The sequence below is a fragment of the Schistocerca gregaria genome, chromosome 1 (genome assembly GCF_023897955.1).
Source record: "Schistocerca gregaria isolate iqSchGreg1 chromosome 1, iqSchGreg1.2, whole genome shotgun sequence".
Lineage (NCBI taxonomy): Eukaryota > Metazoa > Arthropoda > Insecta > Orthoptera > Acrididae > Schistocerca > Schistocerca gregaria.
In genome coordinates this window covers 375,441,356-375,585,534 of record NC_064920.1, presented here as the reverse complement: position 1 = coordinate 375,585,534, position 144,179 = coordinate 375,441,356, and the positions used below count along the sequence as shown (strand labels likewise).

Genomic DNA, 144,179 nt, shown 5'->3' with positions numbered 1-144,179 from the left:
AGGCTTTTGACACTGTACCACACAAGCCGCTCGTAGTGAAATTGCGTGCTTATGGAATATCGTCTCAATTATGTAGCTGGATTTGTGATTTCGTGTCAGAGAGGTCACAGTTCGTAGTAACTGACGGAAAGTCATCGAGTAAAACAGAAGTGATTTCTGGCATTCTTCAAGGTAGTGTTATACGCCCTCTGCTGTTCCTTACCTATGTAAACAATTTGGGAGCCGTCTTCGTTTGTTTGCAGATGACGCTGTCGTTTACCGACTAATAAAGTCATCAAAAGATCAAACCAAATTGCTAAACGATTTAGAAAAGATATCTGAATGTTGCGAAAATTGGCAGTTGGCCCTAAACAACTAATAGTATGTTGTCATCCACATGAGTGCTAAAATGAATCCGTTAAACTTCGGTCACATGATGGATCAGTCAAATCCAAAGTTCGAAAATTCAACTAAATACCTAGGAATTACAGTTACGAACAATTTACATTGGAAGGAACACATAGAAAATATTGTGGGGAAGGCTAACCAAATACTGCGTTTTATTGGCAGTACACTTAGAAAATGTAACAGATCTACTAAAGAGACTGCCCACACTACGCTTGTCCGTCCTCTTTTAGAATACTGCTGCGCGGTGTGGGATCCTTACCAGATAGGACTGACGGAGTACTTCGAAAAAGTTCAAAGAATGGCAGCACGTTTAGTAATATCGCGAAATATGGGAGAGAGTGTCACAGAAATGATACAGGATTTGGGCTGAACATCGTTAAAAGAAAGGCGTTTTTCGTTGTGACAGAATCTTCTCACGAAATTCCAATCACCAACTTTCTCCTCCGAATGCGAGTATATTTTGTTGACATCGACTTACATAGGGAGAAACGATCACCAAGATAAAATAACGGAACTCACAGCTCGTACGGAAAGATATAGGTGGTCATTCTTTCCGCGCGCAATACAAGATAGGAAGAATAGGCAATTATGAAGGTTCGATTAACCATCTATCAGGCACTTAAATGTGATTTGTAGAGTATCCATGTAAATGTAGGTGTACCCATCTAATCCTTAGCATTCTCTTGTAGCACCACATCTCAAAAGCTTCTATTCTCTTCTTGTATAAACTATTTATGGTCCATGTTTCACTTTCATACATGGCTTCACTCCAGCCAAATACCTCCAGAAAAAATTTCCTAACACTTATGTCTGTATCTGATGTTAACAAATTTCTCTTCTTCAGAAACGCTTTTCTTGCCATTACCAGTCTAGATGTTATAACCTCTGTACTTCGGCCATTATTTTGTTGCCCAAATAGAAAACTCATCTACCGGTTTAAGTGTCTCGTTTCCTACTTTAATGCCCTTAGCATCACCTGATTTAATTGGACTAGATTCCATTATCGTTGTCTTGCTTTTTGTGATGTTTCTCTTACATCCTCCTTTTAAGGCACTGTCCATTCCGTTCACGTGCTCTTCCCAGCTTTTTGCTGTCTCTGAAAGGAGAATAATGTCATCGGCAAATGGCAACGTTTTTATTCCTCCTTCTTGAACTTTAATTCCTATTCCATATTATTCCTTGGTTTCCTTTACTGGTTGCTCGATGCGCAGATTGAATAACATTGGGTTCGGGCTACAACCCTGCCTCACTTCCATCTCAACCACTGCTTCCCTTTCATGACCCTCGATTCACATAACAGCCGTCCGGTTTCTAAACCAGTTGTAAATAGCCATTCGCTTCCTGTGTTTTATCCCTGTTACACTCAGTATTTTAAAGAGAGTATTCCAGTCAACATTGTTAAAAGCTTTCTCTAAGTTTAAAAGTGCTACAAACGTAGGTTTTTCCTTTCCTTAACACATCTTCCAACATGTAGGGTCAGCATTGTCTCGGATGTCCCTACATTCTTCCGGAATCCAAACTGATCTTCGCCGAGGCCGACTTCAGCCAGTTTTTCATTTCTTCTGTAAAGGATTAGTGTTAGGATTTTGCAACCATGACTTATTAAACTGATAGTTCGATAATTTTCATACCTTTCAGCAATTGCATGATTGAAAGTTTGAGTCTTCTTGAAGTGTGAGAGTATTCCGCCTGTCTCACACATCTTGCACACTAGATACAAGAGTTTTGTCATGTCTGGCTCTCTCAAGGCTATCAGTAGCTCTGAGGGATTGTCGTCTACTCCCGGGGCTTTGTTTTGCCTTAAGTCTTTCAGTGCCTGCCAAAGTCTTCTCGTAGTATCATACCTTCCATTTCATGTTCATCTATGCCCTCTTCCATTTCTGTAATACTGCCCCCAAGTTCGTCTCCCTCTACATACTCCTATCTTTCAGCTTTCTCTCATTCGATTAATGCTGATTTTTCATTTAAGCTCTTGTTATTCGTACAACTGCTTCTCTTTTCTTCAAAAGTCTCTTCAATTTTCGTGTAACTGGCAACTATTTTTCCCTAGTGAAAATGCTTCTAAATCTTTATATTTGTCTTCTAGCCATTCCTGCTTAGTCATTTTCCTCTTCCTGTCAATCTCATTTTAGACGTTTGCATTCTCTTTCACCTTCTTCATTTAATGCGTTTTGATATGTTCGCCATTCATTAGTTAAGCCCAAAAGCCATTGTGGATTTCTACTATGTCTTATCTTTTTATTTATTTCAGCCAGGCGAAATAAATGCATAAGTACATTAATAAACGGCAGGCAGCCGAAGAACAGAAAAAAATGATAAAAATGCTGTGCCAGGTTCTTACTTTTGCTTATGGCTCATTGGCTCCACAGAGTCATTATATTAAGTTTTGGTAATGATAAAAATGCTGTGCCAGGTTCTTACTTTTGCTTATGGCTCATTGGCTCCACAGAGTCATTATATTAAGTTTTGGTAATCTGCTGACGAAGTACACAGACATTGTATGGCGAATCTCGACTGGAAAAAAGTGCTGACGATCCTATGTGTAAGAAGTGTAAAAGAAAGGTCGAAAAAATTACAGACGAATATCCTCAATATAAAACTTCCTGGTACACTCCTCTGCAGAGTGGAGATATGATTCTGAATCCGTAACATCGGTTTGTTGCAGAATTCTTGAACATACTCTCAGTTCGAGTATAGTAAATTTCCTAGAGACGGAAAAGCTTCTGTCCAAAAATCAGCACGATTTTAGGAAGCATCGCTCGTGCAAAATTCTGATTGCTTTTTTCTCACATGATATGGTGCGAAACGTGGATGAAGGGCAGCAGGCAGATTCCACATTCCTAGATTTGCTGAATGGTTCGGCACGGAGTCCCACTGCAGCAAAACTGTTAGCGAATGTAAGGAATAGATTCCCAGATATGTGAGTGTTCCGAAGACTTCTTAAGGAATAGATCTCAGTATTTTGCCATCGACGGCGCGTATTCATCACAGACAAGGGCATCGTCAAGTGTGCCCCAGGGAAGTGTGACAGAATCGCTGTTGCTCTCTGTATACATAAATTAACTGACGAATAGGGTGAGGAGAAAAGTGCGACTGTTTGCTGATGACGTTGTTGTTCACGGAAAGATGTCCTTGTTTGAGTGACTGTAGAAGTATGAAAGATGACTTGGACCAAATTTCTAGTTGGTGTGATGAATGACAGCTAGCTCCAAATGCATAAAAATTTAAGTTACTGCTGATGAGTAGGACAAACAATCCCGTAATGTTCGAAGCAGTAGTGTGCTGCCTGACACGATCTCGTCGCTTAAATATCCAGGCCAGTGATCATCAAACATTTTTGCTCAACAGCCAATACTGATACAGTGGAGCGTGCTAACCTTCACAAATTAGAGCGTTATGAGCCTCCAGCAGACTAACTGTAGGGAAAGCGCAATAAGTTAGTCTTCCGCCCCAAGTACTGATCGTTAGAAGTTGGCACCATCCGAAAAAAGTCGTGTCGGCTGTTCGATGTTTAAGATTATTGTCACCCTTAGGGGCCCCAGAGTTGTGACACGGCTGACGGCGTGCTGCTGTGTTACGTGAGACAGCGGATGATTAATTGATTAGTAACGCTAGTTGTACTTATATGTAGATACAATATGAGACACGGTTACAAAATTTTATTAAATGTTTTGATTGTCATCTTTCTTCTACTGGCTGTCTTGTATTACAACAGCCTTAATTTAATTTCATATTGCTTGCTACAAATGTGTACCACATTTGAAAATAACCATCTCAACGATGCATATTCACGAATCCATATTACTTCCCTGTCAAAATTTATACCGTAGCATCTGATCGGTAATAGTCATGCATGCCCGTGACTTGTCAGTACTGGAAGACAATCACCATTCCCTCTCTCACATCCTGGGTCAGGGATTTTCCCTGCCTCGTGATGACTGGGTGTGGTGTGATGTCCTTAGGTTAGTTAGATTTAAGTAGTTCTAAGTTCTAGGGGACTGATAACCATAGATGTTAAGTCCCATAGTGCTCAGAGCCATTTGAATCTCACATCCTCTAATTCCGCAGTGTCCGACTATTTTCCCTCTGCCCCCGAGGTAAGCGGCTAGATTACTTACCTCACAGCCGAAGTCAGTTAAAATTAAGCACATATTTTAATATTACCGTCTCTGTAAGTATTTTTGTTACTGAGCAAGAAACCTACAGTGTTGAGAACTTCATAACGTTAGTTGATGCTTTTGGATTCGGCTGTTAGTTGCTAAATGCATATTGTTACAAAACACGGCTGAGAACGGCGGGTCGCATGAATACACGTTTCGGGCCGTGGTCGCAGTTTGACGGCTACTGATCTAGGTGTAACGTCGCAAAGCGATGTGAAGCGGAATGAGCACCTGAGGATGGTGGTAGGGAGGTGAATGGTCAACTTCGGTTTCTTGAAAGAATTTACGGAAAATGTGGTTCATCTGAAAAGAAGATCGCATATACGAGGGTTGGGACTTAAATAGTGGCAACTACTTATTCGCAACCGATACAAAAGAGTTACGTGTTTGGTCCTGTTAGTGTCCTTCAAAGTAGTCACCAGCACTGTGTAGAACCCGTTGCCAGCAAGGTGGAAGGCGTAGTATACCATTAGCAGAGCCTGTTCTGTTGATGATGCGAATGGAGCGGTCTACCGCCTGTCGAATCACTGGAACAGTTCTGAAGCAAATGCCACGAATGGCGTCGATCACTGTCCACTAACGCGGCAACAGCATGCACTTCTTCTTCAGAGACGCTAGGACAATCTGCCCGATGGATGTCTGCCACAGTTTGTCGACCTTCGCTGAAGGCTTTTACCCAACGTGCCGCTGTTCTGTACGGCAATGCCGATTCCCCGCACGCCTCTTGAAGACAGTGATGACACTGTCGTGCTGTTCGACCTCTGGCACATTCAATCTTGATCTAACTCCGTTGTTCCTGTTTCGAAAATGTGGTGACACCGTTACGTTAGACCGCTCGCTCACAAGTGACTGTGTTATCTCGATTGTGCGCACGCCAGAGATGTTGCTCGGAGATAAGGTGGGTATGTCAGCAACGTGTGCTATTAGCGACATTAGTAGATTCCATTGCATAGTGTCTCCACACCAGTGTTGCCACTATTTAAGTTCCAACCTACGTATAACATCAGTGCGTCCCATTGCTGAGAACTGATTGAGTGTTTGGGATGCCCATCAGTTCGGATTGAAGGAAGACGTCTAAGCAATTCAGAGGGGCGCTGCTAGATTTGTTATCCATAGGTCTGATCAGTATCCATGTATTATAGAGATGCTTGTAGAACTGAAATGGTAATCCTTGCCGGCCGTGTAACTGAGCGGTTATAGGCGCTTCAGCCCAGAACCGCACTGCTGCTACGGTCGCAGGTTCGAATGCTGCCTCAGGCATGGTTGTGTGTGATGTCCGTAGGTTAGTTAGATTTAAGTAGTTCTAAGTCTAGGGAACTGATGACCTCACATGGTAAGTCCCATAGTGCTTATAGCCATTTGAACCCTTTTTTTTGGGGGGGGGGGGGATCCTTGGTGGGAAGAAGTCATTCTTTTCGGAAGGAAAAGTTGAGAAAATTTAGAGGACCGGCATTTGAAGCTACTGCAGAACGATTCCACTCCCCCAAACGAACATTTTGCGTAAGGATCACGAAGATAAGAGAAATTAGGGCTCTTTCGGAGGCATACAGACGATGGTACAAGGTACCCTCTGCCAGGCACGCACGGTGCGCAGACTTAATGTGGTACTTAGGATTGTCATACAGAAGTCCTTTGCCATATTTGTGGCGACGAATATGGTGAAGTAGTTTCTTCATTTTCCTGAGTACAGCACAATACACTTCGGAATTGATCGTTGCCCCTTGAGGGAGATATCAAACGGAATAACCCCTTCAGGGTCCCAGAAAACCGTCGCCATCACTTTACTGGCTGAGGGCGCGGCTTCGAACTTTTCTTCGTGGGAGAGGCGTTATGGCACCACTCCATGGATTACCGCTTTGTTTCCGGTTCGAATTGATGAAGTCATGTTATATCGCCTCTGACGATGTTCGACAAAAACTGTCACGGCCAACCTTGCGCATATCGTCCTTCGTTGCTTTTTATGATCTGTTAGACGGTGAGAAACCAGTGGGCACACACCTTAGAGTACCCCAACTGGTGTACGAGTGTGTCAGTGTTGCTGGCAGAGACGTCCATTTGTGTGGTTAGGTGTTTGATTGTGATCCGTCGATCACCTCAAATGAAAGCGTCCACACGTTCCAACATTGCAGGAGTCACAGCTGTACGCCGCGACAGGCATGCGGGAGATCGGACAGGATTGCACGACATTGTTGCGATAATGACAGAAGCCTCGCTCAACGACTCACCCTGCTTTTGTTCCCTGCCAGACATATGTAGACATGCTGCAAGCACCTATGAATATCTGCGATGCTCTGATTTTCCACAAAAAGACACTCAATGACGGACGTCCGTTAGAGATTCAAATGGTTCAAATGGCCATCAGTCCCCTAGAACTTAGAACTACTTAAACCTAACTAACCTAAGGACATCACATTCATCCATGCCCGAGGCAGGATTCGAACCTGCGACCGTAGCGGTCGCGCGGTTGCAGACTGTAGTGCCTAGAGCCTCTCGGCCACAGGAGCCGGCTCCGTTAGAGACGCCACTTTGAAGGCCAGGTATATCGCCGCCACCTATCGTAACTTCATGAAGCTAAAAGGGCTGAAGTGAGTATATTTCACTACTTCCCTCAAGAAACGACGCATTTCTTACAAGTGAAACTGGCCAAGAAGGAACGTGTTGCATTACTTATTGAACGCCCCTCCCATGTAGATGTAGATATCTTGTTGACGGCGCGACAATGGAAATTTTCCAATAACTCCGCCAGTACCTCTACTGTGCGTACCGTCAAGTTGGAGACTTGAAAGTGATCCGAACTTGAAAGTTATTTTACTACAAACTGTACATTTACGACAATGGGTTCCTTACGAAAACTTTACCTACTAAGTTCCCTTTATAGCCGCCAGCAGCCTGTCGCACTAATTATGAAACAACCTGAGTACAACTTCGCAAGAGTGAGAACGTCCCAGAAAGCGAATCCTACTTTAAAGTACGTGGTGGTGAGAATATTGGGCTGACATTTGAGCAGCCGAAAGAGTGCGCACGCAGACCGGTGAGCGACGTGGGTGAGAGGGAAAGAAAGCAAGCGTGCAGGGCGCGCGGGCCGGCCGGGATGTGGGCCGAGGCCGCGGCCACGGACGCCGCCTGCCCCAGTTCCTGCCCTCCGCCGCTGTCTGCTGCGCCAGCCGCCCGCTTCCAGGGACCGTCTGCTGCCTACACCCAACTCCTGTATTGGCTGCGATATATCACGTCATCATTTACAAGAGTCGTGCCAGTAAACTTCCACCCTGATTCGTCTTTCTACACGGTCCAGTCGCATTAATGTGACCACCGTCAATGTTTGACGTCACCATGCAGTAAGCACTCACAGATAGCAGTTGGCAGCGCGAACAGCGGAGGGTAACTAATGCGTGTCTGGGGACGCGGAAAACAGTGCAGCCGTTGTAATACGGAAATGCAGTCCAGAGGGGCATCATCACTGACTTTCAGGCCAGGGGTGGAAGCATTTCCAAAACGCCTGAGTCTGTAAACTGTTCCCGTTTCACCACGGTTAAAGTATTCCGTGAATGGCAAAATGACGCCATCCAACAATAGCGCCTAGACTAATGTGGTGCATAGCGGGTCATTGATGACAGCAGCAGAGATTTGTACGGGTAAATATACGTGCAACTGTTGAGCAACTGACCCCATAGATCAAGCAAGGAGCTACAGTGTCTCCTCAACGACCGTTCAACGAACGTTGGTGCGTATGAGCCTTGCGGACTGCTGACTAATACTGGAATTTGCACGCCACTATCGCGACTGGGCTTCCATCGAGTGGCGACAGGTGGCCTTTTCAGAAGAACTAAGTTTTATGCTTCAACGGACGGATGGCCGTTGGCGTGACGGCGTGAAATGTCTGGATGCAGAGGAGGTGGGATCATTATACTTTGCACAATGTTTCCGTGGAATTTCCTGGCTGATCCCGTTATTCTGCAAGGCTTAGTGGATTACTACAAATATGCATCTATTCCTCCCCCAATGAACCATGGACCTTGCCGTTGGTGGGAGGCTTGCGTGCCTCAGCGATACAGATAGCCGTACCGTAGGGGCAACCACAACGGTGGGGTACCTGTTGAGGGGCCAGACAAACGTGTGGTTCCTGAAGAGGGGCAGCAGCCTTTCCAGTAGTTGCAGGGGCAACAGTCTGGATGATTGACTGATCTGGCCTTGTAACAATAACCAAAACAGCCTTGCTGTGCTGGTACTGCGAACGGCTGAAAGCAAGGGGAAACTACAGCCGTAATTTTTCCCGAGAGCATGCAGCTTTACTGTATGATTAAATGGTGATGGCGTCCTCTTGGGTAAAATATTCCGGAGGTAAAATAGTCCCCCATTCAGATCTCCGGGCAGGGACTACTGAAGAGGATGTCGTTATCAGGAGAAAGAAAACTGGCGTTCTACGGATCGGAGCGTGGAATGTCAGATCCCTTAATCGGGCAGGTAGGTTAGAAAATTTAAAAAGGAAAATGGATAGGTTAAAGTTAGATATAGTGGGAATTAGTGAATTTCGGTGGCAGGAGGAACAAGACTTCTGGTCAGGTGAATACAGAGTTATAAATACAAAATCAAATAGGGGTAATGCAGGAGTAGGTTTAATAATGAGTAAAAAAATAGGAGTGCAGGTAAGCTACTACAAACAGTATAGTGAACGAATTATTGTGGCCAAGATAGACACTAAGCCCACGCCTACTACAGTAGTACCAGTTTATATGCCAACTAGCTCTGCAGACGACGAAGAAATTGAAGAAATCTATGATGAAATAAAAGAAATTATTCAGCTAGTGAAGACAGACGAAAATTTTATACATGGAAGAAGCCTGGACATACTGACAGGTTTCAGATAGATTATATAATCGTACGACAGAGATTTAGGAACCAGGTTTTGATTGTAAGACATTTCCAGGGACAGAAGTGGACTCTGACCGCAACCTATTGGTTATGACCTGTGGATTAAAACTGAAGAAACTGCAAAAAGGTGGGAATTTAAGGAAATGGGACCTGGATAAACTGACTAAACCAGAGGTTGTACAGAGTTTCAGGGAGAGCATAAGGGAACAATTGACAGGAATGGGGGAAAGAAGTACAGTAGAAGAAGAATGGGTAGCCCTGAGGGATGAAGTAGTGAAGGCAGCAGAGGATCAAGTAGGTAAAAAGACGAGGGCTAGTAGAAATCCTTGGATAACAGAAGAAATATTTAATTTAATTGATGAAGGGAGAAAATATAAAAATGCAGTAAATGAAGCAGGCAAAAAGGAATACAAACGTCTCAAAAATGATATAGACAGGAAGTGCAAAATGGCTAAGCAGGGATGGCTAGAGGACAAATGTAAGGATGTAGAGGCTTATCTCACTAGGGGTAAGATAGATACTGCCTACAGGAAAATTAAAGAGACCTTTGGAGAAAAGAGAACCACTTGTATGAATATTAAGAGCTCAGATGGAAACCCAGTTCTAATCAAAGAAGGGAAAGCAGAAAGGTGAAAGAAGTATATAGAGGGTCTATACAAGGGCGATGTACTTGAGGACAATATTATGGAAACGGAAGAGGATGTAGATGAAGATGAAATGGGAGATATGATACTGCGTGAGTCCAAACAAGGCAACATTCCATTGGAACTACTGACGGCCTTTGGAGAGCCAGTCCTGACAAAACTCTACCATCTGGTGAGCAAGATGTATGAGACAGGCGAAATACCCTCAGACTTCAAGAATAATATAATAATTCCAATCCCAAAGAAAGCAGGTGTTGACAGATGTGAAAATTACCGAACTATCAGTTTAATAAGTCACAGCTGCAAAATACTAACGCGAATTCTTTACAGACGAATGGAAAAACTAGTAGAAGCTGACCTCGGGGAAGATCAGTTTGGATTCCGTAGAAATGTTGCAACACGTGAGCAATACTGACCCTACGACTTATCTTAGACTAAGGAAAGGCAAACCTACGTTTCTAGCATTTGTAGGCTTAGAGAAAGGTTTTGGCAATGTTGACTGGAATACTCTCTTTCAAATTCTAAAGGTGGCAGGGGTAAAATACAGGGAGCGAAAGGCTATTTACAATTTGTACAGAAACCAGATGGCCGTCATAAGAGTCGATGGACATGAAAGGGGAGCAGTGTTTGGGAAGGGAGTGAGACAGGGTTGTAGTCTCTCCCCGATGTTATTCAATCTGTATATTCAGCAAGCAGTGAAGGAAACAAAAGAAAAATTCGGAGTAGGTATTAAAATCCATGGAGAAGAAATAAAAACTTTGAGGTTCGCCGATGACATTGTAATTCTATCGGAGACACAAATTACTTGGAAGAGCAGTTGAACGGAATGGACAGTGTCTTGAAAGGAGAATATAAGATGAACATCAACAAAAGCAAAACGAGGATAATGGAATGTAGTCGAATTAAGTCGGGTGATGCTGAGGGAATTAGATTAGGAAATGGAGTGTAGCCATGTATGGAAGTGAATCATGGACGATAAATAGTTTGGACAAGAAGAGAATAGAAGCTTTCGAAATGTGGTGCTACAGAAGAATGCTGAAGATGAGATGGGTAGATCACATAAATAATGAGGAAGTATTGAATCGGATTGGAGAGAAGAGAAGTTTGTGGCACAACTTGACCAGAGGAAGGGATCGGTTGGTAGGACATGTTCTGAGGCATCAAGGGATCACCAATTTCGTATTGGAGGGCAGCGTGGAGGGTAAAAATCGTAGAGAGAGACCAAGAGATGACTACACTAAGCAGATTCAGAAGCATGTAGGTTGCAGTAGGTACTGGGAGATGAAGAAGCTTGCACAGGCTAGAGTAGCATGGAGAGCTGCATCAAACCAGCCTCAGGACTGAAGACCACAACAACAACAACATCTATTCTTGAGGATCAACTACATATACAGGGTGGTCCATTGATAGTAACCGGGCCAAACATCTCACGAAATAAGCATCAAACGAAAAACTATAGAGAACGAAACTCGTCTAGCTTGAAGGGGGAAACCAGATTGCAGTATGGTTGGCTCACTACAAGGCGCTGCCATAGGTCAAACGGATATCAACTGCGTTTTTTTTTTTTTTTTTAATAAGAACCCCCATTTTGATTACATATTCGTGCAGTACGTAAAGAAATATGAATGTTTAGTTGGACCACCTTTTTCGCTTTGTGATAGTCACAAACGTGTAAGTACGTGGTATCACGTAACATTCCGCCAGTGCGGACGGTATTTGCTTCGTGATACATTACCCGTGTTAAAATGGACCGTTTACCAATTGCGGAAAAGGACGATATCGTGTTGGTGTATGGCTATTGTTATCAAAATGACCAACGGGCGTGTGCCATGTATGCTGTTCGGTATTCTGGACAACATCATCTACATCTCCATCTACATTTATACTCCGCAAGCCACCCAACGGTGTGTGGCGGAGGGCACTTCCCGTGCCACTGTCATTACCTCCCTTCTCAGTTCCAGTCGCGTATGGTTCGCGGGAAGAACGACTGCCGGAAAGCCTCCGTGCGCGCTCGAATCTCTCTAATTTTACATTCGTTATCTCCTCAGGAGGTATAAGTAGGGGGAAGCAATATATTCGATACCTCATCCAGAAACGCACCCTCTCGAAACTTGGACAGCAAGCTACACCGCGATGCAGAGCGCCTCTCTTGCAGAGTCTGCCACTGGAGTGTGCTAAACATCTCCGAAACGCTATCACGCTTACCAAATAACCCTGTGACGAAACGCGCCGCTTTTCTTTTGATCTTCTCTATCTCCTCTGTCAACCCGACCTGGTACTGATCCCACACTGATGAGCAATACTCAAGTACAGGTCGAACGAGTGTTTTGTAAGCCACCTCCTTTGTTGATGGACTACATTTTCTAAGGACCCTCCCAATGAATGTCAACCTGGTACCCGCTTACCAACAATTAATTTTATATGATCATTCCACTTCAAATCGTTCCGCACGCACACTCCCAGACATTTTACAGAAGTAACTGCTACCAGTGTTTGTTCCGCTATCATATAATCATACAATAAAGGATCCTTCTTTCTATGTATTCGCAATACATTACATTTGTCTATGTTAAGGATCAGTTGCCACTCCCTGCACCAAGTGCCCTATCCGCTGCAAATCTTCCTGCATTTCTCTACAATTTTCTAATGCTGCAACTTCTCTGTATACTACAGCATCATCCGCGAAAAGCCGCATGGAACTTCCGACACTACGTACTAGGTCATTTATATGTATTGTGAAAAGCAATGGTCCCATAACACTCCCCTGTGGCACGCCAGAGGTTACTTTAACGCCTGTAGACGTCTCTCCATTGATAACAACATGCTGTGTTCTGTTTGCCAAAAACTCTTCAATCCAGCCACGCAGCTGGTCTGATATTCCGTAGGCTCTTACTTTGTTTATCAGGCGACAGTGCGGAACTGTATCGAACGCCATCCGGAAGTCAAGGAAAATAGCATCTACCTGGGAGCCTGTATCTAATATTTTCTGGGTCTCATGAACAAATAAAGCAAGTTGGGTCTCACACGATCGCTGTTTCCAGAATCCATGTTGATTCCTACAGAGTAGAATCTGGGTTTCCAAAAAAGACATGACACTCGAGCAAAAAACATGTTCTAAAATTCTACAACAGATCGACGTCATAGATATAGGTCTATAGTTTTGCGCATCTTCTCGACGACCTTTCTTGAAGACTGGGACTACCTGTGCTCTTTTCCCATCATTTGGAACCTTCTTTTCCTCTAGAGACTTGCGGTACACAGCTGTTAGAAGAGGGGCAAGTTCTTTCGCGTACTCTGTGTAGAAACGAATTGGTATCCCGCCAGGTCCAGTGGACTTTCCTCTGTTGAGTGATTCCAGTTGCTTTTCTATTCCTTGGACACTTATTTCGATGTCAGCCATTTTTTCGTTCGTGCGAGTATTTAGAGAAGGAACTGCAGTGCGGTCTTCCTCTGTGAAACAGCTTTGGAAAAAGGTGTTTAGTATTTGAGCTTTACGCGTGTCATCCTCTGTTTCAATGCCATCATCATCCCGGAGTGTCTGGATATGCTGTTTCGAGCCACTTACTGATTTAACGTGAGACCAGAACTTCCTAGGAGTTTCTGTCAAGTCGGTACATAGAATTTTACTTTCGATTTCACTGAACGCTTCACGCATAGCCCTCCTTACGCTAAATTTGACATCGTTTAGCTTCTGTTTGTATGAGAGGTTTTGGCTGCGTTTAAAGTTGCAATGAAGCTCTCTTTGCTTTCGCAGTAGTTTCCTAACTTTGTTGTTGAACCACGGTGGGTTTTTCCCGTCCCTCACAGTTTTACTCGGCACGTACCTGTCTAAAACGCATTTTACAATTGCCTTAAACTTTTTCCAGGAACACTCAACATTGGCAGTGTCGGAACAGAAATTTTCGTTTTGATCTGTTAGGCAGTCTGAAATCTGCCTTCTATTACTCTTGCTAAACAGATAAACCTTCCTCCATTTTTTTATATTCCTATTAACTTCCATATTCAGGGATGCTGCAACGGCCTTATGATCACTGATTCCCTGTTCTGCACTTACAGAGTCGAAAAGTTCGGGTCTGTTTGTTATCAGTAGGTCCAAGATGTTATCTCCACGAGTCGGTTCTCTGTTTAATTGCTCCAGGTAATATTCGGATAGTGCACCCAGTATAATGTCACTCGATGCCCTGTCCCTACCACCCGTCCTAAACATCTGAGTGTCCCAGTCTATATCTGGTAAATTGAAATCTCCACCTAAGACTATAATATGCTGAGAAAATTTATGTGCAATGTATTCCAAATTTTCTCTCAGTTTTTCTGCCACTAATGCTGCTGAGTCGGGAGGTCGGTTTTAAGGAGCCAATTATTAACCTAGCTTGGTTGTTGAGTGTAACCTCCACCCATAATATTTCACAGGAACTATCTACTTCAACTTCACTACTGGATAAACTACTACTAACAGCGACAAACACGCCACCACCGGTTGCATGCAATCTATCCTTTCTAAACACCGTCTGTGCCTTTGTAAAAATTTCGGCTGAATTTTTGAGTTTCCCGATTCCCGCGCAATTTGTCCGGACCGTTCGCCGGATAGTTACGCGATTTAAGGAAACAGGAAGTGTTCACCCACATGTGAAACGTCAACCACGACCTGCAACAAATGATGATGCCCAAGTAGGTGTTTTAGCTGCTGTCGCCGCTAATCCGCACATCGGTAGCAGACAAATTGTGCGGCAATCGGGAATCTCAAAAACGTCGGTGTCGGGAATGCTACATCAACATCTACTGCACCCGTACAATATTTCTGTGCACCAGGAATTGCATGGTGACGACTTTGAACGTCGTGTACAATTCTGCCACAGGGCACAAGAGAAATTACGGGACGATGACAGATTTTTTGCACGCGTTCTATTTAGCGACGAAGCGTCATTCACCAACAGCGGTAACGTAAACCGGTATAATATGCACTATTGAGCAACGGAAAATCTACGATGGTTGCGACAAGTGGAGCATCAGTGACCTTGGCGGGTTAATGTATGGTGCGGCATCATGGAAGGAAGGATAATTGGCCCCTATTTTTATCGATGGCGATCTAAAGGTGCAGTGTATGCTGATTTCCTACGTAATGTTCTACCGATGTTACTACAAGATGTTTCACTGCACGACAGAATGGCGATGTACTTCCAACATGATACATGTCCGGCACATAGCTCGCGTGCGGTTGAAGCGATATTGAATAGCACATTTCATGACAGGTGAATTGGTCGTCGAAGCACCATACCATGGCCCACAAGTTCACCGGATCTGACGTCCCGGATTTCTTTCTGTGGGGGAAGTTGAAGGATATTTGCTATCGTGATCCACCGACAACGCCTGACAACATGCGTCAGCTCATTGTCAATGCATGTGCGAACATTACGAAAGGAACTACTCGCTGTTGAGAGGAATGTCGTTACACGTATTGCCTAATGCATTGAGGTTGACGGACATCATTTTGAGCATTTATTGCATTAATGTGGTATTTACAGGTAATCACGCTGTAAAAGCATGTATTCTCAAAAATGATAAGTTCACAAAGGTACATGTATAACATTGGAACAACCGAAATAAAATGTTCAAACGTAACTACGTTCTGTATTTTAATTTAAAAAACCTACCTGTTACCAACTGTTCGTCTAAAATTGTGAGCCACACGTTTGTGACTATGACGGCGCCATCTATCACAAAGCGTTAAAAGTAGTCCAACTAAAACATTCATATTTTTGTACGTACTACACGAATATGTAATATAAAATGGGGGTTCCTATTTAAAAAAAAAAAACGCAGTTGATATCCATTTCACCTAAGGCAGCGCCATCTAGCGGGCCAACCACAGCGCCACATGGTTTCCCCCTTCAAGCAAACAAGTTTTGTTTTTTTGTAGTTTTTTCGTCTGACGCTTATTTCGTGAGATATTTGGCCCAGTTACGATCAATGGACCACCCAGTATATACATAGTCCGCAAGCTAACATATGGTACCCTATACCATTACAAGTTATCTCCTTACCTGTTCCACTAACAAACAGAGCGAGGGAAAACGACTGTCTATATGCCTTCCCCCAAGCCCATACATCTCAAATCATATCTCCATGGTCCTCATGCGAAATGTACGGTGGTGGCAGTCGTGCCGTTCCGCAGTCGGTTGTGCATTCTACTTAGGTCTACATTTTACATTTGTCCTCTGTCAATGTCAGCAGGTGGATGTGTTCCATTACCCCGAATACCTGCACTAAGCGCTGGGAGCGTCAACGTCAGTGTTGTGTTACTTAATTAAGAACGTTGTGTTTCTGTGAATGGTAAACTGAGATACATTTTTGAATAGGTCTTTAGGAGAGGAAATGAATTACCGAATAAAAAATACAGGGTGCCATTTAAAAACGACGTACCATTGTTCATATCTTTGTAAAAACCAAAGCTACAACGAAGGCAATCATGCTGATTGACGTGCCCCTGACGGCTAAAGAACGTTTGCTTGAAAACCACGCCCACAACCCAGATGACGTCATGTGTTTTCTCCAGCCTGCATGTGGCCTCAGCCCCCTCCCCCGAACCACTCCCTCTCCTCCAACCTAACCCACTGGCGGGAATTTAGAGTTTTGGTGCGAATTTGTTTGTCCCAGGGCTGTGTGGACATCCCATCCACCCCAACCTCCCCTAGAAATTGGTGGGAAATTAAGAATGACAGTGCCCGTTCTGGGACTCTAGCCCAAGTCCTCCTTGCAGAAAGCGCAAATGCACTCTCCTAATACAATTATACCACCAGAGGTGCTTGGGATTGATGGGAAATTAAAAATGGCGGTGTACTTTTGGGACTCAAATGCTGTTTCTACTAGACGGAAAGCCGAAGTGCACCACACAACACGTGGGAACTGTCAAGATGCAAGAGAGGAAGGTCAGGTTAGTGTACTTTATTTGTTTTGGTCAGGAAAATGAAGTACAGATAGGTCCTAATTAAGTAATTAATCATAAAGGTTGGGCCTAATTACACAACAATATGCATAGCGCTACACAAGGACAGCCTAAAATCGCAATACAACTCAAAAACTGGCGATACCATACAAATGTTGTTATCCTGCTGGCAAACAGTTTCACGATACCACTCCAAACCAGTCACAGACACAGACAAACTCTATCCTTCACCTACGAGCTGGTGGAGAAAAGGCAGTGGTGTAAGGTACTATCGTTATCTGTTTTGGTTGGAAATATGGTCAAGTGACGAGATGCTGGCGTTGGACAGGGAGGAGTTTTAAAAAGTGTATTACCTGTAAGCATACAGTATCTATCATTGTTTGATGTCAGAGTTTGCTTCAGACACCTGCTCAAAAACCACCATGCAGTCCATGTAACCAAAGCCAATACTCGCTACCACAACTGATGGAAAAAAATTATCACAGTTCTTATTACACTTCGAAATTTTTGTGAAAAAACCAGGACTCGTAATGAACAAGTCATAACGCAACACATGTACTGGAGAAAATTTTCGTCCTAAAAGAATGCAGAGAGAGCGGTAGTTAAACATGCATTCTCATCGATGGGCGCTCACAAACTGGCGAAACTCGAGGCCCTCTTATCTCCTCTGTGTATCCATCTATCCACCTATGGGGAGGACACAGGCTTTTTCAAACAGCCAGCTCCGTGCTCTGCGTGGTCGCTGACAACCTTGAGGCGACACTCCTCTGCCATCACAATAGCATGTATAGACAACTAAACAATAGCAGGTTAAAGGACGGCCGCCCCACGTGCAACTTGTTTGTCTAAAATATAGTGACTCAGCCACCGCATTCCGCAGCTGTGTCAGACGACACCCATAGTAGACATGCCCCCCCCTCCCCCCCTCGCCGCCAGCAACCCACCATTCTGCGATGGATGTATTTATCATCAACGCAACTCTTTCTTGCAGTCCATTAAACATATTTCTCGGAAAGACTGGGCGCCTCTGCAACAACAAAGAAATTCCGGAGAACGCTTCAGGTCGCTTTATCACATGGCTCGCTGCTCCGCCAATCGCTTTTTTTGTGGCCCACTGCCACCCCTCTGCGATAACGAGGCCTTCCGCTGCCCTGTCTGGTCGCTCGCAGCTATGTGCGGCGCCGCGCACAGTAGACTCGCCCCCTGCGCCCGCCGTTCTGCGATGGAGAACAATTGTATTTAACATCTACGCATCTCTCACTATCGAGCATCTATTAAAAAAGGAGAAAGTTCAGACGATAATAAATGTCCTCTTTCCCCGAAAATACGTGCATTCCATTTACTTTCGTTTTATCAGCAAAATCGGTATAGTTTTTACATTCGATTGCAGGATGCAATTCGCATCTCACTACTTTGAATCGTCCAACAAAATGCACCACTACCGATCACAAATCATCAGTAGTGACATGTCCATCCTGCGTGAAATCAGGAAAAACAAGTTAGATTATTTTGTTGCGGGAATTACCGATCACCGCAGAATGTCCTTGTTGCCTCGAAACCGTCGTCGGATGAAGAAAATGCGAGAATTTAAACTCCAAAGAAAAAACACATCTGTATTAACCAATTTCATTCAGCCTGATAGACAAATTACACAACCTGAGAGTGTCTCTCGTGTTCAGTGTCTGTAAATAAACTGTCATGCATGTGTGTATTACAAACGTTTCAGACACATGAAATAACATAAGAGAATAAATCTTTCATGCTGTTGGCTCACACGTCAGAAAGAAACACATTCATTTTGCGTTCGACAACACCAAGCTATAATTCAAGAGGACGTAGCTGTTTTGCACACTGTGGCAGGTCCCGTTTTACCAGTGCAATGCTACTCACACTAGCATTTATGAAAAAGCATAAAAAGTGGTCTTGTGTCTACAGGCACACTTGAGTCGCTGACAGCGTTACAATTTCTGGTAGAAATGCTGTCCGTGATTTCGAAGCAATTCTATCCATTCTACCACATACTTGAATTGGATCCTCTAGAGATGTCCTTTAATGATTACAGCCACTGGTGAATCATATTTGTGCCACTCTCATATGTCGAATCGAGTCACCTCTTTTCGAACCTATCTGCTAAGGAACCTATACAGCAAAAGCTCCAGCTCTGCTTCTTAGACAGTCCCTCTGCATTTGTAGCTGCTCCTAACTCTCTGCCCCGCCCTCCCTGCAGCTTCACCCACGTGATCGTCCCAATTAAAGTCGGACCTGAATGGAAGACGGAAAGCGCTATATCTAGGACCTCCTGCATCTCGAGAGAAACAGGGTAAGCTGAGTTAATGTTCCAGGAGCGCGTTTTGACTTGTTGGTGGAAATGGGAACATATTGTTGTGGCTCCCCCAACTATGTGTAAGGCCAGCGCCAAACGAAGCTTTCCCCTGCAACACGAGGTAGTAGAAAAGATAGTATGAACAGTTACGGTGGTGGCTCTTGTTGGAACATTAGGAAGACTTCACATAATACAGGGCACTGAGGAAGAACGAGGATTTTGCTACTGCATTGCGACACATCTCCAAACCACATACAGGTTTGCAGTCTAAAGGAGATCTGCGTTTCTCAGGGTGCATTCATGTCTCTCACCCAAACATTCTCTCCCACCTTGATATTTTGTACCATCCAACAGAGAAAACCTACGAACTATAAAAATTCCGCTAATGTCATCCATTAGAGAACTCGATAAGATATTACCACGTCCCTCTCTTCTGATATATCTTAAACAAATAGTCTGCTTTCTGGCATTGAACACATGTGGCGATCCTATTAAGTACACAAGTATTGGTTCACTGGAGCAGGTGGCTCGTGATCGAAGTCGCTTCCACAGACCGGTGCAAAGTTTCATCACCTGTACTGTAGAAGGACCATATCCAACAGCCTATCAATCACACGAGAGGGCTGCTGTATTGTTCCTTCATATGCAGTTTAATACATTGTTTTTCTGGTTGTAACACATCCATACACTTTGTTTTTTAAACATGAATTAGAGGTCTGTGTTAGATGCTGCTAAACCGACATTAACATGTTTCGATCCTTTGGCTCTCACAGATAGCTGAACATCACGTGGCATAAATTATACAGCTACCGCAACACAGACTGGTAAAAATAAAACAGAGGTGATGTTTCTCATTGACAAAAAAGTGGAAGACATCGAAACGTACGGAAACTGGATGAGTTTGCAGTATTGTAGAGCGCTTCCAGCAGCTATTCGAAATTGATGGCCTATACAGTTAATCTCATCTTCCCCATCGACAAGGTAGCGGATGTATCAGTGCTCCACTTCGAAAAGCATTGTTCCTTCATTTTTTACTGTAATGTACATATTACTGGTTTCGATCTTGACCATCGCCGGAAGATGCTGTTCACTACACGCACGAGTTAGTACAAATAAAAAGATGTACTGTTACCTTTTTGATGAAAAAATTAAAAAATAAAAATAAAAACATGTGAAGGGCATCGCAGCATATGGAAATAGGATGAGTTTGCAGCGTTGAGGAGCGCTTGCGAACAACTGTATGAAGGTGATGACCTCCACATTTAATTCCATGTTCCACGGCGACAAGTAGCAGATATCCATCTCAACCAAGTGGTGTCAGTCAATTATTATGCGGTAATCAATGGCATACCCAGTGGTAAAGACACTATTGATATGGGATGGTGGTCTGTAATACACAGCGCAGTTGATAGCGAGATAAATTTTAGCAATTTTGCCTGTTGTTCCATAATTTCAGTGCCAGTCTGTGACACGGTAGAAAGCTTCCCAATTTCTACATCATCGATAAATTATGCCTCCACTACTTTGCCACTACCATACAATAGATCCCGAATGCAGCTCTGGACCATATACACCAAAGTATACCAGACAGCGTCCTATACCGATGCAAAGAGGTTATCTACATATTTCCAGCACATCGATCATAGTGCAGAATTTACAATTACAACTGGTCATCTTTCCCTGAGTGGATGGGCGCCACAGAGTATTGTCGCATTCACACGATAAAGTCGAAGACTGAGAGATCCCTCCCACATTGTCCTTGACTAATCCTTCCTGCAACACTAATCTTCCTCACAGCACCTGTCCAAAACCACAAGACGTCCCCAGATGTGCAGCTGTCGAGGAGGGTCGCACCTCTTATAGGTGTAGGGTAGACATGAAAGTGTTGCACTGCTATAACAGACGGTTTATATACACTCCTGAAAATGGAAAAAAGAACACATTGACACCGGTGTGTCAGACCCACCATACTTGCTCCGGACACTGCGAGAGGGCTGTACAAGCAATGATCACACGCACGGCACAGCGGACACACCAAGAACCGCGGTGTTGGCCGTCGAATGGCGCTAGCTGCGCAGCATTTGTGCCGCGCCGCCGTCAGTGTCAGCCAGTTTGCCGTGGCATTCGGAGCTCCATTGCAGTCTTTAACACTGGTAGCATGCCGCGACAGCGTGGACGTGAACCGTATGTGCAGTTGACGGACTTTGAGCGAGGGCGTATAGTGGGCATGCGGGAGGCCGGGTGGACGTACCGCCGAATTGCTCAACACGTGGGGCGTGAGGTCTCCACAGTACATCGATGTTGTCGAAGGAAGGTGCACGTGCCCGTCGACCTGGGACCGGACCGCAGCGACGCACGGATGCACGCCAAGACCGTAGGATCCTACGCAGTGCCGTAGGGTACCGCACCGCCACTTCCCAGCAAATTAGGGACACTGTTGCTCCTGGGGTATCGGCGAGGACCATTCGCAACCGTCTCCATGAAGCTGGGCTACGGTCCCGCACACCGTTAGGACGTCTTCCGCTCACGCTCCAACATCGTGCAGCCCGCCTCCAGTGGCGTCGCGACAGGCGTGAATGGAGAGACGAATAGAGACGTGTCGTCTTCAGCGATGAGAGTCGCTTCTGCCTTGGTGCCAATGATGGTCGTATCCGTGTTTGGCGCCGTGCAGGTGAGCGCCACAATCAGGACTGCATACGACCGAGGCACACAGGGCCAACACCTGGCATCATGGTGTGGGGAGCGATCTCCTACACAGGCTGTACACCTCTGGTGATCGTCGAGGGGACACTGAATAGTGCACGGTACATCCAAACCGTCATCGAACCCATCGTTCTACCATTCCTAGACCGGCAAGGGAACTTGCTGTTCCAACAGGACAATGCACGTCCGCATGTATCCCGTGCCACCCAACGTGCTCTAGAAGGTGTAAGTCAACTACCCTGGCCAGCAAGATCTCCGGATCTGTCCCCCATTGAGCATGTTTGGGACTGGATGAAGCGTCGTCTCACGCGGTCTGCAAGTCGAGCACGAACGCTGGTCCAACTGAGGCGCCAGGTGGAAATGGCATGGCAAGCCATTCCACAGGACTACATCCAGCATCTCTACGATCGTCTCCATGGGAGAATAGCAGCCTGCATTGCTGCGAAAGGTGGATATACACTGTACTAGTGCCGACATTGTGCATGCTCTGTTGCCTGTGTCTATGTGCCTGTGGTTCTGTCAGTGTGATCATGTGATGTATCTGCCCCAGGAATGTGTCAATAAAGTTTCCCCTTCCTGGGACAATGAATTCACGGTGTTCTTATTTCAATTTCCAGGAGTGTATGATGGAGATTCAGACGTATGGAGTTTGAAATATTTCACGTAAATCAAGCGTGCAGTCATTTCTGAACCATTATTTCACTATCCAGAGTCAGTACAAGAAACATACCGGCATGAGAGAGATGATCATAGAGCATAAACGCACACTCCAATGATTACACGCTTCTGTACTTAACAATGCTCTACTGTTAAAGCCACACAGTTTCCGAAGTATTAGTCTATGGAATGTAAGGCTCTTAATACTCTAATGGAGGATATATTTCTCCAACAACAGACATACAACCAGCCTGCAAGTATGTTGCCCCATTCACTACGGTGACAAAACTTTAAAATGATAAAACTACTTCCTTCTACACTATTCTGGTATCCTACAAAGGTATCGTCAGTGTGCACCCACAGCTCAAGCTGCTTGTAAACCAACTAGAGTGAAGTCTGGAGACTGTTGTTCTGCCTCTTAAGAAATTAATGCATTTCATACGTCTTTTTATGTCGCAATTGTACGTACCCTCAATCAAGCTTCCCATGTCAGTCATGCATATTGTAAGGTGGCTAAATTTTGCACCTTACAAGCACTCATCCACATACTTTGCCGTGATCAACAATCACATTAGGTCTTATTTGATAGGTAGTACATCGTATACATGAATATTTAAAGGAGACTTGTAAATAAGTGTTAATGCTTACTGCATGGAAGGTGATGGCACCTGAACTCTGGAGCACAATAGAGTTGCGACCGGCTGGTTTTGTAGCCGGACGGGAAGGATTATACTTCGGAAACTACGAAAATCTTGGACGCAGCTGAGAGGAACGAGGGAGAGTCACCTTGAACTTGAAAACCACGCAGGCTGGGTTATTTCCCAGGATTTTTACTCAGAAGCGTACCATTGCATGAGTATAGGTATTTCCTCGCAAATATTAGTCAGAGGACCGCCTTCTGCCGTCCTAGTGTTTGAAAGAGTTTATTCGTGGCTGGAGTTCTTCCATCGTCGCAGACGAGTACGAGAACCATCATTTCGACGCACCGGACGCAGTACATACGGTGATATCGCAAACTGCTTCTGCTTATTAGGGCTATAAAAGCTAAACAGCTGTGATCACGTTACTATATTTCCACTGAGGTTCCACATCACTGTAGATCATCTTTGAAAAAAGTTTCTTCTGGTGTTTGGTACGTAGACGATGTCAGTCATTTCGCGTTATTGATATTAGACCGCGCAGTCATAATAAGGGGCAGAGTTGGGCAATTGATAAGTAATTTTACTTTGGAAATGTAAACTTTGTAATATAAAGGGTTTTTTAATGCACAATAAATATATAAGCAGGAACAACGTTTATCATTTAGTAGGATTAGTTGCCTTCATCATTCATTTATGTTTAGATTGTAATTTATAGAATTAAGAGATCCTAAGATCTGCTTCAGGAGGCAATCAGACGGGGCCCAATCTTCATTTTAGCCTGGAGTAGCATCTAGGAATATTGTTAGTAATAATTGTAGTATTGGTTTTGACGAATGCGGCTATGTCTCACTAGGATGTAGAGCAAACAAAAACCGACTTGAATATCTTCGATTGATGATACATTGAGGTACCACACACACGCTGATGCAGCAAAATGCACATAAAGAAGCCGCAACTTCTTACAATGGAGTAAGCATCACAATCAGTAGACAAAGGAGATGTAACAGTCTTACTGCTGTTTACAAAAAATGGTTCAAATAGCTCTGAGCACTATGGAATTTAACTTCTGTGGTCATCAGTCCCCTAGAACTTAGAACTACTTAAACCTAACCGCTCGGGCACACCTCCGGCTGCTGTTTACAATAGCATCACCACAGCTCTGGTAGCATTCCTCTCACAGAGAAGTCCTCGTCTCACGTTACATAGTTTGAGGATAATATAGCAATTTCATTCTAACACCCCCCCCCCCCCTCTCACACTATTAAAGGTGATACATTTGACATCGATCCACTCTCCTACAGAACACTCTTTAAATGCAATGATCCTTGATCCTTCTCTTTAGTACTTTATACTTGAGGAATAACATTGTGAGAACCGGCCGTAATTCGGAAACGATCCTCTGTGTATTGCATATATCGCTTTTGTTGGAATGTGTGTTAAGAAAACCCATGTAGTTTGCAGGGGAGAGGGAGGGTTAAAAGTGAACGCGGCCAGACCATAATTTTTATGCTTTTCTCGGTCCTGAGTGACCGCGTACCCCCCAACCCTCCTCAATTCCTCGCATTTCGCGGTACTTTTTCTCTGAGTTTATGTATTCTCAGTCAGTTTAAGTAATTTTGCAAGTTTTTCGCAGTTTTACATATCTCGTCGTATTTCCCTCAATTTTACGTATTTCCCATCGATATGTCGTAATTTTATAGGGTTTTCGTCGATTTTAATGTCTTTTTTCCATATTCTTTTAATATTTTACCGTGGGTATATGGTCATATAGCATGCACGCCCATGCGTTGTTCGATTTTATGAGGGTATCTGCCTGTCCTATAGGCGTAAAGGTTTGTGTCATGTAGTCATCAAGGTAAACGAGCGGCCCTTTAGCTCCGAATGCTCATATCGATGATATTTCGTTGAATGATTCGCACGCTGACAATTGTTGATGGCCCAGTATTGAAATCTGCAGCAATTGGCGGAAGGGTTGCACTTCTATCACGCTGAACGATTCTCTTCAGTCGTCGTTGATCCCGTTCTTGCAGGATCTTTTTCTGGCCTCAGCGATGTCGGAGATTGAATGTTTTACCGGATTCCTGATATTCACGGTACACCCGTTAAATGGTTGTACGGGAAAATTCCCACTTCATCGCTACATCGGAGATGCTGTGTCCCATCACACGTGCGCCCACTATAACACCACGTTCAAACTCACTTAAATCTGGATAACCTGCCATTGTAGCAGCAGCAACCGATCTAACAACTGTGCCAGGCACTTGTTGTCTTATGCAGGCTTTGCCGACCGCAGCACCGTATTCTGCTTGTTTACATATCTCTGTATATGGATACGCATACCTATACCAGTTTCTTTGGCGCTTCAGTGTAATATGGCCCAGAGACAACATTTGGATGACTCACACGGGGCATAATCATCGCGAAACTGGGAGAAAGACTGACGAGTGTGACCGTCCGGCTAGCCACGAGGTATAACGCGCTGCTTCCCGCGCGGGGAGATGTGCCGGTCCCCGGCAATAATCCGTCCGGCGGATTTGCCTCGAGGTCCGGTATGCCGGCCAGCCTGTGGATGGTTTTTGAGGCGGTTATCCATCTGCCTCGGCCAATGGAGATGGTTCCCCATATTCTGCCTCAGTTACACTATGTTGGCAATTGCTGCACAAACACTGTTTCCATGTACACGTACATCGTAATTACTCTAGCATGCAAACATTTGGGGTTACACTTGTCTGCTGGTATGAATGAGCCGTTTCGATAGGGGGGGGGGGGGGGGGGGGAAGCACTGGGGGCCGAACAATAACCCTGGGTTCGGTGTGGGGCGGCGGTGGGGACTGTTGCGGCGGGCGAAACCTCTCCGTCGTTTCTAGGTCCCCGATTCAGTACACGATACGACGAGTGTAGCCCGGGAGTTTAGTATCGCTGACAGCATAGTTTCACATGCATGGGGAGCATTCCGAAAGACAGGCACTGCTGCCCGAAAGAGAGGGGTTGGCTGACCATGGTAAACTGTCGCGTCCCAAGCGTGGGTTTTGCGAGGGATTGAGCGACACGGTTCGTAAACGGGAATTAGCCGGTTGACCTAATTGAGAGGGAGACTTTTGATCTGGCTAAGATGTTAAATTCCCTGGTGTGAAGGTACAAGGCTAGGATGTTGGTAGAAGTAAACTCGTATGGACGTTATAAAAGTTCTAATTTATTCATAAAGAATACAGATCACCCTAACTGCGTAGTGATTGTACCTACAGAATAGCCAAGCCCATTACAGAGACGGTGACTGACTTCCACCGTTCTGGCTGCCTGATAGAACTTTGCAGCACTTTGCTGCCCACACTAGCACCCTACGTCAGAGTCCCGCGGTCGCTGCCTAAACGCTCATCGGCGACTATCTCCAACTGTCTGCCTGCAGCCCGCCCTCAGCCCAAGTCGGCTGCTACTCACGCTGACTACCGTTGCTGCCTAAACCCGAGAGAGAGAGATCCCCGGAGCGGCGTGCCTCCGAGTTTTGTTAGCTCTTCCCCTTCGACCCCGCCAGCGCTTGGCATGACGTAGCGTCGAGTGCAACTTTTCCTTATTAGGGATTGTTTTAGTATTAACTTCAGTACTTTTCTTCAGAAGCTGGGTGGAGGGGTAGAGGGGCCTCTCCCTATATGGTCACGCACTGCGTCCTGAGCCCTTCATTGGCTCCTCATGACGTAGTGCGGTCCCCACCTAGGGCCCTCTTTCTTTCTCTCTCCGCTCCCAGACTTCTCCCTCTAGCCAAGAGTGTTGATACTGTAAGTTATTGCTTATTAAGGGACCTGCCCAGAGCGCCCTTTTTATCTTAATAGCTGAGTCTGCTTCCTTGCTTATCACGCGCAGCTGCCTGGCCGCTTGGACCGCCGCCTCGGCTATCTGGCTGCGTCGTTATCTTTTGTGACCCCTTTGACACGCCTGGCGTCCCCTGTTAACTCTATCTCCCCGTATGATTTCTGGTGTATCGTCTGAGAACAACTGCATTTAGACTTGGCTTTTCTGCGGTTACAACAAAACTACAGAATCAGATGACCGCTACATTGTGCAACAGGCAAGAAGGGATCCACGTCAAACATCTGTTACAATACTGAAACCGCATTTCATAGGACTGCAAGGCACGCAATGTTACATTCCACAGTGGCATGGAGTCTGTATGGGGTTGGTCTCTTTTTCCCGGCGACAAGTACGGTGTGTTCTGTTAGCAGCTGCACATCTTTGGCACCATTCTGATGGTGGTAAGATGATAGGAATTAGACCGACGAAGAGTAGGGTCGCCTGCTCTTTTCGTATGAAAGTCTATTCAGTCTGGGAATTCATTCTGGACGTAACCTCATACAGTGAGAGGTGGGAACACATGATGCACCCAGGAACATTGTCGAATATGATCGTTTTGGTGGTCCAGGTTTTATAGTGTGGGAGGGCATAATGTTTCATGGGTGTACTGACTTCCAAATCATTGAACGCGGCGCAGTCACCAGTCAACGTTATTGTGACACTGCACTCCTTCTGTCTCTTCAGGTGTGCATTCGCCAATGACTTCATGTTAATGGATGACAACGCGCAACCACATCGAACAGCAGAGGTGGGAAGCTCTTGGAACCAGAGAATATTGCACGAATGAACTGGAGTGCCCTTTCCCCAAACTTAAATCGCGTCGAACACATGTGGGATCCGGTGGTGAGATGTACTGTAGCATGTCCACATGCAACGACGACCGCCCAGTAGAGATCAACTGCACTAGTGAAGGAGTGGAACGACCTACTACAATAACGCCTTACCCGCCTCGTAGACGGCACGGGAGCACGTTGCAGGGCCAGCTAAGCCGACCATGGCGATCACACGTCCTATTAAGAACCGTGTCCAGCTTCTTGTTATGTCCAGGGGAACATCATAAACCAGGTTGATTTCGACGTAATTATTGTCCTTGAATAAAAGTGTCATTTCTCTTCATCTCATTGCACATTTCCTTCAGTTACCTTCGGTACTATATTGTAGCAGTTCTTTTTATGTATGGTCTTCCAAGTTTCATCGAGCTATGTTACTTGACAGTGACACATCATACGTCCTTCATCGAGCTATGTTACTTGAAAGTGACACATAACGCGAAAGTTACTTTCGTCCTTAAGTTTTGTACACCACTATTGATAGTTATCCAACGAATAACAAAACAAAATAAATAACTGTGGCTAGTCAGAATTCATCGACTGAATGGTTTCTGTAGATATTGCTAGATTAGAGCCTAATCACATATTTCTACAGTGGCAGAAATTCCTTATGCAAATTAAGTAATTCTCTTGCTGAATATGAAATATTTTTTTCAAGAAAAAATATTCAGGTCTTTGAGCTATTTTAAACAAAATAAATTTACTCTGGTGTCTGAAGATGAACTTACAGCCGCTACGGTAGCAGGTTCGAATCCTGCCTCGGGCATGAATGTGTGTGGTGTCCTTAGGTTAGTTAGGTTTAAGTAGTTCTAGGGGACTGATGACCTCAGAAGTTAAGTACCATAGTGCTCAGAGCCATTTGAACCATTTTTGAAGATGAACTTACGCCTGAAATTAGTCACTGAGAGACAAGACCTTCATTCAATCAATCTGAGAATGGTTGCACTGTTTTCAAACAATTACGTGATTCTCCACATGTCATGGAGAAAATAATGTACTAAGTGATCTCACAACTTGTTACTCTATGGTAATGATTGACTGAATTTAAATTTGTAGATACTTATTTTAGTCAAATGAAACTGTATGGTTCCATTGACCTTTCCAAGTCTCAAACAAGTCTCATACTAAATGAAGAATGAAAATCTGTACCGAGGCCGGGATTCGAATCCGGCTGTCCTACTCACTAGACAGATGCACTAATTACTACACCACTCTAGCCCATTCGCTTTGCGTAACTGCAAATGCAATAACTAGCAAGTCAAGTACAGATTTACAAATAGCTGCTAATCAATTTTTCGCTGGCATTAATAAGTGATTTTAAGCTAATTCACTGTCATTAAACTTTGGGAAGACTCACTATATGCAGTTCAGAACATGTGAGAGATTTCCTTCCAGCAGGTGTATAACATATGAAGACATGCAGATCGAAGAGATTGACAGTGTTAAATTTCTGGGATTACAACTCGATAGTAAATTCAGTTGGGAAGGGCATACTACAGGACTGCTTAAGCGCCTAAACAAGTCTGTATTTGCCGTGAGAATGGTGTTAGATGTAGGACACATACATACTAAAAAACTTGCATACTTTACTTACTTTCATTCTGTTATGTCATATGGGATCATATTCTGGGGCAACTCATCAAACAGAGCAAAAGCTTTTAGGGTGCAAAAGCGTGTGATAAGAACCATTAGTGGTGTAAATTTAAGAACATCATGTAGAAACCTATTCAAGGAACTTGGTATTCTAACCACTGCTTCTCAGTATATTTATTCTTTAATGAAATTTGTTGCAAGTAATACATCTCTATTTCCAACCAATAGTTCAATACATAGTATCAATACTAGGAATAAGAACAATCTACATAAAGACCTAATCACTTACCTTGGTCCAAAAATGGGTCCAATATTCAGGAACACACATTTTCATTAAATTGGAAGCAACCATTAAAAACTTGGTTTCAGATAAAGCACGGTTTAAACAGAGTTTGAAAGACTTTTTGATAGGCAACTCTTTCTACTCCATAGATGAATATCTTAACAGAGACTGTTAGACTAGCTTAAGTAAACATGTCTGTTAGATTTCGGTTTTGACAGCACTTGATCACAACAGTCAAGATTAGCTATTTTTTGTATGATAAATTTTATTAATATTGCATAACAATGTTTCATTCTGACAGCTTGTTAAATCTGTAAATTTAGCTGTTTCCGTTTACCGCATTGTACCACCTATTTCGACAATCTCTTGACATATGATCAAGATAGTAAGTATTATATTCAAATGTTTTATGTTATACTTTCTGACATGTTCCACACCCACGAGAATCATCTCATTTTTTGGGCTTATGGAATAAAAACTGAATCTAATCTAATCTAACTACCCTAGCACGGTTGTGCCATGATGACGTGGTGGTTAGCAGGAGAGCCAGGTTGGAATCCCAGCCTTGGTACTAATTTTAGTGGTTGCTACTTTCTTTGAGGACCAATGCTGTAGAAACGAATTGTAAACAAACAGGTTTCTTGTAATAATTTACTTTTAATCTTCATTCTTCCACTGTATATTGATTCCACAGGTCTTAATAGTCGTGTGCCCTAGACACAAGCCCAACAAAATTCCCTCAGCATCTTTTTATTTATTTCGACTACTTTCAATTACTCTTGTGTTACTTTTGCTGAAGTTCACATGTAACTTGTTTTGAAGACACTGTTCTTTCCATAGCATTCAAACGCTCTTCCAAGTCCTGTGATATCTCTGGCTGAATTATGTCACCAGCACACTCAAAATTCTTATTTTTTCTCCCTGAACTTTAACTTCCTTTCCAAATGTGTCCTTGGTTTCCCCTACTGTTTGCTCAATCCTGTACTACTTCCGTTTACTGTCCTTTGATACTTATAACTGTGTCTAGCTGTGATTGGCACTCGGATAGCTTAATGGAAAGACGACCTCACGGTAAGGCTTCGAATCCCAGTCCGGCAAAAGTTTTCACTGCGTGCATGTCCGGATATTGCATCGTGATTTGGGATAACGCAGGCAGTGCAATATCGTATTTATAACAGCAGTCTGGTTTCTGTACAACTTATAAATAAGCTATTGCTTCTGGTATCCTATCCCTACTACCATCAGAGTTTCGAAGAGCGTAATCCAGTCAACATTGTCAAAAACCTTTTCTAAATCTACAAATGCTGTGAACATAGGTTTGCCTTTCTTCGACCTATCCTCCAGGATAAGTCGTGGGGTCAGCACTGCCTCGCATGTTCCTGCATTTCTCCGAAATCAGAGTTTTCTTCTCCAAGGTCGGTTTCTACAAGTTTTACCATTCTTCTGAAAATAATTTGTTTCAGTACTTTGCAGCCATTACTTATTAAACTGATGGTCGGTAGTATCTAAACCTGTCAGCCCCTTCCTTCTTTAGAATTCGAATTATTACTTCCTCTTGGGGTTTGAGGGTACTTCGCCTGTCTCATATATCTTGCACACCAGTTGGAATATTTTTGAGTTGACTGGCTTTCTCGAGAATGTCAGTAATTCAGAGGGAGTGTAGTCCACTCCAGGGACCTTGTTTCAGCTTAGATTTCTCTGTGATCTGTCGAGTTCTTTTCACAGTATCATACCTCCCATCTCGCATAAGCATTAGTAAGTGTTTTAGAACATTGCATCGGACCGGCTGTCGGACCCGGCCGCCTTCCTACCTCACACGGTACACTTGCAGTAGCACTATCGAGTCCAATCTTTCGGAGTCGATTCCAAACTTAAATATGCTACTAGTTCCTCTCCATACCTTCCAAACACCACAGAGGCGCGCTATACTATGAGAATGGTATTTCCAGAGTAAACGTCTAACGGAGGCTTCGACTTAACAATGGGCTCGGTGATAGGGAAGAGCTCTTGGCATGGTATCCGATATTTTGATCAAGCGTTATTGAAATTTTGGAATGTAACCGATAGAAACGTAAAGATTTGGGACGCCTCGTGATGCCTACTCGTGAAGCCCAGTTGGTAAAATTATGCCCACGAAAGACTGGCGCCTACTTCGGTTATCGGCCAGATGTAGGCACTGAGTGAAAAAAAAGGCACCCATAAGACATGGTCGAATATCAGTGCAGCTTCGTACACTTTCACACCAACGCCGTGGCAGGTAGTGCGGCCACAAGGGTGCGTTAATGTTCGCCATTAGTGGTGTTACCAGGCCTGGTGGAGCATATAGGAGTCATGAACAGCGTCAGATGTTGAGTAACCCCTGTCAAGGACACGGAGATGCCGCTTATCGTGTGAGACAGCGTTATCAGCACCTGACAGAATTTGAAAGGGGTCTCCGTTTGGCTGGCTGATCGAACGTGCAATATCCACATTTATTGAGCATTAGGGTGTAACAATGTCCATGCTGGACTACATGGGAAAGTGATGGCAGGCATACTCGTCAAGGTTCCTGCCGACCACGTGTGACCACCACAAGACAGGAGCGCAGTACTGCGCAACAAACACATCTGCGCCTACCACCCAATACAAGTAACGTACTTTCATCAACATTCTGTGTCATCCCGCATCATGGGTCAGAGACTAATAGCAACTGGACTACGGGATTATGGTGCCCTGTGTCGGCTGCTTTAAACGCCATAACACAAATAGCTACGTTTGGATTAGAGCCGTCACCGGGACCATGGATTACTGGTGAGTGGAATCACATTATGTTCAGCGGCGAATCGAGGTTCCGTACTATCCAGTGGTTTGGTGTCGTGATGTGGGGAGCTATTAGTAACGGCTTTTGGTCATAGTGACACAGCGGGGCGTCATCCTGCTACCTCACGTGTTACCTCCGCCCCGGTGCTAACATCAGGAACCAGTTGTGAGCCAGCTGCCTCGGGAAACGATACAACGGCTTTACGATAGCCTTCACAACACAGTCACTGCATGCCTCCACGACACAGGGGGTGCAACCTCTACTGATATGTGGGCTCATACTGCCAAATTCTCTGTAAATTTGAATCGAAATGTAATCACTGGAACAAAATCATAGACCCATTAGCCTGTAAAGTTTCACTTAGACTCCTCCCCCACTTCTGAGTGTATAAGTAGGCTGTTTAGGTTTTTATGTTGGTAACGCCACGTAGTGCTCTGTATGAAAATCACTGGCTGGTGTGTGCAGTCAGTGAGTTGTTGGACTCATTGTTGGAATATTCGCTTGTATAGTGTTGGGCAGTTGGACGTGAACACCGCGTAGCGTTGTGCAGTTGGAGCTGAGCCGCCAGCAGTGGTGGATGTGGGGAGAGAGATGGCGGAGTTTTGAGAGTGGACGATCTGACGTGTGTCCGTCAGAAAAAGGAAATTTGTAAGACTGGATGTCATGAACTGATGTATATATGTATTACGACTTTTGATCACTATTAAGGTAAAAACATTGTTTGTTCTCCACCAAAATCTGTCATTTGCTAAATATGCCTAGCATTAGTTAGTGCCTTCAGTAGTTAGAATATTTTATTTAGCTGGCAGTACTGGCGCTCGCTAATTGCAGTAGTTTGAGTAACGAAGATTTTTGTGAGGTAAGTTATTCAGGGCCATTCTTTTGTAGGGATTACTGAAAGTCAGATTGCGTTGCGCTAAAAAAAATATTGTGTGTCAGTTTAGTGTTGATCAGAATAAGTAAAGAGAGAAATGTCTGAGTACGTTCAGTTTTGCTCAGCTGTTTGATAATCAAATAACGTAGAGGTTTTCCAGCACAGTCATTTATAAAGTTTTCTAAGGTGATGTTACAAGTGCTTCACGTTTTTTTGTCAGGTGGTTAGGTTTCAAATTTTCGCACGTCATGTTTAATAAATCGTACACTCCGCTAGACTAAAAATATTGCCGATTAAGTAAAATGCAATGTGCTCTTTTATCCAGTCGCTAGATATGTTTTGCGAAAAACCACGACTCGTATCAAATAAGACGAAAAGAAACTCAAACAACGGATGACATTTCCTTCTACTCAAAGATAAAAACCTGAACAAGTACGCCGTCTCACTTCTACATCTCAAGAAGATCACATAATGTGGCCTCATGCGCGTCAAGCAGTGTGATCTGCAGGTAAGCAGAACATTATATATGCCACTGATAATCATATGACCAGATAGGCATAAAAACCGCAGATGGTACCATAGTAACTGGGCGCCATTCTTACTAAGAGAGACAAAATAAGAAAGAAGTAACTTACGAAATTTGTAATTTATCTCATCAGACACTAACGGCAACGCTTTGTTGATATCACCATCTTTCCCTGCCAACTCGGCATTTTTCCTGTTTAGTTGTAGCTTTTGCAGTTCATTCAGCTGATAACATTTTAATAAGGCTGCCTTTTGATGTCATCCCAGAATTTTTCCTTCTAAGACGTTTTTTTACGAACCTTTTATGGCGAAGAATATGCCCAATTAATTTCACTTTTCTTCTCTGTACCATTTAATCAGTATTTTTTTAAATTTATTCTAGGATTTGCTTGTCACATCGAATTCCAGTTCATAGTGTCCATATCTCTACTGCTTCTAATTCTTTTCTTTTCTTGTTTACCCAGAGACGTCAATTTTAAATAACGGCTTCAATTGCTCAAAATGAATATCTTGATGAATTTCTTTCTTGTTTCTGCCTTAAGGTGGGTGTCTGTTAACAAATTACTTTGATTTCTGAACTCTTGCTTGGTCACTGCAATTCATCTTTTGGTATCCATTGTACTTCTATTGTCTTCTTTCTAATGTACTTCCCACGTAGAAAAACTCACTCACTTGCACTGGTATTTTATTTGATATCTTAATCTCTCCCTTACTCGTCTGTTCGATGTATCCAACATCACTGTTCCATTCTCGTTTGTGTGTATTTCCAGTTTATGATTGTCCAAGGTATGAGACAAATTTTTTTATCGTTTAGTTCATGTCCTTTTCAAAATCTACTAAGACTACTTTATCGTCAACAAATCGAATACAATGTATTATCATATATTTTGGACCCTTTTACATCACTTTTCATTTTTGTATTACACCACAAATAAATTAAATAAATGTGCTGAGAGAGGACAGCGTCCTCAAATACTTATCCGAGAGTCTTTGAAGTGCCATTGACGTCTATTTCAGTAATCTGGTTATTGTATAGATTGAGAAACAGTCTTTTACCTCTTCAATCTATTTCAGTTTCATTTAGATTTCCAAACAGTACCTTAGAGTTCAATTTACCAAATGCCATCTTTATGTCAACATATGCTGCATACGTTCTATTTTTCAACTCGTTTCTTCTTTCTATCCCCTAATAGAGTTAAAAGTATACGTTTTGATGAATTTTTATTTTTCATTTGCCTGATTTTTAAGACTGATACAATTCATCAACAGGTTGGCTCACCAGATGATGCTGGTGCTTAGAGACTCGTCTCAGGTCTCTTCAAACGCTACTAGTCACATTAAAACATGCTGCACATCTGCTTTAATATTCTGAATGCAGGGCATTTTCGATATAATATATTGATTGAAGCAGCAAAATACGAATATTTACTCTTAGACTTGCCGAAGTAGTATCGGGAACAATTAAACAGATACTTAACGGAAAGTAATCTGATGGTTGATCCACTTACGTGCTGTAAGTGCTGTGTAGTCTAGATAATGTATTTACTGCTTTGAATTTTTTTCTAATGTCACAGTTTTGGCCACATTTTGAGTTAGCATGCCGCTGAAGTAGGGCATAACGCCTACTAATTCGGAAAGGCCGTAAATAAATATTGATATTATGCAGCTTTAGTCGACATCCTGACATCCAAAATGACTAATTCCGCCGTATAAACAAAAATATAATACTTGGAGGTATGTACCGTCTATGCAAGCAATTGAAGGCAGTTTGTTTGTTGCCATACGCGTTTCGCTTCATTTATTTGGGAAGCCTGTAATACATATTCCCGTTTTTTTTTACATACAATAAATATGTTATGTGGCAGATATTACATGCTGCTACATTACATTTTGCCTTGTCTTTCTCTGGTTTTGTAGGTTAAAATCAACTTTTGTAGCATAAATGTAGTGTTCATCAAAGAGAAGTCTGCATCTCACCTTCCCTTAAAAACGGAAGATGGAAAGGTCGCCCATAAAAAGGCCTTTTGTAAGACCTGATCACTTATTTAAAGAGTGATAACGAGTTTCTTTTCAAGAATTAGGGATCACGTGGAATGCACTCGACACTTACCGTTCCATTCACAAGTGCACGACGAATAACAGAAACAAAATATTTATCTGGATTACCTCTGTTGTAGATAAAAAGTACTATCCTAACGTAAAACAGTTTGTAAATCGATTTATTTAACAAATTCGTGGAAAAGAAATGCCTCGTTCATTGCAACAATTCTAAACTTTTATTAATTCCAGATAACTAATTTCAGCATTTTATTTGAAAAATATGCAATTTTAATTCTACAATATGTCAGAATATAAGTGTTTTTAAGCTAGACCATGGTAATAGTTTTAATGTATCGGATTATGCAGTTTTTTATAGCGACACGTCCATTTTTCTCGTGTCGTCATTGGGCGCGAAACTGTTTTTAAATCCATTTGATTTTTACTGTTTTATCGTTCACTATCAGCATTTTATCTGAAAAACATACAATGTAATTTTGAAACACGTCAGATAACGTTTTCTACGCTAAGTAATGGTAACCGATTTAATAAGTCGAATTATCATTACGGCACCCCCCATTTTCCTCTTGACGCCATTGTGCACGAAATTTTTTTATCTAATTGACTCTTATTGTTTCTATCCTTTGACTTTACTTATCTACAGTTAACGTAAGATGTTTATTCTTTCTGTACTTGTACAGGAAACACTGTCTCTCGTTTTCTGTTATAAAAAAAGTCTATATAACCATCATGTTACGTGTTGACATTTGGCAGTTACAGATACAGTTGATAATGGCCTAATATAAGAGCCGAAACCGATCGTATGGACTTAATGCAATTCTAATTAATCAATTGGAGCGGTTTTTCGTTAATTAACAGGTTAATTTGCTTCACAAATGCAGGTGACATTTAACTCTGAGCTTTCCCGTCGACAGTCGTTTCTGTGGTCCGCACAGCACCAGCGTGGTCTCGATTTCGTACGACTCCAAATACGTACGTTCGACGAAGGTCAGGTTGTGTCTGGTGCGCCCAGCCAACACGTGGTGGCTGCTGAATCAGCCTCCAGTCTGATTCGTGATTCAGTCAGTCCTCTCAAAGGCACAGCTGCTAGCGGAGGCGTAGCCAAGTGCTCCCCCGCTATGCACGACTGCGACGGCTCGCGATTTTGTGCTTGTCACCACAAACACCGCACCTGTTTATCAATAATCGCGCGCATTGCTCGCATGCCGGTGAGTCAGCGGCCGCCGCTCGATAGCCACTCGCGAGCGCGTTGTGTCGAGGAACACGTAGGTAACAAGTGTAGCACCGCACTTAGCGAGGCCGCTACGAAATTCCTGAGCGATGAGTAACGCAGCATTCGGTCCCGTGATGGCATAGCACAGTACGCCCATTTCCGGCAACCCCGATGCGTCATCGCATGCGGCTTTCACCTACGTTCGTCGAAGGAGGGGTAGGGGCCGTCGGGCGACTTCGGCTCCACTCGGCAGACACCGTCGGCGTTCGGCCGATGTCGTCACGCCCACGTGACGGCTGCGAGTGAGCTCAGCGACCTAAAAATAGCGGAGGGTGGCTATGACATCATTACTCGGGAGTCTTTGTACGGAGCGGGTCGGGAGGTAGAGAGAGAGTGAGGGCTTCCCCCGTCGGGCAAAGGCAACACCGTAGACAGTGAGTCATCCAAGAGCTGGCGACGCCAGTGGCAGCAGGTGGAAGCTCTGGATAGGGGGACCCGCTCCGACAACGAAAAGCTTTTGACGCAGCCTCACGGCGTAGCGTAGCGATGTACTCGGCAGGCAATTCCGTGCATTCCAGTGACTCTGACAGCCAGGATTCGCGGCTATCGACAACAGATTTCTTCATGCCGGTCGCCAACGGAGGAGATGTCATCACTCCAACTACGGTGAGTACTTTTTAAAATAACTTACAACAAAGAAATGGAACAGGAGTGCCGTCAAACTGACAGATGTAAAGCCGCTTTGCTCCAAGCTAGCGCTCACATGACATATACCCGTGTTACGTAACGCCAATCACATGTTTCGATCTTCGTAAATATTATCCCTGCACAGCTGGCAGAATGATCCTGGCCTATAACGTAACAAATGTAATAACTAAAAAAATATCATCCCTCTGCTTGATTAGCAGACACTATCCATTTCCTCCAAATACCCTGCTGTTTACTGAGTTCAGTCAACCTGCTTGTTACATAAAGAAATCATGTTTATTATTGAAGCAGATATGTGTCAGTTCTTAAAGCTTAGTATAACCACATTTGCCATCCGTAAAACCGACTTAACAAAACAATGTATTCTACAGCTAATGATATTTATGTCAACAGTAATGATCACGTTACTATGAATATTAACATTGGTATGATAGCAGAGTTACATTTCGCATCATTTATTGAAACATGTGTTCCAGCAGAAAACAAGTGTCGATTTCGTCATCGAAATCTGTCCCTTCGAAACAAGGACTGCCAGACCTTCACTTTACCCGAGGTTAGGTGTGCTTGAAAATTCTACGTAATTGCATAGTACATGTTCGCCTTTAACCACAAAGGAAATAGTTCTTCTTAAGGGCAAGTTGTCTGTATTTATTGTGGAAAACTATCTGCAGCATGTTTATCGCGCAGCCTTACTTATTTCATGCGGCTCTACTAGTATCAGAGTAGATGCACATGTCAGTGGCAGCACCTTGTTTTCCACAGTAAATGACATAACATGTTAACGTGTTTGTATATTACTCATTGCTTACTGTCTGGTATTTGAAGAAGGTAACCTGTTTTAGATTCGGAAAATCGCTATGTAGTCTGTCGTTAGTCGTTCTGTTACAATCTCCTTTTGCGCTATCCTCGTTTCTTCGAATTGATATCTCGCTTTAGAACAAAGGGATACATCAGGCGCATGTGTATATAAATTAACTGCATTTTCGTGTAGTTTAGTTTCTGTTGTGCTGAATAGATACATAATCACAGTATATTTTGTATCTGTCAGTGTGGTAGCTAAATGTTGTTAGTTTGTTGCTCACACCAGTGCCGACGACGCAGCTTTTCTTTGTTTCGGAATGAACTAATTTGCTTTTGTGAAGATTCTTATGACAATATAAATATTCGTACGCAAGTGGTTTCTACAGATGGAGAAGATTATGCTGCTGCTGCTCATCTTTTACGTATTTCTACTGTACATAGATGCGAAATACCAATTTTCCTGTGTGTGTGTGTGTGTGTGTGTGTGTGAGTGAGTGAGAGAGAGAGAGAGAGAGAGAGAGAGCGAGAGCCGCAATAGTTTCTTACACTTGCCGTCTCAAGCGCTGAAAATTTTGATGGATATACCAAGCAGCCCGTTGTATTTCATTTCGCCACGACATGTTTCTAGCTCTAGTCTGTCTCTGTATGGCTCAGAGATGCAACCGGGTAGTTACTATCTTTTATCGGCTGAATTATGAATACTGCCGTTGCCCCATCGAGAATTTGTTCTTTATATAAATGTGAGCGCGACGTCGTGCACCCAAACCATCACGTTATCAATGTCATTTAGATAAATACAAGCGTTAAAAGTACAGCTACTACGCCACAACATTAAACTACTGGAAGATAGTCAAAGCCCGGCACATATTGCAGAAAAAGTGTCTGCTTGTTTATTTCATTTGATTGTAGCCATCGCAGTGGTCCCCGATCTCGCCATCAGCACGAGTAAAATAATACTAAAGAAAAATTCATATCTTTCACATTCAAACTGTCTAGAGGAATAGAAATGAGGGGCTAAGAACTGAAACAGTAAAAGATTATTTTCTTTGCAGTTATGTAGAATTTTACTGTCGGAATAAATGTCACTAGAGTAGAGGAATAGGACGTTGAAGCAGCTGACCTGGTGCGGTCTGTGCGTACTTACTACAAACTAGTCCACTCGGGGGTTATGAGAGTAACTGGAGCAGTGCGGTGCCGGTGTAATAGGAGCGGAGCGTACCTTGAGCGGCGCGTGGGGTGAGCTGTGAGGGTCGCGGCAGAGGCAGGATGCAGCCGGCGTCGCGTCGGCGGCGCAATATCGATCCCACCGTGTTGCAACGCCGGCTGGCGGCAAATGCTTGTTAAAGTGTCTGCCGCTAAGGGGGCGAAGCTCAGAAGGGAGTCCCGCGGCGTTCTCGGAGGGTAAGCCGTGCAGGTGACGCCGTTCAATCACGCTCACCGGGTCATCGATGAGCCACCAGAGACTGCACGTAACAGAACTAAGACAAGGCGCTCTATTCATTCTTCACATCGGTTGAGATCGATAGCGATCCAGGAGCGCTGTACGTATCGAACAAATCATCGACTTTACTCCCTATGTTGTTGTTGTTGTGGTCTTCAGTCCTGAGACTGGTTTGATGCAGCTCTTCACGCTACTCTATCGTGTGCAAGCTTCTTCGTCTCCCAGTACGTACTGCAGCCTACATCCTTCTGAATCTGTTTAGTGTATTCATCTCTTGGTCTCTCTCTACGATTTTTACCCTCCATGCTGCCCTCCAATGCTAAATTTGTGATCCCTTGCTGCCTCAGAACATGTCCTTCTAACCGGTCCCTTCTTTTTGTCAAGTTGTGCCACAAACTCCTCTTCTCCCCAATTCTGTTCAATACTCCCTCATTAGTTATGTGATCTACCCATCTGATCTTCAGCATTCTTCTGTAGCACCACATTTCAAAAGCTTCTATTCTCTCCTTGCCCAAACTGTTTATCGTCCATGTTTCACTTCCATACATGCCTACACTCCATACAAATACTTTCAGAAACGACTTCCTGACTCTTAAATCTATACCCGATATTAACAAATTTCTCTTCTTCAGAAACGCTTCCCTTGCCATTGCCAGACTACATTTTATATCCTCTCTACTTTGACCATCATCAGTTATTTTGTTCCCCAAATACCAAAACTCATTTACTACTTTAAGCGTCTCATTTCCTAATCTAATACTCTCAGCATCACCCGATGTAATTCGACTACATTCTATTATCCTCGTTTTGCTTTTGTTGATGTTCATCTTATATCCTCCTTTGAAAACACTGTCCATTCCGTTCAACTGCTCTTCCAAGTCCTTTATTGTCTCTGACAGAATAATAGCTGATTAACACGAAACTTTGCCAGCATCCACCATGTGCTGTTTATTACAAAGATCTTCGTACGAAGACATAAAATAATTTGCTCAGAGACGTCATTTGTTTGTTTGCATGTAATACAGCCGATGTGTAGGTAAATACTTTGATTAGAACTGACGTTAATGTGAATGACACTGTGGATCACGGAATATTAAATTCCCTAACGTCCTCCGAAATGAAATATCCCGTACGTCTAGCTGCAGCAACTATACCGCGTTCAGAGTCTGTTAATTCCCGTGGTGCGGCCCTAATCACTTCGCAGACCTTTTCACACGAATCACCTGAGTACAAATGGCAGCTCCGCCAATGCACTGTCCTTTTATCGCTTGCGTAAACGATAGTAAGGTCATCTGTAGAGCTGCGTATCGCTGTCCCATAACTTTTGTCACATCAGTGTACAGAGCTGCAGTTCTCTGCCAATATTATAACTTTATTTTATTTTTGAGCATTCGCGTTAATGCCAATTCTGATCAAAGAATTTGCCTACACATTGTATTGTATGCAAACAAAAGACAAATAGTCTCCGAGCAAAGTCTGTTATATCTTTCTCCGAAGATTTTTAACAAACGTCAGTTGTACAGCACATGCTGGTTGCTGGCAAAATTTATTAATAATCGGTAAGTGTATTCATAACCAGTGAAAAGTGAGTGATATGTAACCAACAGTCCATCACAATGTAAGCTGCTAAATGTATAGTCATTACAAAGGCGGCCATACCTGCCGCAGTAAGTACAGAAAGCAATTTTGATACAAATCGCCATATGAACATTAGTTACGGCGATGTATTAAAGCGTGTTCCATTTTGTCACAGAGCCAGCACCCAGTTCACGATATGATACAGTCATGTAACCTCTTGTGCACCATCTGAAGATCATCCGGTTTATGTAATGAACCAGTGTTTCAAAAAAGTGAGTGGTCACAATTTTCTGTATTTATATGGCTGTTTGGGTCTCCTTATGCTCCGCTACCAGATCGCGGTATTTAGGTTTAGACGACTGACTCCACAGTAGTCATAATACGAACAGTTCACTCTAGGTTTGGGGGTAGACAATGAAAAGTACAAAAAAGGCACGTGTAATCAAATTTTGCAGTGCGTCACTTCGAACCATCACAGTAAAATGCACTGGCAAACTCCAGTTGAACCACAAGTTGTAATACACACTGAAATTATGTGCTCTTAAATATAGAGATAGAACCCACCGAAAGTTGGTTAAATTGAGATTAGACTTCAATTAGAGCACACTGCGTTGCATATTATGACCATCTTTAGAACGGGCATTTACATTGCAAAGAACACTCAGCAGCAGAGACGTTAACAAAAAAAAACCATAGACGTGAACTTGATTCATTTCTGTGGATTAACAAGAAATCGCAACATCTGCCTCCTACCGTTACTCTTCTCGCTTAGCTGATGGTAATGCCTTAAATGATTCCATGTCGCCTGCAACTGCTAATTTTTAGTTTATTTTCGCACTGTCACAAAATTTCGACATTTGGCCTCTCTCAAGGTCCCTGTTAGCAAGAATTTCTCCACAAAAACACCCTGTTAAATCTTCAGCACATCGTTTTCAGTTAAAAACAGCGCGCAAACAAAACTTATATTAAGGTATATGCAGTAACTTACGACTCACATTCATGGTATGCTTTTTGTTTATCAAAACCCTACAGCGGCAAATATTAAGTTACTAGTCTGTTGTTAGTGTTTGACATGAGGCATGCCACTTAGCTTTGTAAAAACTTCGTAAAGCCAAAATTGCATAAGAATTCCTTTAACTACAGACAATAGATTCCGACGAAACTTCACTGTCGTCTTAGGTCTTCAAAATTTTTTGTTATAATATGTATTCATTCTGAGTTGGTCCTCACGCCTAGTTGTCATGTAGGTAAAATGTAGCGCATTATATAAAGGTTTGTCATTAATAAAATATTTAAAATCAAAAAGCACTTTGTGCACATGGCTATGCCCATATATGTATCACTCGACAGACGCTTGTTACGCCATAAAAAACGCAGTACACAATAAAATGTACAGTAGCAGTTCTGTTTACATTAGCCAGACAACTGCAGTTGTACCTCATATGCTGTCTAAGGTGGATGTTCAATAATTAGAATATGTCCAGCTTACGTAAACAGACGTGCTACTGTGCATTTTATTATGTACTGTCTTTTTTATAACGTAACAATCGTCTGCTGATCGTTACATATATGGACATGGCCGTACACCCAAGGAGCTTTTTGATTTTTTAAAGTTATATTTGTGACAGACCTTCATGTAACGTGATAGATTTTACCTACAGGACAGTCTGGCGTATCTGCCAACTCAAAATGAACACATTTTATAACAGAAACATTTCGAGACCTGAAGATGACAGCAAAATTCTGTCGTAACCGGTTGTTTCGAAATAAATAAAAGCTATTTTATACGATCTTGGCTTTAAAAAATACTTACCGAGTAAAAATTTCTGATTTCTCAGCATCAGAAAATTCAGTCACTTAGCTTTATACTTCAAAGTGCAAATGCCATATGCTGAAACTCTCCAACTAACACCAATGGTGTTAAGATGTGAAACAGATAGTTGAATTAGAGTATGCAGGCGTCATTCATTTTTGGAAATTCATGGTTGTGGGGCCGAGGTAACCGACAACCATTTTATTGTTTTTATGCGAAGTGTACGGCAGAGGCAGCACAATCATAACGCAGCCAACTTGCAATGAATGTTCACCAACTTTTAAGTCTATCCAGCAGTGTACCACCATTAAACTTTAGCATATGAGCCTTGCTAGGTGGGAATCCAAACAATTGAACAATGTTAAAGGATACATCACGCAGGATTACCGATAAAGCCATCGATTTCCTTCGCAGACACTAACGTTAGTTGTTCCGATGGTCTCTTTATAGTTCGAAATACATATTCACTCTCCCTACAGCAGATTAAACTAGCATTTGTTACGAAATAGATTCGCATTCTGCGACTACGCGTTGATCTCAGCTGTTTGCGGCATATGAAAATTTGTGCCTGACCGTGATTGTAACCCGGATTTCCCGCTTATTGCGAACGGTAGCCTTAACCACCGCAGGCCGGCTACCGGAGCACCCCTCCGCGGACCGATCCAAACTTGCATATGTCACGTAGTCCCTACTCTCATTCTTCATAATTCGTAATTCCGCATAGGGAGACGAATAATTACATCATGATGTTAGTCCGTCGGGGCATTGGGGTCTACAATTTCTGCATGCATGTCCGAACGACATTGTATTGTGAATATAAATACACTGTAAAACGTAGACATTGTAACCATCATTAAACTAGACTTGTTCCGGATTATAGGAAAACAATACAAGACAGATATCAAATGGTTCAAATGGCTCTGAGCACTATGGGACTTAACATCTGAGGTCATCAGTACCCTAGAACTTAGAACTACATAAACCTAACTAAACTAAGGACATCACACACATCCATGCCCGAGGCAGGATGCGAACCTGCGACCGTAGCGGTCGCGCGGTTCCACACTGAAGCTCCTAGAACCGCTCGGCCACGCCGGCCGGCACAGATATCACTACCAGTGTAATCGAATACTAGTGGACCTATCTTACTTGTATATGGACCACTCGTCCATCCACGTTTAAGGTAAGTTTATATACGTATTTTGTGTACATGGTGCTGTATTCCACACTGAACTGTTTGATTATACTTCTTCCTAAAACGACGACAGTAAAACTGTGTTGCCCTCTTTGAGATACTTGAATTACGCAGTAAACTGGAAAACGTTCAACGTAAATTGAATTTCTGGTAAAAGTCTGTCTCGCCGACAAGAATTCTTAGAGCCTAGCCACACACTTTATTTTTTTTGTATTTAAAAATTTCCGTGTATCAAAGCTAAGACCATGTTTCAGAATCTAAGAGTGGAAGACGATAGCAAAGTCTACTCAAAATATCTCTTAACATCACATGGATAGGAACTGTAAAGTAACAGGGGCCATGGAAGAACTAAGCGCAGACGGAGTAAATCAGACAAAAGGGACAAGATAGGACCGCAAGCTCTTTGTCTACGGAGTCGAGTTGAAGGACAAACAGTAAACTGGGCGGTTATCGCAGCTGTATGCCTGGGAACTGACAAACTTGTTTGTGTTTGTCTAGCAGTTATCTCAGCAGAGATAACATTAGGGATGTCCGGTACGAGTACAGAAAATTTTACGAGATACTGGAAGTGTGCAAGACGGGGAAGGATACGTATAAAATTTAACGTATTAATGGAAAAATTCAGGCTTTTGTATCAAACACGATGGCCTCTCTCGAACAAGACAGACACCACGTAGCTGGATGGACGTGGTGTCAAAGTGGTGACGATATGTTTGCTGGTAAAGGCTACTAACCGCAGTCGAACAATTCTAGTTCTCGTATGGTTCTTTTCTCCTCATTCTGTTCTAGCTACGCAATTTGTCCTGCTGACGCGAACGTAATGAATCTGTATATTGAGGTATTCGCGGCGGTCGGATGAAATTAATTTCGTGGATGATACATTTTTTTCTGGACAGAAGACATCGCGTTAATAAAAAATGGTGAACAGTTTCTCAAAAACAGAGATTTGAAATGTTTTCTCGTCGTTTTAGTATGGTGATCTCCGTAAGACAAGATAGGTGCAAGTCGAAATATGGTTGCCAGCTTATTACCTGGAAACTAGTTAACCCTACCAAAGTATTCATGCTTGATATCGGACAACGAGGAAAACAATAAGATATATAGCAAATTATTGATGCATATTTTTGTTCAATAATGTGTAGCCATATATAAATAGATTCTGAAGCATTGAACAAATGTGATTACGAAACTCATTTGTTCTGTGTTGTTGTGCTCTTTATAAACTATTACCTCCGAATAAAGTATGTGTGGCTTGTTTGAAAAGACTTCGAAAATTCCAAAGAAGGTCTAGTCGTTTCGTATTACCGCGAAGCAAGGGTGTGTGTGTGTGTGTGTGTGTGAGAGAGAGAGAGAGAGAGAGAGAGAGAGAGAGAGAGAGAGATTGAGTGACGCGATAAGAGAATTTGGCTGTCAACCATTAAAACAAAGGCATTTTTCTCTGCGCTGAAGTCTTCTCACGTAATTTCAATCTATTTCAACTTTCAACCTTCACCTCCGAATGCCAAAATGTTACGTAGGGGGAAGGAATTGTCATCGTAATAAAATAAGACATCAGGGATTGCACGGCCAGTTTTAGGTGCTATGTGAGCGTGGAAATAAAATGAAAATGATCGCGTGGCATTGATGGCCGGGAGGCCTCAACCGAGGAAATTCGGCCTGCGGGTGCAAGTCTTATTTCAGGTGACGCCGTTCTGGGCGACTTGGGCGTCGCCGATGATGAGGACCAACCAACACACAGTCCACGAGCGGAGGAAATCTTCAACCCCGCCGGAACCATATATACTTATTTAAATTATTAACAACGATGCATTTTAAGTATTTCTTTCTATTAAGCAGATGGTTAACATTACTGTCATTTTATAGTTTCTCGCTTTTATATGCTTTTCCTTTTTGATTTTCCTATATTGTTCTTTTTGAACTCGTTTTAATGGCCATTTGTCGTCTTCTTGTTGATAAACCATTGTAGGACGAGCATAATAACGTACATCTAGCGTCAGCATATCGTTGATTATTGAGTTCAGATTTTGTGTGTGTGGATGCACTTCATGATGCCACAGACAGGGTGTGCATGCCGGTTTGATTTTCTTTCTTCAGTCGGCAATGTTAGTTTGGGTAATATGAGAGAAAACATCAGCAAGACAGAGGGAGCAAAAGTGGAAGAAAATTTTACATATAGTACAAACTGAAGGGTAAATTGAAAAACAATATCATGTTACATAAGAAGCAGAGAGGAGAGTGTGAGTAAACAATACATAAATTTTGTAAACATAATAAAGGAAGCTGCATGATAGGCAAACACGTTACCATTGTCATTCTCAATGTAGAGAAGTCTTACGAAGTAAGAGTGATTTCAGGTGTGCCGCAGGGGAGTGTCATGGGACCGTTGTTATTCACAATATACATAAATGACCTTGTGCATAACATCGGAAGTTCACTGATGCTTTTTGCGGATGATGCTGTAGTATATCGAGAGGTTGTAACAATGGAAAATTGTACTGAAATTCAGGAGGATTTGCAACGAATTGACGCATGATGCAGGGAATGGCAATTGAAACCCAATGTAGACAAGTGTAATGTGCTGCGAATACATAGAAAGAAAGATCCTTTGTCATTTAGCTACAATATAGCAGGTCAGCAAGTGGAAGCAATTAATGCCGTAGATTATGTGGGTGTATGCATTAGGAGTGATTTACAATGGAATGATCATATAAAATTAATCGTCGGTAAAGCAGATGTCAGACTGAGGTTCATTGGAAGAATCCTAAGGGAATGCAATCCGAAAACAAAGGAAGTAAGTTACAGTACACTTGTTCGCCCACTGCTTGAATACTGCTTACCGGTGTGGGATCCGTACCAGGTAGGGTTGATAGAAGAGACAGAGAAGATCCAACGGAGAGCAGCGCGCTTCGTTACAGGATCATTTAGTAATCGCGAAAGCGTTACGGAGATGATAGATAAACTCCAGTGGAAGACTCTACAGGAGAGACGCTCAGTAGCTCAGTACGGGCTTTTGTTAAAGTTTCGAGAACATACCTTCACTGAAGAGTCAAGCAGTATATTGATCCCTCCTACGTATATCTCGCAAAGAGACAATGAGGATAAAATCAGAGATTAGAGCCTGCATAGAGGCATACCGACAATCTTTCTTTCCACGAACAATACGAGACTGGCATAGAAGGGAGAACCGATAGAGGTACTCAAGGTACCTTCCGCCACACACCATCAGGTGACGTGGGGAGAATTGATTTAGATGTAGATGAAGCCAAGCCAGCGGACAAGAGAGAGGAACAGCTAAGAAATGTTGGTACAATTACACTCAAGTGCGAATTCCAGAATACTCATGTGAATTCAGATGTAGAATTGGATAACTGCTACGGAGTTCAAACATATTATCACGCATAGAATACTATGGCACTGGTACTATGGAGAACTGTGTGTAACTAAATAATCTTGTTACCCGAGATATATGCGCGAATTAATTTAAAGTCAGGCGTGGAGGTCAATGACCTCCATTTAGTGCGTTCAAACCTGCGAAGGGACCGCCTGAAACTTTTGAGACAGCTGGGTGTAGGGTTGTGAACGCGGCTAGCCTTCAATGGGGAAGCAGGGCGGCAGTGGGTTGTTTACTCCTGCTGCAGTATCGATTGGCGGGGGGCGCCATTCACGTGCAGCGAGGGTGTCACCCCCGTACAGTCGCTGACAGCGGAGCAGATGGCCGCGTGCCGCCGACAGCAAGCTTCTGTTTTCACAGAACGTCAACAGCCACAGTTTTAATGCAATTCTGAAAGATTAAAACTACAAACAGCTTAAGGATTGTAGAGCATACCGTAGAGACGTGTGTCCTCTAGCAAGCAAACTTCTGCAAGTTATTCGAGAAGTTACTTCTGCAACCTGTCTGACGCTGAAACACCGCCAGCTACACTACTGGCCATTAAAATTGCTACACCAAGAAGAAATACATATGATAAACGGGTATTCGTTGGACAATATATTATACTAGAACTGACATGTGATTACATTTTCACGCAATTTAGGTGCATAGATCCTGAGAAATTAGTACCCAGAACAACCACCTCTGGCCGTAATAATGGCCTTAATATGCCTGGGCATTGAGTCAAACAGAGCTTGGATGGCGTGTACGGGTACAGCTGCACATGCAGCTTCAACACGATACCACAGTTCATCAAGACTAGTGACCGCCGTATTGTGACGAGCCAGTTACTCGGTCAACATTGACCAGACGTTTTCAATTGGTAAGACATCTGGAGAATGTGCTGGCCAGGGCAGCAGTCGAACATTTTCTGTATCCAGAAAGGCCCGTACAGGACCTGCAACATGCGGTCGTGCATTATCCTGCTGAAATGTAGGGTTGCGCAGGGATCGCATGAAGGGTAGAGCCACGGGTCGTAACACATCTGAAATGTAATGTCCACTGTCAAAGTGCCGTCAATGCGAACAAGAAGGGACAGAGACGTGTAACCAATGGCACCACATACGATCACGTCGGGTGATACGCCAGAATGGCGATGAAGAATACATGCTTCCAATGTATGTCGCCAAACACGGATGCGACCATCATGATGCTGTAAACAGAACCTGGCTTCATCCGAAAAAATGACGTTTTGCCATTCGTGCACCCAGGTTCGTCGTTGAGTACACCATCGCAGGCGCTCCTATTTGAGATGCAGCGTCAAGGGTAACCGCAGCCATGGTCTCAGAGCTGATAGTCCATGCTGCTGCAAACGTCGTCGAACTGTTCGTGCAGATGGTTGTTGTCTTGTAAACGTCCCCATCTGTTGACTCATGGATCGAGACGTGGCTGCACGATCCGTTACAGCCATGCGGGTACGATGCCTCTCATCTCGACTGCTAGTGATACGAGGCCATTGGGATCCAGCACGGCGTTCCTTATTAGCCTCCTGAACCCACCGATTCCATATTCTGCTAACAGTCATTGGATCTCGACCAACGCGAGCAGCAATGTTGCGATACGATAAACCGCAACCGCGATAGGCTACGATCCGATCTTTATCAAAGTCGGAAAAGTGATGGTACGCATTTCTCCTCCCTACACGGGGCATTACAACAACGTTTCACCAGGCAGCGCCGGTCAACTGCTGTTTGTGTATGAGAAATCGGTTGGAAACTTTCCTCAAGTCAGCACGTTGTAGGTGTCGCCACCTGCGCCAACCTTCTGTGAATGCTCTGGAAAGCTAATCATTTGCATATCACAGCATCTTCTTCCTGTCGGTTAAATTTCGCGTCTGTAGCACGTCATCTTCGTGGTGTAGCAATTTTAATGGCCAGTAGTTAGATTACTTCAGCAAGTACCGACGACTTTCAGAAGTACCGGGTGGATTAATGAGAGTGCTGTAATTATCGCGCGGCAGCGAAACTTTGTACATATTCTAAAGCATTAATGCGGAACCAATTTACGCTGGAAAAAATTAGTTCCAGTTTTGGCCACCGGTTGCAGACCTGGCGCTGTGAATACCAGAACGACCTATAGGAATATTTCCATGTGTAATGAATTAGAAACAGGACGTGGGCAGTAAAAGTTCAAACAAGTGGGAAAGGCACAATGTTGATTTTATTATTAACCGCCGCTCACACTGTTCGTTGAATATGAACACCGGAGACGTCGAAGGGATGCTCATCAGCGCCAGATTTGCATCTGGTGACCAAAATTTGGACTAATTTTTGCTCCACAATAAAGTGGTTACACATTAATACATAAGCCTATCTACCAAGTTTCACTGCCATACGATAATTACGGTCCGCACTAGACCTCCGTGAGTAGCTGCCCTGTAATTATAATCACCTGGTAGAAACAGTGTCACAAAGATATTGCCAATCTTCAGGAAACATACCTCACCTATAGAGGAAAGACTGCGTTTGATGAACATGGGTCCGGAAACTCTTCATTTCCATGTTACTTTTCTTCATGATCGTATTAATCATGGGAAACACACACAAGCAGAACATATCAGCATTGCCTGAAACGTTCCCTAAAGGAAATGTTCGAAATAACCTTACGGTTATGTTTGATTAGAATATACAGTAAACTGTAAATCTTAAGTTAACAACCACTATTGTTTGTACCAAATGAGGTAAAGTAATGTTTATATGTGATTCACTTCAATGCTCTTCTACACTCATGCTCATAAATTAAGGATGATGCTGATACATGGTGAAAGAACGCCCTGGTGGGCGGTTTACCGGTTTAAATCACCTCGGGGTGTGACCATGCTGTGCATTTGACCTGCAGTCGTCGCATGGTGGCGCTGGCAGCAGTCCACATACGCAGTGGTGTGTTGGTACATGTCAGAGTACGGTGCAGCGAGTAAGTGTGCAGACGTTTTCAGACGTGCTAATGGTGTCTGTGTGTTGAAAACGACTTGAAGAACACATATTGATGACGTTATGAGGGGTAGAATACTAGAGCGACTGGAGGCTGGTCAAACACAGCAGGTCGTAGCACGGGCCCTCCGTGTGCCACAACGTGTGAACTCAAGATTATGTCAACGATTCCAGCAGACAGGAAACGTGTCCAGGCGCTATAGTACGGGACGTCCACAGTGTACAAGACCACAAGAAGATCAGTATCTCACCATCAGTGCCCGCTGACGGCCACGGAGTACTGCAGGTAGCCTTGCTCGGGACCTTACCTCAGCCACTGGAACAGTTGGCTCCAGACACACTGTCTACAGACGTCTGAACAGACATGGTTTATCCGCCTGGAGACCTGCAAGGTGAATTCCACTGACCCCAAGTCACAGAAGAGTCCGTAAAGCCTGGTATCAAGAACACAGTACATGGTCATTGGAAAAGTGGTCCCAGGTTATGTTCACGGACCTGTCCAGGTATAGTCTGAACAGTGATTCTCGCCGGGTTTTCATCTGGCATGAACCATGAACGAGGAACCAGGTACTAACCCCTTAATGTCTTTGAAAGGGACCTGTATGGAGGTCGGGTTTGATGGTGTGCGGTGGGATTATGATCGGTGCACTTACACCCCTGCATGTCTTTTACATAGGAACTGTAACAGGTCAGGTGCATCGGGACGCCAATTTGCATCACCCCTTTTCAGGGGTGTAGTGGGTCGCACCTTTCTCCTGATGGATGATAACGCACGAGCTGCCATCGTGGAGGAGTACCTTGAATCATAAGATATCAGCCGAATGGAGTGACCTGCCTGTTCTCCAGACCTAAACCCCACCGAGCACGTCTGGGATGCTCCCGGTCGACGTATCGCTGCAAGTCTTCAAACCCCTAGGACACTTGAGGAACTCCGACAGGCACTGGTGCAAGAATGGGAGGCTATACCCTAGCAGCTGCTCGACCACCTGATCCAGAGATGCCAACCGGTTGTGCGGCCTGTGTTCGTGTGCATGATGATCTTACCCCATATTGATGTCGGGGTACATGCACAGGAAACTGTGGCGTTTTGTAGCACATATGTTTCAGGGCGGTTTTCTCAACTTATAACCAATACCGTGGACTTACAGATCTGTGTTGCGTGTGTTCCCTATGTGCCTATGCTATTAGCGCCAGTTTTGTGTAGTGCCACCTTGTGTGGCACAACATTCTGCAATTGTCCTTAATTTATGAGCATGCGTGTAGTATCAAGCACGTAACATTAACTGTTTGGTTTTCGTGACTTGGTGTCCGGTGCACTGCAATAGAAGTGTACTCAAATGTGGAGTTTGCAGACGCCCATCTCCTCTAGGGATTAGCAGACGGCAATGGCCATGCTGCTCAACACCTGTATCGGGTGATTTTTCCTAAACAAGATTGCACCTACAGGAGGACGTCTGAAGAATCTGATCGTCGTCTTAGGGAGAAAGGGACCTTTAAGCCTGCTACTTGCGACTATGGGAAGACCCAGAAAAACGAGGACATGCCAACTGGATGAGCAACTTCGTGCAGTTGACGACGCTCTTAACGTCAGCGTGAGACAATGAGCTGCAACAAGTAATGTTGACCACATGAATGTCTGGAGTGTGCCACCTGAGAACCCGCTGTAACGTACCATGTACAGCAGGGCGCCAAGATTTCGACCTGCAGGCCATAGTGCTCAGCCTCGCTGCACTTTTCCCCATCGCCACGCTATTTGAGCGCGAGGACGAGGGAGAGGGAGAAAATACGAACGCGCAGCGTTTAAATGGCAATCCAGTCGCACTGCATACGACTTGGTTTTCTGTTTCACATTTCTCAACAACATAGGTCGCAAACAAAACAAATTTTCGGTATTATTTAATTTATTTTTAGCGCGCTGAAGACAACATAAATTTTTATCTGGTACATCTGTCGGCGTACGGACAGACACATACTCACGTACACGTGACTTATTTAGCTTCATAATCGATAAGAGATATTCACACAAATATGCGGAACGAAATATTGTAGCAGTTTTGCAAACTCATGATGGAGCCTTGAAAATTCTACCTGAGGAAAGCAATGTAGACCTCCAGGACAGTTTTACCTTAAAAGTATCTGCCATTATAACGGAAACTACGTTGCAGATTAATGATTCACATCTTCACATGCACGGAGGCGCTATTAACTGAAACAGCAAACGATCTCGATTAAGCTCGAAAACAGACGTGAGACTGGTAGTGTGCTCGAAACGGTTAAGAAACCATCTTTGTAATTCTTTCGGGGCCACAATGAATTCTTCATACTTTGCATTTTCTTTAAAATTAGTAAGCGTAGGAAAGTGGACGATGTTTTTTTGTCAGAATGTGATCCTTCTATAACGCGTTTTCTTTTTTCTCAATGTCTACTATGGGCAGTGTGCTGTGAAGTCCAACTAAAATGCGACGCCACCAGTCCACTTCGGATGATCAAATTTTCGTTCTGGAACACGTTATTCCTTCACAAACTCAACAAGACCTAGTTTTAAATCGAAAAATAGGTCCTTGACTGAACCAATACAATTTTGTATCAGGCCTGGAAGGCGGTGCGTGGATCTACTCCTGTAAACTGAATGGTAGGCTGAATGTAGAGAGCGAGTAGGAGCAGGTGAGGTAAAACTCGGTACAGCTTTTAAGGTAAAGGTGGTTTTACTATCTGACAACAATAATAACTTGAATACATATTAACGTGAATACCTAACTTTGCACTGAGGAGCACGTAGGTGCGAAGCCGGATGTATAAAATGGTTCAAATGGCTCTGAGCACTATGGGACTTAACATCTTAGGTCATCAATAACCTAAGGGCATCACACAACACCCAGCCATCACGAGGCAGAGAAAATCCCTGACCCCGCCGGGAATCGAACCCGGGAACCCGGGCGTGGGAAGCGAAACGCTACCGCTCGACCACGAGATGCGGGCCGGATGTATCAAAGCTCACAAAAGTTACACATGCAAAATCTGTAGTGGCTCGTCCAGTACGAAACAGAAGCTAAGTTGCTTGGTCGTCTACTCAGAATTAAACGGGGAGACTGGAGCGGCGCTCGTAGAGCTGCACAGCGCAGGGTAGAGGGCGCTGTCGACTGTGCCTGTCGTAGTGCCAACCTAAGAACTTGCACCTACGCCGTGTCATCGTAGCTATCAATACCACATATAATATACAATGGACTCGTCGTCAAATTCCATCAAAAACCGTTGCAGCTGACAGTGGAATAATGCGCGAGACGTCAGAAATTTCACTGTTCATATCTCCAGTTTCTTCATATGCTGATGACTGTAAATTTGGTGCAAAGTGCTTCTTCATATACGGAACAATAAGTTCCGCCTGTCTATCGTAGTAATTTGTTGCTCTATCTTTAAATTTTTTCTGCATGGTATTGTAATATCGTTTCACAGCAAATTTGCTGTATCCATTGCAGTAAACAGCACTGACACCACGTGTCTGCCGAACTGAAGATAGCTGTACCGACCGCAAAAATGCCACGCCGCAGTTCTACAGGAAATATCGCGCTGTAACGAGTACTTCCGGGAAGGAACGGGAGACAGGCAGTGGCCGGACCTGGTGTACAGCGTGCGCAGGCACATTCAGAATTTGATTTTCCTGCACGGGTACGTTTCTGCGAATGGTTCAGTCAGCAATGCGTCTATTCTTACTTTAGTGCAAATGAGCTAATCACGAGCGAGGTTTCGTTTCAAAAAAGGTAAGTAATCTGTCGAAGAGTTTTAGAAACTGAGGTGCAAAATGAAACTCAAACGTTTCCGGACAGATTTCCATATACCTTTCTTTTTCTGCGTGTGAGGAATGTTTCCTGGAAGTCTGGCCACAGTATTCTGTTACATGCTGTGTAGCCACGTGGCAACAGATCTCAGTAACGATGGATCGTGCACAAAGTAAGGGGCAGAACCCGTTGATATATACACTACTGAATATTAAAATTGCTACACCACGAAGATGACATGCTACAGACGCGAAATTTAACCGACAGGAAGAAGATGCTGTGATATGCAAATGATTAGCGTTTTAGAGCATTCACACAAGGTTGGCGCAGGTGGCGACACCTACAACGTGCTGACATGAGGAAAGTTTCCAACCGATTTCTCATACACAAACAGCAGTTGACCGGCGCTGCCTGGGGAAACTTGTTATGATGCCTCGTGTACGGAGGAGAAATGCGTACCATCACGTTTCCGGCATGGTAAAGGTCGGATCGTAGCCTATCGCGGTTGCGGTTTATCGTATCGTGACATGCTGCTCGCGTTGGTCGAGATCCAATGACTGTTAGCAGAATATGGAAACGGTGGGTTCAGGAAGGTAATACGGAACGCCGTGCTGGATCCCAACGGCCTCGTATCACTAGAAGTCGAGATGACAGGCATCTTATCCGCATGGCTGTAACAGATCGTGCAGCCACGTCTCGGTCCCTGACTCAACAAATGGGGACGTTTGCAAGACAACCACCATCTGCAGGAACAGTTCGACGACGTTTGCAGCAGCATGAACTATCAGCTCGGAGACCATGGCTGCAGTTACCCTTGACGCTGCATCACATACAGGAGAGCTTGCGATGGTGTACTCAACGACGAACCTGGGCGCACGAATGACAAACGTCATTTTTCAGATGAATCCAGGTTCTGTTTACAGCATCATGATGGTCGCATCCGTGTTTGGCGAAATCGCGGTGAACGCACATTGGAAGTGTGTATTCGTCATCGCCATACTGGGGTATCACCCGGCGTAATGGTATGGGGTCCATGGGTTACACGTCTCTGTCGTCTCTTGTTCGCATTGACGGCACTTGTGAACAGTGGACGTTACATTTCAGATGTGTTACGACCTATGGGTCTATCCTTCATTCGATCCCTGCGAAACCCTCCATTTCAGCAGGATAATGCACGACCGCATGTTGCAGGTTCTGTACTGGCCGTTCTGGATACAGAAAATGTTCGACTGCTGCCCTGGCTAGCACATTCTCCAGACCTCTCACCAACTGAAAACGTCTGGTCAATAGTGGCCGAGCAACTGGCTCTTCACAATACGCCAGTCACTAGTCTTGATGAACTGTGGTATCGTGTTGAAGCTGCATGGGCAGCTGTACCTGTACGCGCCATCCAAGCTCTGTGTGACTCAGTGCCCAGGCGTATAAAGGTCATTATTACGGCCAGAGGTGGTTGTTCTGGGTACTCATTTCTCAGGATGTATGCACCCAAGTTGCGTGAAAAAGTAATCACATGTCAGTTCTAGTATAATATATTTGCCCAATGAATACCCGTTGATCATCTTCATTTCCTCTTGGTGTAGCAGCTTTTAATGGCCAGTCGTGTACTTGGTGCCCCTGGCAAACAGACAGTAGCACGCCCCTACAGACGCAGCCGGCACGCTATACCATGCTCCGCCCCTCCGCTGGGGAGCAGATGCACGTGACTGGGTTGCTCGCCTCGTGCTACGTCACGATACGTACGCGTAACTCGGCAGCTGGCACTACTGCTTTGTTTTGCGGGTCACTAAAGGCGCTTTTTAAATACTTTTCATTCCCCACTACTAAAGCTAGAGCAGGCTGTTCAAGTAACGGCGGATTGGAGAGTCGGGGACTTGACAGCCAAATACCAGATGTGCTCAGTGGCGTAGAGGGAGCCCCAACTGTGAATACCTGCGACAGGAATACGAGCATCTGCCTTACAACCAATAAAAACCTGCTGTATACCGTGGTCAGAACAAAGCGATGTAACGTTTTTTATTTTAATTCTGGAACGATACGCCGCTTAGAATCTGGTATTTATTGACGTCTATTGCTATGTTCCGACACTCAAAGTAGACTTCAAAAATTGCTCAAAGTTCTAATTATAGATTTCATTTCACTCGATAGGTAATTGAGGAATTTTTGATAATCGTATTAATTTCAGAACAGGAAATATTACTTTTATATTGAGTATGTACTTTTTGCTGCGGCCTTGCACCGACTAGGTAAAATCATAACAATTCATAATGATGAATACATTATTAAAACTGTTTTTTTTTTACAAAGTTTTCATGAAAAAAATAAACATTCTCGAAAATTTAAAGAGCAACGCTGTGTTTTACAACAATGGGAAAATTTTTGACACAGATTTTCTTCTCTAAAGTAGTCCGTGCTTTATACAAAATTTCGTAAAATATGTATTGTAAACAAATAGTTCCAAAAATCCAGGTTTCTGCCAAAGTTAATTATTTTAATTACTAACATTTACGCATGTTTAATCTCTAAACACAAATTTTTTTCACTGTCAGCAAATTACTTCGTGCATTGTTCTACATTAGTAAACTGTACCGATTTTTTTCAAGCAGAGTTTCTGGGAATTTCTAAACGATAATTCCATACAAAAAAATAACAGCGTTTCATAATTAAGTTGTTATTCTTCTAGATCTAACAATTCTGAAGATAAGCTCGTAACTATGCTGTTTCAAATTACTGAGATTCGTAATTTCTTTTTAAAGGCATGGTGTATTTAGTTAATATACACATGATCTTCAATTCTCACAAATAATATGACATAATAATGTGAAATGAAGTCCTATACATAACTAAGACCGTACATCCCACACTCCTCTGTGAAATCCAACGCTATTACACTGAGGTGCAAAAGCCATGGGGTACTTCCTAGCATCGTGTCGCATCTCCTTTTGCCCGCCATAGTGCAGCAACTCGACGTCTCATGGCCTCAATATGTCTTTAGCCGTCCAGAGTCACGAAAGAGACTGACCTCTCGATAATGTCCCATAAATATTAGATGGGATTCATGTCTGGGATGTGGATGACGAAATCATTCGCTCGAGTTGTCCAAAATGTTCTTCAAACCAATCGCGAACAATTATGGCCCGGTGACATTGCGAACTGTCAGCTGAAAGGGTTGGCTCTGGAATTTATCGTAGTAGATAAAGGACTGGGATAGTTATTATTATGAAAAAGTTTCCCAGTACGTCATGGAAAATGAAAGTACTGACGGGCAAGAGAAACGTTCAGTGACGGAAAACCTGAGCAAAAAGCATAGATAAACGAAATTAATTGTGTAAATCAGGTATTTACGTAATTGTGAGTGTACCGTCTATTAATATCGTGAGCCACTATACATCAAGCCATTGAAGCGACAGCCGACGTCATTGTTCGAAGGTAATTGACCGATCAACCTAACATGATCTTTAGAAGAAAAAATGTACATAAGGAATGGAAAGAAATGATCGACAGCTCAATCTCAGGGTCGGTCTGGTTAGCGATGTTGAATAGGTAACGAAAGAATGCGAAATACATTCGGTCGTTCTAATCTGATTTGATACTATAATTAAATACCACTTATACATTTAAAAAATATTGTGCTTTTTGTAAAGCTAAGATACGTATGGACATGTGCTTAGTCTGTCTAGCCACAAAATGGCTAGAAGAAATGAAACCCCATATCATATGTTTAACAGCAAAAGATATACAGATTTTGTTTCCTTTTGGCCTTTCTGCCAAAGTTCTGACCAAAAGATTTTAATTTTTTTTTAAATCTGTATTTACGTAGAAAAACAGAAACAAATTCACGATATATAAAGTGTATTAAAATGCTTCTATCGATATTTTTCATCTTAGTCTTCACGGTAATGAATTGACATGGGGGCAATGTATATATGTATTTCTCGGCTGCCGTGCTGAGTGGCTGCGCGGCCCCTCCCGCCGGTGGTTCGAGTCCTCCCTAGGGCATGGATGTGTGTGTTCTTTTTAGCATAAGTTAGTTTAAGTAGTGTGTAAGTCTAGGGACCGATGACCTAAGCAGTTTGGTCCCTTGAAAATACACACACATTTCAACATTTCTTGACTATGATATACATCGGTATACATCCATAAAAATTCCATTAGCTTTTTTTTTTAACATGGAGTGCATTAATGGCAGCGAACATACCCATGTTAAGTCAATTATGGGTCAGAGGACCCAGTCCGTTCCATGCAAACATCGCACACGTCATTCTGGAGCCACGAACCGCTTGCACAGTGTCTTGTTGCAACTTGGGTCCATGGCTTCTTGGGGTCTGCGCCACACTCAGACCCTACCATCAGCTCTTACCAACTGAACTAGACTCTTCTGACCTGGCTACGGTTTTCCAGTTGTCCAGGTTTCAACCAATACGGTCAGGAATCCAGGAAAGGCGCTGGAGGCGACGTCGTGCTGTTAGCGAAGGCACTCGTGTCGATCGTCTGCTGCCATAGCCCATTAACGCCACTGGGTTGTCCATGATGAGAGGTAATGCCTGAAATTTGGTATTCTCGGCACATTTCTGACATTGTGGATCTCCGAATATTGAATTCTTTAACGATTTCCTAAACTGAATCACCCATGTCTACCTCCAACTACCATTCCCCCAAAAACCACGTTGAACACATTTTCACGTGAATCACCTGAGTACAAGTGACAATTCCGCCAAAGCACTGCCCTTCTATATCTTGTGAACGTGATACTACCGTCATCTGTATACATGCGTATCTCCGTCCCATAATTTTTGTGACCTCAGTGTACAGTACGGCAACGGCCTTGCCGCAGTGGATACACCGGTTTCCGTGAGATCACTGAAGTTAAGCGCTGTTGGGCGTGGCCGGCACTTCGATGGGTGACTGTCCAGCCGCCATGCGCTGTTGCCATTTCTCGGGGTGCACTCAGCCTCGTGATGTCAATTGAGGAGCTACTCGACCGAATAGTAGCGGCTTCGGTCAAGAATACCATCATAACGACCGGGAGAGCGGTGTGCTTTTCCCACGCCCCTCCTATTCGCATCCTCCTCTGAGGATGACACGACGGTCGGATGGTCCCGGTAGGCCACTCGTGGCCTGAAGACTGAGTGTTTTCAGTGTACAGTACAGTACAGTACACGGAGTGAAATCGGTGACTTGCACGGCATGTTAAGTGTACCCCTGCCACCGCCGATTGCGGCCACTAAAGGCTTGCGTTTGTCTACTGTATCCTGTCACTGAAGCGGAACAATTACATTTGGTACATAGTAGCTTGAATAGATGAGCCTAAACAGGCAGGTTCCAGTGATAGACATTTCCGGACAAGATTGATCTCACTTGGAGACGAGCAAGCAGGAAACAGCAAACAGTCTAACACTGTACTTCTCAATTGTATCCCACACATTCCTTAAGAATACATAAAATCCTTTAGAATTACTTACAAGAAAATGTTTTCGTCTATTGGTGGGATAAGACTTTTTTTTCTTATTACAGACGTAGACTGTCAGAATATAATAATTTAAAGTGGAAAGCCCCTACTGCAAAAGTTAAATGCCATTCTGAGATGGAAATTTCTAAGTTTATTTAATTCACCCAAAACCCTCGTTCGACTGATACATGAATATTGTTAGTCAGTCATTTACCAGGTAGGATTAAATGCATATTTCATCGCTGGTTCATTTAGACAGCGCGAAATGATCATGAGGCACAGTTATAAAATAGCAGTGGCAGATGCTGGGCGAAGCGTTGTGCATCGCATTGTGGTGTACAAGTTCAAAAAAGAGTCAAGAAACACATTAATTCCTCCGGCATGCATTTTGCGAAATGGCAACACAGTAAAATCGGAGAAGTTCCAGTCCATACATATACTTTTCGCCAGTTTAGACTATCGCGTCCCACTCGCGAAAAGGGAAACTAAGAGTGTTATCCTCAGCCACAGCGCTAGGTGGCTTTTGAAGTATAAAAGGGGAAGTAGAGAAAGGGGTAAGCGTTTTCTTCCAGTCAGTGTTTTGTGAAATATGCGAATTTGTCCCAGTGGATATATCGTTAGGCATCTCAGTAGGTTTGACAAATCTGCAAGAAAAAAGAAATATTTTTCCATAAACATTTATCCTCCCAGTCACTGAAGGATTTCTGTAGAAGCCATTGGGAACCGATTAGGTAGCATCCAGAGTGTGAAAGTAATAATCAGTTCCGAAAATTTCAAGTGTTAGTCTTCATTAATTCTCCTCCATACATTTTGCTACCACAGAAACAACGACAAATTTTCTAACATGTTGGAAAACGCTCTGAGAAGTTTTGAGAAGTTTATTGCTGAATATTTACGCGTCTGCGTGGTATAAAACCAATATCATCCAAAGCAATACTTATTAGGGAAGCTGTTAAAAGCTGTTCTGCTCATGACTACCAATTTGGCACAATCCTTGCTATCTGACAGGCGGTGTGAAAGCTCGAGCTTCGACATCCGTTACTGAGGGACCTTGTTTTGTTTTGCTCGGAGGACTGGATAAGTGTGCAGTCATTCAAATGAGGACAAGTGAGCAGCTACGGTACTTGAAGAGAAAAGAGCAGTCTTTTATACATCGGTTAGTTAGTTATTTGTTGATTTTTTTTAAGGTGGTTGCTTGTTATGTTGAGTGGTTGATTGGAAGCTTCCTCTCTAACGTTCTTTCGAAGTGTGAGATTCGACGCACAAAAATTACGGGCTAGCTGTAATTCCCAGGAAAACTGCAGTAATCCCGTGGTCGCTCTCGAATCATAACGAAAACACGGCAGGTTTTGTTGTGGCACGCGCGACCTTCAGAATGTAGAAAGGACGTCACATAGTGCGTTCTAGTCAGGCAGGACTAACCGTTCTCAACGCTGTCCGGTTGTTGTATTCCACGCAGCGGTCGAGGCCACGAGATGTAACAAAGAAGATAACGCCAGTGTAACTGCAGCTGAAACATTGCCTCTGCGGTAATAAGTTTTTGTTTCCTGCTCTTAGCACTATATGTTGTCGACACCATAGATGATGTTTGGTTTGTGGGGCGGTCAACTGCCCGGTTATCAGCGCCCGTACAAAGTCCCAATCCTCACACAGTCCAATGTCGACACGTTCACGACTGATGATAAAATGATGAGGACAACACAAACACCCAGTCCATGAACAGAAAATCCCCAATCCATGAACAGAAAATCCCCAACCCGGCCAGGAATCGAAACCGGGACCCTGTGATACAGAGGCAGCAACGCTAGCCACTAGGCGACGAGCTGCGGACGTTGACCCCACAGAATCACATGTTCCTCTAAAACCACTAATACAGTGTCCGATAATTAACTTTTTCGTCCCTCATTAAGAGAATGTGTGCCTCAAGATTGCCTCCTGTCCTTGTATGCTGTTAGGGATGGTTTATTTGTAGTATACAGTCGGCCGAGCGGTTCTAGGAACTACAGTCTGGAACCACGCGAACGCTACGGTCGCAGGTTCGAATCCTGCCTCGGGCATGGATGTGTGTGATGTCCTTAGGTTAGTTAGGTTTAAGTGGTTCTAGGTTCTAGGGGACTGATGACCTCAGAGCCATTTGAACCTTTTTTTTTTTTGTGGTATGCCCACACAGAATTTTTACTTTCGCGCTGGGTAATTTGTGTTCCTCATTTGATACTAATCGGCGCTGCGGCTGTAAGGAACATACATGCACAAAAATGTTCAAATATGTGTATGAATTCCTAAGTGACAAATCTGTTGAGGTCATCGGTCCCAAGACTTACACGCTACTTAAACTAACTTATGCGCAATCCGTGATTGATATAGCGCCTCTAACCGTGCGGCATACATACACACATTATCATATTATCCCATATACTATAATGGTGACCTCTTAAGAGTTGGAAGGAAGGAAGGAAGATTGGGTTTAACGTCAAAACACTGCCATCGAGATTATTAGAGACGGAGCACAGGCTCTGATGGTGTCAAAGGAACCGTCCCGGTATTAGCCTGGAACCATTTACAGAAATCACGGGAAACCTAAATCTGGGTGGTTGGGTGCGGGTTTGTATCGTCGTCCTCCCAAATGCGAGCCCCTCCCGTAAGAGTTGGCTGGCGCCACTTCTCCGGTGTTTCTCTGAATATTCTTAAATCTTAACGATAACTGTGAAGCCAGCCGAAACCGCTTCCGCATGCGCGCGCGCGCCCGTACACACACACACACACACATATATATATATGAGGTTGCTGACGGTGTGGAAAGAGCAAATCTGGTCATCGAGCCCATCCATCCATAACATAATTATGTAACAGCTGTGCAAAGGTTGAGCTTCAGGAAAAGCTTTATGAAAAAAGCAACATTTTGATATCATCCCCATCCAAAGCATTAATGAAACGAGGACAGGGCAAGCTGTAAACAATCCTCATTGGCTTCAGTTGTCTGAAATTCTCACACCTGGCCACCAAGACAAGTGGACTACGTAGCGTACTCTCAATTGCCCTCTGTCTGGGTTCGAAAGATCCAAATATGATCCACAAAAACGGTGATTTTTCACTCGTGTTGTGACTACCAACTACGACTGCCGACAAGCGCAAACTATGGATCGCCTGTGTTTTTGCATTCTTTGTCCCGACCCTACGCCGTAGAAGAATTATCACCTCTCCAAGCGCTCTCGGAGGTTCTAGCTTTTGGTCATCCACCATTTAATCTCCCTTGCACCTCTACCAGGACGTATCTGCTTTATTGAACTTGATTTACGTAGCCTGTATTTTTTGTTTCATTGTTTTGATGTTTCCACCAAGAATAACAAAAAATATGAAAAAAGAAACACGGTCAAACGATTTGTTGAAATGATTTCTCTAGAAGTAAGAAATATAATGGGTCATAGAAACATTAAGCGACCATCTGAATTTTGCTCGAAATCATGTGCAGCAAATGAGACTGCACAGTCGATACAATCCACAAGACAAACATCCACTCGTTCTCTTTAAAATTATAAGTTACAAACTGAACTTTAAATTCTCACTTACTGTGCCTAATTTCGAGCATCATTCCAAGGCGCAACAAATGTTTCTCTGCTCTCTTTTATTTCTTACTTTTTTACAAATTATTTCATAAAACGTTTGACCGTGCTTTTTTCCAGATTTTTATTTGTAATGTATTTAATTCTCTGTTAAAGAACACACTAATGTAACTTTCCTTGCACAAAATAGTTAGGCGTTGAAGCGATGAAGTTTTTGACATTTCATTTACATGGCTAGCAGCAGCTGTTCACGAAATATTTAAGTTTTCTCCGAAATCACTGTTGTGGGCTACAGAGTGGTGTCGTCCTAGGTAAGCTGGAAAGAGCAGAAATGATTAACGAACAAGTTAACACGGTAAACAGCAGATTTACTTAACTCGTATTTCTGAGAGTGTACGAAGACTCATTACAAATAGTACAGCAAGAAGTAAGAAGTAAGAGTCCAGCTCATACAATAGCAACAACGAGGAGGTCCTCTGGGTTAAGCACGGACGATGGTGTCGTAGCGAAGAGGCTCAAAGTGCAAGTGGGCGTCTGTCTGTCTGTCTGTCTGTCTGCCGCGCGAGGGGGGGGGGGGGGGGCAGGGGGAGGGGGAGGGGCGCAGTCCAGAGCCGCCTTCAGCGGGCGCGCACCGTTGGGTCCGCCGAATCCCCCGTGACTGCTGTCGGTTGAAACTTGTATTGCCAACTTTGGTGCCCGTGGGGTAGTGTTGATATGTGATACCACTCTCACCGACTTTTTCAAAATTGCCTCAATTAATTTTCTTTTTATTTCACAAAACAAGACCTCACATTGATCAGTTAGATACCCCATTTGTCCACTTTTCACTCTTAGTTTGGCTATAAAAATTCGCACAGGAACCCATTGTGTAATTTCTAGGTAGTCTTGTTTTTGCTCAGTTCAGACACTTGCCAAAGACATAATACAAAAAAAATGGAAAAGTTTTGTGTTCAGTGGATTTAACAAGCTGAAATTAGTCTAGTGAATTAGTCTAATGCGATATTCAGTAAAGATTATTGACAATGACAGCACAACACAAGGAATAACTCATTTTTCTAGCCACGACAGTGTGGTCATAAAACGCTAAGGTAGTGTGAAGCACAAGTTAGATAACGTCCCTCAGCTGTTCTCAGTAAATATATGTACCCAACTCTTCTCGAATTTCATTGCTGTGTTTTCTTTACATCCAGCAGCAACTTGTATCCTCCCCCTGTTGCTGTCGGTGCCCTTCGTCGCCACTCATCGAGCGTCATATTTTTCAAGTTCGCCAGACAAGGGCTGTTCCGGCAACAGCGGTGGGTCATTCAGCCGCGTTGGCAGGTTATTACCGCTGACCACGACGCACCCTGTACGGTTGAAGATACAGAACGCCGCACTTCCGGCGACCTGCCTGCTGCAGTTGTCTTCTTTCGATTTGGGTGTGACGAGAGTCGGCAGAGGTTCTGCGTACAAAACACTGTGAATCATCAGAACTGGAGTCCTGTAAAAGAACACCTCAGTTCATTATTTAGCCATTATATAGCCCACTTGGGCCTTTTTAAGCTACATCAAAATAAAAATTGTTATATTGCCAGGATTTTATGATCCACACAAGAGTGTGGGGGGAAACAGCACTTTGTGATTGTGTCTCTTAATGAGTATTTCACACAACCACGGTAAGTACAGATATAACTACCACTGATGTGAAGTCTACGCATACAGGGTGAAAAATAATAAGACTGACAAAGTGCAGGGACGGATTCATGACTGGAAAAGGAGGAAAAAAGGTCCTATGAACATGTGTCAGGAAATGGACGGTGAACATGAACCAGTGCCTGGAAACGTAGCGTGTCCGTTCTATGAGTGTTTCAATTTAGATGTTTAACTCGTCCACTTCCGCATGGGGAAGTAAATTACGCATAATGCAGTACAATTATTAGGTAACAATTCAAAAGGAAACATAACAAACATCCATTGATCACTTAAGCACATTTGTTTGTATTATCACATGTTTACATTATTCCAAAACAAAAAAAGAACCCAGAATATTGTACGTACAGAACGCAGTGTTTATAGAAACAAATGTGCTTAAATGATACATCGATATTTCGTTATGTTTCCGAATTTTACCTAATAATTATACTGTGTCACGCCTAATTCAGTTCCTCAAGCAGAAGTGGACGAGTTGGACACCTGAATTGAAACCGTCGTAAAACGGAAACGGCCAGTTTCTGGACGTACGTTCCTGTTCAAAATACAGAGTCCGCCAGAAAAATGTATACACCCTGTCATGCTCTATCGAGATAACGATATTGTCGTTCGATTTGAGTTAAGAGTGTGTTGTAGTATGGTCCTTGGCTCAACAGATGTTAGTGCTTTCATCTCGGTATTGAGAAAGCAAGATGGCTTGAGCACGAAAATGTATTGTGAAGTGGTTTTTCAAGTTTGATAACGCCGTTGAAGTGCAACGTCACTGGAGGCGGGAGTTTGAAACAGAACCGTTAACCCGCCTACCAATTAAAAGCACCATTGACAAGTTTGAATTGCATCGAACGATTTGTGATATTCACAGAGGAAGATCAGGAAGACACCGTACAGCTACAAGCGCTGTTTCGTTGCCTCTCGTGTTGGAAACGTTTGTTAATTCTCCACAGAAGTCTGCTGCGCAATGTGCACGTGAAATGGGGTAGCCGTAAAAGTGTACGAAGATTCTGAAAAGTGGACAGTTTACATTCCACGATTACTGCACACGATTAATGATAACGATCCTGATCGCCGAGTGCAATTTTGCGAATGGTATTAGCAAATGGTAACTGATGACGAACAGTTTGTGTCGAAGGTAGTGTGGAGTGACGAGGCACAATTTAAACTTAATGGAACCGTGAATCGGCATATTAGTGTGTACTAGGCACCGGCAAATCCGCATGTTTATGTGGATAAAAAATTTTGTAAATTTGTGGTAAGATCTTATGGGGCCAAACTACTTAGGTCGTCGGTCCCTAAGCCCTAAGTCGTGGAGGGGGGGGGGGGGGGGGGCGCAGACCGTGACAAGACGCCCGAAACCGCGCGGCTAGCCTGCGCGCTTGTGTGGATAAAGCGGTCAGTCTACCATGAGTTGGTGTTGTGTGGACTACCATCTAGGAGCTTAGTGCTTAGTAGGACCCTTTTCCTTTGCTGCTAGTGTCACTAGAAAAGCGTACCTGGAAAAGTTTTACGCACATCAGCTTTGTCAAGTATACGTGCGCTTTAAGAACCACCCACCCATTACCCACTCACGGGGGAAACAAGAACCACACACCCATTACCCACTCACCCATCATAGTGCAGGATATATGACTAAAAAAAATGAAGTTATTCTTTCTTCTTTGCTGCTAAGACACTCCTACAGTCGAGTCAGCTAAGGGAAACCCATAATACATCTACATCTACATCTACATGACTACTCTGCAATTTACATTTAAGTGCTTGGCAGAGGGTTCATCGAACCACAATCATACTATCTCTCTACTATTCCACTCCCGAACAGCGAGCGGGAAAAACGAACACCTAAACCTTTCTGTTCGAGCTCTGATTTCTCTTATTTTATTTTGATGATCATTCCTACCTATGTAGGTTGGGCTCAACAAAATATTTTCGCATTCGTAAGAGAAAGTTGGTGACTGAAATTTCGTAAAAAGCTCTCGCCGCGACGAAAAACGTCTATGCTGTAATGACTTCCATCCCAACTCGTGTATCATATCTGCCACACTCTCTCCCCTATAACGTGATAATACAAAACGAACTGCCCTTCTTTGCATCCTTTCGATGTCCTCCGTCAATCCCACCTGGTAAGGATCCCACACCTGGCAGCACTTCTGTCAGCTTTTAACCGCGAAGACCAAATTATTTTAGCCGAAAGCAATAGCCGGCTATAGAGTTATGAGAGGCGTTGCCATAGAGAGGTTTACACAAAACGCGGATACTATACTTGTTCATTTGTCCACTATATTTATTTTAGTTTTGTGTACGACTGTTTCATAATTTCAAAGATTATCTACCAACAGGACGGGCACCACCACACTACCACCTAGCCGTACGAGCTTCCCGGGATGACAGTTTTCCAGGGCATTAGATTGGACGAAGAGGGCCCATTGAGTTCCCTCCACGGTCGCCGGATCTAATACCTATGGACTTTGGGGAAAGATAACGTCTATCGACGTAAGCCATGCACGCTGCAGGAACTTAGGAGATACAGCGACATGTGCAGCGATCTCCACTGTAACACTCACTGACGTAGTTGAGGCGTTCTGTTATCGATATAGCCGACAAAGGTGAACAACATTTAAAGTAACCATGTGCTAAACTGAAGGTTGTACAAGATGTGTGATCAATTATTAAATGTAAAATAAACACATAATTAATACTTTTCATTCCTTAAAGTGTTTATATATTGTTCTGGCGAACTCCGTAATACCGGGTGATCAAAAAGTCAGTATAAATTTGAAAACTGAATAAATCACGGAATAATGTAGATAAAGAGGTACAAATGGACACACATGTTTCGAATGACATGGGTTTTTATTAGAACCAAAAAAATACAAACGTTCAAAAAAATGTCCGACAGATGGCGCTTCATCTGATCAGAATAGCAATAATTAGCATGACAAAGCAAAGATGATGTTCTTTACAGGAAATGCTCAATATGTCCACTATCATTCCTCAACAATAGCTGTAGTCGAGGAATAATTTTGTGAACAGCACTGTAGAGCATGTCCGGAGTTATGGTGAGGCATTGGCGTCGGATGTTGTCTTTCAGAATCCCTAGGGATGTCGGTCGATCACGATACACTTGCGACTTCAGGTAACCCCAAAGTCAATAATCGCACGGACTGAGGTCTGGGGACCTGGAAGGCTAAGCATGACGAAAGTGGCGGCTGAGCACACGATCATCACGAAACCACGCGCGCAAGAGATCTTTCACGCGACTAGCAATATGTTTTTTTGTCCTAGTAAAACCCCATGTCATTCCAAGCATGTGAGTCAATTTTTACCCCTCTGTCTACATTATTCCGAAGTTTATTAAGTTTTCAAATTTATACTGACTTTTTGATCAGCCGGTATGTACTCTCATCCCTCTAAAAGTCCTAGAAGGTTGTAATGGAAATTTCCGAGCACTCGGTAGAAATCATTGATGCAGACATTAGTGACAATTAATGCTTGAGTCAGACCTGGTGCTTTGTTTCGGTAGCTTAATGGTCAAGGTGACCGCTGGTAAAAAAGCGAGAAATTAGGGTAAGGCCAAGATTTTCATCTCAGCTGCCCCTTTTTCTCTTGGCTACAGAGCAGCCTGGCTGTTCGACTCGTAGCGAAAACAAGCGGCTGCTTTGTAGCCGGAGTGCATGACAGCAATGAAGCGAAACCGGACGCGGTTACGTCAGACGGGCTGAGTGCAGCCTCCCGAAGAGGAAGCGGCCGGCCCCAGGGAAACCCGCCGTGTCGCGGCGCGCTTTCACCTCGCCTCACCTCGCTTCATATCTCCTCGCAGCTCCGGGTCTGCGCGAGGCGTGGCGGACGGAACCGGACGCGGGCTCCTGACAGCAGCTTCACTGATGGCCGCGTCTCAGCCGCCCGCCGCCAACGGATCGCAAGTGTTGCTCAGTCGGCTAAAACCAGCGGACAAACACGTATATAGCAAATATGCGTAGATCTGTAACTAAACTGGCTAGGTCGCATAAAAAGTCACACTGCAGATGAAGAATGACTTTAGTGATCACAAAGTATTATTACGCGTTTCGGAATTATTTTAATCTCCAGAAATCCAAGTGCAAAGATAGCACAACGACAAGAGTGTCGCCTGTTGTGTACGTAATAATAGATCTGATACCTCATGTTACGTACACTGGTCCTTGTGCTACCTTTGCACTTGGATTTCTGAAGATGGAAATAATTCCGAAACGCGTTAGTCATACTTTGTGGTCAATGAAGTCTTTTTTCACCTGTTGTATAACATTTTTATGCAGTCTAGCCAGCTCAACTACAGATCTACGCATATTTACTAGAATGGTGGCTACACCTCTACATTACTTGCAAATATTTAAAGAGCTTTCCTATCTACTACAATCTTAAACTTACAGCACGTGTTCTGTTTATAAAAATTACCTTTTTTCTTTTATGTGTAATTCAACCATTTTTTTTAATTTACGCTTTTCGCTTGGACAATATTGTCCTATCTACTTAAACTAAGATTTTCCTAATCAGGAATAAATGTAATTTGTTTTATCTGTACTTTATATATGATGTATTATATTAACTCCGTTGTTGTTCGATCTAAGTAATGTGTACTTGATACTGTACGAAATAAAAAGAAAAAAAATCGTTGTCTGTAGGAAACCGCCGCCGGAGTGGTTTAAAAATGGTTCAAATGGCTTTGAGCACTATGGGACTTAACATCTATGGTCGTCAGTCCCCTAGAAATTAGTACTACTTAAACCTAAGGCCGGAGTGGCCTAGCGGTTCTAGGCGCTACAGTCTGGAGCCGCGCGACCGCTACGGTCGCAGGCTCGAATCCTGCCTCGGGCATGGATGTGTGTGATGTTCTTAGGTTGGTTAGGTTTACGTAGTTCTAGCTTCTAGGGGACTGATGACCTCAGAAGTTAAGTCCCATAGTGCTCAGAGCCACTTGAACTTTTTGTGTGTGTGTTTGTGTGTAGAAAACCCGGAACATGTACTCCCTTCTGACAATGTGCTACTCTTGTTACCCAACGATCTTAGTGTGGGACGACTTGTGTAATTTACTCCATTTTTATTATTATTATTAGTAGTAGTAGTAGTAGTAGTAGTAGTATTTCTATTATTATAACAGAAGCACAGATTTATATCACTATACAAATTTCATAAAAACGGAAATATGGATAAAAACTTGATTCCGCTATACGGGATACGTGGCGTCCGAATAGTGCTGCCAGTGAAAAACACAATTACTTCAAACCTGTTTTGAACTTCTTGCTTGATAGCTCTCTAAGTGCTCACAACATAGCAGGAATCTCGAATAACGAAGTGGTACGATATGTTAGAAATATTTAAAAGATAAATGTATCCCACCATAGTGGTCCAGGGTTAAAAATTGTCACAGCGTTTAGTGGCTTCTGTTAAAGGAATAAGTATGGTATACTGATAAATGAGGGGCACGTATTTGAGGGCGCTTCTGTCACAGCAGGTACCGTTGCGAGCAGGGCAGGAATTGCTGTCTAGTCGCGATAGGAGGCACCTCCCGTGCTTGGAGAGCGATAAGGGAAATAGCGGCCGGCCGTGGCATGCAGGGACCTGTTATCTCGCGATCCTGCAAATACCGCTGTTTGCCGAGGCTCGCGTAGGGAGGGGCGTTCTGCCAGGCCATGCTTATTTAAGCCTTCCCACTGCTATCGAGCCCTGGAGCAGGAAGCTGTTTCGAAACAGATCTCCGAGCCACGTGTACGTAAAACTTTGGTCTCTGAGCATAAAAATTGAGCTCGCCCGCAGACTACTTTCGCCTGCATCGCCTTCCGTGTTGTAGTTGGCAAGAAAATATTTTCTTTTGTGTTCTGTCAAGTGCTACACCGTCATGTTTGGACGGCATGGCCACAGAGTAGTAGTTAGACATCACTGGTGGACAGTTACGATGTGGTGAAAAGGCGGCTACACAGTGAGCTTTTCTTGGGACATGGACCAGTAAACGACCACTTACAAGGGGTCAAATACTACTGTGTGTTAGTGCCTAACCGCTCGACTCTCGACGGGAAAGTCAATTTTGAGTTAGAGGTGAAATTCCTAATGGACAGAAGAAAACTTTGTGTAGAAATTTGGTCTCCTGCAAACGTTTCATTCAGTTTAACTCGGTATGCAGACATCCCAGATATCGCAGGCTCTTCGCTCAGGCTATAACCTAACCTAATAATATCAAAATACATGTTCTTGTTAAATTGATGTTGAGATTCGTAGCCGGCCGCGGTGGTCTCGCGGTTCTAGGCGCGCAGTCCGGAACCGTGCGACTGCTACGGTCGCAGGTTCGAATCCTGCCTCGGGCATGGATGTGTGTGATGTCCTTAGGTTAGTTAGGTTTAAGTAGTTCTAAGTTCTAGGGGACTAATGACCACAGCAGTTGAGTCCCATAGTGCTCAGAGCCATTTGAACCATTTGAGATTCGTAAATAATGGTGGCGACGGCGGATTTAACTTTTAAAACATTTTAATAATAGGTGGCCCTACATTCTGTGTAAAATTATCAATGAGGCCTCCCGGCCAACAATGTCTTACGGTCATTTCTTTTCAATATTTATTTTACAAAAACTGTAGAACTTACAAATTCTTGGTTTGCGACAGATGAGAGAATAAATCACCAAGTTTCTGTTACGATCAACACACTTCACCATGTTCCCCCTTTTTTGCTCCAATATTAGATTCCACGCCACACCTTTGGCAACATTCCTTCTGTACCACTAGCAACAGCGTCTGTTATCCTTCTTAATGTATTCAGATACCAGCTCAGGCAGTGTGTAGCTTAAATCTTGCCTTTTACGGAGCTCGACAAAAGAAATCTAAAGGCGTTATACCTGTTAATCTTGTAGTCCAGGCACTGGAACTATCACGCCCAATCCACCTGTCAGGATATGTTTTATTAAGAGAATTTCTAACCTATAGCCCCCAATACGATGGTGCACCATGTTGTTTGAAAATCACATCAGTCTGCAAGTCCATCAGTCGCAGTTCCGCAAGACTGTTCTAACATATCCACATACATGTTAACTGTTACTGATTTTTCGACAAAAAAGTAAGGGTCAATGACTGCGTTGCACATTAAACTGCACCACGCATTCACTTTAGGAGCATCACTAATGTGATCTAAGGCAACGTGTGGGCTTTCCAGATCCCATATTCTCGCACTATGTTTGTTAATTTTACCTGGTATGTGAAAAGTAGCCTCGTGTGAAAAACAAATTCGTTGGAAGATATTCATTGTTGTTGTCGATTCGTGCCTTCATCAGTAGCCAAAGCTGCTCTACAGCTTCTATCATTTGACTGTAACGCGTTTCATGTCTGGACCTTATATGCTTTCAGGTGCAATCTGTGATTCTAGGAATCGCTAATTCACGAGATGCGCGACGAGGAGATTTGGATGGGCTTCGTGAGAACGCTTGTTGCACAGCTCCGTCGTTTTATTCACTGATCGAAAGCCGCCCAGTTCGTGGGAGAGCCAACACACTGCTGATCTGTCTGAGCTCTATGTACCAGCCCCAAGAATAAGCCTTCTATTAAGTGCTTCACTTATGTATTGCCACCGAAAATTTCACTGCACAGTTCAAAATGGTTCAAATGGCTCTGAGCACTATGGGACTTAACATCTGTAGTCATCAGTCCCCTATAACTTAGAACTACTTAAACCTAACTAACCTAAGGACATCACACACATCCATGCCCGAGGCAGGATTCGAACCTGCGACCGTAGCAGTCGCGCTCACTGCACAGTAATTGGAGACATTTGTCTAGTGGTACTCAAGAAGCCATCGCGCCTTCTCGTCGCGTGACGTCATGTTACAACAGCTACACCTATACCAACTTCTGCCTACAGCAGTGATACGCAAAAAAGCTTGATGATCTATGCTTTCATTTGACACAAACCACAAATTTATAAGTTCTATATTTTTGTAAAATAAACATTGATAAATATATAAAGACTTTAGGTCCACCATGTATTTAAAAAATCTTATTTTCAAAAAACAAATAGTCGTATAATATATGACTGGTTGCGAGTCACTCAAGAGAGACGTTCATCCGCGTCTTTCAGTTAAGTGCCACTACGGCGACTTGTGCACGCCTATCTCGCTACAGTAGACTCGCCAGAGGAAAGGAAACTACAGTTTAATGAGGGATGTATGTGAAATCAGTCAAAAGTTTCGATTTTTTTCTCTCCAGATAGCTCTTTAGCATGAAAGAAATATTATCTTAAATTTTCAGAGTTCTATCCTTGCTACAAATTATGTAAAAGCCGTCTTGTTTCACCCAAAGTGCAATGCAAAGCCTCATTTTCTACACGACTTGTTTCCTACAATTTATTATTTCCTACCATGAGAGAAGACATCTGTAAAGAAAGCTGTGAGGCCATTTATGATGTGATTAATTACGATTTATTAAAGAAATTCACACAAGGTGGAACACACAACCCGGTAGCAAGCTTAAATAACCTCATTTAGAAGGCACGCCCAAAGATAACATTTCGTCCCTGTATTATTGCTAAAATTTCCTCATATTATGCTAGTCTGATGTTCAGTTGTGGTAACACTAAAAGAGCCACGACCCTTGGGAGACTAGGATTGGATTCGGTTTGCTTAACTGAAAATCTACCGAAGAAGGTTGATGTGCGTCTTGCTAGGTCTGAAATGTCATCGAAGAATATTGTCAAAATGGCGTCCCAGAACGTGAGACTAGATGAAAAGTACTACATGAAGACCAAAAAGACTAAATGCAAGTCACGCCTAACAAAAGGTATGTGTTTCTGGCATAAATGCTAAGAAAATCTTTTTTCTATATTTCTTGCAACTTCCATTTTTCTGTGATAGTGAACATTTTCTGTTGAATCATTGCAGATAAAAATTTGAAATTCCCTACAGACTTTGCATATACTATAGCACAACTGCCTGTCGTACGAAATTTTGGAAGTGCATTACAGTCAGATTTATTTAAATTTTTGTGAAGTAAAAATTGCTGCTATCGTATACATGAATATAAGAAACTGTTGCTGCAGTTCCGAGATTGATATTAAGTTTCATAGTCACTAACAATAACCTGCCACATTTTTTTTAAAAATAAGTAGAGTAACTATTGGGAAAATGTTCCTCATGTGAGGTGATGTGTTCTAAAAGCATGAAGCAGCGTTCTGATAAAGTTATTTGGCTAAAAAAAAAAAAAAGAAAATCATCCAAATCAGAGCCAATAACATAATGACGAAATGTGCAAAAATCTGGTTCAATTTTCTTTCCGACAGTAAAAGTTACATTGTCGTATCTAAACCCAAGTAATTTCTCATACGTCGCCCCTTAATGTGAAAGCCGAACCCAGGTGTTATTCGTGGCATAACTCCACGTCATTGAAAGATGAAGGCTTTCGGTTTCCAGGCATGTACTTTAACTAGGCCAGCAAGCCCGATTCTTATTTTGAAGTATCTTCATCAAGAGACGTGCTTAATTCTTTTACGCCGATAAACAGTCCATGATTAATTTTGCTCTGCCTTTACACCAAGCTTAGGACGTGTAACACCGTTCTCAGGTTGTTCTCCAGTGTGGGAGACGGAGACAACGATGGGACAGCGATATCCGGGGCCCGCTGTATGGCAAGCGCCAACTGGTCTGCGCCGGCTGCAATTATCTGGTGTCTGCGCTCTGCAGGTCGCTGCCTGCTTGACTGCGCCAGCCTCAGCACAGTGACCGCCTATTCGCACCACGTGAAAAATTCACACACATTTCGTTTCTCGCGTCCACTTATCTGTCTGCTGTCTACGGCAGCTTATATACCGAGGCGACAAAAGTCAAGGGGTACCTCCTAATATCGCGTCGGACCTTCCTTTACCGGTCGTAATGCGGCAATTTGGCACGGATTCATCAAGTCGTTGGAATGTTGAGCTATGCGCCGGCTCTATAGCCGTCCATAATCGCGAAAGTGTCCGCCTCCCTAGCGAAGCGATAACGCTACCGCCTACTGCGCAGTGGGTCCCGGGTTCGATTCCCGGCAGGGGACTGGGTGTTGTCATTCATCATCATTGATACGCAAATCGCCGAAGTGGCGTCAACTAGAAAGACTTGCAATACGGCGGCCGAGCCCCGAAGGGGATATCCCGGCCAATAAATGCCATACGATCATTTCATTGCGAAAGTATTGCCGGTGCAGGATTATCTTCACGAACTGACCTCTCGATTATGCCACATAGATATTTGATGTGATTCACGTCGCGCGATCTCGATGGCCAATTCATTCGCTCGAATTGTTTAAAAGTTATTCAAAACAGTCGCGAACAATTGTGGCCCGGTAGCATGACATCACTCTTTGAGAACATGAAATCCTTGAATGGCTGCAAATGGTCTCGCGGTAGCCGAACATAATAATTTCCAGAAAACGACCGGTTAAGTTGGACTAGCGGGCGCACACTATTCCACGTAGACACAGCCCACACCATTACAGAGCCACCACCAGCTTGCACTGTGCTTTGTTGACAACTCTGCCCCATGACTCTGGGCTCTGCGCCACACGCGAACCCTACCATCTGCTCTTACCAATTGAAATTGGGTCTCATCTCATCAGCCTATCGTCTTCTTCATCTAGGATCCAACCGGTATGGTCAAGAGTCCAGGAGAGGAGCTGCAGGTGATGTGCTGTTAGCAAAGGCAACCGCGTCGATCGTCTGCTGCCATAACCCATTAACGCCACATTTCGCCGCATTGCCCCAACGGATACGTGCTTCGTACACCCCACACTGATTTCTGTGGTTGTTTCAAGTAGTGTCCCTTTTCTTTAGCACTGACTACTCTAGCAAACGCCGCTGCTCTCAGTCGCTAAGTGAAGGTCGTCGGCCACTGCGTTGTCTATGGTGAGAGGTAATGCCGGACATTTAGTATTGTCGGCACACTCTTGACACTGGAGATCTCGGAATTTTGAATTATCTAACGATTTCCTTAATAGAATGTCCCATGCATCTACCGCCACCCACGATTCACCCATAACCTCCTGAATACACTGCTCTTTTATGCCTTGTGTACGCGATACTACCGCTATATGTACATGTACATATCGCTATCCCACGACTTTTGTGACCTAGTGTCTACGCGACAAGAGGATTTTGGAATAATATTCTTTCTCTTGTAACACTGTCACGTAACGTCTTCCACTTTTGTCATCCCGTTGACCTCGGACCGAGCGAGGTGGCGCAGTGGTTAGCACACTGGACTCGCATTCGGGAGGACGACGGTTCAATCCCGTCTCCGGCCATCCTGATTTAGGTTTTCCGTGATTTCCCTAAATCGTTTCAGGCAAATGCCGGGATGGTTCCTTTGAAAGGGCACGGCCGATTTCCTTCCCAATCCTTCCCTAACCCGAGCTTGCGCTCCGTCTCTAATGACCTCGTTGTCGACGGGACGTTAAACACTAACCACCACCACCACCGTTGACCTCGGTTGCGTCCAAAACTACGTTAACAACCATCACTTTGGGTTAATTTGATTGGAACTGAATAAAACGTTTTTTTTTTCTTTTGCCTGTGAGTTTCGCCTTTATTATTTGAAAGGCATGTACAGTGGTAAATGTAGTAGGTGCTGCTCTATAGATGTTGCTATTCTGGGTATCTGAATGCCCACTACAGCTGTATTTCTACTCTGTGGTCTCACTCCCTTGTCAATCGCTGCTTCCCTTTCCTGTCCTTAGACTCGTAGATAGCAGATTGGTCTCAGCACAAGTTGTATATAACGATTAGCGCCCAGTATTTTAGTCTTCACAATTCCAAAGAGTTTATTCCAAAGCTTTACTCAGTAACATTAAAAACCGGAGACCTTCCTAGCTAGTACATACGGTGAATATCTCTAGCTGTGACTAATTCAGCCTTCAATGCAGTTCCATGCGGACTTACAAGTAGAAGAAACCGGAAAGAATGTGCGACATGAAGTATAATTGAACACGAGTTATCTTTATGAAGTGCAAACTGCTCCACTGATAGTTAACTCTCGAAGTTACTCCATAACAAACTTCTTCTTCTCTGTACTGTCGACAAAGAGATGTAATGCCGAAATAACAAGCCCCCTCCTAGATATTCCCACCTGGGGTTCCCTTTGTTCCACTTCCAAACTACTAGGACGTAGGATGAAAAGAAGCGCATCCCATGAATAGGCTGGATCTCCGACAGCCGGCCGCTGTGGCCGAGCGGTTCTAGGCGCTTCAGTCCGGAACCGCGCTGCTGCTAAGGTCACAGGTTCGAATCCTGTGTGTTATGTCCTTAGGTTAGTTAGGTTTAAGTAGTTCTAAGTCAAGGGGTCTGATGACCTCAGATGTTAAGTCCACAGTACTTAGAGCCATTTCACCCATTTTGATCTCCAACAGCGTGCTCTCCTCCTTGAAGTGGGGAAAGAAAAATGCTGCTCTCGTCCTTCGCAGCATCGTTTGTCGGGAAAATGCCACTTAAAAGCTGTTGCGATTGTAGGGCTATCATTGTCTATTTACATCAGAGGTATTATGGTATTAATGCACTGTTTTGTATATCTTAGAATCGCGTGATTATTGGACGTGAGGAATACTCCATTCAAAGCTCATGATGAAATTCCGGCTTGCTGAAAAGTCTTGACGATCATTTACAGTGATTGCTCTTTTTTTTCCTTTTTCCCTTATTATGATTTAACTTTGAGTGCACTTAAAATGTAGGTTTGCACAAACCATGATGTGGCGTCTGTCCAGAGGCAGATACACTCTGTTGTCTAAATGGTATATGGTACTAGAATTTGTGGCATTTGAATAGGCAGAAACAGAGTTGTAGAAATGGTACAGAGCGGAGGTATGGCAAGCTGTTACTGCTTCTTAAGTTGTTCGTGCAAAATTCCGGCTCTACCTAAGCCTCTCTGAATTAATACAGAGCGTTTGAAAGAGATTGATCAGACAAGACTTTTATCTCCCACATGCATCAAGAGAGAAGTGTGGTGTAAATTTTAATACATAGAACAACCAAGTTTTTATTTTCAAAAGAACCATCCGGTTTTACAAGGAACACACGTACCACCTCGAGTTGTTTACAGTTGCGCAGAGGATCAAAGTTTTCATTTACTGTACATTAATGCTCAATGTGCCCACTGTCGGACGCATGACAAACTCGTCTGGTACTTTTGCGAGCATATTTACCGCATTCACTGCTGTTGCTGTGCCGTGTCACGGTTCACGCAAAATTGTTGGAAGGAGGGAGCAAACAGGTGGAATCTTCACAAACCCCTTAAAAAGAACCTCATAAAATAGGATTTGGCGATCTTGGCGGCTAACTATGAACTGCACGATGAGTAAGGCCCTTACATATGATCCATGGTTGAAGTAACTCGTTGTTAAGACATTCTTTTACACGCAGGTGCCAGTCTGGTGGTGCTACGTCCTGCTGAAAAATGGCATGATCTCGCAATTGTGGAAAAAGCCCGATCGGCAGCGCATTCAGGTACGTGAATGCTGTAACCATCTGTTCCTCAAAAAACAAAGGCCACAAATCTTTCCTAAGTAAACCAACAGGAAAAAGCTCATGGCGTTGTGGAGGGGTCTCTCTCATGCTCGACTATGGTTGTTGTTGTGGTCTTCAGTCCTGAGACCGGTTTGATGCAGCTCTCCATGCTACTCTATCCTGTGCTTTTATGCCTTGTGTACGCGATACTACCGCTATATGTACATGTACATATCGCTATCCCACGACTTTTGTGACCTAGTGTCTACGCGACAAGAGGATTTTGGAATAATATTCTTTCTCTTGTAACACTGTCACGTAACGTCTTCCACTTTTGTCATCCCGTTGACCTCGGACCGAGCGAGGTGGCGCAGTGGTTAGCACACTGGACTCGCATTCGGGAGGACGACGGTTCAATCCCGTCTCCGGCCATCCTGATTTAGGTTTTCCGTGATTTCCCTAAATCGTTTCAGGCAAATGCCGGGATGGTTCCTTTGAAAGGGCACGGCCGATTTCCTTCCCAATCCTTCCCTAACCCGAGCTTGCGCTCCGTCTCTAATGACCTCGTTGTCGACGGGACGTTAAACACTAACCACCACCACCACCGTTGACCTCGGTTGCGTCCAAAACTACGTTAACAACCATCACTTTGGGTTAATTTGATTGGAACTGAATAAAACGTTTTTTTTTTCTTTTGCCTGTGAGTTTCGCCTTTATTATTTGAAAGGCATGTACAGTGGTAAATGTAGTAGGTGCTGCTCTATAGATGTTGCTATTCTGGGTATCTGAATGCCCACTACAGCTGTATTTCTACTCTGTGGTCTCACTCCCTTGTCAATCGCTGCTTCCCTTTCCTGTCCTTAGACTCGTAGATAGCAGATTGGTCTCAGCACAAGTTGTATATAACGATTAGCGCCCAGTATTTTAGTCTTCACAATTCCAAAGAGTTTATTCCAAAGCTTTACTCAGTAACATTAAAAACCGGAGACCTTCCTAGCTAGTACATACGGTGAATATCTCTAGCTGTGACTAATTCAGCCTTCAATGCAGTTCCATGCGGACTTACAAGTAGAAGAAACCGGAAAGAATGTGCGACATGAAGTATAATTGAACACGAGTTATCTTTATGAAGTGCAAACTGCTCCACTGATAGTTAACTCTCGAAGTTACTCCATAACAAACTTCTTCTTCTCTGTACTGTCGACAAAGAGATGTAATGCCGAAATAACAAGCCCCCTCCTAGATATTCCCACCTGGGGTTCCCTTTGTTCCACTTCCAAACTACTAGGACGTAGGATGAAAAGAAGCGCATCCCATGAATAGGCTGGATCTCCGACAGCCGGCCGCTGTGGCCGAGCGGTTCTAGGCGCTTCAGTCCGGAACCGCGCTGCTGCTAAGGTCGCAGGTTCGAATCCTGTGTGTTATGTCCTTAGGTTAGTTAGGTTTAAGTAGTTCTAAGTCAAGGGGTCTGATGACCTCAGATGTTAAGTCCACAGTACTTAGAGCCATTTCACCCATTTTGATCTCCAACAGCGTGCTCTCCTCCTTGAAGTGGGGAAAGAAAAATGCTGCTCTCGTCCTTCGCAGCATCGTTTGTCGGGAAAATGCCACTTAAAAGCTGTTGCGATTGTAGGGCTATCATTGTCTATTTACATCAGAGGTATTATGGTATTAATGCACTGTTTTGTATATCTTAGAATCGCGTGATTATTGGACGTGAGGAATACTCCATTCAAAGCTCATGATGAAATTCCGGCTTGCTGAAAAGTCTTGACGATCATTTACAGTGATTGCTCTTTTTTTTCCTTTTTCCCTTATTATGATTTAACTTTGAGTGCACTTAAAATGTAGGTTTGCACAAACCATGATGTGGCGTCTGTCCAGAGGCAGATACACTCTGTTGTCTAAATGGTATATGGTACTAGAATTTGTGGCATTTGAATAGGCAGAAACAGAGTTGTAGAAATGGTACAGAGCGGAGGTATGGCAAGCTGTTACTGCTTCTTAAGTTGTTCGTGCAAAATTCCGGCTCTACCTAAGCCTCTCTGAATTAATACAGAGCGTTTGAAAGAGATTGATCAGACAAGACTTTTATCTCCCACATGCATCAAGAGAGAAGTGTGGTGTAAATTTTAATACATAGAACAACCAAGTTTTTATTTTCAAAAGAACCATCCGGTTTTACAAGGAACACACGTACCACCTCGAGTTGTTTACAGTTGCGCAGAGGATCAAAGTTTTCATTTACTGTACATTAATGCTCAATGTGCCCACTGTCGGACGCATGACAAACTCGTCTGGTACTTTTGCGAGCATATTTACCGCATTCACTGCTGTTGCTGTGCCGTGTCACGGTTCACGCAAAATTGTTGGAAGGAGGGAGCAAACAGGTGGAATCTTCACAAACCCCTTAAAAAGAACCTCATAAAATAGGATTTGGCGATCTTGGCGGCTAACTATGAACTGCACGATGAGTAAGGCCCTTACATATGATCCATGGTTGAAGTAACTCGTTGTTAAGACATTCTTTTACACGCAGGTGCCAGTCTGGTGGTGCTACGTCCTGCTGAAAAATGGCATGATCTCGCAATTGTGGAAAAAGCCCGATCGGCAGCGCATTCAGGTACGTGAATGCTGTAACCATCTGTTCCTCAAAAAACAAAGGCCACAAATCTTTCCTAAGTAAACCAACAGGAAAAAGCTCATGGCGTTGTGGAGGGGTCTCTCTCATGCTCGACTATGGTTGTTGTTGTGGTCTTCAGTCCTGAGACCGGTTTGATGCAGCTCTCCATGCTACTCTATCCTGTGCAAGCTTCTTCATCTCCCAGTACTTACTGCAATGTACATCCTTCCGAATCTGCTTAGTGTATTCATCTCTTGGTCTCCCTCTACGATTTTAACCCTCCACGCTGCCCTCCAATGCTAAATTTGTGATCCCTTGATAACTCAGAACGTGCCCTACCAACTTGTCCCTTCTTCTTGTCAAGTTGTGCCACAAACTCCTCTTCTCCCCAATTCTATTCAATGCCTCCTCATTAGTTATGTGATCTACCCATCTAATCTTCTGTAGCACCACATTTCGAAAGCTTCTATTCTCTTCTTGTCTAAATTATTTATTGTCCATGTTTCACTTCCGTACATGGCTACACTCCATACAAATACTTTCAGAAACGACTTCCTGACACTTAAATCTATACTCGATGTTAACAAATTTCTCTTCTTCAGAAACGTTTTCCTTGCCATTGCCTCGACTATGGTATACCGTTAATTACCTTGTGGCGGGGGAGAGGGGCGGCAACAGGGCCACTTGTGCCCTCCTGGAATCCACGCTAGACTTTTTTTATTAATTTAAAAATTCTCACGTATTTCTTGAAATTATTAAGTGATACTAATTACCCGCGTGCAAGGGGTAACACAGTGGCTTTGTTTAAAAAATTGTCAGATGTGAGTAACACTCGCGGACAGGAGGTTCCGTGTAAACTTTATTATCTATGTAGACAGCACACCCACTCTGGGAATTGAGGATACTGACGATTTTTGCTTCTTGTTGACATTGATGCTGGCGAGATATTGGCCCCAGGGATCCCAAGACATTAGATACTGTTTTAATTTCATGGTAGAAATGACAAAAGAAATTTTTTTCGTGTGATATAATTGCAAATTAACAATTTTGGATTTTTCCCTCAAATTTTACTGTGAAACCTTGCTTCTTGCTAAATTTCATGATTCTAGGTCAATAGGAAGCACCGTATAGGTTTTGATGAGTGAGTTTTCGAGTATTAAAGCGTGTCACGTAAATGACTGTATCTTTTGATTGAATTGCCGTAGACGGTTAAAATGTTTATACCGAAAGTAGACGTAAACTCCTTCGTGAGAAAAAGGGTTCGTAAGTCGGGCAGGTGGACAAGAAAGCGATCCTACAAGGGTTCCGTTTTTTGAGGAATGGATAACTAAAAATAGTAAATACTACATTGTTTGAAACTTCTTAGTTCTGCAAGTTTTGCAGAAGATCTTCTATGAAGTTTGGGAGGTAGGAGACGAGGTACTGGCAGAATTGATGCTGTGCAAACGTGTCGTGAGTCGTGCTTGGGTAGCTCAGACGGTAGAGCACTTGCCCGCGAAAGACAAATGTCCCGAGTTCGGGTTTCCGTCAGGCACAAAGCTTTAATATGCCAGGAAGTTTCACATCACGCACACTCCGCTGCAGAGTGAAAATCTCGTTCTGGACTACATTGTTTGTCAGTTTGCTCACGGAGAATTATACCGTTTCCTTGTCGGCGGTTTCAGCGTTAAATGAATTTCATCCATACTGGATGCTGTCGGACTCCATGACTGTTCCTCTATAGGGTGTAGAAAAATTTCCGCTACCAGTCACAATAAAAGGTTTATTTGTCACACGACCGGTTTCGGACTTGTGCCCATCCTCAGGTGTTTATACATTCATGTACATGTTTATATTGCTGGCGATCATTATAAATAAAAAAAATATTATTTGCTGACGACGAAACACACACAAGTGGGACAATTGTAAGTGGCAAGGCAGGATTTGTCGAAAATATATCTGTACTAAAATAAATATTAAGCATCAATATTATACTTACGCTGTGGTGACAGTTTTTCCACTTAGTTGCACACTTATCATTTTCACGTCCATATGTCAGTTCCATGAAGTTTAGCTGTATATTTCACTATTACGATGTGCACTCGCGAAATACACTGCGTTTACATACATGTTTCAGCATTGTTATGCAATATTGTAGGATGTGAATCTGTACATAACATTGCCGAAATAGAGTAGCTGATCTTCTTTCTGTCTTCCTTGTAAATCATTAATGAGCTAAATAAAGGGACAGTTCCAACACACTGTACAGAATAAACATGGCTTCTTTATGCCTATCGGACACCCGTCCTCAATTCCCACAAGAACAGTCCTTTATCTTTCGCACATCTTAATCTCAACAGTACGTTTTCACTTGACCGTCCAAGGTTTCCTGAGACTGACTTCAGTTAGTTTTATTCGGTAGGGCCGTTGTAGTAAACCGTACTAACAAGGACTGAAAAGAAACCAGTTAAGACTGCCGTCTTTGTTGATATACGAGTAGGCAGTTGTTTAGGACGCGTGAGAGAACTGGGGCTTTACTGCGCTAGCTCGGCAGGGTCAAGGCGACGCGGCGATCGACGTGTTGACGCCCACGCAGACGTGAGCCAGTGCGCTGGCTTCGGTTGTTGGGGTTTGCGCTTTCTTGTAATGTGTCAGGAGAAGTATTTAGCCTTTGAAGGAATCTTTGCCTGGCGCAATTGTTGCGGGGATGGTCTCTCATTTCGGAGGGGCAGGGGTCAAATCCGTCTCTCCTCCTTTTCCCTTCCCATGCGCTGAGAATGTTTCAACATCCAATGTTTTACGCACAACATGACTGCATATTTCCAAATATCTACTTGCTGAAAATAAAATTAAGCTATATACACATATGCGAAGGGAGTTTTGGCTCTGAGCACTATGGGACTTAACATCTGAGGTCATCAGTTCCCTAGAACTTAGAACTACTTAAACCTAACTAACCTAAGGACATCACATGCATGCATGCCCGAGGCAGGATTCGAACCCGCGACCGTAGCGGTCACGTGGTTCCAGACTGAAGCGCCTAGAACCGCACAGCCACGAAGGGAGGTTCCTCTACAGTATCCAATAGTAACTCATAAACACCAAATGATGATGTTATACGATAGACTGTTTTGATCTAGCTCTCCACATTACTCTGTCTTTTACAAGTCTTTTTATATCTGCATAATTACTGCATCGTACATCTATTTAACATACTTACTCTCCCTCTATAATTTTTATCAACTACACGACGTTACGATTACCAGATTAGCTACTCGCTAGTGTCTCAGGATGTCTCCTATCAAACTATCCCTTCTTTTAGTCAAATTGTACCATAAAGCTTTTATCTCGTCAATTCGGTTCCGTACTTCGTCTTTAATTGCTCATTTTATCCGTCTAATCTTCAGCGCTCTTCTGTAGAGCTGCAGTAAAAATATTTATTCTCGGTTACATCGACCACACTCTAAAATAATATTTTTCCCATAGCGCAGTGTTCGATTACGTGGGACATTATTTGAGTTCCACCCAAGGTTACACTGTGTAAAGGAATTCCAGTAATCGTAGCTAGTAAGTCCTCAGCGTAAGTTAGATTAAGTAGTGTGTAAGCTTAGGGACCGATGACCTCAGCAGTTTCGTCCCATAGGATATTACCACAAATTTGCAATTTTCAGTCAGTCATCGCTACATCTAAATTGACACAGTAAAGGAGAACGTTTCTGGCATTTGTAGACTTACAGAAAGCTTTTGACAATGTTGACTGGAATACTCTCTTCCATATTCTGAAAGTGGCAGGGATAAAATACAGGGAGCGAAAGGCTATTTACAATTTGTACAGAAACCAGATGGCCGTCAAGAGTGGTTGGGAAAGGAGTGAGACATGGTTGTAGCCTCTCCCCGATGTTATTCAATCTGTATATTGAGCAAGCAGTAGAGGAAACAAAACAAAAATTCGAAGTAGGAATTAAAATCCATGGTGAAGAAATAAAAACTTTGAGGTTCGCCGATGACATTGTAATTCTGTCAGAGACAGTAAAGGACCTGGAAGAGCAGCTGAACGGAATGGACAGTGTCTTGAAAGGAGGATATAAGACGAACATCAACAAAAGCAAAACGAGGATAATAGAATGTAGTCGAATTACATAGGGTTATGTTGAGGGTATTAGATTAGGAAATGAGACGCTTAAAGTAGTTTTGGTATTTGGGGAACAAGATAACTGATGATGGTCGAAGTAGAGAGGATGTAAAATGTAGACTGGCAATAGCAAGGGAAGCGTTTCTGAAGAAGAGAAATTTGTTAATATCGGGTATAGATTTAAGTGTCAGGAACTCGTTTCTGAAAGTATTTGTATGGAGTGTAGCCTTGTATGGAATTGAAACGTGGACGATAAATAGTTCGGACAAAAAGAGATAGAAGCTTTCTAAATGTGGTGCTATGGAAGAATGCTGAAGATTAGATGGGTAGATCACATAACTAATGAGGAGGTATTGAAAAGAATTGGGGAGAAGAGAAATTTGTGGCACAACTAGACTAGAAGAAGGGATCGGTTGGTAGGACATGTTCTGAGGCATCAAGGTATCGCCAATTTAGTATTAGAGGGCAGCGTGGAGGGTAAAAATCGTAGAGGGAGACAAAGAGATGAAGGAATTTGCACAGTACAGAGTAGCATGGAGAGCTGCATCAAACCAGTCCCAAGGCTGAAGACCACAACAACAAAGAATTGTTAGTTGCAGGTGATAACGCCGAATAAAAACGTTTGTGCCAACAGAACAAGCAGTCATATACACAATAAAAACAGTTTTTTCTCGCCCTCGACACCTTAATTTGGTCTTTGCTTTGCTTCATCTGTGCATTTCATGGAACACGTTGCAACTAAATTCAAATTCTTATGTTAACAGTCGGTCATTTTGTAGGCTCGTAATTTGCTAAGGCAGCAAAGTACCTCCCTACTTTTCTACACGAGCGACTGAATTTTTCTGCAATTAGCGCAGAATAGGAGACTACGTCTTACAAGGCAAACAGTCAAACAGCAGGAAAATTGCGACGATGTGAACTTTCATCGCGGCAGCTGGGGCAACTTCGCAGTCTTCAGGAGCTTGCGCAACTGGCGGCCTTGACGCGCCATCAGATGCCCAACAAGCTGATGAGAACTGCGTCTATCAAAATACTGCACGATCTAGGTTATAACCTCGCGGTCTGCCAGAAACGAGCGCTGCAGGTATAATGATTCTGAATTAAAGCGCACTGTGGGAAGACGTCAGGCCAGTTAGCTGGTGCCCTTGCCCGTATTAAGAAACTCTGTGGGGAAAAAAAAGAAGTCTGAAGCTGAATAGTGATCTTTGTTGCTGAAACAGGTTAGCGTTGTTTTGTAAAATTATTTGTCTAGAAGTACGAAGTGCAACAGATTAGAGAAACATATGACGTGCTTTTCAATTATGCTTGTAATCATGTACAGCAAATGAGGCGCCGACTGAGAATATGACTTTAACTTGGGAGTATTAGGGATATTTGTTTGGAACATTTAGCGCATTATTCAAAGGGTCGTTCTCTAATGTAATTTCGTACTATCAGACTTATCATTTCACAAATATTGGACCTTTTTTTAATTTTTAAATTTTGTTCATGAAACGTGAAACACAATACAAAGCTCATGCTGGTCAATTTGATATCACATTTCTCAATTGCTCACTCTTCGTTTGGCTATGGCAATTCGGACGAAATAACCATTGCGTAATTTCTTGCGAGTGTTGCTTTCGTTTCGCTCAAGTATTTGACCAAAACTGAGGATGTAGCGAGAACTTTGTCACCGACACGGCTCGTATTTGACATTTCCTGGTTCCACCTTGATCAGTCTAACTTTCGTTACATTAACTCTCCATTGCTCTTTTTGTTAGATTCCTTGAACTTCGATTTATCGAGAGTCTGCTGTTATATTAGGCGAGCTACGTCTTTCTGAGCAGTTCGTTTGTCATCCGTGCTCCAGTCTCGAGGTAACCATATTTACAACATCCGTCATTAATTAATGTCTTGTTCCTCATACGCGTGACCCGTTTCCTTCCTAACCACTTCACTGCCGCAGCGCTGTAGCCCTCGGTGAGCTGCGTCACAGATGACCACCTATTGTCTTTACAAGCCTCACTGACTCCACGTTCTTACGAGGCATTGACGTGCGCGGCGGTGACGTCTGCAGCAGTTTCACATTCGATAAACACGAGTCCAAGTAGCGCCACCACAGCCTCTCCGTTTTCCTGCATCTCCTTCACCGCCAGCCACCACTTAACTCATTGCTCTCCCCCACCTCCACCCCCACCCCCTTTTTTAAATTTCAGGTCGATCTGATTTCCTTGTACTTCGTTGAATTAAAGCACCTTAGTTCCGGTACGCCTGCAGTAAGCATGATTACTGGATTTAAAAATGAAGAAGTTTGCTTTCTGCATACTTCCGTTCACTAACATTAGAATTTCCTTATGTGTGGAATTTGTCTTAAAAGGATAGTATTTCCAGAATCCTGTAACGTATTATAATAATTCTATCTGGCGTGAGTTCCAGAACATCTTGCAGATACCTGCAGAAAAACTCGATATTCTGACCACTTTGGCCTGCTTCAAAACAATCTTCAATATAACACTAGAAACAAGAACAACCTCTACGAAGAGTTTAAGGGATAATACACTAAATTCTCGCTAATACGCCCCTCAGTAATCCGGTACGCTTCCAGCTTCTAGTCGTTCAACCTGACATGACGCCTACAATAATGAAATTTCGTCTCCAACAATGTTGTTAGTTGATTATAATGTTCAACATTTCCGTACACTTTGAAATTGTGGCTTTCCGCACGGATCATTGTCATGGCTTCTAAAGAGAAACACGTTGTGCTGAATCTCAACTCGAAATTAGATTGAGATTCTTCGCAGAAAACCATTGTTGCTGATAACAGTGCTGGACAAGCAACTATTTATGGCCAAACTTCAGCAGAAAAGAGGTAAGCATAAGCTCACAGTGAAGTTACGATGAAACTGATGACATACAAGGAGAAAGCTTGAGGATATCTCAAAACGGCTGGCGCTGAAGCTGGAGACGTCTTCCTGGAGTACATTATGCAACAATTAGAAACACGGTAGGACCTAGGAAATGCTTGTAAAGCCGTTGTGTGATAAAGCATACTACCGTCGCGTATCATCATGGTGGCAACTAAAACTTTGGAACGTGGTTCATGGTGAATCTCGAGCTATACTAATATGGATGTACACAGTCAAGGACTAAGTTTTTTTGTAAAGATGAATGTATCTTTTGATTTGTTAAAGTACAATCCCTGTGTGTTCGTGCTAAATTTTGGACACTCTCAACAATCCGGCACTTCCGATAATCCGGCATCCATATGTGCGAGGGATGGCCGGTTAGGCAAATGTCTCGTGTAATAGTATAGGAAAAAGCCAAGATACATAGGTAGACATGTATTAAACAACCTGCCAGAACATAATTGTGGAAATCAAGATTATTTACTTTAAGGAAAAAAAACTAACTCCTCGCGTGGCCGCGGCTAGAAATCTACTCTGTAGGAATCAGCAGGGGTTTCGAAAAAGACGATCGTGTGAAACCCAGATCGCGCTATTCGTTCACGAGACTCAGAGGGCCATAGACACGGGTTCCCAGGCAGATGCTGTGTTTCTTGACTTCCGCAAGGCGTTTGTTACAGTTCCCCACAGTCGTTTAATGAACATAGTAAAAGCATTTGGACTATCAGACCAATTGTGTGATTGGATTGAAAAGTTCCCAGATAACAGAACGCAGCATGTCATTCTCAATGGACAGTAGTCTTCCGAAGTAAGAGTGATTTCAGGTTGTAACAATGGAAAATTGTACTGAAATGCAGGACAGGAGGATGTGCAACGAATTGACGCATCGTGCAGGGAATGGCAAATGAATGTGTGTCGACAAGTGTAATGTGCTGCGAAAACATAGAAAGAAAGATCCTTCATCATTTAGCTACAACGTAGCAGGTCAGCAACTGGAAGCAGTTAATTCCATAAATTATCTGGGAGTAGGCATTAGGAGTGATTTGAAATGGAATGACCATATAAAATTAATCGCCAGTAAAGCAGATGCCACACTGAGATTCATTGGAAGAATCCTAAGGAAATGCAGTCCGAAAACAAAGGAAGTAGGTTACAGTACACTTGTTCTCCCACTGCTTGAATACTGCTCAGCAGTGTGGGATCCGTACCAGAAAGGGTTGATAGAAGAGATAGAGAAGATCCAACGGCGAGCAGCGCACTTCGTTACAGGATCATTTAGTAATCGCGAAAGCGTTACGGAGATGATAGATAAACTCCAGTGGAAGACTCTGCAAGAGAGACGCGCAGTAGGTCGGTACGGGCTTTTGTTGCAGTTTCGAGAACATACCTTCACCGAGGAGTCAGGCAGTATATTGCTCCCTCCTACGTATATCTTGCAAAGAACCATGAGGATAAAATCAGAGATTAGAGTCCACACAGAGGCTTACCGACAATCTTTCTTTCCACGAAAAATACGAGACTGGAATAGGAGGGAGAACAGATAGAGGTACTCAAAGTACCCTCCGCCACACACCGTCACTTGGCTTGCGGGGTATGGATGTAGATAGATAGATAGAAGCGTTGTCTAGCGGCCGCCGTGTCACCCTGTGCATTGCGGCGTCGTGCAGATGCCTTACAGAGGAACATGTGGCCAGCACACCACTCGCCCGGTCGTTTTTGCCAGTGTGGAGCCTCTGCTACTCGATCGAGTAGCTCCTGAATTGGCATCACGCCGTTGAGTGCACCCCGGACCAGTCCTCCCGCTAAGGAAACATCCTTGGCAGCACCGGGAATAGAATACGGGCCTTCCGCATGGCAATCATTATAACGGCCCCTCGGCTACGGAGACGACTCTTTATTTTGCCTGCAGGGTGTTGTCGCAGAAACTCTGAAAGTTAATGCTTTAAGCTATTTTATAGCCAGCATTAGCACACTAATAAGTTCGTCTTGCGTAATATTAGGTCATTTAATTGTACTGCACTTAAATAAAATATACTTCGTTGACTTCTTTTCACATTCCAGAGCACCTCTCCGTGGTGTGCACAGATTGCAATTAATATGAAACTTTCTGGCAGATTAAAACTGTGTGCCGGACCGAGACTCGAATTCGAGACCTTTGCATTTCGCGGGCAAGTGCTCTACCAAATGAGCTACCCAAGCACGACTCACGCTCCGTCCTTGTACTTCTGCTAGTACCTTATCTCCTACCTTCTAAACTTACAGAAGCACTCCTGCGAACCTTGCAGAACTAGCATTCCAAAAAGAAAGGATATTGCCGAGACATGGCTTAGCCACAGCCTGGGGGATGTTTCCAGAATAAGATTTTCACTCTGCAGCGGAGTATGCGCTGATATGCTTTCTTTCAGGAGTGCTAGTGCTGCAAGGTTCGCAGGAGAGCTTCTGTAAAGTTTGGAAGGTGGGAGACGAGGTACTGGCAGAAGTAAAGCTGTGAGGACGGAGCGTGAGGTGCTCGGGTAGCTCAGTTGGTAGAGCACTTGCCCGCGAAAGGCATAGGTCCGGAGTTCGAGTCTCGGTCCGGCACGCAGTTTTAATCTGCCAGGAAGTTTCATATCAGCGCACACTCCGCTGCAGAGTGAAAATCTCATTCTACAATTAATATATTCTAAAATGTACGTACTTGCAGCTCCTCTGCAATACTGTATACTGAGGTGTCAAAAAAGTCGTGGGATAACGCCTTATATCGTGTAGAACCTCCTTTTGCCGATTGTTGCAGCATCTCACCGTGGCATGGACTCAACGAGTGATTGAAAATCCCTGCAGAAATTTGAGCCATGCTGCCTCTATAGCCGTACATAATTTCGAAAATGTTGCTGGTACAGGATTCTGTGCACGAATTGACCTCTCGATTATGTCCCATAAATGTTCGGTGGAATTCATGTCGGGCTATCTGCGTGTCTATATCTTTCGCTCGAACATCATGCAGTGTCTATATCTTTCGCTCGAATATTATGCAAACTAACTGCGAACAGTTGTGGCCCAGTGACATGAAGCTCTGTCATTCATTTTAAAAAAAATCCATCGTTATTTAGGAATTTGAAGTCCATGAATGGCTGCAGATGGTCTCCAAGGAGCCGAAAGTAATCATTTCTAGTTAGTGATCGATTCAGCTGGACCAGACGATCCAGTCCATTCAGAGTAAACACACCCCTACACCATTATGGAGCCACCACCAGCCTCCATAGTGCCTCTTCCACAGCCTGGGTCCACGGCTTCGTGGGGTCTGTGTCACACTCGAACCCTACCATTAGCTCTTACCAACTGAAATCGGGACGTCTCCGGTCAAACCGATATGGTCACGAGCCCAAGAGAGGCTGTTAGCAAAGGCACTTACGTCAGTCGTCTACTGCTGCAGCCAAATTTCGCCGCACTGTCGTAACGGATACGTTGGTACTATGGCCCACGTTGATTCCTGTGGTTATTTCACGCAGAGTTGCTTGTTTGTCAGCACTGACAACTCTACGCTCGCTGCTTTTGGTCGTTAAGTAAAGGCCGTCGGCCACTGCGTTGTACGTGGTGAGTCTGTAAATTTGGTATTCTCGGCACATTCTTGACACTGTGGATCTCGGAGTATTGAATTCCCTAACGATTGGCGAAATGAATTGCCGCATTTGTCTGGCTCCAACTAACATTCCCCATTGAGAGTCTGTTAAATCCCGTTATCCGGTCATAATCACGTTAGAAACAGTTTCACACGAATGATCTGAATACAAAGGACAGCTCCGCCAATGCACTGCCCTTCTGTAACACGTGTACGTGATACTGTCGGCGTCTGTATATGTGCCTGTCGCTATCCCGTGCCTTTGTCACCTCAGTCTATCGTGGTGGGTCTAAGCAGTGGGATTCAACTGGCTCCTCAGTGCGCATACTGATGGCAAAAAACGACCGATTGAAACTGATACCGGAATTTTTGTTCTAAATAGTCGCTATTTTTTGGTATTTGTTTGGTCTCTGTTTTAATACGTATTCCTTAATTTTTACTGATAACCGATTGAACAACGTAATATCAATTATTATTTCGTTTTTAACTAAACCTTTTTTTAAGTAATTTTTATTCGGAAAATATCACCTGTTTTGAAATACTGCGTTATTATGGAAAATGGGAAAAGCGATCAGTGCTATTTCCATAACAATGCCAGCAGAAACGAGGAACAAACCCATGGCATAAGAAGTGGTACAGCATTGCTGAGACAGTAAGTAACGTAGCAATGAACTACACTGCTTTAATAAATGAAAAGCAGCAGTTTGCTTTGTTCCACGGTATTACTTTTATCGTGTTAACCGGTTTTCGGCATACAAGGCCATCTTCAGACATTTACTGAGTATTGTCACCAAAGAAGTTACAACGTTTGCAAACAACATTGGAAGAGAAGTGACACGTCTAGGCTGAAGCAGAAACATACAGAAAGTAACATCTTTGACAGTGTGGTGGTAATGCAGTGAAAAAGTGAAAAAACTGAACAGCAGATAAATGAAAATGGAGTAGACAGGAAAAACTTTAACATAAAATAGGACCATCATGCCTACATAAAAGTCTCAAAGATTGCATTTACTGCATGTTCCCCGAAAATCCTCTATTTTCCTGCATTTATTTGTTTCTGTTTATCTGATTGATATTGCTTAAGTTCCTTATGTATTCTGTAGTTACACTGAAACGACGAAGAGGCATCGTCCCCGCCGTAGCCCCCAATGAGACACAACACCACAACAAGCTACAGCAGTCCACTCACCCCACCGCCGCCCCACACCGAACCAGACCAATGTAACCCCAACGTTTGCGTGGTAGAGTAATTACGGTGTACGTGTACGTGGAGACAGTGTTTGCGCAGCAATCGTCGACATAGTGTAACTGAGGCGGAATAAGGGGAATCAAACTGCATTCGCCGAAGCGATGGAAAACCGCCTGCCGGGCGGATTCGTGCCTGAGACCGGCACGCCTTCCCGCTCCGGAACTTAAAACCTTACTCGGAATACACTTGCCTAGGGCATATTGAACGATGCCTTTGATTTTTCCATTTGTTCTTCACATCTTCGTCCTCGTCTTTGTCACTTTCTCTTAAAGCTTGCAACAGTTCCAATTTGTATGTTTTGAATGACAAGCGTTCCCGTAATACCTTCCACACTGTAACACTAGGTATCTTCAATTCCAAGCTGCCACATCTCGTCGATTTACCCGGACTACGAATGTAAGATCACCGAACTTGTTCACTCGCTGCGTCAGACACAACTGGCCGACCTTCACCTGGCATCCTTTGTGATACACTGCCAGTTCGGTGAAACGATTGTACCAGGTAATAACAGCTTGTCTTTTAGGTGGGGGCTTGTGGTATTTAGCCTTCAGCGCCCTCTGAACTGTAGTGCGAATGTGTATTCATGAAACCGTAAACAACACTGCACCGATCAATGACTCCATGATGGCTGCTCCTCGACCGCGTTCTACTTTTTATTCATCGTAGCAATATGGAGACGGACATTTAATCTTCGGTTCGGGACCTCCGCTGTCTGTATGACGAAATTTGTGGACCTTTCTCCAAGGGGAAGTCCTTAAAAAATGGTTCAAATGGCTCTAAGCACTATGGGACTTAACGTCTGAGGTCATCAGTCCCCCTAGACTTAGAACTACTTAAACCTAACTTAACCTAAGGACATCACACAAATCCATGCCCGAGGCAGGATTCGAACCTGTGACTGTAGCAGCAGCGCGGTTCCGGACTGAGGCCCCTAGAACCGCTCGGTCACAGCGGCCGGCGAAGTCCTTTGAGCTCTCTTTCCTTCCGTCGATTGGGCTTAGCGTGTAGTCATTTTTAGCTTCTCTTACGTACTAGTGTTTTCAGGTTATGGCAAGGGCGGTTATGACCTCAGTTATTTTGGGCCCTAAAACAACTCTCCTTCCCCACCCTCACCACCTCCGTGAAAAACATCAACTAACCTGATCTCCATGTAATGTAGCTCTTCTTATTGCCATGGTACAGTGCAGTCACGATTAAACGAGATCATTCACAATCGACTCGCCGTTAGTGCTGTACTGAAACTTTACGGTGGTTTTTAATTTTTCACTCGTTTCATTCCCTTCATTGGTCTTTAGACATCAACGCATCAGACACCAACATACCGGGCGTCACAACATATTTCCACTGAAGAGCTGTTGCAGCGATTAAGGCATTGGACTTGCATTGCGGAAGTGCAAGGTTTAAACCTCGGTGCTGTCCTTCGATTTTTCATCGTTCCCTTAAATCGATTTGTACGTGCTTAGATCCCTAAATACCTTCACGTAACATCCGAATCTACAGTAATTCCTTTTGTATTATGTATCATGGTAAAGTAACACTCCGGAGAGGACAGTCTGCATAGAGAGCGACCATCTCAGAGGCACACACCATGCTAAGTGCATTTCTTGCGATGCTTCTCCGTCTGAAACTGAGATCTTGTTATGCATGCGATTACGTTGGCATGTGTTTCATAAGTATGTGACTTACTGACTGCATCAGAACTGTACACAAAGCTAAGAAACGCTTCGAACTAATAAATTATCTAAACCCTTCAGGACATTACTCAAGTTTTACATTATAACTAATAGCACAGAAATCATAATGATAATCATAGAACAGGCTGTACCTACAGGGCCTTCACTGCCCTATCCCATGCCCATCTCCACAGAATAACTAGTGAGTCTAGTGAGTGACACCAACGATATCGGTCAGCAGTTCCACGAGACAGCCTTAACGATCGTTCTCGAAAACTGGAGTGGCCTGGGATTCCACGTCCTCCCCCCTCTCCGCCCTTCCACGAAACAGGACACACTACTGCGCGAACAACTTGCAGTAAATAGCAGTAAGTAGCGACAGCTCAGAACAGAGCTTAACAGAAAGTCCGTCGCTTTCAGCTTGCTCAATTTCTGTCTTTGGATGTTAGTTTCACGCTGCTAACCCCCCCCCCCCCCCCTCTTCACCTGTCCTTCAACCCCCCCCCCCCCCGCATGAACACACGCACACACACACACACACACACGCCCATCTGTTCGGGTAGATTTTCGTAATTTACAGAATGGTATAGTTACTGGACTTTGTACTCGAGACGAACGAGCTTAAGACTTCGTGCTGATTCTGATTTAGGTGTTTGTGATCCAGGGAAATCAAATATATCAATGCAGTTACCGTTGCTCGAAGGAGGCAACGAAGATTTCTTGCTACTCCTACCAACTGAAATAATGTGTCAATAATAGTTCACGAAAAGCCTGGCCATTAAAATTGCTACACCACGAAGATGACGTGCTACAAACGCGAAATTTAACCGACAGGAAGAAGGTGCTGTGATATGCCAATGATTAGCTTTTCAGAGCATTCACACAAGGTTGGCGCCGGAGGCGACGCCTACAACGTGCTGACAAGAGGAAAGTTTCCAACCGATTTCTCATACACAAACAGCAGTTGACCGGCGTTGTCTGGTGAATCGTTGTTGTGATGCTTCGTGTAAGGAGGAGACATGAGTACCATCGCGTTTCCGACTTTGATAAAGGTCGGATTGTAGCCTATCGCGATTGCGGTTTATCGTATCGCAACATTGCTGCTCGCGTTGGTCGAGATCCAATGACTGTTAGCAGAATATAGAATCGGTGGGTTCTGGAGGGTAATACGGACCGCCGTGCTGGATCCCAACGGCCTCGTATCACTAGCAATCGAGATGACTGCCATCTTATCAGCATGGCTGTAACGGATCGTGCAGACACGTCTCGATCCCTGAGTCAACAGATGGGGACGTTTGCAAGACAACAACCATCTGCACGAACAGTTCGACGACGTTTGCAGCAGCATGGACTATCAGCGCGGAGATCATGGCTGCGGTTACCCTTGACGCTGCATCACAGACAGGAGCCCCTGAAATGGTGTACTCAACGACGAACCTAGGTGCTCGAATGGCAAAAGGTCATTTTTTCGGATGAATCCAGGTTCTGCTTACAGCATCAGGATGGTCGCATCCGTGTTTGGCGACATCGCGGTGAACGCACATTGGAAGCGTGTATTCGTCATCGCCATACTGGCGTATCACCCGGCTTGATGGTATGGGGTGCCATTGGTTACACGTCTCCGTCACCTCTTGTTCGCATTGACGGCACTTTGAACAATGGACGTTACATTTCAGATGTGTTACAACCCGTGGCTCTACCCTTCATTCGATCTCTGCGAAACCGTACATTTCAGCAGGATAATACACGACCGCATGTTACAGGTCCTGAACGGGGCTTTCTGGATACAGAAAATGTTAGACTGCTGCCCTGGCCAGCACATTCTCCAGATCTCTCACCAATTGGATACGTCTGGTCGATGGTGGCCGAGCAACTGGCCCGTCACGATACGCCAGTCACTACTCTTGATGAACTGTGGTACCGTGTTGAAGCTGCCTGGGCATCTGTACCTGTACACGCCATCCAAGTTATGTTTGACTCAAGGCCAGTCGTATCAAGGCCGTTATTACGGCCAGAGGTGGTTGTTCTGGGTACTAATTTCTCAGGATCTATGCACCCAAATTGCGTGAAAATGTAATCATATGTCAGTTCTAGTATAATATATTTGTCCAATGGATACTCGTTTAGGCGCTGCAGTCTGGAACTGAGCGACTGATACGGTCGCAGGTTCGAATCCTGCCTCGAGCATGGATGTGTGTGATGGCCTTAGGTTAGTTAGGTTTAATTGGTTGTAAGTTCTAGGCGACTGCTGAGCTCAGAAGTTAAGTCGTATGGTGCTCAGAGCCATTTGAACCAATACCTGTTTATCAACTGCATTTCTTCGTGGTGTAGCAATTTTAATGGCCAGTAGTGTAGATCACTTGTTGCGGCCCACTACGTTTTGTATTGTCAGTACGAAAGCCGTTGCGACTTGGGTAAGACGTGTGAAGTAAATATCTCAGCGTGATTTATTCTCTTTAAGAAATAATCGCAATAATGAAGGCGTACGTTTTTATCGGTTGAGTTAAGATTACGCAGGACGTATTTGTAAAGGGATTTGCGTGCCAGTATACAGGATTTGGTGACAGAATGGCGTACTATAGGGTCAGTTGCAAAAGCACAAAAAAAATAGAATCCTATCTATTGTAGACACGCTGTGATTGCGGATATTCGAGTGCCCATGATCCAGAGTCCTAAGAAGTCGACACGTTAATTGTCACAACAACTGAACGTTTCGCGTTCATCGTGTCAACGTGTTTTACTCCATATAGGGAAGAAGCCCTACAAAGTGACTTGTGTCCATGAACTAAAGGAGGAAGATGTCAAACGTGTGCTTACTGTATGTGGCTACGTCAAACAATTAAGAGTAGAATGGTGGATCCGCTGCTGAATTTCATGAGCCTGGTTCCAGCTGACGCAGGACGCTGGTCAGGAAATAATCCCTATGAGATTAATGAGAAACCTCGTTACGGTGAAAAAAATAGAGTGCGGTGTGCTATGTCAGCAAGACCGATTGTGGGTCCCATGGTTTTCAAAAACAGCAGTAAACACTGCTGTGCATATGCGAATCGTTGAGAAATATTACGCCCCCCCCCCCCTCCCCATTCCTCCACCCTTCTGAACGTATATATGCTATCTTTTAACAGGGTTGGGCGACCAGTCACTTCACGCGAGTCAACCTTACGAATTCATGGAAGATTCACAGAAGAAAGGACGCTCACTGTGGCCTCCGCGTACGCCTGACCTAACACTTGTGACTTGTTATCTGTGGGGAAGTCTAAAGAGGAAAGTGTATACAAATTACCCAATAACGCTAGAAGTCTTGAATAACATATTCGTAACGAAATTTTGAGAACTGATGCGGCGCAGGTTGCGGAAAGTGTTAGGCGCGCGCAGAAGTTCAAGGAACCACAAGGACGCCATTTTCAGCAGAACATAAAATACAAGATCAGTTCAGTAAAAATAGACCAATGCATTAGCTTATTTGTTATTTCCTTATTGTCACATGCTCATCTATTTGTGGTTGTATCTGTCCGTGGCGGGCAACTGTTCGTGTGTAGTTAGCGAGCAGTTTGTACTCGGGGGCCGGTATTGCGTGCGCCACCCTGTACAATACATTTTAGAAATTCAGAGTGTATAACACGCTGCAGTGGATTCGAACTCAATCAGTGGTGAAGTGTGATTCAGTCACAAAAGAAGAACGCGCCTCAATGCACACAAATATTTTGGGAGATTTTCGTACAAAACGCACACAGTTGATCAATTGGCAGCTGAAATAGTGGAAACATCTTTTTTGTCACCATTAGAATGTGATACAGTTTCTCTTTGTGGCGTAATTGATGTCTAAAATAGGTGCGTTCTTTTCTTTCTTTTTGTAGAGCACAACTTCGTACAGTGAGCGGTTTCTAAAACTGTGCAGTGCCTGCGGCGTCCGTAAGCTTATCAGACCCGGACTCGACATTACGTAATTTTATTGCGACATTATTTTGGCATGAAGAAACTTATCATGCGAAAGCAGTAACATCTTAGCTAGCATTTCCTGCTACGCCTTAAAATAGGACTACCTGGCTTAAGCTGAGGTGTACTCGTCGGGTTTTTGTTTGTTATCTGCTCCGTGGGCAGGGAAAGCCGCGCTGCGTTCCCAGCCCGGGCACAGTCCTGAAACTGTCTAGCTAACACTCTGTATAAACAAAAAATTCAACGCGAGAGAGAGAGGGGGGGGGAGGAGGGAAGGGGAGGACAACAGTACGATGTTGGATCAGTTAGAGACCTTAACATGTGAATAACTGTGACAGTTTAATTTATAACGATAAATAAATGCCGTGTGGCTAGGGACTCCCGTCGGGTAGACCGTTCGCCTTGTACAAGTCTTTCGAGTTGACGCCACTTCGGCGACTTGCGTGTCGATGGGGATGAAATGATGATGATGATAAGGACAACACGATACCCAGTCCCTAAGCGGAGAGAAAATCTCCGACCCAGCCGAGTCGGGCCGTAAGCTTATCAGACCCAGACTCGATATTACGTAATTTTATTGCGACATTATTTTGGCACGAAGAAATGTGTCATGCGAAAGCAGTAACATCTTAGCTAACATTTCCTGCTACTCCTTAAAATAGAACTGTCTGGCTTAGCTCAGGCCGGGCCGTTAGGTATGACATCCGTCGCGCAGACCACTCAGCTACCAGGGGTGGGCTTTATAACGATAAGAAACACTCAGCACTCATCAACTATTCAAATTATCTTAAAAATAATAACAGAAAAGTCAAGAATGATAAGTGTTTCCAAAAGCTGCATAGCTGTATGAAAGTGGTTTATTCGCAACTATCAGTATCATGTCAGTATATAAAATTTTTTGTGTTTACCTCCCAAGAATACAAATCAGTGTGTGAAATTTTTATAATACCATCGGTCTCCCACCTCCATCACCACGAATATCCAACGGTGCAATAATTCAGATCTCCTATTATACTTCTAATCATTAAACTGAGGTGACCAGATGTTCTCATTTTCTCGGGACAGTCCCCAATTTTCATGGTTCGTCCTCAATTCCTTTAAAACTGATTGAGGACAACGAACGTCCTTAATTTCGTATTTTTTTGCCTTAGTTTTTGAAATTTCCCAAAATAATTGAAATACGGAGAATGTGTCCTGAACATTTTAAATTAGAACTCTGCTGAATATGCTAGAGCAACAATGATTTGTGATTTTTTGTTTAAATTTAGAAAGTATATTGTAGTGACGGGAGTCATATGGATAATCGTGGTGTTATTTCGTTTCTATTTTAATCGAAATATTTTTAGAATGAGGAATAAATCTCATCTTTTTCGGCATCCACTTCCTTGCGATTTAGATAAATGTCGCCCTGTTTGCGTTTTCAGTTGAGGGTTCTACAACTTTTATTAGCCGACCCGGTGGCGCAGTGGTCTAAGCCAGTTTGTCAATGTGTGTTCCGCGCGAAGCGAAAAAGTGTTTCGCGAAAATATTAACAAAATGACGTTTTTTCGACATTTATTTTTTAAAAATTTTATTATGATTTCTGTGCTATTAGTTAAGATTTAAAACTTAAATAATCACTGAATAAAATACGTTTAAGTTATTTTTTAAAATTTCATTAATTTTATTAACCTTCAAAATAAACAAGTTGTTCCATCAGAGTACCAGGTTTCTCAGAGTGTTTCGTCAGATGATAAGTTAGGAATCCCAGGTCTAAACGATTGGCTCCTGATCATTCGCTCGACAATGGTCCAGGATCGCAAGCCAGCGCTCGACAGAGATGAATCAAGGTCATATTTGAGCTCAGTAGCGACTGCTTTAGTTTTGAGGTAAGTTGAGGCAATGCGTGTAGTTTCGCCAAAGACTTATTAAGCACTGGTCTGTACGCTTTTGGAAAAATTCGTTGTTTTAATTTTTCCTCTTTTTCATTTTTACGCCTCATTTGCGCATTTAATTTTTTGCCCTTCGCCGCACCTAAAATTTTGCCGTCCTAGGCGGCCACCTACTCTTGCCTAATCGTAGACACGGCTCTGCCTAGCATTAGGGAAGTTATCTACTGTCAGTCAAACCACGTCAGTGGGTTGTCGCAATAAAATTGATTACACCCAAAAATGCTTGTCAGAATGTACAATCATGACTGCTGGGTGAGAGACGCCTATAAAAAAGCGGGAAATATCAATAATGAATCGGACATAATGTAAAAGGGGATAAAAACCTACAAATTTACTAAAGTCCAAACAAAGTACTGCAGGTACAGGGGGAAATATCCAAAAAATAATAAATAAGTATGGAACCAAAATGTTGAAAATTTAAGAAATATGAAAAATAGTTTATCAGATAACACCCTTTGGGATGTATTACAAATGCGGTAGGCACTAGCTGTACAAAACCGACATAAGTAAAAATTAACATCCTATGTTATGTGCGTAGCAATACGGCGGAAGAACGCACATAATACAGGATTTTAAATTTTACGTACTCGGTTTTACACAGCTAGTGTCACCAGATCTTGTAATACGGTGTATCCTACGGGGTGTTATCCGGTAAGCTATTTTTCATATTTCTTCCATTCTCGACGTTTCGGTTTCATACTAGAGTATTATAATTATCACAGTACTTACTCTGGATGTTAGTTAATTTTTAGGCATTTTATCCTCTTTCACAGTAGTGCCCGTTCCATTATTTCTTTTTCCCCCTTTTTTATGGGCCAGGCTCGTTCGGCAGTCATGCGTTGTACTTTTGACGAGCGTCTTTTGGGTGTACACAATTTTATTATGACAACCCGCCAATGTGATTTAACTCTTAACGCTTTACGTTATAACAATATAACCATTGTCAGTACGTGTCATACTTTACTGTTGGATGCCAACAGTATCTATGGTTCACTATTTCTGCCATTATGAAAAATTTCACCCACTGTTTTGTATTCTTGGCAAATAGACCTGAAGATGGGTCTATAGAAACGCGGGACCTGTAGTTGCGAATAAATTACTTTTACACGTCTTTTGGAAACACCCTTGACTTGTAAACTTATTTTTTTTTTTGTTGAAAATTTAAGTAGTTATTTTGTGTTGAGTGTTTTTTATTGTTATTCACAATGTTTCTGAACAATGATTGCCCTCCCCAGAAAATTGTTTGCATTTATTTCCTACCACTAGTTAGCTGCAAATTCTGAAGTATGCTCAGACTAATAGCGAAGAGCGTTCGGTGCACGATGATTCGTTGTATTCGACCTGGAAGTGTGTTGAGAAATGCTACAGCATATCCCCAGGGATATATGGCGGGGCCAATCTTATCAAGATCTGACTGTATATTTATACAGCCTCTTTAAGACTGCGCTTCATTACAGATATCTACACATATCCAAACAGTCTGAGGTTACTATTAATATTGTCCGCAAGGTCATTAATGTAAAACATGAATAGCAAGGGTTCCAGCACACTTCCCTGCGACACACCCGAAATTACTTCATCTGATGATGAATTTCCATGCAAGATGAAATGCTGTGTTATCCCTACCAAAAAGTCTTCAATCCAATCACAAATTTCACTTGATAGCCCCCTATGATCGAATTTTTGACAAGAAGCGTAAGTGTGGTACTGAGTCAAATGTTTTTCGGAAATTAACAAATAGTGCATCTGTGTGACTACCTTGATTCGAATCTTTCAGTACGTCAAGTTAGAACAGTGCGAGTTGGGTTTCACATGATCTGGTTGGTATTGAGAAAGTCATTCTGTTCAACATGCCTCATTATGTTGAGCTCAGAATTTGTTCTAAGATTCTACAACAATTAGATGTCAACGATATTGGGCGGTAATTCTGTGCATCACTTAGACCACCCATCCTGTAGAAGGGTGTGACCTGTGCTTTCTTCCAACTACTCGGCACGCTTTTCTGTTCGAGGAACCTATGATAGATTATAGTTAGGCTACCTCAGGCGCAAATTCAGTATAGAATGTGGTAGGGATTCCATCTGGCCCCTGGAACTTTATTCAGGTTTATGGATTTCAGCTATTTCTCCAACATCACTGACGGTATTACTTATTTCGCTCGAATTTTAAGCAGGACGAGAGTTAAATTGGGGCAGTTCTCCCTTGTTTTCCTTTTTAAAGGAACATTTGAAAACGGAGTTAAGCATTTCAGCTTTTGCTTCGCTAGCCGAAATTTCGGATCCCGTCTCATTCGCTCTGGACTGGGCACTAACTTTGGTGCCACTAACAGCCTTTACCTACGTCCAGAATTTCTTTGGGGTTTGTGAAAGATAATTTGTCAATATTCTGCTGCAGCAGTCATTGAAGGCTTCGCGCATTGCTCTCTTGACAACCAAATGCATTTCATTTAGCATGTCTCTATCTATAGTCGAAAGCTTTGTTTTACACCTATTATGCAGTAAGCTCTATTCCTTTAAAAGATGATTTACAGTGACTGCATATCATGGAGAGGCCCTCCCATTACGAACTGTAATACTGGGTGTATATCTATCTAACGCATTGTCAACTATTCTTTTGAACTAGAACCATAGTTCCTCTACATGCTTCTGCTCTGTGCTGAAAGTTTCAGGTTCGTCATTGAGATATGACACTACTGATTTATCATCTAGTTCTTTATGCTCGTTTTAGCTGTAATTTGTACTTTGCTAATCATTGTTGCCACAACCAGTTTAGATGTGGATTTCCTCAGAGAGGTCAGGTCTATTTGTTGGAATTACACCCAATATACCGTATTTCCATCGTGAGTGGGGTTCTGAACTATCTGTTCCAGGAAGTTTTCAAGGAAGGCATTCAGTAATGTTTTACTGGATGTGTTATCACACCCACCACTAACAACACTGTAAACTTTCATAGATGGCAAAACAAATTAGTCTTCACTTTCAATGTGACTATCTGATCCAACATCACTTCCTAACCTTTACTTAAACTATTTTAAATCAGGATCTTAGATGTCAAGGGTCTGAAACACGAACACAAGTGGTCACTGACAAAGGAAACCACAACGGGTTTGTGGAAGAATAACAAAGGCACCCCAGTTATCGCCCTTATTTCTTACCTCACTACAATGCATTAACAACAGACAGTAAACGCCGGAGATCTTTGAGGCCGCATCTGGAACGTTAAGGGTTAGTTAAGAGTGGAGTGGTTGATAGAACACATCGTAAAACACAAAGGACTCGTCAGATTCACGATGGAAGAAAGTGTTGGGGGTAATAACTGCAGAGGGAGACCAAGGGATGAATGCATTAATCAGATCAAAATTGATGTAGATTGTTGTAGTCACGCACAGGTGAAGAGACACCGTAGTGGAGAGCTGCATCAGACCAGTCTTAGGCCGGTATTACACTATCAGATTTCTTTGTCAAAAATCTTTGTCAAAGGTATCTGATCTTGTAATAGGGAACTTTGTCAAATGTCGTCCAATATTTGATCAAATGTATGGCCTCGCTGTAGATTTGATCACAGAAGTCGCTTGTCTTCCGTTCACTGCAATGTGACATGTTACCACATGGAGCGCTAGTATCGCTGCAGGGTTCTGTTGTCTGTAGAGTTTTTATAAACATTGCCTATAGATACAATTGGTGTGTGCCGACAACTACAAAATTAATAGAAATGTATGAAGCTGATGAGGCGCTTTACAACGTGAGGCAACCTCAATACAAAAATAGATTAAGAAGATTGTAGACCTGACCTGACGTGATCTAACCTAACCTAACATAACCCTCTCCTGTAGCAAGGAATAGGGGTGTTACAGTGAGCCTGTCTTCTGCAGATGTAGCAGTTCTTAAGTGAATATTGTGCTTTGTGACATGAGGATACACTTCACTGAGCACATACAGAAATGTATGCCTTTCTTAAGTAATTGACGTACGACGTGACGTCCTCCACTATAAGCTCACGTAACAAGTTTTGTTGAGTGCTTTTATCGTGTCGTAAAACTAGCGGCTTCACCCAGATATCCCCTTCCGCATGTGCACATAGTGCAATTCTGGTACATGCTACTGCTGCGGTTAATAACAAGTTGTTGTCAGCCATCTTGAACTTTGATGAAAAATATGACAGTGTAATACCGCAACGACAAAAGATCTTTGTCAAATATATTTGAAGGAATATTTGATCACATCTTTGACAAAGAAATTTGATGGTCTAATAACGGCCTTAGGACTGAAGACGACAATAACATCATCCGCATCATAACAAGTTCACTTCATATCATGTTGTTTAATTACTCACTTAGAATTTGCTGAAAGTCAGAATTATTCACGACAAAGTTTAGCAATGGCAGAAGCAGACCAGGACAAAGAGTGAGACAGTGTGGCCAGCGACTGCAGATGTGTAAACGTGAGAACGGGGGCACGCGCCTTGCCTTTGTGAGATGGGGCGGACTCGTCAACAGGTGCCGGCGAGTGTCTGCCCAGCTGTGTGACTAACGGCACGCGGGCAGCCGCAGCCACGCTTGGCAACGCCGCGCGGGCAGCCAGTGGGCGCGCACGTCAGCGCAGCGGCAGCCGCACGCACCACGCGGCCGCCGGGCCGGACAGGAGTCAAGAGGGGCCGGCTCTGCTAATGTGCCTCGCGTGACCGCCCGCCCATGCTGGCGCCGCGTAGGCTATCATAGCGTTTAGTTGCATCTGGTTCAGCTATTCGAAGCACAAACTGTGATACACTAGCACGTCCAGCTAAGAGCTGGGTCTTCAAGGCGTGGTCTGCAGTGCACTATAGCCACACGGCGGAGGTGCTGTACGCAGAAAAGTAGTGCAAAGACTGGCTACTTGCTAAGTTTCGCAGCACACTGAAATCCTAAGAAGTCAGTCGCAATTGGAATCAGCCAACTCACACAAATACTCAGGTGTAACAACTCTTAATTCCGTCTGTGCAACTGCAAGGAAGAGTGACTTTTGTCATAAAATGCGTCTCGTTTTATTTATTTGTTGCTTTATTTATTTATTCATTCCATTGATCATCTCATACTGATATAAGTTTTGTCATCACAGGACAGTGAAAATAGAAATATACATAACCGTAGAATATACTAGCATGTTTTTTTTTTAATCAAGCCTTGCTGAATGAGCCATCATGGCATTTTGCTGCTCCCCATTTTACAACCGTTTTTTATAGTTTACAAAAATGGTTCAAATGGATCTGAGCACCATGGGACTTAACATCTATGGTCATCAGTCCCCTAAAACTTAGAACTACTTAAACCTAACTAACCTAAGGACATCACACAACGCCCAGTCATCACGAGGCAGGGAAAATCCCTGACCCTGCCGGGAATCGAACCCGGACGCGGGAAGCCAGAACGCTACCGCACGACCACGAGCTGCGGACTATTGTTTACAAATTGTACCCGACAACTTATTAACATAACACATCATTACTGATCTGTAATGAAACATGATTATAACATGGTCATATGCAAAGAAGGAAAAGTCTGCAGGGACATCTTTTCCTCATGCCATTGTCCTGCAGCGGCACAGGGTTGGGTAGGTTATGAACGGATTTCGCATGGTTACTTCATGAGACGCCCTTCCGATCGCCAACCTATTACCCTTAGGACGCAAGATATGTAAACCGACTGTCTGCCTAAAGTGTTGTGTTGTGGTCTCCAGTCCGAAGACTGGTTTGATGCAACTCTCCATGCTACTCTAACCTGTGCAAGCTTCTTCTCATCTACGCATAACTACTACAACTTATATCCTTCTGAATTTGCTTACTGTAGTAATCTCTTGGTCTTCCTGTACAATGTTCACTCCCCGACTTCCCTTCAATATTAAACTGTTGACACCATGTTCCATAGTGAGTCCCTTTTTCTGGTCAGGTTGTGCCGCAAATTTCTTCCCAATTCTGTTCAGTACTTCTTCATTAGTTACATGATTTACTCGTCAAATCTTCAGCATTCCTCTGTAACACTACATTTCAAACTGCTCTAGTCTATATCTGTCTAAACTGTTTGTTGCCCATGTTCCACTTCCGTACAAGGCTTCACTAAAGCCGAATACTTTCAGTACTTGCTAACCCCGCGATCTGTATTTGATGCTAACAATTTGCTCCTCTCCAGAAACTCTTTTTCTTGCCATTGCCAGCCATTTTATATCCTCTCTCCTTCGACTGACATCATTTATTTTGCTGTCCAAATAGCAGAACTCATTTGCTACTTAAGATGTCTCGTTCATAATCTAATTCCCTCAGAATCACCCAGTTTAATTCGACTAGATTCCATTATCTTTGTTTCGCTTTTGTTCATCTTATACTTTTCCTTTCAGAATGGTCTATTCCAAGGCCTTTGCTGTCTCTGACAACATTACAATGTCATCACCAGACCTCAAAGTTTTTATTTCTTCTCTGTGAACTTTAATTCCTACACCAAATTTATCTTTATTTTCCTTTACTGTTGCTCACTGTACGGATTGAATAACATTGGGAATAGGCTACAACCTTGTCTCACTGCCTTCTCAACTCTGCTTCCATTTCATGCACCTCGACTTTTACAACTGCCGTCTCGTTTCTATAGAAGTTGTAAATAGCCATTTACCCCCTGTATTTTATCTCTGCTATCTTCAGATTTTCAAAGAGAGTATTCCAGTCAGCATTGTCATAAACTATCTCTAAATCTAACGCTATAAACGCAGGTTCGCGTTTCCTTAACCTATCTTCTGAGATAAGTCATAGGGTCCGTGTTGCCACATTTCTCCGGAATCTAAACTGAATTTCCCCGGGGACAGCTTCTACTAGTTTTTCCATTCTTCTGTAAAGAATTCGTGTTAGTAATTAGCAAACATTACATATTAAACCGATAGTTCGGTAATATTAACACCTGTCAGAACTTGCTTTCTTTGGTATTGGAATAATTACTTCATTCTTGAAGTCTGTGACAGCATTGTGCCTGTCTCATACATTGTGCACACCAGATGGAAGAGTTTTGTCATAGCTGGCTGGCTCTCACAAGGCTGTCAGTACAAAAACTGTTCAAATGGCTCTGAGCACTATGGGACTTGACATCTGAGGTCACCAGTCCCCTAGAACTTAGAACTACTTAAACCTAACTAACCTAAGGACATCACACACATCCATGCCCGAGGCAGGATTCGAACCTTCGAACATAGCGGTCGCGCGGTTCTGGACTGAAGCGATAGAACCGCTCGGCCATTTCGGCCGGCCAATGTTTCCGATGCGGAAGACGTACTGCGGGGAGGCGCTACAGTCATAAGTTGACGAACAGGGAAAAAAAGTTAAATCGCAGTTAAGAATCAGTATCTACAGTTTCTAAAACGTAATTCGACAGAAACTGGCATTTTGATTACACACAGCAGTGATTGATTAGTGAGTCTGAAGAACCCAAATCTTAGTTACTCAGATGGTAAGCTGTCATGGAACGTCCAAGTTCAGGATCTCGTTCAGAAAGTGAATGCTGTCGTATTTGCATGTGCAGTAAGGGATAGACCAACACGAAAACCATTGTATTTTGTTTATTTTCATTTGCTTGTAACTTACGGCATTGTATTCTGGGTTAACTCTTCCCATTCACGAAGGGAATTCTTAATCCAGAAACGGGCACTGTGAACAGTATGTGGTGTTAGTTTACGGACCTCTTTCCGCCCGCTCTTTCCAAGTCTGAGAATTCTGACATTCGCCTGCCAATATATTTTCGTTAATGTCATTTTGTTGTTAACAACATGAGCTAATTCCCAAATATATTAGGTAGAAATCCAATCTTCATTTGGATCGCACCTCTTCGACTTCTGTGCAGAAAGGCGTATAGTATTCTGCTTCATCTATTTTTAAAAAGTTACCACAAGAATTTAAAAAGTATTTGCAGTAATCCGTGATCTTTGTCTAAACCGGCTCATTCCTTTCTATTCTGTCGAGGAATTCATAGAAAAAAATTAAACAAATTTCTGTGTTCCATTGTTGATTACACACGGTGGGTGGAGGGTGGGGGTGGGGGGTAAAAAATACGGAAATACCGAAAGAGAACACGCTGTGATGGCTCGTACGATTTGGAAAATACGTCGTCCTGGGACACGGCATCACCAATGACGAAATAACGTTGTACCATGGTATGGACCTGATCAGCCAAAACGGTCACATAACCCTCGACAGTAATGTGACCTTGCTCAGTACCCATGTGGTCCGTGGGATACCACGATATGGCTGCCCAGATCGTCACCGAGCCCTGCCATATTTCGCTCTCTGGTAGTAAACTCGGCCAGAATTTGGAAACAGTGCTCCATGGATCAGGTTTTATGGTTTCGGGCACCACGTTTTCCTGTTACGGACATTTGCATCACTGATGAGCTGTTTTATAGCTCCTGCTCGCGCTGTAATTCCCTGCTTATGGAGAAACCGTCGTATTGTTTTGGTGCTGACAGGGTTCGCGAGTGCGACATTCATCTCCGCAATGACTTTTGCAGCACTTTCTTCTGCAGAAAATGCAACATTTCTTGGCGCAATGAAAAAGAATAAAAAAAGAAATTCTCAGTCTTTCTGGATCTGAAATCCCGAGAAAGGAACTCTTCGCTATTTGGATGCCAGGACGATAGCACCCTAGTATCCTATATGCCAAAGAAGAAAAAAATGTGTCATCCTGTTGTCTGCAATGTATAATTGCGAGGAAATAGCCACAGCAACGGGAAAACCTATCCCAATAAGGGACTATGACTGTACCAAGGAGGGCGTGGATACAGTTGTCCAAAAGTGTGGCCTTTATTCGAAAAATTTGGAAATTTGTGCTACGTTCCTATGGGACCAAACTGCTAAGCTCATCGGTCCTTACACCCTACTTAATCTAACTTTAATTAATTCACACCAATGACGTCACACATATACATTCCCGAGGAGGACTCGAACGTCCGACGGGGGGAGCCGCGCGATCCGTGGCAAGGCGCCTCAGACCGCACGCCTTCCCAGCGCGGCTTTATTCGACTTCAAGGAAAACGAGAAGGTGGCCGCGGGCAATATTCTTCAGATTTTTGGACATGGCAGGAATAAATGCACACACATTGTGGATGTAGCACAATATAGACCAAACAGGTAATAGACAGGTATTCCTGGAAAATATAGCTTTCGAGCTTCTTAAAGAACACTACAAAGACCGTGCAAACCTCACAATTTTCCAAGTAGATCCGTGCCTGGAATGTGGCGCACACATGAATAACAAGACTACTCTACGTTGTTAGACATGCAAACATTTTGTATGTGAGAATCACACAACACGCCAACAGTTTGTGATTGCTGTCGCCGAGGAGAAGATGGGGAAATGGAAGTGCAGAGGGATTGATATTTAGTGTTCCATATTTATATGTATTGTAATTTGTAATATCAGTAGTTTCTGTTAATATGAGAATTACAAGTATGTGACATACACCGTAAATATTCAATATTATACATTAGCGAGAAGCATAGTTACGTATTCATTTATATTTATCCCTTAAGCGGTTCCTTAAGTTAAAATAAATATTATTTTTTCCGTTATGCTTAATGACCTTATATTGTACTGACACTATACAAGTAATAATACTTACAAAAACGTACGAATGGTACCATTTTGGAAACGCGGCATCCAGGTCGGCGCGCGGTTTCTCATGAGACAGTGGTGCACGCGGTATTCAGTGGGTTAATGACCGCCTGTCCTATCGCACAACACACGCCATTTCGTGCGCCTAGCGACACAGCGAATGATGTTTTTCCGGTTTCCCAGTATGCGGTATACATCTTCGATACGGTGGCACTTGAAACTCCAAACACTTCACCTACGTTGCTTACGGAACCACGAACAGTCTACCCACGCTGGAATTAACTGAGCTCCGATACGATACACTCACAGCTATACAGAACACTGTTCTGACCACTACTGACGCTTGCAACGTATTGAGAGCATTGCACAGGTGCTGTTCGTGGTCAAATGCGACAGCACAACTGCACGCTTGACTAGCGTCTGCATTTGTGTTCAAGTATGCATTATTCGCGGTGTTTCCACATTTTTGCCCAACGCCTGTGTACTCGGCGGCTTCTCGTCGGCATAGGATCATGCACAAACAAACAAGGGCCTTGAAGGCCCGACGCTACCGACTGGCCCGCCGTATCATCCTCAGACCCTAGGTGTCACCCGGATGTGGGTACAGAAGGGCATATGGTGAGCAAACCGCTCTCCCGGCCGTTGTCACTTCTCGTGACCGGCAGCGCGACTTCTGTATCAAGCAGTTAACAGGCCACAGAAGAGCCGAGTGCACCCCGCTTGCCAACAGCGCTCAGCAGACCTGGACGATGACCCATCAAAGTGCTAGTCAAGCCCGACAGCGGCTTAACTTCAGTGATCTGACAGAAACTGGTATTACTACTGCAGCAAGGCTGTTGGCACGGGACGGAATGCGAATGACCAAACATCGAGTCAAATTCAAATGGCTCTGAGCACAATGGGACTTAACTGCTGAGGTCATCAGTCCCCTAGAACTTAGAACTACTTAAACCTAACTAACCTAAGGACATCACACACATCCATGCCCGAGATGGGATTCGAACCTGCGACCGTAGCGGTCGCGCTGTTCTAGACTGTAACGCCTAGAACCGCTCGGTCACTCCGGCCGGCAACATCGAGTCGTCTAATGTGCCTCTAAAGAACAGTTTTATGTAAATGAGCCAGAGCTGTAGCCAGGGCCGGATCAAGAACATTTTTCCACTCGAATGACTTACCATTAGGCGCTCTGCACTCCATCCTTTTAGTCAAGTTAGTTTTCGCTACTAATTGTGAAACGTATTGTATATCGTTGTCGCAATTGGACGTCCCTTTCACCTTGTCGCCACAAGCGGCCGCTACTAAATCTAGCGTGTCCTGTGTAGAGATCTTACAGTGGTGACGCCTCTCAGCTTGGCGCCCCCTAGTGCGGCTTGTGTCGCTTTTATCTCAAGCCTTTGACTACCAACGGGACGGATGTGTCCCGCAATAGGCGAGCAGAGAAACAATTGGAATTTGTCGCATATTATTGCTGTCTTTCAGTGTCCCAGTGATGCCTTCGTCCATGGTGCGGTGCACGTTTCGAAAAGTCACTCTCTTGGATGTCTGCGTATCCGGAGATGACCGTCCATTTCGTGTAACAGGAAACGTGATTCATTTGACCAGGTGACATGTTTCAGCTGATCCGTCGGACTTCAGTCGTAACTGACGACGTCGCTGGGCCAGCATGGGAACAGCGGTTTGTGCTGCAGAGCCCCATGTCCAATAATGTGCGCTGAATTACGTGCTGACAAACACCAGCATTTTACTCTGCCGTCAGATCTGCCACAGATCGCCTCCTATCCTGCTGTACAGAGCGGGCAAGCTTTCGACTTCCACTTTCTGCCATGAGACGTGGACATTTAACGCGCTGTTACTTATTTGCCGTTTCACGGTCCTTCAACCACTTCCCATGTATGCTGGCGATAGCAGCACACGAACAGCGGACCAGCTTCGGGGTTTCTGAAATGTTCGTCCACAGACCATAAGTCTGCCACTTGTCAAAGTCGCTTTCGTCGTTGGATTTCCCCATCGTCGCTGGAATGATTCCCCATTGGTCCCTGCTCCGCTTATGTACTTTCTTTCAGTGCCCGCGGCGTCACCAGGGCGCGTTCAGTCTCGTGGTCGGCAATGTTGTGTACCGCAGCCGACCACTACGAGCCATATCTGTTGAATGGAACCCCTGCTGTGTACGCCAATTCATTGGACAACTGCCCGAGCTGAAGATCTCGCCGACGGAGAGACAGCTCGCGCTGCTGAGTTGCACTGAGAACACTCTTTTGCTCTTGCCTCCATTACACAAGCGTAGGGTGACCAGACGTCCGGATTAATCCGGACATGTCCTGTTTAGCTCTTTCTCCGGGGTCCGGGCGGATTTTTACAGTGTCCGGCTTTTTCGCAAAGTTGAGCATAATACAGTTAAATTTACAATTCGTCCCGTTCTATTGCTCTTTTCTTAAGGTATCAATAATTGTTAAGGAATGTATGTACGAGGTTATGTCTATAAATAATAAACTCATTTATTAAAATTGAATGTATGTTTGATGAGGATACCACTCGTCAGCTTTGGACAAGTCATATGAAAGTAGCCAATCAGGAGTGGCGTTTAGGCAGCCGTCTTTGTTAAATCTTAAAACTACGCGTAAATATAAAAACATTTGATGCCACACTGTCACCACAATCAATGTTTTTAATTTAAAATAAAAAAATATTGCTATGGGAATCACCACCTGACCACTAGTAACAATTAACTACTACTTTTACCGGTAATTCCCGGCAGTCACGTGACTTGTCCATAGTTGACGGGCGGTATCCACATCTGCAGTTGACCCGTTTGATGTGTCCTCTTTTTTTCTTCCTTTGTCCTCCTTTTTGAAGCTGTTTGTCCTCCTTTTTAAAGAATTGCATCTGATCATCCTACACAAGTGTCTATACGTAGTGGTTTTCTGTCGTCGAAATAGTATTGAGCAAGAGGTTTCCGAACAGAAAAAACAACTTATGCAAGATAGGCAAGTCCCATGTACGACGGTAGTTAGACTGAATTTTGCTGTGCTATGTAGTATTAAACTGCCAAACTTCCATGACAGTAGGGACACTAGAATACGAAGAAATAGGGGATTAGAATACGAAGAAATAGGGGATTAGAATACGAAGAAATAGGGGATTAGAATACGAAGAAATAGGGGATTAGAATACGAAGAAATAGGGGGATTAGAAAACGAAGAAAGGTTTGCGTTTAACTATCGGTTCATACTGCGATCATTAGAGAAGTGGCACCAGCTCAGCGAGGTGTGGAGCAGGAAAGTATTAGTCCGGTCACTGGACTGGATCGCTTATGGTAACTAAAATCAGTGGAGCCGGACGGGGATTTGAACGTTTGCCCTTCCCTGTGGCTGTGTGTGTGTGTGTGTGTGTTTTTTTTTTTTTTTTTTCCGCCGCGTCACCGAAGTTGGTACCTTGATCAGACGCACAGCTTTAGCTCAGTTGGGAAAGGGAAGGGAAATAGAACCATTTACGATTCTGCCGAAGAATCTCTTAAGACATCCAACTGAAGTGACTAGGCATGCCGCAGAGGAGATAATTGGCGTATCCGGCAGACATTCAGGAGAATTGATACCGCGCTGGGAATCCATTAGTATTCGAAACAACTTCCAGTCGTCTCGGAACAGATAAATTCAGGTCCTGTATGGTTTTCTAGGGAATCTTATACCATTCTTTCAGCAAAATGGTGGCAAGTTCAGATAACGATGACGGAGGTTGATATGGATCACCCATCCTTCTTTCCAAAGAAGGCCACAAACGATCAATAATGGTGAGATCTGGTGACCAGGGAACATCTGACAATTCACCTTCGTCCTCACAAAACCAGTCCTGGGCAAAAACGATTTTGTGAGAAGGGACTCCTGTCGTCTTGGACATGACTCACCAGTGGGGAACAATCATTCTACCACAGGACGGACCTGATCATCCAAACTGGGCACATTATCCTCGGCAGTAATACGGCCTTGCGGTGTAGCCATGGGGCCCATGGAATACCAAGATATGTCTGCCCAAATCATCACCGATCCCCCGGTAAGTTTAACTCTTGGGGCGAAAACTCGGCGAGGAGTTGGAAACAGCGTGCAACAAGGCTCATCGGACCAAATGACTTTCTTCCTTTTCTCTACAGTCCAGGTTTTATAGCTTCGGCACCACGTTTCACTACTACGAGCGTTTACATCACTGATGAGTGACTTCAGAATTGTTTGCCTTGCGGTTTCCTGCTTATGGAGCTCCTTCCGTATTGGCTTGGTGCTCATTGCTGCCTTCGCGAGTGCGACGTTCAGTTGTGCAGTGATTTTTGCTGCTGTTGTCTTTTATTTTTCATCTTCTACGTAACGGCCTGTCACGATCACTCGGTACACACTTTCGTCCGCGCTGTGACATGGTGGATGATGATTTTCCTGTTGCCGTGTATGCGTCATAAATCTTTTGATATGGTGCCTCTTGAAACACCAATGACTTCGACTACGTCTTGCAGACGCAATCCAAGAACGACGACCAGGAAGACTGCGTAAAGTGATGCTAGTCCACGATAACGCCAGCTCGCATTCTGCTTGGCTGACAAAAAAACGCTGTACAGGAGTTGGGTTGGGAAGTCGTTCTGCACTCACCTTATTCACATGATCTTGCTCCCTCAAATTTTTACCTTCTCCTCTGTCTATCGAACAACCTTCAAGACACTTCCTTTCCGGATGAAAGTGTGCTCCAAACGTGACAAGCTCGACGAGTTCTTCGCCAGTGTGATGTCTACAGCCGCGGAATCGTGAAGTTAGCCCAGCGTTGGGAAACTATTGTAAAACAGTGAAGGAGACTATATTATTGATGACTGGAGTCCCTGTTAGGTGTAATTGTTATTTGTTTCTTAAACCTGTAGAAAAACGTTACAAACTTAACGCACCAACCATCGGGACAAGCATAAAATTTGAGTCAGTTTTATGAGGTAGCTGTTAAGCTGCTGGTCTTTGGATTCACAGCCGCGGCGCACGACTGCTGCGTCACGATGTCTTCGCGAACTTGTGCTGACGCAACATTTTCTGATCTGTCGCGCGAAACCTTACTCTTGGCCAATGCATGTGTGTGGAATTCCGGGACTTCCGCAGTGAAATACACGTGGAGCAGCGGTGTTCGAACCCCTTCACATAATGTTTAATTAGGTTCTGTGCAGTTCCTCGAAGCCATTTGAGGCGTGTACCTCGAACAAGGAAAACTACGTGAGAGAGGTACCACCGTGGCCAACATACGAAGTTGGTCACTAATGACCGCGATGACGACTTAATGTTGCGCTCCAGCCTTCCTTCCTTAAATGCGGCGCCCTATTTCCCCCTAACAAGTACAGGTTGTATGACGGAATCGTTGGTGTTTACTCAGTGAAAAGATGTCAGATTTCGAAATACCACATCACCACTTCATTTAAAACAAATGCGGCGTCAATATTTTAGGTGTTGTAGACAAAGGAATACCGCAACTGTACGTAGATACAGGTTGTATTGCAGTGAAGTCAGCCAGTCTTGGAAGAACTTTTATTTTTTTTAAACAATGGTCAGCTTAGAGCATTACCCGGATGTCTTTCTAATGGTTCCGTGCGGCTGTTTAACGAACTTGGATCCGCTTCGAACGGCTTATTAAGATTGTAAACGTTTATCAATTGATGGTGGCTGAAAATCAGTAATCAATTTTAATAAATTTTTTTGTGACCAAGACATTCACTTTAATAATTTATTTAACCCGATACAAAGGTCACTACTCTCCTCAGGAGGTACAAATGGCATCATTTCGTGTTCTCGTTATCTGTTAACCGAATCGAAACAAGTCGGCAGCTGTGGCCGAGCGGTTCTAGGCGCTTCAGTCCGGAACTGCGCTGCTGCTACGGTCGCAGGTTCGATGTGTGCTATGTCAGTAGGTTAGTTAGGCTTAAGTAGTTGTAAGTTCTAGGGGACTGATGACCTCAGGTGTTAAGTCCCATAGTGCTCAGAGCTATTTGAACCATTTTGAATCGAAACATTAGCCACAGCCACAGTAAAATGGCTCTGAGCACTATGGGACTCAACTGCTGTGGTTATCAGTCCCCTAGAACTTAGAACTACTTAAACCTAACTAACCTAAGGACATCACACACATCCTTGCCCGAGGCAGGATTCGAACCTGCGACCGTAGCGGTCACGCGGTTCCAGACTGAAGCGCCGTTAACCGCACGGCCACACCGGCCGGCAGAAAATAAAGAATTAGAAAAAACAGAAAATATGTAAATATAATACGAGAAGGAAAAAATCTGATCTTCCCTCAAGTGATTAACTTTTGCGCAAAAATGTGTGAAATGCACAGCTGTAAAACTCTGATTGCTGTATTACCCCTGAAATAAAATGTCTGACACACAACAGAGGTACGTCCTAACTTATGAGAGACGTTCAGTAAGTAACGCAACACATTTTCTTCCTCGTCCAATTTTGGTTGAAAAAATGCGGAATTTACTGTGGGACATCGTGGAATATTCTCGCTTCATCCCCTATAGTTTCATGAAGTTCAGATTTGTGGCGGTGCTATACGTCGCCCTCAAAGTGGCGTCCATAAAAGAGGTGCGTTACAAGCAGAGAGCTGTCATTGTGTTTCTCTTGGCGGAAAACGAGATCATGGCAGATATTCGTAAGCGCTTGTAGAATGTCTACGGAGACCACGCAATGAACAACAGCACGGCGCAATGAAGAACAGCACGGCGATTCGTTGGCGAGGCGTCTGTCATCATCGGAACAAGGTCGCGCAAACCTGTTTGATCTCCCGAGTGCCGGCTGGCAGCACAGCTGTGACACTGCAATGTGGGAATCTGCGGACATTCTCATACGAGGTTCAAAAATGGTTCAAATGGCTCTGAACACTATGGGACTTAACATCTGAGGTCAGCAGTCCCCTAGACGTAGAACTACTTAAACCTAACTAACCTAAGCACATCACACACATCCACGCCTGCGGCAGCATTCGAACCTGTGACCGTAGCGGTCGCTTGGTACCAGACCGAAGAGCCTAGAACCGCTCGGTCACAGCTGCCTGCTCATACGAGGTGATTGTCGGATCACAACCGAACACTTCGCTGCACAAACGGGCACCTGTGTTGGTAGCGGTGACACACTCGTCTACCTATTGTAGTTGTTTCTCCTAAAAATTTGTTCTATACCCTAGAGGAATTTGTAAACAGAATTAGTTACTTAGGAACTTATAAGTTGGCAATATCTATCCATAAGTATTTAATTTTAACGTGCTGTACCCGGCCACGCTTTACTGTGGCTCAGTCTGTTTAAATGGAAAAGAAAGAAAAGCGAAAGACTACGTTTCTAATACGTATGGGAATTGGATATACGTCCTAATATCCTTCTCCTCCTTGTTTCTGTCCATTTCTCGCTCCCCCGTTTTATGTCCGTCTCCTTCCCCTCCTCTTTGTCGATTACCTCCTCCCACTCTCCGTCCATCTCCTCCCCGCTCTCACTGCGTCTCCTCAAGCTCCCTCTCTCACCTTCCTCTCCCTCTGTCAGTGCATCCTCCTATCCTCCTCTCCTCCTCTCTCTCTCTCTCTCTCTCACACACACACACACACACACGTCCATTTCCTGCCACTCCTCTGTCCATCTGCTCTTCCCTCCTCTCACTGACCATGAGCCTTGTTTATTGTTATTGCAAATCCAGATTCTGTAGTAGTATTCTAATCATAAACCAATAATGCACGAATACAACTTTCCTGTATGCTAACAACGTTTCACTATTGTATATATATATATATATATATATATATATATATATATATATATGTTAAAAATATAAATGTATTATAGAATTAGATAGCTAAAAACACGCTCATATTTGAATTAAACACTGTGGCAAACTTTCAAAGCAATCAGTCAAGAACTTCCCGAGAATAACAATTTTTGAACAAATGAACATTTACATGAAACTTCCTGGCACATTAACACTGTGCTCCGGACCGAGACTAGAATTCGGGACCTTTGCCATCTACATCTACATTTATACTCCGCAAGCCACACAACGGTGTGTGGCGGAGGGCACTTTACGTGCCACTGTCATTACCACCTTTTTCTGTTCCAGTCGCGCATGGTTCGCGGAAAGAACGACTGCCGGAAAGCCTCCGTGGGCGCTCGAATCTCTAATTTTACATTCGTGATCTCCTCGGGAGGTATAAGTAGGGGGAAGCAATGTATTCGATACCTAATCAGAAACGCACCCTCTCGAAACCTGGACAGCAAGCTACACCGCGATCCAGAGCGCCTCTCTAGCAGAGTCTGCCACTGGAGTGTGCTAAACATGCCTGTAACGCTTCTCACGCTTACCAAATAATCCTGTGACGAAACGCGCCGCTCTTCTTTTGATCTTCTCTATCTCCTCTGTCAACCCGACCTGGTACGGATCCCACATTGATGAGCAATACTCAAGTATAGGTCGAACGAGTGTTTTGTACGCCACCTCCTGTGTTGATGGACTACATTTTCTAAGGACTCTCCCAATGAATCTCAACCTGGCACCCGCCTTACCAACAGTTAGTTTTATATGATCATTCCACTTCAAATCGTTCCGCACGCATACTCCCAGATATTTTACAGACGTAAGTGCTACCAGTGTTTGTTCCGCTATCATATAATTATACAATAAAGGATCCTTCTTTCTATGTATTCGCAATGCATTACATTTGTCTATGTTAAGGGTCAGTTGCCACTCCCTGCACCAAGTGCCTATCCGCTGCAGATCTTCCTGCATTTCGCTGCAATTTTGTAATGCTGCAACTTCTCTGTAACCTACTGCATCATCCGCGAAAAGCCGCATGGAATTTCCGACACTACGTACTAGGTCATTTATATATATCGTGAAAAGCAATGGTCCCATAACACTCCCCTGTGGCACGCCAGAGGTTACTTTAACGCCTGTAGACGTCTCTCCATTGAGAACAACATGCTGTGTTCTGTTTGCTAAAATCTCTTCAATCCAGCCACACAGCTCGTCTGAGATTCTGTAGGCTCTTACTTTGTTTATCAGGCGACAGTGTGGAACTGTATCGAACGCCTTCCGGGAGTCAAGGAAAATGGCTTCTACCTGGTAGCCTGTATCTTATATTTTCTGGGTCTCGTGAACAAATAAAGCGAGTTGGCTTTCACACGATCGTTCATCGTCGGCAAGTGCTCATATCAGCGCACACTCCGCTGCAGAGTGAAAATCTCATTCTGGGAACATTTACATCTTTATTTATATGGTTTGTATCCGTAGTCTTTCTTCCACTGACACGTCCTACATCTTAACTTTTATCGTGAATGCGAGCTATGAAATACGAAGTGCATTAACTTTAAGGCAGTGTTCTTAGGCACTGACGACTGGTTTAGAATGCAGTGACCCTAGTCATCACAAACGAAACCACTCCCACCGGCACTCCAAAAAGCTTTGTGTTATCAGTGCAGTATCTGTACAGGTTCGTACTTCACTTGACTGCATGTTTATTGGTGGCTCAGACCCTAAAATATTACTCCTTTTGTTCCTACGGGGAATGAGAATTTTTTGGCACTACCTGACATTCTTATTATTTACTTGAGCATCTACATTGATTGTGCACTCTTATCTTGCGTACAGGGTGTCAGATTTAGTCTGAGTAACGGGTGTGGGTGCAGGGTTGGCTTTTTGGTGTAATACCCCGTCAGTCCAAAAAGTTTCGAGACTGGGATTAAAAAAATGGAGAAAACTTAAGATGGCGGGTTTAATGAGCCAGTTTGTAAATAGTCTCCCCACACTTGAACACAACGCACACAACCTTCATTCTTGTGAAACTGTCAGAAAATTCATTGTTTGTAATGTTGTTCAATTCGCATGTCACATTGAATCGAACGAATCGTTAAAGCGTTGATCCTTCATATGGATTTCTGCATGTTATTGTTTTGTGGTAGGTTCGTGTTGGCAACATCAGTATCGTTTCCCATGATTACTTATTTAAAAAAAAAAGAGTCCGCATTGTGATTTCAATCAGGTTGCAGCAGACGTCCACACTTTTTGTTCGGGAGAGTGTGTGGGACAAACTTAGCAGACATTCTTGTCTTCTTCGAAACATTCTGGAGAAGGTCTAGAACCCTTGATTTAGAGATGTGTGATAGGGGAACAACAATTATGACACACTACGGTCGCACGTCCAGTTACTTACTTAGCACTGCATGCTCAAGATTTGTGTTCTAACGCACGTTTGTTGTCTACAGTTGTTAATTCAAGCTGCCGTCATAGTTGCTGGGCTGACGTCGCTTACACTCGAGGTATAAAATGTGTCGTAAATTTTTGGACTGACGATGTAGTTGGTAAGTGTCTCAAGCACGAAGGCAAGCAGTAGGAACTCTCGCCGTGTAGGGGCGAGCATTATCGCTAAAATGCAAGCCCAAGAAGGACAACAAAACGGGGCGTAGAATATCGTCGACGTACTGCTGTGCTGTAAGCGTTCCGCAGACGACAACCAAAGGCGTTCTGCTGTGAAATGGATGGCACCCCAGACCATCATTCCTGGTTGTCGAGCCGTATGACTGACGACATTCAGATAGGTACCCCACCGTTGTCTGGGGCGTCTCGAGACACGTCTTCACTGGTAATAGATTCAGTTCGAATTGGGACTCATCACTGAAGACAATTTTACACTAGTCAATGAGATTCCAGACAGAACACGGCGATGGGTCACCAACCTAACTATGGCCCCTGATCAGGAGTGGAGGTCTGGGTGCTATTTGTTTTCATAGCAGGACCCCTTTCGTTAAAACCGGTGGCTCATTTATAGGACAGTGGTACGTCGACGACATTCCAAGCCCCGTTTTGATGCCTTTCATGGCAACCCATCCTAGTCATACGTTTCAGCAAAATAATGCCCTCCTGTACATGGCGAGAATTTCTATTGCTTTCTAGGAATTCTGTTCTAGGAATTTGGACATCGGCACACTTAGTTTAGGCGGGGAGGCGGGGTTAGGTATCTTGAACCCGCATAAACCACCCACTCCCTTAACCCACCCTATGGATCTGCGATTGCTGAAAAAGGGATTGTTCGTCACACCTTGAACAGAGCGAGCGCTGAGCGCCGATGGCTGGGCGAATTCTGAAGCTCTGAGGACTGCTACGACACTGCCTGCTCAACGTTTCCACACCGCGAACTTTTTGCACTTTGTACGTGTAACCTGGAAAGCTGCTTGATGTGTTACACTTCTGGCCAAAATATTTAAAGTGTTTTGGATTATAAAAAAAATTGATCAGGTGAGAATAGGACTCACGCACTGAGGGTTCCGTACAAACTTGATTATATATTTAGACAGTTCAGCCATCCCGGAAACTGAGAAGCTCCACCGGTTTGGACCTGTTACCGATATCGCTTCTGGCGAGGTATCAGTCCAGGGAGTTACCTGACCGTATCAAAACCTGTACAGTAGTTCCTTAACTTGTACTGTGAAAAGCTGCTTGTTGCCAAGTTTCCTGATTATCGGTGGACGGGATGTACCCTGTAGGTTTTGATGAGTGAATTTACGAGTATCAAAGTATGTGACAAAAATGGCCCTATTTTTTTGATTGCAGTCGCTTAGAACCGTACATTTTTTAAACCACCGTAGACCTTAGTATGAGAGAAATTCCAACTTAATATATCTACCCGTTCCTGAGATAAAGGATTTTTAACAGTCGGACAGAGGCGGACGGACGGATAACAAGGTCAACCCATAAGAATTCAATTTTTACGGGTTGAGGTGCTGTACACTAGTAATACAAACCAGTGAATATGCTTGGATAGTGTCGAGTAAGTCCAGTGCGGCTAATGATCTAAAAATTATCAGTCTTACATGAATATCAAAATATGGTCATTCAGCGCCCATGGTTGTGAAGCGCAGGTTAAGTGTACTGTAGTGATTTCAAATGTGTTGTACATGCAACTATCTTCTGTCGTCGATGGTGTGTTTCAAAAACGATTCGGTAAATCTGCAGTACTAATCGGCTAATTCGGTTCATTGCTCGTGGTACACGGGCCCCTTGCACATTCCCTACATCACTGTTTACATATGCAACAAAAATTTGGTCGTGCGGTACCGTTCTCGTTTCCCACGCCCGGGTTCCCAGGTTCGATTCCCGGCGGAGTCAGGTATTTTCTCTGCCTCGTGATGACTGGGTGTTGTTTGATGTCCTTAGGTTAGTTAGGTTTAAGTAGTTCTAAGTTCTAGGGGACTGATGACCGTAGATGTTAAGTCCCATAGTGCTCAGAGCCAACCAACAAAAATTTCCAATATTCCGTCAATTATTTACCGAATTTAAAATGCAGTGACAATCTGCTCATTGTTAGGTATAATCTTATCTTAGAGGTTTAATACTAAAGACAATTATTACAGTTATAAACTGTATGTACAAGGTGTACCGGGTATAAGTGCAGATATTTCTATTGGTGACTGAGGACGGTGTACTGAATAACATTACTTTAGTATTTACGTGATTTGCAGACGAATCATTGTAGCTATTAGGAGTAGTATGTTTTTAGGTTGGATACTACCTCCAACCCGTGTGACAAGAGCAAGCCATTAATGTTTATATTCACCAAAGCAGCCAGGTCAGGTGTTGAACTGTGGACACCTCAATTGGCATTACGAGACTGAGTGCACCCCGAAAAACGGTAACAGCGCATGACGGCCCGGATGGTTACCCATCCAAGTGCCGGCCACGCCCAACACGGCTTAACTTCGGTGATCTGACGAGAACCGGTGTATCTACTGCGGCAAGGCCGTGAACTGTGCCGGTGATCTGACGAGAACCGGTGTATCTACTGCGGCAAGGCCGTGAACTGTGGACACAAAATGGTTAATCTATACTGATAGACGTCAACCACGAAAGTGGTGCAGTTACAACGATGTACAACACATCAGGTGGTAAAGGTTGTCACGTGTTTGTGGGAAGACTTTTCGACGCAGAAAAAAAAAACAACACCCTGATGTATGTACACATTCATCTTTTTGTATTTGCAGCTCTTGTTCTATTTTTTAGTGTTTGCAGTTAAAATTATTGGATAAAGGTTCCGCCTTTTACGCAAAATCTGTTTCTGCTTGTTACCCAGACATGTTTTGGCACCTCTCTGCCATCATCAGTGAGTTTTGTTTATTGAATAACTGTAGAAAGTGAATACTTTTTAGGTTGTAATTGATCTAACAACATGACTAAAGATAGTTTTTGTTGCTTTCTTGTTCTTACATTCAATTTAAATTATATGGTTTTGCAGGACCATCTCTATGGTGTCCTGCGCTGATTGATCGCTTTTCATCTGCAAACCAATCGACGTAAATTTGAATTTTTCAGCGAATTAAGTGATCCTTAGATTTTTTAAAAAAAAAATTCTGGCGAGGCAAAATGTTTTGCTTATATATTCTGTTATTATTGCGCTATTCTGTGTGTACTTATGTGTGTAGATTTGAAGGTACAATATATGAAAATAGCTGCACTTATGGTGTTAACTCATAGCGCTGAAATGCCCAGACTATACAGTGAAGGAGAACCGATGGCGACCTGCAACCAATTCTAGGCATAATTTCAAACCTTTGCGACAGTTTGTCTCGCTAACATCCCACACAGAATGATGAAAGGAAAAGAATTCGTTGCGTACTACATTTTCGTTGCTGATGCAGTTAAACCGCCGCAGCAGGCATGAAGTTTACTAACTCTATTTGCAATTAATTCGGGGACAATCTTCACGTATACCGCTGAAACGTTCCTGCAAACTTATGTCATTGGACACACATTTCGGAGATACAGTGTCATAAATATCCAGATACGTAAAAAAACTAGGTTTTTCTTATAACGGAGCGCAAATTACTGAGTCTATAGTCACCCAGTGTGTGACTTCCAAATATCTTTAAACATAATTTCAAACGTCTTCTAAACAATTTTTCGCTTGAATGCTTAATTTCAAATATTTAATGCATTAATTCATTTGTAAAGTAATCAGAATTGTGAAGCTGTTTTATGCTTGGGAGTTAGATTCAATAAACAATCTAGGGTTTACTAATTTTTAACTTAAGCACAGGACTGCTTAGTTTTTATTTTCAGTAGAAATGTCCGATATTACAAGGCTATACCTTTCACATTCATGCACAGAAAACCTTCGGGTGTTGGACTGTACCCTAAGCTGATGAAACGTCGATAAATGCCACTCCAGTGCTTTCAAATTCATCCTCAATTGTTCTGCGTAAGGTGTGGTTATTTTGCTGTACAGTTTCTTTGCGGCTTGGAACCGGTCTGTTTAGGTATAACTAAGCCATCCGTCTTTTCGTGATGGACGGTTCAGAATCATCTTTTCAGATATCTTAATAAAGATGACAATACTGCAAGCCAAATTCAGTGTTGTTGCTCTATTCGCATGCCGTCCAAGCGAGCTCTACTGCCTTGTTAGTTTTACGTTGTCTTATGCTTTTTGCAGCACTTTTTCAGAAAACTGAGATGTCAGCTCATTCGCTTCTAGATATAGTCATAGATCCTTTGCCCCATTTTTCTGCCGGCCGCGGTGGTCTCGCGGTTCTAGGCGCGCAGTCCGGAATCGTGCGACTGCTACGGCCGCAGGTTCGAATCCTGCCTCGGGCATGGATGTGTGTGGTGTCCTTAGGTTAGTTAGGTTTAAGTAGTTCTAAGTTCTAGGGGACTAATGCCGACAGCAGTTGAGTCCCATAGTGCTCAGAGCCATTTTTTTCTGTTTCACGATTTTTAAGGATTGGTTTGGGGAAATGATTGCCTGAATTGTTTCACTCTGGCGGCATAGGAGACTCCCATCTCGTTCGACTCCTTGTCGTCATGTCTAGACCTTCTAGAATTTATGTCAAATGATTTCTCTTACCTTCTGCCACAGATTGGATAAGTATTGAAGCACCATCTTATATTTTCTTACTAAAACGGTTTTCTTCGAAGAATTCTGCTTGCCCAATACGGAACAAATGCACCAGAATGTGAGATTTATTATTTGTGCTGGACTGAAGACTGTTATTGCTTGTTTGTTGGTAGAAGTATTCACGGGGGAAAAAAAACCGTGGGTTGCCTTCCAGTGTCTCAGGTTCTGGTCAGTGTTGTAGCACGAGTACAAGTTCTGTAATGTGGCTTGCAAAAAAATGTAGATACGTAAACAGTGCGCCTCCTCCAGTGTGCAAACTAGAGGCTTATCTCTGAAGCAACATGACACTCTCTCGTTCCAATATTACGTAACGCTCGAGAGGTTGCCAGTAGCACTGCAGTTTAGTTCCAGCGCGAGACACTATTTTACACCTAGTAGATCATAGTCCTTTAAACGCCACGGCTTTGGTCTCGATAGGAGTGATGTTAAATTTAGTAATTAAACTATTAGGTGTAATAACTTAAACGGATCTTTGAAAGGATTTTTCACTATCAGCTATTACCACCCTAATGTCAGCGAATAATCTTGTACTCACATCAAAAAATGTATTGCATCACTTCGGTTCCGTGAGTTCCGTAACCTGTATAGAAAATTGGAATAGAGATCAACATAAACATCATTTCCGCCCTTTTTATTGCTCTCATAAACCTCACATTGCATGTGAACTACCATGCAACGAGACCTTCAGAGGTGGTGGTCCACATTGCTGTAGACACTGGTACCTCAAATACCCATTAGCACGTCCTCTTGCATTGATGCATGCCTGTATTCGTCGTGGCATACTATTCACGAGTTCATCAAGGCACTGTTGGTCCAGATTTCCCATTCCTCAACGGCGATTGGGCGTAGATCCGACAGAGTGGTTGGTGGATCACGTCGCCCATAAACAGCCTTTTTCAGTATACCCCAGGCATGTGATTTAGGATTCATGTCTGGAGAACATGCTGGCCACTCTAGTCGAGCGATGTCGTTACCCTGAAGGAAGCCATTCACAAAATGTGCACGACGGGAGCGCGAATTGTCGTCCATGAAGACGAATGCCTCGCCAATATGCTGTCGATAAGATTGCACTGTCGGTCGGAGGATGGCATTCACGACTCGTACAGCCGTTACGGCACCTTCCATGATCACCAGCAGCGTATGTCGACCCCACATATTGCTACCCCAAAGCAGCAGGGAAACTCCACCTTTCTGCACTCGTAGGACAGTGTGTCTAAGGCGTTCATCCTGACCGGGTTGCCTCCAAACACGTCACCGACGATTGTCTGGTTGAAGGCATATGCGACACTCATCGGTTAAGAGAACGTGAGATAAAGATGGACCTCGCCTTGGAGATTGGGGGTGAAGTTGCGCATCATGCAGCCTGTTGCGCACAGGTTGAGTCGCAACACGACGTCATGTGGCTGCACGAAAAGCATTATTCAACATGGTGGCGTTGCTGTCAGGGCTCCTCCGAGCCATAATCCGTATGTAGCGGTCATCCACTGCAATAGTAGCCCTTAGGCGGCCTGAGCGAGGCATAGTTATCAACAGTTCCTGTCTCTCTCTGTCTCTCCTCCATGTCCGAACAACATCGCTTTGGTTCACCCTGAGACGCCTGGACACTTCCCTTGTTGACAGCCCTTCTGGGCAAAGTAACAGTGCGGACGCGATCGAACCGCGGTATTGACCGTCTAGGCATGGTAGAGCTACAGACAACACGATCCGTGTACCTCCTTCCTGGTGGAATGACTGGAACTGATCGGCTGTCGGACGACCTCTGTTTAACAGGCACTGCTTATGCATGGTTGTTTACATCTTTGGGCGCGTTTAGTGACATCTCTGTACAGTCAAAGGGACTGTGTCCGTGTTATAATATCCATAATCAACGTCTATCTTCCCCAGTTCTGGGAACCAGGGTGATGGAAAACCTTTTTTCTTTTAATGTGTTTACTAAAGTGTGTGTGTGTGTGTGTGTGTGTGTGTGTGAGAGAGAGAGAGAGAGAGAGAGAGAGAGAGAGAGAGAGAGAGAGAGAGAGAGAGAGAGAGAAAGAGAGAGAGAGAGTGTGTAAGTGTGTTAATGTTTATTTCTCCTTCACGACGAAACGGCTAGTCGGATTTGGATGAAATTGGGAAAGGCGGTTGCTTATACCCTGAACTAACACATAGGCTACCAAAATATTTACAAAGTTGCCAGTAGCGAGCTGCAAACCTGTAATTGCTAAGAAAAAAATCGATACGATGCGCTGTTTCCGAGTTAATCACCGTTGAAGTTAGCCCACCAGGCTTTTGCGCGCGCAAATTCAAGCGGCCCGCCAGAGACGGTGTTCGCCAAACGCGTTTTTCGTTTGATTTCCTAAAACCGAACGAGAGAGCAGTAAACAATTGGACATGGGATGGAAGTAAGGATCACGTATGCTATCCTCTACACTATTTGTATGTGATGGGTCGCTTGAATTTGTGCGCGAAACGAAACGGCCCCATTGGATAAATGCTGACTCGGAAACTACGCAACGTATCAGATTTTTTAAACGATTATTTCTCAGTACACACTACCTTGTAACATCCTTAGAAACTTTTCCTACAGTTTCTGACTACTCTGTATGCCTTCCTATCAAAGGGAGGACGGTGGGGTGAAAGAGAAGTGTAGTCCGCGACGCGCAAATACCCGTACTTTATTCGTCCATTATTTGAGAATAAGAGCACTTAGTGACTTGACTTGCAATAAACTTTACTCATAATTTTAAACCTTTAGGCAAGTTTTTCTCGCTGACAACCCCACAAAGTGACTAAGGGAGAAAAGTTTATCTTTTACTGCATTTCATGCTAGATTAGATTAGATTAGTACTTGTTCCATGGATCATGAATACGACACTTCGTAATGATGTGGAACGTGTCAGGGTAATAAAAGGTGTCTATACAAGATATTACATTAGACAAAATATTACATGACACTTTTTTTTTTTAGTATGTTGGAAAATTACCCACTTACTATATCCAAAAGTTCATCTAATGAGTAGAAGGAGTTGCCATTAAGAAATTCTTTTAATTTCCTTTTAAATGCTATATGGCTATCTGTCGGACTTTTAATGCTGTTAGGTAAGTGACCAAAGACTTTTGTGGCAGCATAATTTACCCCCTTCTGAGCCAAAGTTAGATTTAACCTTGAGAAGTGAAAAGTGAAGATCATCCTCTCTCCTAGTGTTGTAGCCATGTACACTGCTATTACTTTTGAATTCGTTCGGATTGTTAATACGAAATTTCATAAGTGAATATACATATTGTGAGGCTACAGTGAAGATTCCTGGCTCTTTAAATAAGTGTCTGCAGGATGATCTTGGGTAGCTCCAGCAATTATTCTGATTACACGCTTTTGTGCAATGAACACTCTTTTACTCAATGATGAGTTACCCCAGAATGTGCCAGACGAATGAAAATAGGCGTGGTAAGCTAATGTACTCAGATGCATATCGCCAAAATTTGCATTGACCCTAATAGCATAAGCAGCTGAACTCAAACGTTTCAGCAGATCCTCAGTGTGTTTTTTCCAGTTCAACCCCTCATCAATGCATACACCTAGAAATTTTGAATATTCTACCTTAGCTACCGATTTCTGATCGAAGTCTATCTTTATTAATTGGGTCATTCCATTTACTGTGTGGAACTGTATATACTGTGTTTAGTCAAAGTTTAATGAGAGCCTATTTGCAGAGAACCACTTAATGCTGTAAAATTGCCGTGTGAAGCATGACGTTTTAATTTATTAATTCCTTACTGCTAACTGCAATAGCGACACATTTTGAAGACAGTACCACTAAATGTATCAGCAAAACTATAACATCATCCGATACATAGTTCAGGAGCTACCGATGTCATAAACAGTGAGCTGTGTGAAAATGAAACTGTGGAGCGAAATTCGCTAGTGATACACGCGAAAGGATTTCCACCAAATTTGGTACACACATTAGTTACGATGTGGACAGAAATACTGTGGGGATAAGAGCCACGAGCCTCCTATTTGGTCGGGAGTGATAACGTGGAGAGAGAAAAGGGGTAAGGGGAAATGACACAGATATGGGAAGGAGGAGATGGTCAGAAATAGGGAGGAGGAGGCAGAAGGGGAACAGGAGTCGACAGTGAATGAGGGGAGGGGGGCAGGGGGTTGGAGGAGGTGGACAGAGAGGGGAACGGAGATGGACAGCGGGAGGGGGAAGGAGGGGATGGACTAATTGAAGATTGGGATAAGTACATAGACAGACCTTTTTTTGTATAACCAGCTGTTCAACCGCGAGTAACACTGTGGGATGGAACTAGTGAGTACATATTTATCATGTATTGGGTGATCAAAAAGTCAGTATAAATTTGAAAACTTAATAAACCACGCAATAATGTAGGTAGAGAGGTAAAAATTGACACAATACTTGGAATGACATGGGGTTTTATTAGAACCACCCACATTGTTAGACGCGTGAAAGATCTCTTGCGCACGTCGTTTCGTGATGATCGTGTGGTCAGCCGCCACTTTCGTCATGCATAGCCTCCCAGGTCCCCAGACCTCAGTCCGTGCGCTTATTGGTTTTGGGGTTACCTGAAGTCGCAAGTGTATCGTGATCGACAGACATCCCTAGGGATGCTGAAAGAAGACAACCGACGCCAATGCCTCACCGTAACTCCGGACATGTCTTACAGTGCTCTTCACAACATTATTCCTCGACTACAGCTATTGTTGAGTAATGATGGTGGACATATTGAGCATTTCCTGTAAAGAACATCATCTTTGCTTTGTTTTAATTTTTTATGCTAATTATTGCAACTCTGATCAGATGAAGCGCCATCTATTGGACATTTTTTGAACTTTTGTATTTGTTTGGTTCTAATAAAACCACGTCATTCCAAGCATGTGTGTCAATTTGTACACTCCTGGAATTTGAAATAAGAATACCGTGAATTCATTGTCCCAGGAAGGGGAAACTTTATTGACACATTCCTGGGGTCAGATACATCACATAATCACACTGACAGAACCACAGGCACATAGACACAGGCAACAGAGCATGCACAATGTCGGCACTAGTACAGTGTATATCCACCTTTCGCAGCAATGCAGGCTGCTATTCTCCCATGGAGACGATCGTAGAGATGCTGGATGTAGTCCTGTGGAACGGCTTGCCATGCCATTTCCACCTGGCGCCTCAGTTGGACCAGTGGTCGTGTTGGACGTGCAGACCGCGTGAAACGACGCTTCATCCAGTCCCAAACATCCTCAATGGGGGACAGATCCGGAGATCTTGCTGGCCAGGGTAGTTGACTTACACCTTGTAGAGCACGTTGGGTGGCACAGGGTACATGCGGACGTGCATTGTCCTGTTGGAACAGCAAGTTCCCTTGCCGGTCTAGGAATGGTAGAACGATGGGTTCGATGACGGTTTGGATGTACCGTGCACTATTCAGTGTCCCCTCGACGATCACCAGAGGTGTACGGCCAGTGTAGGAGATCGCTCCCCACACCATGATGCCGGGTGTTGGCCCTGTGTGCCTCGGTCGTATGCAGTCCTGATTGTGGCGCTCACCTGCACGGCGCCAAACACGCATACGACCATCATTGGCACCAAGGCAGAAGATACTCTCATCGCTGAAGACGACACGTCTCCATTCGTCCCTCCATTCACGCCTGTCGCGACACCACTGGAGGCGGGCTGCACGATGTTGGGGCGTGAGCGGAAGACGGCCTAACGGTGGGCGGGACCGTAGCCCAGCTTCATGGAGACGGTTGCGAATGGTCCTCGCCGATACCCCAGGAGCAACAGTGTCCCTAATTTGCTGGGAAGTGTCGGTGCGGTCCCCTACGGCACTGCGTAGGATCCCACGGTCTTGGCGTACATCCGTGCGTCCCTGCGGTCCGGTCCCATGTCGACGGGCACGTGCACCTTCTGCCGTCCACTGGCGACAACATCGATGTACTGTGGAGACCTCACGCCCCACGTGTTGAGCAATTCGGCGGTATGTCCACCCGGCCTCCAGCATGCCCACTATACGCCCTCGCTCAAAGTCCGTCAACTGCACATACGGTTCACGTCCACGCTGTCGCGGCATGCTACCAGTGTTAAAGACTGCGATGGAGCTCCGTATGCCACGGCAAACTGGCTGACACTGACGGCGGCGGTGCACAAATGCTGCGCAGCTAGCGCCATTCGACGGCCAACACTGCGGTTCCTGGTGTGTCCGCTGTGCCGTGCGTGTGATCATTGCTTGTACAGCCCTTTCGCAGTGTCCGGAGCAAGTATGGTGGGTCTGACACACCGGTGGCAATGTGTTCTTTTCTTCCATTTCCAGGAGTGTACCTCTCTATCTACATTATTCCGTGATTTATTCGGTTTTCAAATTTATGCTGACTTTTTGATCACCCAGTATATTGAGATTAAATTAGAACACTGAAAAAGGGCTATCCTAAGTACCGAAAAATCACTACAAGTATTGGCGGAAAATTGAGTGCAGGTAAATCTAGTTATAAAGACCCAGGCAATACGTTGATTAAAACATTAAAAACTTGTTACTTACATTTAAGTGGTCTTACGTATACTGTTGTAGACTATACACGAAATCAAAAAGGTAAAATATTGGAAAGATTAAACTAACGGTGAATATCAACTATTTGCACGTTAAATTGTAGCAAATAATCTTTTCATTATAATATAAATCACGTATCGTAGCATATTGACAGCTATAGTTGAACGGCGTATAATAGTTTCCGCTTGCAAACTGACCAAAACACTGGGCATGCATGAATGTTTTGTACAAATGTACGTTTTAGGTCTGTCAATATATCGAGATACACAGGCGAAGACAAGTGTTGCATAACCAGCGAATGTCAAAGGGCAGAACCCATCCGTAAAAGACGTCAGATAAGGTGCAGATTCTTACGCTGAATATTTCCTGATACATCCAATGTCATACAAACGAATGTGCAAAATACATAATAGATGTGAAATTGTTCATACTTGCAAACGAGTGCTGTTGCGGTAGAAACACGGTAAGGAAAGTCATTTTTAAAGTACTCCACAAATCGGTTTCAGTTTACAGACAGCATATTTAATTTTCTATGAATATGTACGTATTTCAGACGATGGTAGTCTCACGGTACAGATTTTCATTTGGTTGTGCTACAGTTTCTTTTACTTTAAAGTTTATGTATGTGTTTCCAGTTATCTGTCAATATATCCACCGGCAGGCGTGGCTGCTTCACCAAGTTATCATGACGAGCTTTAATGGAAATTGTGATCCCTGAGGATATCATTCTCTCTTTGAAATACTCAATACAGTCGGTTGACGAACTTAGAGGTGCTCACACGTGTTGTAGTAGTAGTATTGTAGAACCATCGATACACTGACTGCGCTTATTGACACATTATCAACATCAGAAATACTGATGAACAGTATTTATGACACCCAGATTGTTCTCACAACTAGCCAAATACCCGGCGTTAGTCATCTCCTCTTCAAACCCTCTAGGTCGATCTACTCCTCCCTCCTCTCTTACTCTTCCTCTTCCATTTCTCTTCCTCTTCCCTTTCTCTGTCCATTTCCTCCTCTTGCTCTCTGAGCATCTCTTCCTACCTCCCTCTGACTGTCTCCTTCTCACCACCTTCTCTCACTGTCACCAAGTTATCCTCCAACTCCAATAGCAGGCTGGTAGTTCGTATCTCCACAGTATTTCTTTACAGATAGTAATACATGCACAAAGTGTGGTCAAAATCGATCCGGGGTTTTAGGAGGAGCTTTTTACCTGCTGCTTTGCCAGAATATGCACATGTCACATATATTTAACACATTTCACACATATCAGTACACATTTTCAGCTGTATCTCTAGAGAATGTCATCCTACAGTTTAGTTTTCATGCAGCTCAATTTTTATAAAATCGTATCTCCTGAACAATTATTCGTACAATGATATAAATTTAAGTACATTCATTGGTATCCGTGAACACTGTCTGCAAAATGAGTCAGGAAGGCAGTTACTCTTAAAGAAGTAATAAATTGAAACGTCAAACGTGATGCATGAAAGTGAAAACGCAGAAAGCGATAAACGTTTTTTACTTTTATAATTTTGAGGAGCGAGGAAAAAGACCCGTAAAGGTTTGACATAATGTGTAAAGTTCTTTGCAAGTCACTAAGTGCTCTCATTCGCTAATACTAGCTGAATAAAGATTGGATATTCGCGCACTATTTTTCACCCCCACACACCTTTTTGATAGTTCAGGTGGTTTCTACCGCCCCCTCCACAGCGATTCTTTCCAAACAGTGATGTGTGTTCCAAGTTTGGTTGATGTTGGGCTGGTGTTGTAGGAGGAGTTACGGAACGTACATACATAGATATACATTTTATAACATGTATGTACTAGAATTGTCAGTACGTAGTGAGCACGTGAGGTCATTGACGGTTGCCGTTCGGGTGTTGACAGAGCTTCATTGACTAGCCATGTGGTGTCTGCGTGTGGCGTTAATGTTTTTCAGTTCTTCTTTTTTTTACTTCAATAGATATTCACGCCATTACAATTCATTGTTCTTTCTAAAATGAACAAAGAAATGATGGTTGAATTTATCGAGCACTACAGCAATAATGCCATCACTGTGGGGTCAGTCTTCATAGGAATATATAGACAAATATTAAAAATATGCCTCCGCGCGGCATTAGCCGAGCGGTCTCAGGCGCTGCTGCCATGGACTGTGCGGCTGGTCCCGGCGGAGTTTCGAGTCCTCCCTCGGGCATGGGTGTGTGTGTTTGTCCTTAGGATAATTTAAGTTAACTAGTGTGTAAGCTTAGGGGCTGATGACCTTAGCAGTTAAGTCCCATAAGATTTCACACATTTTTTTAAAAATATGCCGTCTATGAAAAATAAGCCTATTAAGCAAGCACACAAAACAGTTGTACGGGGTTAAGCAGTACCTGTCATTGTATTCACAACTTTCGTGTAACCACAGGAGAGTTCACTATGACATTGTTTTTTTTTATTAATTTGAAAACTAAGTACTAGCTTGTTCAATACAGAGGTGTGTGGACAAACGCCTCTGGCTTGAATGGTACGCCGTGTACATGCAATGACTGGTAAGAAGTGTGCAAAGTGTATGTGTCTCACTAAATTATCATAATTCGCAAGAGTGTATCTTTGCGGAGCAGGTATAATTGCTTCACAAGTTTCTACAATTTTGTTGATTGCATGTGCTGATAATACAGCACTTAGCTTCAAGCATTCGAATGACCTGCCTGTCGCTAGAAATCTGTTACGGTATTCTCAATTTCACTTTGAGCGCAATTGTCTTTCTCAGCAATGTATTTTGCTTCGGTATTTTATGTCATAACAACATTAGTAATTCGTAGTACGATGTAAGAGTCATCCGGGAATAGTTTATGAAATTTTTCGGATGCGTGGTTCTGATTGTAGTTAATAAATTATCATGCGACAAGTCGTTTCTTCTTTTAAGGCATTCTCGGTCCTATTTCCTCAGTTCGTGGTTTCTTACCAGCTGTATGTAACATATTGTGGCACACGCGTTTTTTCTGCTGTTCAACGTCTTAACCTTGTGAAATCATATATCGAAGATTCGACAATTGTCAAAAAACGTTGGATGTGCGCAGGCCACTTAAAACTGCACTTACCAATGTTTTTTGATGAAGTTCAATTTTTTCAGGCAGTTTCAGTGCTAAAAGAATACGTAATTAGCAAAATTGATTCATAAGAGAACGTTCTAGAATTTGGATTTGTGAACTGTGTTTGAATTTGGTATTATGACAGTTAATGTGTTCGACCATCGTCCGGAAGAAAGTATGTCAAAACGGCAGTAAAGCGAAGGACCTAGCACAGGTGGCGGGTTCGCTACCGAGAAGCGGCAGCGAGCACTTTGTCCTGCGGAAGGCGAGATAGTGGAGTTCCGCGAACTAGCAACGCCGCATGACGTCAGCCGCTGCGCGCCGACCTTGTAAAAGTGACGGCGCGCGCCGAACGGCTGTTAGTCGCTCGTGGAGAGAGGCCGAGTGCGGTTGTGTCGCGAAGTGCTCACAGCGTTCAGCTTTTTCGTCTCCCGTCGGACCTTATGAATTTGGATTTGATGCCTCAGCTGGTACCTTTGAGTTCTCAAGTGCTGGACAGAGAGGACGATCAATTGCTGACTATGTACTCTGATTGGAGTCGCAACAGCGATAAACAACGAATGGTACGTAGAACGATTAGGTGCTAAGTCATACCGAAGACTAAATTGTATTTTTCTGATGCGTTTTTGATAATTCTGTCAGTCTTAATCTGTCACACGCACATCGCATATAGCTATTCTAAAAGTCAACAACAATATGCAGCGATATCAGTGTACAGTGATATTGAAGTAATCTCGTCGCAGCATTCTTGCCCATGTGCGCTTCTACAACCCTTGCTATTTCCCCAATTCGCACTGTGCCAGTTAGAGGTTACTGTTTATCTGCGTCCCATGAAAATTTGCAATTCATGGAAGATAAGTTAATTTTTTTCTCTTGTTATTCGACATGTGGCCTCTGATTTTAGCAGCCCGTTTAGAGTCAAACAGTTATGATGTACCTACGGATGTCCTAAGTCAGACGACATAATTTCACAAATTTGATGCGAAATCCTACGCACGCGTCGTTATTCGTTGCATTGCGTCAGTCAGGTGGCATTTCAGGGCCTGAATTGTTGTGACGTCAGAATGACGTCATGCGTTTCTTGGAGAGAGCACGGCGTTGCCAAGTCATTACCTCGCACTGTAGCAATAGAGAACGAAATGAAATGAAGATTTTGGACGCTATAGAAATCTGCCCTTTCTTGTAACCATATAGTAAAGTTATACTCATTCACTCCAACTTCTTTAGTTCACTTGCCTTCATGATTAATGTAACCGATTTTGCATTATCGTGTCGTAGAGTACGTAAGGCGAACAGTGATATTTGAGATTTCAGTAGTATTCCAAACTGCGATAGCTATCGCCATATATGAACAATACAGCAACGGCAAATAAGGCGTGGAGTTTCCTCTTGCGCAAGTTGGTCTGGCAGTAAGGGCGGTGCCAGGGGTCCAGACGGCAGTCACATGACCGAGTTGTCACGTGAAAGAGATATGTGTTCCAGCCATTGTCCATCTGGACAGTTCTTTGTGTGCTGTGCTAGCATTCCATACCCATATAATAAAAGTGGTGAGTTCCCGACATCGCGCCTTTGGTTGTTCTGACACTATACTTTTTTAAATGTAAAATGCAAGTTACGCTTTTCAAAAGTTTACGCTTCTTATAAAATCGCACAAATATGGAAACTTGACTATCATGTAGCATCATCCAAGTAAAATGAAAGTTTCCTACCGTATTATCGGTGGTGTTTGTTCTTTTGGTCATGGTGTTCGTTAACTGTAGTTTCTAGGAATGGCAGATTTACAAGGAGTATCCCAGCGCATCCTCAGATTATCAGCACAGTGTGCTCCAGATATTTTTCTCATCAGTGTTTGATGCAAGAAACAGGCCTATTGTTCTGGTCTGACATTTTAATGACAGGCAACGTCTCTTTGTAATTACAACGTGTGCCAAAACAAAGGCGTTCGTGAAACAGCAGTTTCTTAAAAAGTTAACTTCACGTTCCATGGAGAGAGGAGTGGTGGTCCTGCCATGCTTCAGCTTCGTGCTGCCGGACCCTGATATTTTCGCGTGTTCTGATGTTGTTCAGACTGAAGAATAGGATACGACCCAAAAATCGTTAAGAATTCCTGTCACGCAAATAGGGATATGTATAAATATTCGACATGATTGTTGACCTAATATTAAAAGTCGTTCATTAAATTTGGTCTTTATATGGTCTTTCCGTCGCAGACATTCGAGAAATGGAGACCGGTCTTCGGAAAATGTTCCTGATAGTTGATTAAGTAACATATCTGAAGATATACAAACGCGGTTCCGTATTAGCCTTGATGTGTGGTGCTCGAGAGTGACGCCCAGAAGGTAGCGACGTAGTGGGCGGCAGAAGGAATTTCCGGACCGGACATGCCGCAGCCTGCTCTCCGAGGAAATCCACAACGCGCCTCCTTGACTCACCTTCCAGAATGCCCCACGTAGGGCCAAGAAAGTTCCACAACAGCTTGTACGTAAAAGTCTGTGTACTTAAAAGTCTGTATTGTTACTTGAAAAGATAGTTAGAGGGTAATAGTTTTTCGGATCATACTGGCTCTCGGTGGTATCGAGAAAAACCTGCAGTTTCTTCAGCCAGTTGTGGGGCATGAGCGTCTTCCAGTAGTTATTCGTACTGTGAGATGCTTTTGGGTAGCCCTGGCCTCGGCGAAGTGCCAAAACTGTGGTGTTGGTGGCGTCCGGCAGTAGGGAGAGAAGAAAATTCAGCAGCGGGCGGGCAGGAGTTAAAAACAGCCGCAGTTAGGCGGCCACTCGGCGCAGCGATAGCACGGGTCCGCGCCGCCCTCCGTACTCGAACGAACGATCTCCTTTCTTCGGCCTACGATACGAGGGAAGGAGCTATACGATCGATCTGACGGGATACGCTCGAAAAAAACACGCCGAAATGGAGCCGATAGATTTGAGCAGCCTCATCCCGCCGGAGTTGTGGTTTCAGCAGGTAAAGCCTACGTCATAGTACCAGTCGGGAAAAAAGATGCGTAATCGCCCGTTGTGCACGAGAAAAGCTGCTTTTCTCACCCATTTATTGCGTCATTGGCAGCGTGGTCACGCAATGACAATAAACTGAGACTTGGTACTGGAAAAGGTATCTGATCTGATTCATTGAGCCAAAAATAACACTAGTTAAATTTTCCCGTACGCGAACTGCATTCATTTTGGGTAAAGCAGGTTGCTATGATTATTACTGATATTCTTTCCTGACAGTTTCGGTTGAATGTTGTACTGAAACCCCATTTCTTCGAATGACAATTGAAAACCCTTTCGCTTGGTACCACAGCAGAGAATGTAACATACTGTTTTCCAATTTACTTTCACTATAACTTAAATCTTTATTAAACGGTTTCAAAACGTGTTACTGACAGTAACTTTTCCTCTTTCCAGTTTGTCACTCTGGATGGCCTGAACTCTGGTGTACCTACAAGAACTACAGCTACACTGACTCCCACCACACTACGTAATATTGAACAGACATTGATTGATCTGGAGTGTGAGGTCAGCTCTCATCAAAACGAGGCTGGCTTCGTCCCTCCTGTAGTGCAGCCAGTATCACAAGGTGTGTAAATTAGAAATAATGTACTATCTTAATGTTATAGTTTTGGACTGGTAATTGAATGTTAATGATATTTTAGGCAAATTTGACAGTTATGCGCATTTTCCTGTTGATTTCTTTCAATGCTACTAGATTCCAATCTCGTTGCTTGCCATCATGAATATTCAAATTTTAATTCTAGAATGAAATTGTCACTCTGCAGAGTAGATGTGGTCTGGTGGGGATTAAGGCTGTGAGGGTGGAGTGTGAATCGTGCTTGGGTAGCTCAGTTGGTACAGCACTTGCCCGCAAAAGGCAAAGGTCCCAAGTCCGAATCTCGGTCTGGCACACAGTTTTAATCTACCAGGAAGTTTCACATTTTAATAGATTAAAAGTGTCAAGCATTGCTAAATGTTTCCTTACTACACAGTTTTGTTTCTTTTTCATGTAGTGCAATGTACTGCATTCCATGAACAGGGCTCTTCTTCACTATCATTATACTGCAGTCGCCATGTATAAGTCTCTTCTTCACTATCATTACACTGCAGTTGATTAATCAGATATTTCACACTATGCAATTCAGTGCATTGATTTCTGTGCATTCTTAATTTTTCTGTATTGCCATCAGTCTCCTTTTAATTTCTATCAAAAGTAAGATCTCTGAGTGCTCACTACTGTGTCTTTTTTCTAAATGTAGACAGTTGTAATTTTCCACAGAATCACTAATATTTGATGACTCAAAAGTTTTGTATTCCCTTTTACTGAAACTATGAAATTACTTTTTAAGACTTATTTGTATTTTAATTTTTTAACTTTAGTTGGCGGCACGTACATGAGTCTCTTGGAAAGCAAACCCGCGTGGCAAGCAGATGTGGGTCAACAAGCTGCTCGTCCCACTGTTGTTACAACTGCTTCAGTATTACCAACAACAGTGGCCACCACTGCTACAATTCCAGTCACTGCTGCTAATGTAACTGCAGCTCCACGTCGCAACGTAGGTGGGCGGCGGCCGACGAAGAATACTGGGGTTAGTGTTGTCATCTCTTGACGTGCACATTAAGCTAACAAAAAAAATATTCAAATAAAGTTGCACAAAAATATGGTGTATTAACTCCAAACGACATAATGACAGCCATCCATTTGTTAAAGGAATGCTAATGTTAATCCTTCCTTTTCTAGATTTCGCCTGAGGAGGAGGAGAGGAGACGTGTGAGGCGTGAACGAAACAAAATGGCTGCTGCTAGATGCCGAAAGAGGAGACTGGATCATACAAATGCTTTGTTGCAGGTACTTTCTTCCCCTCAATTTAAGAAACCCTGTTTTCTTACTTCATGTAACAGCTCTTAAGCACAACTCCTTAAACTAAATGAAGTTTATCATAAGTTTTTATTTCAAGTGTATTATCTTTTCTTTTCATAAAATGTGGAACAAAGATGTGAAATGTGTCTTCTCTCCTTACAGGAAACAGAGGGGTTGGAGCAGAAGAAACAAGGTTTACAATTGGAAATTCAGCAACTTACGCAACAGAAGGAAGACTTAGAGTTCTTATTGGAAGCTCACCAGAGACACTGCCGACTGAACGGAACAGCTGGATCGTGCTCACCTCTCGATGTCAAGCCGTTCGATTATCGTCCACCGACATCAGTCAGTGAGGAGATGTGTGTGAAACGTGAAACGGATGAGGATCCTCACGGACCACCTCCGGCCAAACGATTAGCACCAGAACCGTCACTGCCGGGGCCTGTTGCGGGTACCGGTGGTGTAGCCAAGCCGCCGAGGCCAAACTCTTTGCCTGTAGCGGCTGCTTTCACCCCCGCTGCTGGGACACTGAAAGTGGCAGCATCTGTGTCTGAGGTTGCAGGTGTTCCTGTCACTACACCTTCAGCTGGAATGCCATTCAACTTTGATTCTCTTATGGAAGGGGGAACCGGCCTCACGCCTGTGTCAGCACCTCTCATTCCCTCTTGCTCAAGCCAGCAACGCAACAGTGCCGACTTAGCTTCTCCAGATGCTGTTCCTGCAAAGCTTGTGTCTTTGTGATGGCGCGCCTCGCCGCTTGTCGGCACGGGCCTCCGTCTGCTACTCCTCTCTCCGTGAGGTCTGCTTGAACCTTCCTGCACGGTCGACGGCTGCATCCTGTTCTTAGGTGTCGCCTAATTTGTAGTCAGGAAGACTGCTGCTTTATAATGTGTTTTGTATTCTCGTCTTCTGATTTAAGTGTAATTGTATTACATAAATTATTCCCTCCATGGTTTTTTACAATACATATTTTCTACAAAGTTGTCTATTTTGATATGCAGAACTTATTATGTGCGTTCAAGTGACAGCAGAAAGATGGCATCTAGTGCTCTGCGAGTGCATTTGAAATTCAGTAGTTAGTACTAGAATTGTGATCAGTCACTAGAGCACAGAAGCAAGTTCTTGATAGCTGTTTGCTGTGCACAATGAATTGTGGACATTGTGTAGGTTTTGTATGGGAAGGACACTCTGATTGTAAGACTAAAATTGCCATTTGATTTACTGGCCATATCCAAATTGTTAGGAAGTTTTGTCAATTTAGCTCATTGACACAGTCCAAAAAAGTAAAATTTTATCACACTTCGTAAGCAGACACATCACCCAAGTGCTTTTATCTTTCAATTTTATGAACATTCACTATTTTCCTAGTAGAATTGTGAATTAATTGTACATAATGAAGCGAATGTCATTATGAAATGAAATGTATGTGAAATCCTAGTCTGTACTATAGATATTGTACTTAATATATATGCGTACATGAAAAATTGAAAACAGCTCAATAATTAAGTAATAATTTAATATACAGGCGTAACTTACAATTCGTCTTCCAACAATTGGAGAATGAGATTTTTATATCGCAATTGCATGTTGTATTTAATTTTGTGATGTGCATTATGGTCATAATGTGAATAAAAAGAAAGCTTTGATACAGAATAGTGTATTATTGGTCCTATAATAGAGAAGGAATCTGTAGTTTTAGTAGTGAAATTTCAAATACTTCTGTGGGAACAAAAGTAAAAATGAGTTATGCCTTTTGTAAATAAATAGCCAGAGCACATGGTAGAGAAAACTGCTTGTTCCACACACAGAAAGTAGCCCCGATGCTTTTTATATTAGCTGGTATCACAATGCTGATAACTGCGAGTTTGTTTCATGGGCACCTAATAACTGCCACCAGTTATGAACATCACTACAGCTGTATATAATAGAGGGAAACATTCCACGTGGGAAAAAAAATCTAAAAACAAAGATGATGTAACTCACCAAACGAAAGTGTTGGCATGTTGATAAACACACACACACACACACAATTCAAGCTTTTGCAACCATCGGTTGCTTCGTCAGGAAAGAGGGAAAGACGAAAGGAGTACACGCACATGTGAATTATTTATGTGTGAGTAAAAGCTTCCCGTGGCAGGACAACATGTAAACAGATCTTTTACTTCAATGTTCAGTATTAAAAAACATAAAGAAAAGCAGTAAATGAAAAAGACAATTTTCAAGCATTGCTTGGTAATTTGATGGGTTGCTGCCTGTTTTCATTACAGATGTAGATAGGAGCTTACTGAGCTGCAAAGACTGATCTATTTGCAGTATACAATTTTACCCCACCTCTGGCTAACCTATGCAGGTTGGACAAAGCTGTTATTAAAGTTAGTATTTGTTTTATTCATAGAGGCTGTTGGGCCTTGGCTGATTTACTATGTGAAATATGAAGGAAAAACATCCACACTGCCACAGTTTGGTTATTAAAATGTGTGAAGCATTAAAAGTGCTTCTGCTTCTTAAGATGTTATTTTGTCATTATTTGTCAGTGGCAGTTTCCACAAGTCCTGTTACACAAATACACTTTACTTTGATGGCGAAGCAATCGTGACTAATCGTTAGTAGTAAAATTACTTAGGGTGTCTGCTTCTGTTATCTGTAGTACCATTAGTTCTTAGGGTAAGCAGCAAATGATTTAACTACCTGTCCAGAACTTATTCATAATGAGACAGTTTTAATGGTTCTCCATATTAAAAACATTTATGACTCACTTGGCATGAATCAGTAATATATTATATCCACACAGGCAAAAGAAAAAGGGGATGAGGCCACATACTATTCATTATGCTTTAGTGTGTTCTGTATCAAATGAAGTACTGAAAGAGTAATCACTGTCTCTTGATTTGAGTTCTCAGTGACACTGTAAGTACTATTTCCAGTGAAATACAATAAGATGAAATCATGCCCTGAAGGTAAAGCTATAGTGACAACAAATACACAAACCGTCTACAGTGTGTCAGGGTTTTGGTCAAAAACGCGCCAGGTGACGTATCTCACTGCCTTACGTTGTGTTAGACATGGCTAACAGTACTTTATTAACTTAAAAAAATATGTGCATCTTTCTCCGCTACTGCAAGTATTCAGAAAATGAGATCTAACAGAAGACTGAAATTTTTATTTAAATGATGAGATAAAGTACTTTGGCTAACATGGTTAAAAGATCTGCATTAAAGAGCTCATATAGCCCACACAAGTTTACTCTTCCAGGTAGTTTTTTGATCATGTTTATGTATCAAATAAAGAATGAATGCAGTGGATTCAGTCATCAATAGTAAATGTCAGCAAGAAAGCTGTTCCTGATAAAATCAGAGGCTGCTGTGCATGACTGAGATTTGAACCTGGTGTAAGTGCTCTTCCTGCTCAGTGGCCCATGGAAACTCTGTGAACCACCTTGCAGCTCCACCCTGCTATTCCATTTCATTATTACTTCAGAGGGTGTACTATAGAACCAAAGATTTGAGCATTTGACATTCATATGAAAAAGATGAAACAAATTAAAATTTAGATTTCAGACTTGTGTTGTTTCTTTGTAGCAGTGTTTATTCAAATCATACATAAATATTACACCAAGGATGCAATTGATGACTGAACTGTGGTGGTCATCATATGTTCTGGTCTAATTTTCAGTGCTTCCTCTGCATGAGAGGAGTCACTTTGTTGAACATTTGTGACAAATTGAAACTGTCCATGTGCCCAGTTTCATGACATGGAAGAGTATGTTCAGTAGACCTGGCTTACATCCCAGTACAGCAAACAGTTTTAACCTGTGATAAATTTTTAGTTCAGTGAATATTTTATCATAAATAAAATATTTCAGTTAAGGATCACGACAGTTTAATATTTGCAGTTTGAAAATACACAAGAAAAGAGTAGCTTATGCCCACATGAATATTAACTACCATATTAACTCTCAGTGCAAATAT

General features: G+C 43.4%; 1 protein-coding gene across 3 annotated transcripts; it reads left to right on the top strand.

Annotated features, from left to right (window-relative positions):
* The first annotated feature begins 37,204 nt into the window (after positions 1-37,204).
* Positions 37,205-141,864, top strand: LOC126347338 (transcription factor kayak). 3 transcript variants are annotated; one of them, XM_050002262.1, is made up of 5 exons: positions 37,205-38,015; positions 138,765-138,936; positions 139,731-139,939; positions 140,092-140,199; positions 140,374-141,864. In XM_050002262.1, the coding sequence occupies exons 1-5, from the start codon at positions 37,896-37,898 to the stop codon at positions 140,950-140,952; spliced, it is 1,188 nt and encodes a 395-aa protein (XP_049858219.1). In that variant the 5' UTR covers positions 37,205-37,895; the 3' UTR covers positions 140,953-141,864. The 3 variants fall into 3 exon arrangements, with proteins under 3 accessions (XP_049858219.1, XP_049858220.1, XP_049858221.1); XM_050002263.1 differs by lacking the exon at positions 37,205-38,015 and adding an exon at positions 135,688-135,920; XM_050002264.1 differs by lacking the exon at positions 37,205-38,015 and adding an exon at positions 136,282-138,321.
* The last annotated feature ends 2,315 nt before the right edge of the window (positions 141,865-144,179 follow it).

Coding starts and splice junctions, on each gene's coding strand:
- LOC126347338 (XM_050002262.1), top strand. CDS start 37,896: ATGTACTCGGCAGGCAATTCCGTGCATTCCAGTGACTCTGACAGCCAG. Junction 38,016..138,764: donor ATGTCATCACTCCAACTACG/GTGAGTACTTTT, acceptor TCCTCTTTCCAG/TTTGTCACTCTGGATGGCCT. Junction 140,200..140,373: donor ATACAAATGCTTTGTTGCAG/GTACTTTCTTCC, acceptor CTCTCCTTACAG/GAAACAGAGGGGTTGGAGCA.